This window comes from Colossoma macropomum, unplaced genomic scaffold (assembly GCF_904425465.1).
Source record: "Colossoma macropomum unplaced genomic scaffold, Colossoma_macropomum, whole genome shotgun sequence".
NCBI classification, from domain to species: domain Eukaryota; kingdom Metazoa; phylum Chordata; class Actinopteri; order Characiformes; family Serrasalmidae; genus Colossoma; species Colossoma macropomum.
The window spans coordinates 28,837,812-28,981,990 of NW_023494787.1; the positions used below are offsets into that span (position 1 = coordinate 28,837,812).

General features: G+C 38.5%; 4 protein-coding genes across 11 annotated transcripts; 1 reads left to right on the plus strand and 3 right to left on the minus strand.

The window, feature by feature from the left end:
* Positions 1–1,242: 1,242 nt before the first annotated feature.
* On the minus strand, positions 1,243–37,342 carry LOC118805753. Of its 3 annotated transcripts, none has more exons than XM_036566784.1 (10): positions 37,154–37,342; positions 36,873–36,965; positions 36,508–36,628; positions 36,262–36,410; positions 33,809–33,984; positions 33,548–33,710; positions 33,366–33,459; positions 33,099–33,162; positions 32,911–32,996; positions 1,243–2,282 (listed from the first exon to the last, which is right to left on the minus strand). In XM_036566784.1, exons 1-10 carry the CDS (start codon positions 37,155–37,157, stop codon positions 1,256–1,258), a joined length of 1,977 nt encoding a protein of 658 aa, XP_036422677.1. In that variant the 5' UTR covers positions 37,158–37,342; the 3' UTR covers positions 1,243–1,255. The 3 variants fall into 3 exon arrangements, with proteins under 3 accessions (XP_036422677.1, XP_036422678.1, XP_036422679.1); XM_036566785.1 differs by lacking the exons at positions 32,911–32,996; positions 33,099–33,162; positions 33,366–33,459; ... (4 more) ...; positions 36,873–36,965; positions 37,154–37,342 and adding exons at positions 2,623–2,708; positions 2,811–2,874; positions 3,077–3,170; ... (4 more) ...; positions 6,162–6,254; positions 6,433–6,583; XM_036566786.1 differs by lacking the exon at positions 1,243–2,282 and adding an exon at positions 31,566–32,821.
* A 5,048-nt stretch (positions 37,343–42,390) lies between these two features.
* On the minus strand, positions 42,391–50,249 carry LOC118805754. Of its 2 annotated transcripts, none has more exons than XM_036566787.1 (10): positions 50,039–50,249; positions 49,717–49,815; positions 48,398–48,521; positions 48,147–48,295; positions 47,017–47,174; positions 46,756–46,918; positions 46,571–46,664; positions 46,215–46,278; positions 45,442–45,527; positions 42,391–44,169 (listed from the first exon to the last, which is right to left on the minus strand). In XM_036566787.1, exons 1-10 carry the CDS (start codon positions 50,040–50,042, stop codon positions 43,323–43,325), a joined length of 1,788 nt encoding a protein of 595 aa, XP_036422680.1. In that variant the 5' UTR covers positions 50,043–50,249; the 3' UTR covers positions 42,391–43,322. The 2 variants fall into 2 exon arrangements, with proteins under 2 accessions (XP_036422680.1, XP_036422681.1); XM_036566788.1 differs by having other exon boundaries at positions 46,756–46,909; positions 50,039–50,154.
* A 26-nt stretch (positions 50,250–50,275) lies between these two features.
* On the plus strand, positions 50,276–59,740 carry nsmce1 (NSE1 homolog, SMC5-SMC6 complex component). 4 transcript variants are annotated; one of them, XM_036566794.1, is made up of 9 exons: positions 50,276–50,390; positions 50,530–50,637; positions 55,141–55,259; positions 55,725–55,846; positions 55,928–56,005; positions 56,178–56,324; positions 57,856–57,972; positions 58,657–58,783; positions 58,910–59,019. In XM_036566794.1, exons 3-9 carry the CDS (start codon positions 55,142–55,144, stop codon positions 59,017–59,019), a joined length of 819 nt encoding a protein of 272 aa, XP_036422687.1. In that variant the 5' UTR covers positions 50,276–50,390; positions 50,530–50,637; position 55,141. The 4 variants fall into 4 exon arrangements, with proteins under 4 accessions (XP_036422687.1, XP_036422684.1, XP_036422688.1 ...); XM_036566791.1 differs by lacking the exons at positions 50,276–50,390; positions 50,530–50,637 and adding an exon at positions 54,376–54,467 and having other exon boundaries at positions 58,910–59,740; XM_036566795.1 differs by lacking the exons at positions 50,276–50,390; positions 50,530–50,637 and adding an exon at positions 54,424–54,526.
* Positions 59,741–59,775: 35 nt separating this feature from the next.
* Positions 59,776–63,964, minus strand: kdm8 (lysine (K)-specific demethylase 8). 2 transcript variants are annotated; one of them, XM_036566790.1, is made up of 7 exons: positions 63,182–63,964; positions 61,774–61,946; positions 61,575–61,671; positions 61,392–61,439; positions 60,943–61,092; positions 60,735–60,827; positions 59,776–60,004 (listed from the first exon to the last, which is right to left on the minus strand). In XM_036566790.1, exons 1-7 carry the CDS (start codon positions 63,632–63,634, stop codon positions 59,840–59,842), a joined length of 1,179 nt encoding a protein of 392 aa, XP_036422683.1. In that variant the 5' UTR covers positions 63,635–63,964; the 3' UTR covers positions 59,776–59,839. The 2 variants fall into 2 exon arrangements, with proteins under 2 accessions (XP_036422683.1, XP_036422682.1); XM_036566789.1 differs by having other exon boundaries at positions 61,539–61,671.
* Between the last annotated feature and the right edge of the window lie 80,215 nt (positions 63,965–144,179).

Genomic DNA, 144,179 nt, shown 5'->3' on the forward strand with positions numbered 1-144,179 from the left:
AATGTCCGAAAGTGTAGTGACATTTTTTATGTTTGCTTTCCTCCCGTTTTTTTGTGTGTCTTTGCTACAGTCTCAATACCCATAACATCATACCAAGGAACCTTATCTTATCTAATGTAGATTATCGCTTAATTACCTTTTTTTTTTGTCTGTTTTTACATGGGGTGGGGTAAGTCTGCATAAAAATGGCTGAAAATAACTGCTAGTTATTTTTAAAATGTATATATATTTCGGAGTAGGTCATTTAATAAGTTCAGTATATCTAATCTGCAGGCCCTGGGCAGCTCTCTGACTGTAAAGACCGCCCCTGGCTAAGAGGTCCCAGATATTACCTAACATATAAGAAACTTGAAGCAATGCTGCTTACAATTTGTCACTTCAAGTTCCTGTTAAGCCTGTATCTGTCTTGTCAACTCTACAAAACAATTAATGTTATTTCCAAAAGTGAAATAGAAACTTATTGCAGTGGTGGAAAAATTGAACATAGAAAATTGAAAACTGGCAAGGACATGACCCCAGTGTGCCCAGCGTAAATGATGTTTGAGTTCTTCAGGCTTTTGTGTAGATTTTTCCTTTTTGTGTGGAAGGCAATGTGGGGTTGAAAAGCCACTACAAGGGGCAGAATAGTTTACATTAAGTAGTTTGATAATGAGAAAGAAATGACTTTGAGCAATGCCCTGCCAATGTTCACTCTTTCCTGTTAGATGTTGGAATTCAGAACTGATCAAAGCCCAATGGAGCCCAACATAAGGGAGATATTTAACGAATTTCACACAATTTTCCCCTTACCCTACATGCTGCACTTGAGCTATGAGGCTAATGTAAAAACAGGATTGGTTGACAGAATTCCATTAGTTTTTATCTACATTAGACTCTTTGTTCCAGTACAAAACTGAAGAAGCAGACTTCAGACACCAAACATATCTTGGTTGATCAGCTGTACTTGAGTTTTTTCATTTTCATGAACTGACATCAGAATTATTGGAATACATAATTTGTCTTCAAATGTTTTATTTCTTTTATGAAAAACATAAAACATCAGTTTAAAGCTAGACTGAATAAAAACAAAGATTATTATCATTATTGTTATTATTGCACACAAATGTAAAAGAACATTCTTTTTCATAATAATAGTTGAGGCATATAAAATGATGTCTTCCAGATTCATATCAGTTCCAAAAAACAAAATGTATGAACTGTAAAAACTATGATTTATGGCTAACTAACAAAAACACCTGCCTGTTGAGCTGTGACATCACACTTTTCGATAAGAACAGTCGATTTGAATGCCTGGAGAAATATTCAAAACAGGACCACAAAGACTTTTGAATGACGGTGCATGTTCCTGCTGACTGACACAGCTCATGTTGTGGTGGGCTGTCTGAGCTACAGCCTGAGGGATGTTCTGTTCTAGTTCAGTGCTCCGGTCAGAGCTCCATGTGTTTTGGTCCAAGCTTGGAAGAGACTGATATCCATCATCAGCTGGGATAATGATGCTTTCACAGGCAGGCACAGCAACATCCTGTGGTTTCTTGCAGCAAATAGGCTTTTCCATGATCAGATTAACGTCATTGTGAAAGCTGATAAATGCTTGGTTTACAGATGCATCTGCTTCTGGTTTGTTTCCATGGTCCAAGAGTTCATTCACACTCTGATATCCATGAACCACAACAATCTCGGTTCTGAAGGGTGTGGACTGAGTCGAGTTAGCATCTGCAGGCCCTGAACACGGACCATAGTCCAAGTCTGTCTGCATCACTGGATCCACGTTTTCAGACAAAGCCGGGAATAAATTGTCATTCTTAATAGACTGGTGCAGAAAGGAGGAACTGTCGGAGTGTGATTCCAAAAGGCACCTGTTGCTGAGGGATGAGTCAGAGTTATTCCCAGATTGCCTTTGGATTTCAGTGTTGGCTCCGTCTGATAGCACATTGTTATGAACTTTGTTGCACACTGAGATAGGAGCAAGGTTTGTTGAAGCAGGGAGCGAATTCTCTTTCTTACAAGAGTCAGAGGGCTGGGTCAACAAAGAGAAGGCTGCATCAAAATAGCACTTGTTGCTGAAGGACAACAATCCTGTGCTATTCTCTGAATCCTGTTCAGTTCCACAGGTGGAGTTGACTGTGACAGTGGCTCTTGATTGATTTTCAAGTGTGTTGTAGGACATTGATGTTTCCAGCTTACTTACTGCAGCATTTACAGTGACTTTGTCCTGACGCACACTCCTAATACTCTGGCGATTATGATGTTCTCTGTTGACATCTGCTTGAAACGAAGATGACCTTTTGGAGGAAGCACAAAGGAGTTGACATTACAAGCTATTACAAGTCAATCTGATCAACAGTAAAAGAAAGCAACTCCATTCAACTCCAAAAAGAACAGACCATACAACATACAGTCTACAGATGCAACTACATCTACCTGGGCAAACACTATTGAGAAATACGTCTTTCTGTAAGGTTACAGATGCAGGCAAATGAATAAAATGCAGATATTTTAGATCAGTTACCCAGCATTGCCTAAACATTCTGCTCTTCAGCAGTACTGTGCTATTACATATTGTTTGCATAAGCTAAGTCATTCTCTATTAATAGATTTCAAGTGTATGAAACAAAACATTACCAAGTTTTGTTCCCAGTCAATCCCAGTGAAGACTTTTCAACATGGATGGGAGAGAACTCATTTTCAAAGGGAAGCAAGATGTCAATCTGATAAACAGTAAATCAAAAGCAAGGCAGATTCAGATAATAAACTCCACTCCTTTTTTGAGGAACATTACCATGAGTTTTTTTAACATGAGTGTTTTTTACCTGACTTTTAAAACTCGAAGTGATTTTTGGAGTTGGATATGTATCCCACAACTCTCTCTTCATTCTGTAAAAAAAAGTGAAAACGGCTGTCATTTAACTATCATCTATAGGTCCAGTTGAATTTACCTGAATCAATCAAATTAGCTTGCATCAGGACGTATGAGCAAATAGGCATGAGTATCTCACCAAACAAAGCACTATATCATTACATGAATGTGAGGGTGGGTGGGCACACACAAGGATATTAGAAGTGAAAGTGGTCTTACTTGTTGTAATAGCAGAAAGTGGTGGACATAAAGATGATCAGAATGATGCATAAGATGGGAATTAATATCTTGAGAACAGTCTCTGTAGATATGGCTGGGGGCACAGAAACGTTACCCAGTTAAATACACAATGAAGTCCTTTTACAGTGCGTGGTTTAATGACATGTTTAATGCAACTTACGTGTTATGAACTCATATGGTTGACTATAGTCGCTTAATATTGAATTGTTGTTGAATTGTGTCCTCACTCTCACAACATATTTAGAGTTAGGCTGAAGGTTTCTGCTCACAATCTCATAGTGAGATCCTTGAAGCAAATGTTTAGACATCTGTATGGACAAAGGTAAAATGAATCATTTTCTGTGGCTATTTTTAAACACCATAGTAATATAGAGTTTGTGAAAGGATGTATGATTATTCATGCATAATCAGCTAACTTAGGGTGTGTCTAACACCTTTGACACTGAAGGTGAACACCGTACTCAGACTTTCAGAAATAATTTTTGAACAGGTGATGTATAGTTGGTGTTGCACATTATAATAGGTTTATATCACTTGTGCAAAATGGTAGGATAGATAGATAGATAGATAGATACATAGATAGATAGATAGATACATAGATAGATAGATACATAGATAGATAGATACATAGATAGATAGATAGATACTTTATTGATCCCGAACCAAATTCAGCAGTTGGTGTGTATCAAGTGATGTATGCTTATTCATGCGTAACCAGTTCACTTACATTCTTGCTTCCTTTAATGCCATAGGTGAGCTCTGTCATCAGACTATCAGAAAATGGTTTTTGAAGAGGTGATGTGTAGTTGGTGTCCCAGGTAATACGAAAGTTTCCATTTTCTGTCAGCTTGACTGATACGATGGTTGGTCGTTTGGGTTTGACTGCATTAAGAAATACATAGTCAGTTACGTACTTGCATTATTGCACCATTACCATTCTTGATTAAATACAAAAATCTCTGAAAAGCACAGAGGCTGGACACAATAGTGGAAATGGCACATGGATAAGAAGTGAACAGTGATATTGTACATTATGTCAGCTTCAGAAATGACATTCAAGACGTTGAAATACAAGTGTTTAAACATCTCAAAGGAGGAAAAGTCATTTTACATGCACCCTATAGTGGAACACTATAGCCTCATGATATCAACCTTCTGTTAATATGATATACGTAAGCAATAGAACACGAGAGGGAGTGTGTTATCGCAAAATAACAACCACATGACCTCGAGTGTTCTATTGCTTTTATACAACAGTTAAATAAATAAAGTAATAAATAAATTGGGCCGTGAATGTGGCATTTAATATGTCTTAATGTTAGCAATTCCTTCTGCCAAATTATAGTTCCTTAACAAGTAGCTTGTTGCTACGTCATAGTAACAAACTCCGCTCACTCGCTGCACAGACAGCAGTTTGTTCTCTGGCTCCTTACACTAAATTCCAAAACTGTCATTACGACTGAGCAAGCTTTTCAGTCGGCAGCTGTGACAGAAGAACACCGAAACAACCTGGAATTAGCCAGAAATGAACCGAATGCCATTCCAGGTTGTTTAGGTGTTCTTCTGTCACGGCTGCCAACTGAAAAGCTTGCTCAGTGGTGATGATTGCCTAAACATTCTGCTCTTCAGCAGTACAATAACTGTGTCATTACATATTGTTTGCATGCATACAAATATTATCAAATCCTTCACTTTCACTATTTGGACAAATGAACAAAAAATTTTCATGATATTCAAAAATATATATTCCATGATGTTCTATGATGAAATTATGTAACTTCAAAGCAAATGTGTAAAGTGACATTTCATTCAGCATGATTAGCCTGAAATAATAGGGACATGACCACTGAAAAGCCAAGAAGTCAGTGCATAATGCATTATAAGCAAGTAATGTGTGCAATAAAAGAGTGAGATGATTAACATCATCACAACAGCAACATGAAGCAACTAATTGAGGGTGCAATGATCACAAAAACAGGAAAGACAAAAAAACAGCAGTGTGGCTTTAGAAATAACCACAGAATTGAACCAGCACTCACTTTATCATTAGCTGAGCAACAAGCTATCTCCATACACACCACTAAACAAATTCAAGAGTGTTTTCATGAACACAAGGAAAAAGTCAAATGCCTTTCAGGCCCACCTGCCCTGAGTCACCCAATCTGAACATCATTTAAGCTTTTTAAGATGTTCTAGAGTACAAAATATAAAGTAGTCTTCCTACTAGTAACTAAATTCGTAACTAAATAGTAACTAAATATCAATGACTAAAATAATAACTGAGTAAAACCTAGATTCTTTTCCTCAAAAATACACTTGAGTTGAAGTAAGAGGAATAGCATTTTTGAACACTCACAAAACATCCATAGTGTAACTCAGTAAATGTAGTTCGTCACTACTGAGCATCACAATCACGCAATGTTTGTAAGAAAAGTGTTTCACCAGTACTGACTTACTGCTTTCATCAGTGTTGATGTTTTTCGTGAACACAAGATCCTCCCCTCTGTACAGAATAGCTGTGAAGTTCTCTGTAAGGACAAAGCCTGGCACTTGGAATTTGCATTCACAGGCTTTGGGTGGGAAACGTTCAAAACTGCATGAATATCTGGAAAGTAGGAAAAGACAATGTTACACACAGAACTAATACACTAAGAAAATGTTAACTTAGTTTGTCTAAATCATTACTGACATGAAGAACTCACGTTTGTTGTTTGTACGTATTGTGAGATACATTGAGTTTATATTCAGTACAGTGGAGTTTGTCTGAAATCATGTGACACTTCATCTCTGTATCATAATCGTTGAAGCATGTCAGATCACTCACTGTGGGCTCTGAAACAGTTAACATTGGTCATATAACAGCTTTTGTAATTATTCAGTTAATAGTAATATGTCATTTTACTGATCTGTATTGAGATAAGACTTGATTCTTGACAACAGATTACAAGAAGCTTCCTCACTGAAAGCTTAATTTCATCTGTGTTTCAATCTGTGACTTGGTCAGAGTGATATTATCCTTATTTATGCAAATAGGAATGACTGATAATGACAGCAGAGAACTCACCATAAGATTCTGGGAGGGCGAAAGGAATGAAGAGTAGTTGAAAAAGAAAAATTGTGGTATGCATTGTAGTCAAAAAGTCTATGCTTAATTTCCCTGTAAAGGAAAGTGAAAAAGTTATAGAAATATCTCAAATATTTATAGTTTAATTATAGCACATATAAAACCTTGTAAAAAGAGTCACTGGCTAAGAAAGTATTGTTTGTCCATTTCCTGTTAACAGAAGTTCTCCCTCTCTCTTAGGCCTGTAAAAGCATAAAAAAAAAAAACTTACCCATGTAGATGTTATAAAACTGAAGAAACTAAGCGAGTAGATTTCAGTGTTATACTGAGGACCAGTGTTTGTATAAGAGAAGGGAACAACAGAAATGAACATGTCTGATTGTACTTCTCTGTCTGAAGAGAAGAATTGTGTAATATGCGTGTTTCAGTGTAATATTCTTGCTGTGTAGTTCCCTGGAAGCTCATTGCTCAGCCGTCACCAGAAAACTCCGCCTCTTCCCAACCCAGCTCGCCTTTCCTGTAAACACTACAGGACTTACAGTGGCACACTGCTCAGATCTTTCACTGCTACAGGGTAAAAAAGAAGTTTGTTTGAGAAGGCTTTACTTAACTGCTGTCCATTATCTCACTTGGCTTTTGTTCGTACAACAACTTCTACAATTTTTACTCTCTTTATTCCTTCTGAATCCAGTAGATGGAACTCTTTAAAAATAAATGAAGGGGAGAAAGTAAACATGATAAAAACAAAAGAATGTTTCTTGTTTTTCTGTACTGTTTTTGTTAGGATGCAGAGGGATGTGATGTGTAAAGTATTCGGGCTGAATTTACAGAAGAACTAGAAAGGTTTATGTTGTACTGGCCAGATAAATGTCCCCCAGTCACATATAGATAATGGAGTATTGATTTCTCTATAAGCAGGACCTAAAAGGTTTGTTAGCATAATCTATACTGCATTTGGGTGTATTTAAACCATTTCAACTGAAACAGAAAAAAACAGCTCATGCAATTAAGACCATGATGCTGAATTTATGGTTTAAAATAATGGTTCCAGGAACAAACAGGTGTTTCAGGAGTACTCAACCATAACTGTGTGCCATATATGAGGCAGATCTGGCCCACACATTTTAAATATATTCAGTTTACAGTGAATGGGCCAGATCTAGACCACAGCTGTTAAACTTGCACACTTTACAGTATATGGGCCAGAGCTGGGCCACATCCATTAGTTGTACTCATTTTACAGTGTGTGGGCCTCATCTGGGCCACATCCACTAGTTCCTTTTGTTTTACAGTGTATGAGCCAGATCTGGGCCGTGGTCCCAGCCAGAACTGGGCCAGAACTAAACCAAAGACGTGGCCCACAAGTGGTTTAAGTTCAAACAGAAGGTGCTTTGTAAACCCGTCGTAAGAATAATGTTACTTGTAGTTTTGTAATGAGATTCAGATGTCCATGTTTTAGCTTGCTGTTGAATGCACCACTACTAGCTTGGTGCTAGGGGTGCTCATTGTACATGGGCCATTAGTATTAACATAAGCTACTTAAAAATGTAATTACGAGGCGTCTGTTTTAAACATCGCACTGAGGAGATCCAGTATAACAGGCTTTTAGACCTGCATTACGATTCAGTAGCAGACTTACTGTATCTAAAGATATAACATTAAAATTTCCTAGAGGGCAATCTATACAGACATGTATCTATAGGCCCATGTATTATGACAAGAAAACACATAATATGTTATTATCACAAAAGAATTTTATTTGGGCTATGCAGAACAACAGTTTAACATATACTATTTATAGTATATATTATTATTATTATAGAAATAAAATGGTAAATATCATTTATCCCTCAATTGTTACTGTTCACATTATATGAACTGTAACTATGATGCACTTTCACTTTTATAGTAAAAATAATCACAGTCTATCTAGCAGGGTTGGGGAGTAGTGAACTACATGTAATTACACTAGATGTTTAACTACATTTTGCAGTAGGTTGCTGGTAGTTTAACTACATTCATATTTGCATAGTGATTCCAGTAAAATTACTTTTTATTTCCATTTTTAGGTGTAGTTACCTCCTGAAACTACAAACAATTTTGGGCCATAAAAAGCTGACAATCCTTGCATTTTCCCATGAGTAGTGGGGTATTTTATTTTTTGATTTATAGCCCTTGGTTTCTCCCTAGGGTAACTTTTATGTGATTCAGCTTCTTCCAGTGTGAACTAATTGCTAGCTTGCAAAACTGTGCTTTCAAAGTAGCTTCACCAATATTGGTACCACATTGGGGTTAAAAGACATCGATATGATTATTATACATACCCTCAGGGCTGGAGTGGGTCTTGTTCTCAGACTGGGAGTTCCCAGTGGGCACAAGTCAGTTGAAAAGACGTTGCGTAGACGTCTTTTTCAGACGTCAGCCGACGGTCGAAATGTGGTTGAATTTGGAAGTTTTTTAGCCGTCTTTTTCTTAACATCCGTTCGACGCCCTCACAGTGGTTGTTCACCAAGGTTCTTTTAGGTTATTTTGACATCATATTTATGTAATTCTAGTACTGTGTTTTTACTTAAGAGGCACAATATAATGCTGGGAACACTAACGTTATATTATCAACTGCTTTTTATGATTACATGTTAGAGCAGGGAAAACACAAAACAGTTGGACTGGAGTTGGGAAACGCTGCCCCAATAATGCACTTTACCAGCCCTAGCAAAGAAATATCTTATCTTTTTGTGGTCCATTGTGCTCGCCGTGATAGACTGAATAGAAATATAATTTAGCTAGGTTAAATAGCTAACGCTAGCTAGCAAACATAAAAATAGTACTAATGTTTTCAGAAAATCAAAGGCGAAACTGGTAGTTAATTGCAGCCTTAGTTAGTTAGCTAACTTTAAAATAAGTTAATATTAACTTAGCTACCGCCTGCTAATTTTGGCCAGCTGACAGTATATACCTATGTAGCTATAACATATAGCTAGCTAGCTAGCTACATACGTTTTCAGTTGGTTAACATTAGCTTGGTAGTTTTCAGAAAATGAATGAAAACAAAATTGAAAACTGTTGTGGGTGCGCATGTTTTACAGATCATGACTGCCTTGGTTTCAAATGAGGGATTTGAGAATTTTTAAATGTAAATGGCAGAAAATACACAAAGTAGATAACAATGCTAGGATATAAAACTAAAGTTTATTTCTATGCTATACTAGGACAAGGTGCCTAGATAGTGATCAAACAAAAACTGACCTAGGTTTTATCTTAAAAGTGACACAATCATGACTACAAACGATGCCAACGTTAGTTAATTGGTTTAAATTAACATCCTGTCAACATTTCTCACTGCCTACCTGCTCAGAAATCTCCCCGTCCTCCTTAACTAGCATTTTCCTATCTTGGTTCTTTGCAGTTCTTGCTGCTACTGTCCACCTTTATATATGAAAACTGCGAAAACAATATCTAGCTAAGTGATTAAACTCAACGGGGCTTTGTCTGTCTGCTGTTACAGTCAGCAAACTGGGGCTGTACAACCTAAGGTGGGGCTGCTGGTTTAGCAGCTAAATGGTGAGGGAGAACAGCAGGGTTTCCTTCTCTCTCATATAAACTGCCCTGTCTTAAGGCCCTGGACTGTATTTGCACTGTATTGTTTTTCAAAAATACGGAAGAAACATGTCCCATATCAGTTCAATATGGAACACATCTTTTAGCTTCCAGTTAAGGGATGGTTGGCAACCCTTATTAGCTAGTTACCCATGTTTGCACATTGGATCATGCAGGTATGATAATGGTAATTAAAGCCACAGAAATACCTTAAAACTTTATCATCTTTAACCATGCTCTTGTGAAATTTGTTATATAGATTGTTGGTGGATGAAATTCATTACGAATACATGTATAATTGCCAATTTCATTCAGCCTTAGGCAGTCTGCTAGCTGGGTATATGTTTTGTGCTGCACTGCTTACAAAACAGTCAACTTCACAAGTTAGCTAGCTAGCTAGTTTGATTAAAATATGATGTGATTACTCAAACATTTCAGAATGCATTGGTGCTGTAAAATTTGCTAATTTAAAACAGCAAATAAAACTGAGCTCCTAAAGCGACGACATTGGCATAGTGGACAAATTTTGCTGTGTCTCTATTAGGAACCTTACTGCTCATTTAAAACGTGGGGCAGCCATATAATGTTTGTGTCAAGCAGTCATTCCTCACAAATAAAACAAAAGCAGGTCTTATCATTTAAATGTCCATGCTGTATGTTCAGTAATATTTTGACAGAAAATGAATACTTTGAGCACGTTGGTGGCCATTTAAAAGCAAGAAACTGTCATGTGTCTTTAAAACTTGTCATTTCAGACCAGACATTTATGGGACATTTGCATCTTATAGGAGCTGGAAACACAATCCTCACTCATTGGACGACTTCAAGGGTGAGTTTTTGCAGAAGAAAAGAGTGAATCCTGTAAATGTAGGCGATGATCTTGATGATGAGGAAGATGTTCAGAGCGCAGAGGTGGAGTGTGTTGAAGCTGAAAATCATCAAAATGAGAGAACTGCCAATTCAATTCAAAAGAATATAGACCACCTGCTGCTTAAGTTGGGAAATTAATTTAAGGTACCCAACCGGTATACTGATGAGGTGGAAGAACAAAATTTCATTTCTCGCTCAGCTTCAGGGCCTGTCAGAAGACAGATTTTACAGTCATGGTTAAATAAGCACAGTTGTCAGGTAGATGGACCAGTAGTCTCAGAGATTGAGACACAACTCTGTGAATCCAATCCTATTAGATTAGCACTGGGGAGTGATGGCCCTCTCTCCACTTCCTACAAGCAGAGGGAGTATTATAAAAAGCATTTTTCTGTGGTGGAGCCCATTGAATATGTGCTCAGTGGCAGTGAGTGAAGACGTTTCAGTTATGTACTTATTCTGAGGTCCTTACATGAGATTTTGATAAAGAAAGAGATCCAGAATGTTTTCATTAACAGTGGGCCGGAAGTACAAACCCACTCTGAAAAGTCATTTCATGATTGGATATTCTTTAAAGCCAATAAATTATCAGGACATGACAGTCATTGCTCTTATTTTGTATATAGATGAAGTTGACATCTGCAGCCCCACCTGGAACTCCAGAAAAAAACATAAAGTCAGTGCTGTGTATTTGGTTTTAGCTAATGTGCCCCATTAAGCGCTTTATTAATTTGCCTTAGATGGCTCAGACGTCCACTTCTGATTTGTCTGACTTATGCTGGTTATATAAGGAATATTCTTTTCAACCTGAATTACTTTACAGTCCTATGCAATAACACAGTTAGTGTAAGATACTAAAAGATGTAGTCAAATCTGTGGCAAATAGATTAAATTAATTAATTTAACTAAAAAGCTTTGTTTTGTACTGTCCACTGTGGTAGACTGACCTTAATAAATAATCTTTTTGTATTTGTTTGCACTGTTCTTGGAAATATCAAGCGTTTGTTTCCTGGTCAGGGGACAAGCCTAACTCTGGATTGAAGTTTCCTTTTAATGGAGATTTAGATTGAAGTGTAATTCAGTGCTGGGCATAATCCCTGTCTTAAGTTTTTGACACTAAGAGTCTACTGCAGTACTCTTGCAGTTGGCTCATGCAGTTGGCCACTACAAATCTCCCTGCTAGTAGAACTAGAAACAGACATTTAGGCCAGATCTCTGTGTTTTGTGGTGTAATGCTATCTAACTTTATAATATAAGTGAACCAACAGTAAAAATGAAACAACTTAAGAAATGAACTGACGTTAATGATGGTAAAGCATTGCAAGTGAATGACATATTTTGAGCACAGGTTTAACAACTTTTTCGTTTTTGTATCTTTTATTTACAGTATGTATACAGTACTGTGAAAGGCTTAGGTATTTAAGAAAATCCTTCGTAAAACCATTTATCAGGGCAGTAAATGTTTGATTAAAAACATGCTGCCATTAGTATAAATACAGATAAACAATACATAGTGACTTTGTGTATCAGTGTGTTAGCTTAGCCATTTCCAAAGCTGTCCTGGAGGAGGCCCAGTATTTACAGTTACCACCCAATACCTAGTTCATTTAATCAGTCCTTAATTAAATTAAATCAGGTGTACTGCTGATGGAATTGAACCCTTTTGTTGCCATGTGGAGGCTAAAGCATAGAGCTAATAGTAGGTTTTACAGTGATCTGGCTGTGTTTGTGCTGTATTTTTGTGTTGTGGGATGCTAGAGCTAGTTTCTCTCACTCTGGCTAGTGATGGCAGGTTCCTCTGAGTGTTCTGGTGTGTGAATCATGTTTAACCCTTTGTTTATAATATGAAGGCTTAAAACAGAGATGCAATATAACAGGAGTGGGTTTTGGGTTATTTTGGTTGGGTTTGGGCCAGCTGGATCGCTGGCTGATGGATGGTCACAGGTGGATGTAATCACTCTGTATTGTGAGGGCAGAGTCTGATGAGTGTTCTGATTGTGAATTATGTCGCTGTTTTAACCCTTTGCTGGAACGTGAAGGCCAAAAAACAGAGCAATAATATCAGGATTTTGGGTGATTTTCTGAGCCAAATTACTCACTGATGGTGATGTCACAGCTTGATGACGCCACACTAACTACTTAGAGCCGGGTCTGCTGAATCGCTTGGATGCCCTGAGATTGAAGTGAACTCTCTCAAAAAGAAGTGAGCACTTGAGAAGGCAGCTGTAAACAATGTAAAGAAGCCAAGAAAGGCAGAGGTAAACTACCTGCCACCTCACCCACAAGGCGGAACAGAAGACAGTTTGGAGCAGGTCAGACCGGAGCTCCTGCATGAAGTAAAGACGCGGAATAACGCTCATATCATCAATGAGAAAATGTACCTCCATTCGTAGGTAGGAAGTTGTCAACTTAGCCCCACCTGTTAGTGCTTTCAGATTATGCTGGCCTACATTGTATGATGCAATGCAGCTGAGTGTCAATGAAATTCCGCCCATTATCTCAAACCTGGTCCTAAAGTATCGCTTATCTTGCACATTGTAGTGTTTTCCTGGAGGGAAAACACAAAAAAAATGCAGGGCAGGGCAAACTCCAGGACCAAGGTTGAGCTCCACTGGAATAGCTGATATGTTTAGGGTTAAATGAAAACATAATTTTATTTTGTGTACTATAGATAAGTGAAGAATTAAGAGACTTACAACAATCCATTGCAGAGTTTATTTTGCTCTATGCAAATGCATTTATTTTTGTACAAACATTTGTTATACTCACAACTTCAAACTTACAATAAAAGGTGGAAAGTATGTCTTCATTGGCCCTCACTAAACTGACATGTAATTAATAAAAAGAAGAAAATAAGTTAACAATTTGACATTTGTGAGTGGAACAGTAATAAAATTTTAAGTTGGACCAAATTAATTTATTAAGCAGGTTCAAATGAAGTGAGTGTTCTAGTATTTAATAAAATCTAATTGCTGGAACTTAATTTAGTTGTGTTAGTGAAACAAAACAATGAAATTAATTTTAACCCTTGTGTGGTGTTCAGGTCTGTGGGACCCATTTTCAATATTTACCAATAGAAAAATGATGTGATTTATTATTGTTTCAACCTTACAGGGTGGAAGGTTTCTACCCACAATCTCATATTCAGTTCGTCCTTTTTCCAGAAGTGTCACCTGTGTAAACAAACATAAAATGAATCGTTTTCTGTGTTTATTGTACTTGTGTAAAATGGTGTGTGTGAAGTGATGTATGCTTATTCATGCTTAACCAGTTCACTTACATTGACTTTGCTCCCTTTAACGCTGTAGGTGAGCTCCATGATCAGACTGTCAGAAAATGTTTTTTGAAGAGGTGATGTATAGTTGGTGTCCCAGGTAATACGAAAGTTTCCATTTTCTGTCAACTTGACTGATACGATGGTTGGTTGTTTGGGTTTGACTGCATTAAGAAATACATAGTCAGCTACATATTTGCATTATGCACAGTTACCACTCTTGATTAAATATAAAAATCTCTAAAAAGCACAAACATAATAGTTGAAATGGCACATAATTAAGAATGGAACAGTGATATTATATACTCTGTCAACTATAGAAATCACAATCAACACTTTGGTATACAAGTTTTGAAAAATTTAAAAGGAGAAAAATCCATTTTACATGCACCCTGTGGTGGAACACTATAGCCTCATGATGTCAACCTCCTTTTAATATGATATACAGAGGTATACAGTTTGAAGATATTGGTTATAAATGTACAAGAGACTAAGAAAACATTGATTTACATTATTAAATATTAGGTAACCATAACAAAGCAGCGAAGAGAACAAACTATAGAACATACAGTCTAAAGATGCAGCTACGTCTACCTGAATGAAAACTACTAAGAAATACTAATTTCTGTAAGGTCACAAATGCAGTAAAATTAATAAAATGCACATATTTTAGCATTGCTTAAACATTCTGCTCTTCAGAAGTATAATAACTATGTCATTACATTTTGGTTTGTGATCTAAACATCTGACCAATGTCCATACTTTTTAAGCAGATATCTGTCCATACTGATATAATTTCAACATTATTGTGCATGCAAATATTATCAAATCCATGACTTTCATTATATAGAATAAATAAATAGCACAGACCAAACAAAAAAAAACCACAGAATTGAACCAACACTCAGTTTGACATTAGCTGAACAACAAGCTACCAGCTAGAGTATCAGCTGATGGCAATCAGACATTTGATTTTTTTCTTAAAAGACTACTAAGCTTTAACAGCTAGTTCAGTTAAGAGGGCTATATGGACAGAAGGAGTCTATTTTTTTGCTTAAAGACTAAAAGAATATGATGGCTCTTTACAGGGTCATATGTACCCTGTGGAGCAAACATTGTTCCTGCATGATGTGTCTATATTGCCTCCATACACACTGCTAAATAAATTCAAGAGTCCTTTCATGAACACAAGGAAAAAGTCAAATGCCTTTCAGGCCCACCAAATCCACACATCATTTACCCTTTTTAAGTCATTCTGGAGTACAAAATATGAAGTAGTTTTTCTACACTCTTTTGGAAGAATGAGCGCATTGAGAAAATCCCACTCCATAAAGTTCAGCACTTGTATGACATCATCCCAAGAAAGACTGAAACTGCTTTTAAGGCTAAAGATTGTCTTACTCCTTATTAGGTGTTCTTCAGAAATATATCATTGCATGCTTCTGTTATTATCTCCATTTCCACAAACACACAGAATTTAAAGATACTGATTACAGATTACAACAGGCTTTTACAAGCCCTATCGACTGCAAAATATAGATAAGATATTAGATAAACAGGACAGCAGATAATGCATCACTAGATCAGAGTAGAGTAGCCTAAAGCCTCACTCAGTCAAGGTGTTGTTACTTCTGTGAAATAATGAGTCAAGTAGAAGTAAAATTACCTTTCCAAAAACAACTGGATTACAAAATACATAAGTACCAGGCAGGGGCGATTCTAGGATCAGAGCTTTAGGCTGAGCACCCAATAAGACAGTGCACTGTGTGCACACGCGCATGTGGGTGAGCATTCGCACTCAGCACAGCTACTGCATGACTCTGGGGAGAGCGGGGTGGGGGAAGAGTAGGAGAGAGAAAGTGGATCATATCATTCACTTATCAGAAATAAACTTCCGGTTCTAAGAAAAACAACAAAAAAAGGCTTTTTACTCTTGTTTTTAGGAGTGCTAGGACTCAATTTAGGGGTGTATGAGCACCCCTAAAAAGAGCCTAGACACGCCTATGGTACCAGGCCAAAAACTTCTTCGTACATCCACCATCTATCAGCATAGGAACTGAAGTTTGTTAGGCTCTATTTTTCTCATTTCATCTTTTTGGTCTACAGTAAAATGATAAACCTCCAAAGCCAGTGGTGTGACCAATCACAAAGCATTACAAATTTCCAGCATAATTGATGAAGAAAATTAGTAACTAAATATTATTGACTAAAACATAACTCTCAAGAAACATCCATGGTGTAACTCAGTAAATGTAGTTAGTCACTACTGTGCATCACAATCATGCAATGTTTGTAGGAAAAGTGTTTCACCAGTACTGACTTACTGCTTTCACCAGTACTGATGTTTTTAGTGAACACAAAATTCTCCCCTCTATACAGAATAGCTATGTAAGTTCTCTGTCAGGACAAAGCCTGGCACCTGGAATTTGCATTCACAGGCATCGGGTGGGAAACGTTCAAAACTGAATGAATATCTGGAAAGTAAGAAAGGACAATGTTACAGAACTAATACACTGTAAAGAAATGTTGACTTAGTTTGTCTGCTGTGCTGGACTAAATCATTACTGATATTAAGAACACACGTTTGGTTTTGTATCTCGTGAAATACATTGAGTTTGTATTCAGTACAGAGGAGTTTGCCTGAAATCATGTGGCACTTCATCTCTGTATCATAATCGTTGAAGCATGTCAGATCACTCACTGTGGGCTCTGAAACAGTTAACATTGGTCATATAACAGCTTATGTAATTATACAGTTAATAGTAATATGTCATTTTACTGATCTGTATTGAGATAAGACTTGATCCTTGACTCAACAGATTTCAAGAAAGCTTCTTCACTGAAAGCTTAATTTCATCTGTATTTCAATCTGTGACTTGGTCAGAGTGATATTATCCTTATTTATGCAAATAGGAATGACCGATAATGACAGCAGAGAACACACCATAAGACTCTGGGAGGGCGAAAGAATGAAGAGTAGTTGCAAAAGAAGAATTGTGGTATGCATTGTAGTCAAAAAGTCTGTGCTTAATTTCACTGTAAATGACAGTGAAAAAAGTTATAGAAATATCTTTGATTCACAGTAAGCAAACTTAAATGTAGAATTTGTAGCACATATAAAACTTTGTAAAAAGAGTCACTGGCTAAGAAAGTATTTTTGTCCATTTCCTGTTAACAGTAGGTCTCCCTTTCTCTTAGGCCTGTAGAAGCATAAAAAAAAACATACCCATATAAATGTTCCCAGCCATCGCCAGAAAACTCCGCCTCTTCCCAACACAGCTTACATTTCCTGTAAACACTACAGGACTTACAGTGGCACACTGCTCTCAGATCTTTCACAGCTACACTGTAAAAAGACGGCTCTGTTTGAGAATGCTCTACTTAACTGCTGTCCATTATCTCTCTGTACTCTCTTTATTCATTTTGAATCCACTAGATGGAACTCTTAAGAACTAAAGGAGGGGGAGAAAGTAACCATGATAAGAACAAAAAAGTTCTTGTTTTTCTGGACTGTTTTTATTATGATGCAGAGGGATGTGATGTGTAAAGTATTTGGGATTTTACACAAGAACTAGAAAAGTTTATGTTGTACTGGCCAGATAAATGTTCCCCAGTCACATATAAATAATGGAGTATTGATTTCTCTATAAGCAGGACCTAAAAGGTATATTCATACTGCATTTGGGTGTAGTTAAACCATTTCAACTGAAACAGAAAAAAGCCCATGCAATTAAGACCATGATGCTGAATTTATGTTTTAAAATGATGGTTTCAGTAACAAACAGTGCTGTGAAACTTTACAGGTGTTTTAGCAGCTCTGTTGAAGGACTGGGACAAGTTCGCCCTGCCCATCAAGCAGTCCCGCCTTACATATGCATATCAGTAGTATAGTGTAGTACCTTATGTTTTTCCTAATGTTTTATTTTTTTCAATGTAAATTCTGACTTCATGTGTTTTATACAGATTCTGTTTACTCTGATTACTTAGTCTCTTATAAGGTGATATTCATGTTACAAGCCTCAATTCCTGTTTTTTGCTCAGATCCAGTATTTCTAATTTGATGGTTCACATTTGTGTAGGTAAGTGATTTGAATCTGTCATTAAAGTGAATGAGCCTGCATCCTGAAATGACCAGCATGCGCACCTCATAATAAGGTCACGTGACTGACTCACATGCATCATGCACAACAAACAAACTAAGCAGCTCTGAAAAAATGTGGTCTGTGTTCACATTACCAAGCTGAGATGGCACAGATCTGATATTTTGCCCTAATGTGAAACAGACCTGATGTTTTCAGAGTTGTATGGACGCACAGTCAGGTCTTATCAAATCAGTTCTGAGCCACTTCGGCCTTGTTCAGATTGCCAGCCCAAATCTAATTTTCGGCACATTCAAATTGTATCCAGATTGATTTTTGATAGTCTGGACAGCAAAAAAAAAAAATTAAATCAGATTTTTGCAAATCTGATCTAAACCACATTTGGAGGTGGTTTTGGATGCTCTGGCTGCTCAAATCAAATTTCAAAGTGTCTTTTGTGCCACTTGCAACATGCTGAAGAACAACAGTGTTAAATGGGATTCCAGCATTTGTGTCACTCTGGATTTGGCATCATCGTTGTTTGTGAAAGTAGCTGAAGTGGCTCAGATCTGATTTGCTTGTCCATATAGCTCTAAAAAATTTGAACTGTTTCATATTAAGCCAAGAAAATTGGTTTTGTGCCACTTCAGCCTGTTAATGTGAATATAGCCTAAGGCCATCAAAATATACTATCAGTAGCCTAATTGTTGATAGCATTTATGGATAAAGTGATTAGACACACATATCCTGGTTACATTTTCTGTGGGTAACATTTTCTGGTAAGGTCATTTAGGCTATTACAATATCTTAACAAAAGTTTTATGTAGTGAGCAAGCTATGAATATGAACTATGGATGGACATGTTAAGAAGGTAGGGCAATTTGTAGGTCCTAGCAGGGACCCTAAGCAAACCTTGACACTGGCTGAAACACAAATGGCTTTATTCCATATTTCCATAAGTTTTCCATATTTTGCATCATTTGGGTTCATTGTGTTATGGCCTATGTAATGCCATTCATAGCCATACATGATTCACCCAAAGACTGAAGTAAAAAAAGTTTTCCAACATTTTTGATCAGCAGACTTTTTGCTGTTTTTCAGCCCCCATGGATAAATGGCACATCTCAGCTATCCTGTTATGTCTCTCACTACTATGTCTGTATGGAAGGCAGAAATATAATGTATCATAATCGTTGAAGCATGTCAGATCACTCACTGTGGGCTCTGAAACAGTTAACATTGGTCATATAACAGCTTATGTAATTATTCAGTTAATAGTAATATGTCATTTTACTGATCTGTATTGAGATAAGACTTGATCCTTGACTCAACAGATTACAAGAAAGCTTCTTCACTGAAAGCTTAATTTCATCTGTATTTCAATCTGTGACTTGGTCAGAGTGATATTATCCTTATTTATGCAAATAGGAATGACCGATAATGACAGCAGAGAACACACCATAAGACTCTGGGAGGGCGAAAGAATGAAGAGTAGTTGCAAAAGAAGAATTGTGGTATGCATTGTAGTCAAAAAGTCTGTGCTTAATTTCACTGTAAATGACAGTGAAAAAAGTTATAGAAATATCTTTGATTCACAGTAAGCAAACTTAAATGTAGAATTTGTAGCATATATAAAACTTGGTAAAAAGAGTCACTGGCTAAGAAAGTATTTTTGTCCATTTCCTGTTAACAGTAGGTCTCCCTCTCTCTTAGGCCTGTAGAAGCATAAAAAAAATGTACCCATGTAAATGTTCTCAGCCATCGCCAGAAAACTCCACCTCTTCCCAACACAGCTTGCATTTCCTGTAAACACTACAGGACTTACAGTGGCACACTGCTCAGATCTTTCACTGCTACACTGTAAAAAGATGGCTCTGTTTGAGAAGGTTCTGTTTGGGTTCATTGTGTTATGGCCTGTGTAATGCCATTCATAGCCATACATGATTCACCCAAAGACTGAAGTAAAAAAAGTTTTCCAACATTTTTGATCAGCAGACTTTTTGCTGTTTTTCAGCCCCCATGGATAAATGGCACATCTCAGCTATCCTGTTATGTCTCTCACTACTATGTCTGTATGGAAGGCAGAAATATAATGTACCTCATTGCTGTTATACCTGCCCAGCCTCACTTTGACTGAACATTATAAATTACTGTTAGAGTATCCTGAAATATTTAATAGGCTTATCTAAAAAAAACTGTTAAAATGTGTTACATGTAACTATAAAATATAAGAACCGGCACTGCTTGAGGCTTTTCCTAATTAATGAGTATGTGAGTTCTTATTACTGATGGTTTACCTATACGATGGTTATGTCTGAGACTCTGACAGACAACTTTATTCATTTTTTGAGCAGAATCTCCTTATTGATGAATAAACATCCTCTTGTCCACAAACAGCATTACAACGATAACAATCACATCATAGCATGTTCCAGACACACTCATCCGTAGTGCTTAGGCGCATTACAAGAAGATAAATGCATTCACTGAGTCACTGCGGCCGAGGCAGCTGATACTCTGAATGCACACACACACGTCAGCCACTTAAGAAATGCTTTCAAGTAGTGCACCTATGATTTACCGTTAGAGACTATCATGGCTGTAACTAGCTATGAGCACACCGAGGTCTGGACCTCGGTAGTTTAGAAGGTTTTTTTTTCACTTTCCTTCAATCATGAGATTAAACATAGAAACAGTGCTATTATACAGTCTACTCAGTGGCACAGCCACAGTATCCAGGCCACCCAATCAAATAGGGACCGAACATTTATTATGCTGCATTTCTGAGATGATGAAATTTGATTCGTTTTCTGTGAGCGCTGTCAGTGTGTTATAGACAACCAAAATCTGCCGTTATTTTCTAAACCCTCCAATTACTGCTTAGCAACCGTTGCTATCCGCAACTGCTTAAGTAAGTTAGCTAGCGTTCGTTAGTAGCATTAGGACACTGAGGTCGTGGGACTTTTCTGAAGGGTTTAGGAGATTCAGTGTGGAAAAAGTGATGAAACTACAGAGTGAGCAGTGAGAGGTTCTCAGCTGACCTCAGAAAAGCTGTGGTTCGGCCCTAGAACTCCCTGCTCTGTTTATCTCTGTACGAGACGCTACACAGCCCTGAGTACCAGAGTAACTTTGACTTCTTGAGATGTTCAGGTATGCAGCACACAGGCTACAAGCTAACATATCACATCACTATGGTAAAAATGTAAGAGTTTATGAGCATCATCTACATATTAATGTATGCATAACAAACTACAACTGGCATAAGAACATTCACTGTTAACCAGCATATTGATGGTATAGTATACAACAGTTCCGGCCACGCAACCTGATTTGTTGAGAAGCGTTATGGTGAAATAACAGCAGGTTTTTTTTCACAAACACCGTATCACTCTGCTGAGATGCCGTTGCTAAGCAACGACTTTGACAACTGTAGGAGATACTTAAGCCATGTGAACGTTTTTTACTTCTTACTTTGCGCACAAACAGAAAATGGATACTTTTAAGATCACATTTGACCTACAGCTGATTTGGTCAGACTCTGAAGATGAGACTACACTAAATTCTGAAACTGTCATTTCCACTGAGCAAGCTTTCCAGTTGGCAGCCGTGACAGAAGAACACCTAAACAACCTGGAATTAGCCAGAAATGAACCGAATACCATTCGCCAAACAAAATGGGCTGTAAAGTGCTTTACAGACTGGCTGGAACAAAACACCATTAATACTGATCTAGCAAAAATTGACAAAACTGAGCTAAACTTGATATTGCGGCAGTTTTTGGCTCAGTCTGTACTTCAAAAGGCGAGGCTTACAGCATACTGTGCAGCGAGTGAGCGGAGTTCGTTACTCTGACGTAGCAACAAGCTGCTTGTTAAGGAATTTGGCGGAAGGAATTGCTAACATTAAAACATATTAAATGCCATGTTCATGACCCAGTTTATTTTTTTCTTACTTTATTTATTTACCTGTTGTATAAAAGCAATAGAACACTCGAGGTTCTGTGTTATCGCAAATAACATCACAGCTGTGATGATGCTATTTTGCAATAACACTCTCCCTCTCGTATTCTATTGCTTAAGTATCATGTAGCTAACTTCATTAAGAAATCAGCAAGTACATTAGACTGTATTTTGCCTTATTAACTGTTTGAGAAGATGCCTTTCCTGTTAGCTGGGGTTTGGTACAGACAGCCTTTTATAACATGTGAGGACAGAGATGCAAAAGAGAGAAGCAGAGAGAGAGAGGGGGATGGGGTGGGGTAAATTAAATAAAATCAAAAACTATCACTTGATTTAGTATAGGTTTCAATGTGTATTTTCAGTTGAAAACAAACATATAATAAGTAGTTAAATTATTCATTAAATACACTTAAACTGGGTAGGAGTGAAATCAGTTTATGGAACAGTAATAGCAGTTCAAGGAAGAATCAAGGGATGGGGAAGGAACAGATGAAAGGAAAAGGTGCACAACAGTTGGATAGGTAAAAATGGAACAATGATTTTGTTAAAAAAGAACTAAAGGAGAACCTTACAGTTGGCATAATTCTCATATTTGGCAGTTATTTTATTCACTCTGAGATTTAGGTCACATTTTTTGCAAAATGGACCTCACTAAAATTCTGATGCTAGTTACGGCCCTGGAGAGCCTGTAACGTGTTAGCTGGCAGCTAATGTTGGGCCACTGCTGTGCTTGACACACTCACACCAGTATCACTTTCACCCACAGAGACTAATCAGTGTTGAACTGTGTAAATGGCAACAGACAAATTGTGCATGTGGGCTGCAGACTGTGTAGCATAGTACAGTATGGAGTCTCGTTATTGCAAATTTGAAAATGCCAGCTGGCTTTTACATGATTTGAATGGACCAACAGAAATGGTCCAAACAAATTCATGATGAACAGACCGACAGAAATGCTAACTTTAAGTCCAAGCAATTTTGGAATTCAAGTTACCATTTTTGAGATACAAGGTTTTGTTCTGACAGCGACTATATATATAAAATACAAGCTCTCTTTTTCAAACTGCTCATCACTTGTATAAGGATGGTGAGGAATAAGACAGAACTTGTTTTACTCAGGTCGTATCAGGCAGTTTGACTACTAAACACACCACATTGTGCAATCCAAACCTGCAACTGGGGCTTCCATGGAAAACTTGTGCTTCCAAAACCCTGCTTTGTGATTATAGCACATGGTTATCAAGGTTAAAAGATCTAGTTGTTCTCAGTCAGCTCTGTAATGCTTTACCATATTTAGCCGTGTGGTTGTTCAGCCATGTACTCAGGCTTGGAGAGCGCTTGCTGCTTCTCTTTAACAAGAGTAATTTATAAGCAGTCTTGCACAAAGTCTCATGATGGCCCTGGTGTCGTGTCAGAGTTTCTGAATTTACACTGCTCTTTCACACTAAATATCACTACATATGATACGATACCACCTTTTTCTTTTCCAGTACTGATACTGAAACCTTGGTCATTACCAATACCAAGAACTACTAATTGATTTAATAAATGAAGTAGAAACATAAAAATTAGGCACATTTAGATAGATAGAAGTTTGGTCATCCCTGATTTAGTTGATCTTCTAAGTGGAAATAAGTACACATCCTCTACAGGGAACACACTTCAGCACATCTTAATGCACAATTTATCACTCATTATTTTCTGAATTTAACATATTGGTTTTATGGCATATTTCATATTTTATTATTTTGTTTTTTTCAATGTTAAACTCAGCAAATAAATAGAATATAATGACAGACAGACAGGCCGAATACCGAATGAATAAAGTAAATATATGTGTATACACATTTAAAAGGTAAATCTGTAATGGATATTTCATTGCAGTATGGCTGATCTACGTCAAGCCAGGTGTTATAGTAATGATCTGTTTGTCTCCATTTTACTAAATAATGAAGCTGATTTGCTAAATAATAAAACTGAAAATTTTGGTCCACCTAGTCCCCCCCTTTTTTTGTCTTTTTGTAAAGTTGTGTTTTTTTTTTGTAGGTTTCATGTTTCTCCAGTAACCTGTCTCAACTGTGGAACCATTTTTTAGTTGGTTCAGTTGGCAACATTGCAAATAGAAAATTGACTTTTGGTAAAACATTTTAATTATTGCAATGCGTTCTATAAGAGAAATTAGTAAGTTCATCCAGAGATTTAGATCGTCTTCTATTATTTTTAATAGCGGTGTAACATTAAGGTGGAAAAACTCTGAAAACTTGCTGGTAACTTTTATACCTAGATATGTAATACTTCCTGTGGTGATTTGTAAAGCGTAGTTTTGGAGTGCAGCATTCCAATTCCAGTCACCTATTGGTAACGCTGTTGATTTCCAATTAACAGAGTAATCTGGTATATGTGAAAAACTATTAATCAGTTTAGTGATTTCCTTTTTTGATATAATGGGATCTTGGAGAAATAGTAGCACATCATCTGCTTATCTTATGAACAATGTTGTGGGTTGAAATACCTATACCTACTGTTATTTTATCATTCTGATATATGGCTGCTGCTAGTGGTTCTGACAAGATTATAAATAACAGTGGCGAGAGTGGACATCCTTGTCTGGTACCACGAGAAAGCGTAAAGCTCGATGAGGTGAGGTCAAAAGCTTTTTACACATTCAAAAGTAGGATGATTGTTTTTCTATTACATTTCTTTGTAAAGTTAATAAGGTTGATGAGACAATGTGTGTTATGTGATGATCGTCTCCCTTTTATAAAACCTGTTTGATCCGGATGGATGAGATTGGAGATAACTTTTTCCAGTCTTGCTGAAAGTGCCTTACTCATCATTTTTAAGTCTGTGTTAATTAGTGATACTGGACGGTAACTTGAGCATAATGTTGGATCTTTTTTTGGTTTAAGTGTCACGCATTCGGTCAACTCTATGGAAGACACGGACTTCATCTCCCAGAATCCTCTGGGAGATCACATGACTGAACATCCGCACTCAGAATCCAGCTCCGGAGAGAACTCCGTTGCCCAGAATTCAATGGGGTCTCTTGTGACTTTGGACTTTCACCGCCGAACCTATCAGCGCTCTCAATCCCCTGAGTACTAACTATGTTCACCTGTGCATATGATCATATGACAGATAGTTAGCAGTATTTAAGCCCGGGCTTTAGTCTGAAATCTTTGCGAGGTATTGTTTCCTAGAAACCTACTGAGCGTTATTTACCTGTTTGATTATACTCCGTGTTTTGACCTTTGCTTCGTTTGTTCTGTTTTTGACTTTTTGCCTCTTCTCTTGGTACTTTCGCTGTTCTGGCGAATCTGTGTTTTGACTTTTGGACTGTGTTTTTGACTTTGATTTGAGTTGTGCCCTTTTGCTTCCGGTGGGTTTGTTGTTAATAAACCACCTTCATTTTTTCATCCGCAAGCGTCTGATTTTCTGTCACAGCATCACAGAATACCTCGCCTTCATGCAGACGGCGGATCAGGAAGCCTTTCAGAAGGCTCTCACTGAACAGGGACAACTTCTGGGAAGACATCAGCAAGTGCTATCCGGAATAACTCACTCCCTGGAATCTATGGCACATCAACAAGTAGAACAGCAGGCTCAGTTGGTGCAATTGGTTAGTAGTGTGAAAGGACTGACCGATCAGCTTCAGAGTATGAGCCTCACTGAACAGACCGCTCCCACGGCTTTCTCTACTCCAGCTGCAGAAGCCTCATCAGCCACTTTTTTGGTTAGTAAACCCGACAAATTTGCGGGAGACCCCGATAAATGTCGAGGTTTTTTACTTCAATGTGCGGTCTTTTTTGATACTTCGCCTACTAGTTCTGATCAGGCCAAAATTTCTTTTGTCATATCTCGATTAGCAGACAAAGCACTTGAGTGGGCCACAGCCAGTTGGGCTAATTTACATAGGATGTCGTATGCACAATTTGTAAAGGAATTCAAGCTAGTGTTCGACCACCCTTACGAGGGTAAGGTTAGTGGAGAACTGTTATCCCAGTTACATCAGAGAAATCGTTCGGTTGTGGATTACTCACTAGAATTTAGAACTCTCGCCGCTAGCAGTGGATGGAACGAGGCAGCTCTTCTTGTTATGTTTCGTCAGGGACTTAATGCAGACATTCTGAACAAACTGGCTAGCAAAGATGAGGACCTTACTTTGGAACAACTTATTACTCTGGCTATTAGGCTACATCATCTCCTACACTCTAGAAAGAGAAATAGGAATGAAAGAACTCAAAGAAGTACTCTGCATCAAGTCAAAGTCACCCGAGACACCGTTGACACCACTGAACCTATGCAGTGTGATTCATCCCGCTTGTCGCAAGAAGAAAGAAGGCGCCGAATCACCATTCACCTTTGTCTGTATTGTGGTCAAGCGGGACATCAAGTTCGGGACTGCAGCACAAGACTACAACAAAGAAAGGTGCCGACCCCTGGACAGCACATGGAGTTCACTCCACGTGCTAATGTGGTGAGAGTTCCCACAAAGGGGTTGGTTTCAAAATCGGTGATGTTGCCTGTTCTGATATACTCTCATCCCAACTCTCTTTTTGTTTCAGCGTTGATTGACTCTGGGGCTGAAGGGAACTTTATACATGCGAGGATAGTGGAAAAACTACAGATTCCAGTACAGACCCTCCAAACAGCCCTAAGAGTGACTGCGTTAGATGGAGAACCAGGGGGGTTGGGAACCATCTCCCAAGCAACTATACCATTGGAGATCCATATTAGTGCTCTGCATTCAGAGAACCTGTCCTTCCTAGTACTTGAACAGTCAGACTTTGAAATGATCCTAGGACTCCCATGGTTGGAAAAGCATAACCCTACAATTTCATGGTCTGAACATACTGTTACCCACTGGTCTGATTTTTGTCTACAGAACTGCATTAACACCCCTTCCATTTCCCTTGGTTCTACCACTATTGAGAGCCCCAACTCAGATTCCCCTTTTGAAATTCCTCCTGAATATACAGACTTGAAGGAGGTGTTTAACAAACAAAATACGACAAAATTGCCCCCTCATAGGCCTTATGACTGTGCCATCGAACTCATAAAGGACCCAGTGCTACCCAAAGCAAGGGTGTATCCCTTAACACAAGAAGAACAAAAAGCCCTTGATGTTTACATAGAAGAAGCTCTAGAACAAGGTTTTATCAGGCCCTCCACTTCTCCTATCGCCTCTAGTTTCTTCTTCATTAAGAAGAAAGATGGTGGACTACGCCCCTGTATAGACTATTGAGCCCTTAACCAAATATCCAAGGTTTACCCATTACCTCTAGTCCCTGTAGCATTAGAACAGCTTAAAGGGGCCCAGTTTTTCACCAAGTTAGACCTGCGTAGTGCTTACCATTTAATTAGAATTAAAGAGGGTGATGAATGGAAGACGGCACTATGAGTACCTTGTGATGCCATTTGGACTCTCTATCGCCCCCTCTGTCTTCCAGGCATTCATAAATGACATCCTTAGAGACATGCTAGGGCAATTTGTAGTCGCCTACCTGGATGACATCCTCGTCTACTCCCCTTCCTTTGACACACATGTGCAACATGTCTGGGCCGTGCTACAATGGCTCTTAGAGAATAATCTGTTCCTCAAGGGGGAAAAATGTGAGTTTCACCTACAATCAGTTTCCTTTTTGGGGTACATCATTAGCCAGCGAGGGATTGTCATGGACGACCACAAGGTGGAGGCAGTGGTCGCGTGGCCCCAGCCCACTACCGTAAAAGAGCTACAGGTTTTTAGGTTTTGCCAACTTTAACCGTAGGTTCATATGAAACTTCAGCACCATAGCAGCCCCGCTGACTTCTCTATTAAAGGGAAATCCCAAGAAGATCAACTGGAACAAACAGGCTGAGAAGGCCTTCAAGGCTCTCAAAGAGGCTTTCACTACTGCTCCCATTCTGGCACACCCAGACCCCACACAACCTTTCTTAGTTGAGGTAGACGCATCTGAAACAGGGGTAGGGGCAGTCTTATCTCAGAGGAGTGGATGTCTCCCGTTGATGTTTTCTAGACAAGGCGTTTCCTGAACGGATCCTCCTGCCAGAGGTGAATATTTCTTCTATCCGGTGGCAAATAGATGAGGAAATTGAAAGAGCATTGCCCCACATTCAAGTACCCGACCAATATCCCACAGGGAAACTTTATGTACCCGAGCCATTTAGAACCTCCTTGATCACTTGGGCTCATTCATCATTAACATCAGGCCATCCAGGAGAGACCCGCACCCACAAACTTTTAGCTAATAGGTACTGGTGGGAATCGATGAACCAAGACATTCATTCTTTCATATCTTCTTGCTCAACATGTGCCCAGTGTAAAACCCCCAAAATGCTACCGGCTGGTAAATTACTGCCTTTACCTATACCCAACTGACCATGGTCCCACATAGCGGTGGATTTTGTCACCGATTTCCCTGAATCGCAAGGGTTTACTACTATCATGACCATTATAGATCGATTCTCTAGAGGGGTACGTTTTATACCTTTTGCTAGACTTCCCAGTGCTTTTCAGGCCGCAGAAACCCTGTTCCAGTTTGTTTTCCAAATTTTCGGAATCCCAGAGGACATTGTGTCAGATAGGGGACCTCAGTTCATCTCACAGGTATGGGCGGCTTTTTTCGAACACCTGGGTGTATCACTAAGCTTATTGTCAGGGTATCATCCACAATCTAATGGACAATGCGAGAGGGCAAATCAGGAGCTAGGAAAATTTTTTGAGACTGTTCTGCTATGATAACCCTTCTGATTGGTCCAGATTTTTGACTTGTGCTGAAATAGCACAGATTTGCTGATTAGTTCTCCTACTGAGTTGACTCCTTTTCAGTGCATTTTAGGCTACCAACCCCCTCTTGCACCTTGGACTGGAGTTCGAACTGATGTTCCTGTGTGGGAGCAGATGCATCAACGTATTGTAACAGTGCTTCAACGTCAGAAGGAACAAGCATACAGACACCGGGGTCCTACCCCTGCCTTCAATCCTGGAGACCGAGTGTGGTTGGCCACAAAGGACTTTTGACTACCAGAGGGAAGTTGTCGTAAGCTCCTGCCTAAATATATTGGGCCTTTCAAAGTAACTAAACGTATAAATGATGTGACTTACCATCTAGATTTACCCCCTCAATTCAGAGTTTCTCGCTCATTTCATGTGTCTCTTCTTAAACCTGTGGTTACAGGGCCCTTGGATGAGGCAACACCAGACGCCACGCCCCCGCCACCGGAGGTGATAGAGGGGGCTCCGGTCTACGCTGTCCATAGACTGCTGGACTCCAGAAGACGTGGCGGGCTCCTCCAATACCTGGTGGACTGGGAGGGGTATGGCGCCGAGGAACAATGTTGGGTGCTGGCTAAGGACGTGCTGGACCCCGGTCTCATTCGAGACTTTCATTCTCGGCACCCAGAAAGGCCAGCTTCTCATCCCCGGGGGCGTCCGTGTAGGAAGCTCACCTGTTCTCTGCCTGCCCGTCTGAGGAACCCCAGAGAGGAGCGTTCAACAGTCCAGCGTCTCGGCAGCCCTGGTTCAGCCCCTGTTCATAGACCCGGTGATGGGAGGGGCGGTCGTCCTGGTGGTCCTCTTTCTGAGACCCACCCGGACTCTTTGGGGTGGGGTACTGTCACGCATTCGGTCAACTCTATGGAAGACACGGACTTCATCTCCCAAAATCCTCTGGGAGATCACATGACTGAACATCCGCACTCAGAATCCAGCTCCAGAGAGAACTCCATTGCCCAGAATTCAATGGGGTCTCATGTGATTTTGGACTTTCACCGCCGAACCTATCAGCGCTCTCAATCCCCTGAGTACTAACTATGTTCACCTGTGCATATGATCATATGACAGATAGTTAGCAGTATTTAAGCCCAGGCTTTAGTCTGAAATCTTTGCGAGGTATTGTTTCCTAGAAACCTACTGAGCATTATTTACCTGTTTGATTATACTCCGTGTTTTGACCTTTGCTTCGTTTGTTCTGTTTTTGACTTTTTGCCTCTTCTCTTGGTACTTTCGCTGTTCTGACGAATCTGTGTTTTGACTTTTGGACTGTGTTTTTGACTTTGATTTGAGTTGTGCCCTTTTGCTTCCGGTGGGTTTGTTGTTAATAAACCACCTTCATTTTTTCATCCGCAAGCGTCTGATTTTCTGTCACAATAAGTAATACTGAAATTTGTGCTGTATTCATTTGGGATGGAATAGAGGAAGTTCTTTTTATTTCACTGACCATCCTTACAAACAGGGGGAAATGGTTGGCCATTTATGTTTATAGAATTCAGCAGGGAAACCATCCATACATCCATACCATCCATGCATTCCTAAATTCTTCTTCAGTTAATGGTGCTTCTAAAGAGTGTCTTTGATCATTATTTAACATAAGAAGGGTGATATCATCAAGAAAAGCATCAATCTCAAATTGTTTTGTAGCTGTATTCTTGAATATAAGGTCTTACAGTCATTTTCAAAAGTTTCATTTATTACTTTTGGATTTTGGGTGTTGTTCCCTGATGAGTCTTGTACAGTGGTTATAGTGTGTTTTTCTTTCTCACCTGCATAAACTGCCCTTTCTGATGATACTGCTGCTGCTGCTGCATAGACTTAAACTATTTAATTATAACCATTGCTTCACCTGTTTTTCCCCGTTTCTGTATTTTAATAGTTTATACTTAGTTAGTGTCCTATCCGGTGTCGACCAGAGGAGGATGGGCTCCCCTTTTGAGTCTTTCAAGGTTTTTTCCTTTTGCTCTTAGGGAGTTTTTGCTTGCCACTGTCACCATTGGCTTGATCATGGGAACTTCTGCAAAGCTGCTTTGTGACAACACCTGTTGTAAAAACCACTATATAAATAACCTTTGACTTGACTTCTTTGTTTTGTGTTACTTGGTTTGCTAAAAAATTTCCTGATTTGTCATTATGCTCAAAATGATTGTGTAGTCGGAAAAAGTAAAAGTGTTTTTTGATAGATAAGAGTATCTAGCTGGGCTTTAGTCTCTTTACTGTTTTTATGAATTTTTTCAATGGGATTTTCTGCATATAAACACTGGAGTTGCTTTAAATGTTGTTCTAGGTAATTTTGCTGTTCTTAATCCTTCTTTTTCTCATGTACTGAATATGATATGATTTTTCCTCTCATCACTGCTTTTGATGTTTCCCATAATAATGCGGGAGACATTTCTTGTAAATCGTTGGTTTCCATAAAGGATGTCCACTAATTTTTAAAGTACATATTGAATTCTTTGTCTTTGATGATCAGTGTATTATATTGCCATCTTGGCCTTGTTGTGGTTTTTTGAATGTCACTAAAATTAAAAGTAATTGGGGCATGATCAGCGATTACTATTGGATGGATTGTTGATGTTGATATTTGTGATATGATGGAGTTACTTGTAAGAAATAAGTCAATGCGAGAGAATGAATGATAAACTCATACAGACTTTATGTAATTGTGCATGTCTATTTATCGAGGTGCATAGGCGTGTATTAGCAAGAATGCATATAAGAATCTCCACATAAGAAACCTTTCAGTATACAGTAGTATGCAAAAATTTGGGTTTTGAATATGTCTGAATGATGCACAATTACTGTTTTTTGCTGAATTTAGCATAATGGAAAACATAAACATTAAATGTGGTCTGTATAAATGTTATAGGACAGATATACATATATATATTCAATTTATACTCAATGTTTTATTTTTTCCTCCAATATGTCAAACTCAAGTAAACAGAAATTGTGCACTAAAATTGACAGAAAATGCCATATTGTTCCCTGTAGAAGATGTGTTGCCTGATTTTTGCTTAGAAAATCAACTTTTACATACAAATGTTAACAGCAGTGCTTAACAGAAAGTTTGTATTCTATTCACATTCTATATTACAGTGTATTGCACATACAACTAATATGTTTTATTTGAAGCTGTGACATCACACTTTTTGATAAGAACAGTCGATTTGAATGCCTGGAGAAATATTCAAAACAGGACCACAAAGACTTTTGAATGTTGGTGCATGTTCCTGCTGACTGACACAGCTCATGTTGTGGTGGGCTGTCTGAGCTACAGCCTGAGCGATGTTCTGTTCTAGTTCAGTGCTGCGGTCAGAGCTCCATGTGTTTTGGTCCAAGCTTGGAAGAGGTTGAAAGCTGATAAATGCTTGGTTTACAGATGCATCTGCTTCTGGTTTGTTTCCGTGGTCCAAAAGTTCATTCAAACTCTGAAATCCAGGAACCACAACAATCTCAGTTCTGAAGGGTGTGGACTGAGTCAATTAGCATCTGCAGGCCCTGAACACGGACCATAGTCCAAGTCCGTCTGCATCACTGGATCCAGGTTTTCAGACAAAGCCGGGAATGAATTGTCATTCTTAATAGACTGGTGCAGAAAGGAGGAACTGTCGGAGTGTGATTTCAAAAGGCACCTGTTGCTGAGGGATGAGTCAGAGTTATTCCCAGATTGCCTTTGGATTTCAGTGTTGGCTCCGTCTGATAGCACATTGTTATGAACTTTGTTGCACACTGAGATAGGAGCAAGGTTTGTTGAAGCAGGGAGCGAATTCTCTTTCTTACAAGAGTCAGAGGGCTGGGTCAACAAAGAGAAGGCTGCATCAAAATAGCACTTGTTGCTGAAGGACAACAATCCTGAGCTATCCTCCGAATCCTGTTCAGTTCCACAGGTGGAGTTGACTGTGACAGTGGCTCTTGATTGATTTTCAAGTGTGTTGTAGGACATTGATGTTTCCAGCTTATTTACTGCAGCATTTACAGTGACTTTGTCCTGACCCACACTGCCAGAGTGCACTTGAGCATGTCCCCCTGAAGCTGAATCAACACTGCTCCTAATACTCTGGCGATTATGTTGTTCTCTGCTGACATCTGCTTGAGATGAAGATGACCTTTTAGAGGAAGAACAAAGGAGTTTCAGAGTGGAGTTGACATTACAAGCTAAGCCATTTCATTTCAAGAGTATAAAACAAAACATTACCAAGTTTTGTTCCCAGTCAATCCCAGTGAAGACTTTTCAACATGGATGGGAGAGAACTCATTTTCAAAGGGAAGCAAGATGTCAATCTGATAAACAGTAAATCAAAAGCAAGGCAGATTCAGATAATAAACTCCACTCCTTTTTTGAGGAACATTACCATGAGTTTTCTTAACATGAGTGTTTTTTACCTGACTTTTAAAACTCGAAGTGATTTTTGGAGTTGGATATGTATCCCACAACTCTCTCTTCATTCTGTAAAAAAAAGTGAAAACGGCTGTCATTTAACTATCATCTACAGGTCCAGTTGAATTTACCTTAATCAATCAAATTAGCTTGGCCTCAGGACGTATGAGCAAATAGGCATGAGTATCTCACCAAACAAAGCACTATATCATTACATGAATGTGAGGGTGGGTGGGCACACACAAGGATATTAGAAGTGAAAGTGGTCTTACTTGTTGTAACAGCAGAAAGTGGTGGATATAAAGATGATCAGAATGATGCATAAGATGGGAATTAATATCTTGAGAACAGTCTTTCTGGATACAGCTGTGGGTGCACAAACATGTAACCCAGTTAGATACACAATCATTTTTCAGTACGTGGTTTAATGAGAGTCTTACTTATGAAAACTTACGTGTTTTAAACTCATATGGTTGACTATAGTCGCTGAACCTCGAATTCTGGTTGTAGTCTGTGCTCACTCTTACCATTACGACATAATCGGAGTTGGGCTGAAGGTTTCTACTCACAATCTCATATTCAGTTCGTCCTTTTTCCAAAGGTATCACCTGTGTGGACTAATGAAAAATGAATCATTTCCTGGGTTTATTGTACTTGTGTAAAATGGTGTGTGTGAAGGGATGTATGCTTATTCATGCTTAACCAGTTCACTTACATTGACTTCGCCTCCTTTAACACCGTAGGTGAGCTCCGTCCTCAGACTATCAGAAAATGGTTCTTTATCGTGATGTGATGTGATGTGATGTGATGTGTAGTTGGTGTCCCAGGTAATACGAAAGTTTCCATTTTCTGTCAGCTTGACTGATATGATGGTTGGTTGTTTGGGTTTGACTGCAAGAAATACATAGTCAGCTACATACTTGCATTATGCACAGTTACCACTCTTGATTAAATACAAAAATCTCTGAAAACCACAGAGGTTGGACACAATAGTGGAAATGGCACATGGATAAGAAGGGAACGGTGATATTGTACATCATGTCAACTATAGAAATGACAATCAACATTTTGATATACAAGTTTTTAAAAGATTCAAAACAGAAGAAAATCCATTTTACATGCACCCTATGGTGGAACACTACAGTCTCATGATGTTAACATGATATACAAAGGTATACAGTTTGAAGATACTGGTTATAAATGTACAAGAGCCTAAGAAAACACTGATTTATATTATTAAAAATTAGGTAACAATAACAAAGTAGTAACTCCATTCAACTCCAAAAAGAACAAACTATGCAACATACAGTCTACAGATTCAAGTACATCTACCTGGATGAGCATTTCTGAGAACTACTTCTTTCTGCAAGGTTACAGATGCAGTCAAATGAATAAAATGCAGATATTTTAGAGCAGTTACCCAGCATTGCCTCAACATTCTGCTCTTCAGCAGTACAATAACTATGTCATTACATATTGGTTTCAGATATAATTCAAATCTAAACATCAATGTCAAACTTTTTATTTTAAGCAAATATCTGCCAATACTGATATAATTTTGACATTATTGTGCATGAAAATATGATGAAATCCATGACTTTTTCTATCTGGATAAATGAACAAACAAACAAACAAAAATAAATTTCATAATACAAAAAAAAAAAAATCCACAATGTTTTAGAAGTTATAAAACTTGTGGCAAATGTGTAAAGTGACATTTCATTTAGTGCTGTTAGACTGAAATAATAGGGTCATGACCACTAAAAAGCCAAAGAGCCAATGGATAATGCATTAAAAGCAAGTAGTGTGTGCAACAAAAGAGTGAGATGATTGAGCAACATGAAGCAACTAATTGACGGTGCAGTGATCACAAAAACAGCTGTTTGGCCTCTGAAATAACCACAGCATTCAGCTTGTCATTAGCTGAACAACCAGCTAGAGATGACACATTACCACTTTTTCTTCCCAATACCAAAAATGAAAACTTGTGTATCATCAGACATTTGATTTTTTTCTTGAAAGTCTACTAAGCTTTAGCAGCTAGTTTTTACTGAAGTACTTTAGCTAAGATGGCTATGTGGACAAATCAAGTGTGATTTTTGTTTAAGGACTAAAAGAATATGATGGCTTTTTGTGCACCCTGTGGAGTATACACTGTTCCTGATGTTCCTGACTGTGCATCATGTGTCCATGTGTCTATATTGCCCCCATACACACTGCTAAACAAATTCAAGAGTGATTTTCATGAAAACAAGGAAAAAGTTAAATGCCTTTCAGGCCCACTGCCACCCAATCTAAACATCATTTCAGCTCTTTAGTACAAAATATAAAGTAATCTTCCTACGCTCTTCTGGAAGAATGTGCATATTGAAGAAATCCCACCCCACTTGTATGGCATCATTCCAAGAAGGAATGAAACTGAAACTGTTTTAAGGCTAAAGATTGCTCTACTTCTTATTAGGTGTCCTTCAGAAATATATCATTGGGTGTTTCTGTTATTATCTCCATTTCCACAAACACACAGAAGACACTGATAACAGATTACAACAGGCTTTTACAACAAGCTTTACAGATTCGACAGCAAAATATAGATTTAGATTAACAGGACAGCAGATAATGCATCACTAGAGGACAGCAGGGCAGCCTAAAGCCTCAATAAAGGTATTGTTACTTTTGTAAAAAAATAATGAGTCAAGTAAAAGTAAAATTACCTTTCCAAAAAACAACTGGGGTAAAAAACACAAAAGTAACAGGCCAAAAGCCCACCTAGGCACTCAGTAACACTTAGAACCGCAGAAAAACTTCTTAGCACATCCAGCATCTATCAGCATAGAAACTTAAGTTTGTTAAGCTCTATTTTTCTCATTTTGATCTACGATAAAATGATGAACTTTAAAAGCCAGTGGTGTAACCAATCACAAAGCATTACAAAATTTCAGCATGACATCATGAAGAAAATTAGTAACTAAATATTAATGACTAAAATAATAACTGAGTAAAACCTAGATTCTTTTCCTCAAAAATACACTTGAGTAGAAGTAAGAGGAATAGCATTTTTGAACACTCAAGCAACATCCATGGTGTAACTGAGTAAACATAGTTAGTCACTACTGAGCATCACAATCATACAATGTTTGTACTACAAGTGTTTCACCAGAACTGACTTACTGCTTTCATCAGTGTTAATGTTTTTAGTGAACAAAAGCTTCTCCTCTCTATACAGAATAGCTGTGAAGTTCTCTGTAAGGACAAAGCCTGGCACTTGGAATTTGCATTCACAGGCTTTGGGTGGGAAACGTTCAAAACTGCATGAATATCTGGAAAGTAGGAAAAGACAATGTTACGCACAGAACTAATACACTAAGAAAATGTTAACTTAGTTTGTCTAAATCATTACTGACATGAAGAACTCACGTTTGTTGTTTGTACGTATTGTGAGATACATTGAGTTTATATTCAGTACAGTGGAGTTTGCCTGAAATCATGTGGCACTTCATCTCTGTATCATAATCGTTGAAGCATGTCAGATCACTCACTGTGGGTTTTGAAACAGTTAACATTGGTCATATAACAGCTTTTGTAATTATTCAGTTAATAGTAATATGTCATTTTACTGATCTGTATTGAGATAAGACTTGATCCTTGACTCAACAGATTACAAGAAAGCTTCTTCACTGAAAGCTTAATTTCATCTGTATTTCAATCTGTGACTTGGTCAGAGTGATATTATCCTTATTTATGCAAATAGGTATGACCGATAATGACAGCAGAAAACTCACCATAAGATTCTGGGAGGGCGAAAGGAATGAAGAGTAGTTGCAAAAGAAGAATTGTGGTATGCATTGTAGTCAAAAAGTCTGTGCTTAATTTCACTGTAAATGACAAGTTATAGAAATATCTTTGATTCACAGTAAGCAAACTTAAATGTAGAATTTGTAGCACATAAAAAACTTTGTAAAAAGAGTCACTGGCTAAAAAAGTATTTTTGTCCATTTCCTGTTAACAGTAGGTCTCCCTCTCTCTTAGGACTGTAGAAGCATAAAAAAAAAAAAAAACTTACCCATGTAGATGTTCTCAAAACGGAGAAACTAAACGAGGAAAATTCACTGTTAAACTGAGGACCAGTGTTTTTATGAGAGAAGGGAACAACAGAAATGAACATGTCTGATTGTACTTCTCTGTCTAAAGAATTGTGAAATGTGTGTGTTTCACTGCAATATTCTTGCTGTGCAGTTCCCTGGAAGCTCAGTCACCACCCAGAAAACTCCGCCTCTTCCCGACTGTTCCCGACTCTTTCTGTTTCAGATCTTTCACTGCTACACTGTAAAAATACGGCTCTGTTTGAGAAGGCTATACTTAACTGCTGTCCATTTTCTCTCTGTACTCTCTTTATTCCTTTTGAATCCACTAGATGGAACTCTTAAAAACTAAAGGAGGGGGAGAAAGTAAACATGATAAGAACAAAAAAGTGTTCTTGTTTTTCTGTACTGTTTTTGTTAGGATGCAGAGGGATGTGATGTGTAAAGTATTCAGGCTGAATTTACAGAAGAACTAGAAAAGTTTATGATGTACTGGCCAGATAAATGTCCCCCAGTCACATATAGATAATGGAGTATTGATTTCTCTATAAGCAGGACCTAAAAGGTTTGTTTGCGTAATCTATACTGCATTTGGGTGTAGTTAAACCATTTCAACTGAAACAGAAAAAAAGCTCATGCAATTCAGACCATGATGCTGAATTTATGGTTTGCAATAATGGTTTCAGGAATAAACAGTGCTGTGAAACTTTACAGGTGTTTTAGGAGCTCTGTTGAAGGACTGGGGCCAGTTCGCCCTGCCCAAGCCGTCCTACCCTGCATGCGCACATCATTAGTATAGTTTAGTACCTACGTTTTTTCTAATGTTTTATTGTTTTTTTTTATTTTGATTCTGCCTTACTTCACGTTTTATACAGACTCAGTTTACTCTGATTACTCTTATTACGTTCATGTTACAAGTCTTATTGCTCAATTTAAATTTTTTCTCAGTTCTAATCTTTTTAATTTGATGGTTCACATTTGTGTAGGTAAGTAACTCAAACCTGTCATTAATGTGAATGAGTCTGCATTCTGAAACGATCAGCATACGCACATCCTAATAGGGTCACATAAATGAACCATGTGCGTCATGAACAACAGACTTAGCAGCTCTGAAAAAATCTGGTTTGCGTTCACATTACTAAGTCGAAGTGGCACAAATGTGATTTTTTGCCCTGATGTGACACAGACCTGATGTTTGTAGAGTTGTGTGGACACACAAATCAGATCTTTTCAAATCAGATCGGAGCCATTTTGGCTATGTTCAGATTTGTTGCTCAAATCAGATTGTTTGAGATGACTGTCCACATTGTTGTTGGCCAGTGATCAGATTGGATTTGTGCATCCAGCCATCACCAACCTATCTGTATGGGTTGCTGTGGTAAGGATGTAGGCGTCGGTACGCTGGTGATGCTGATTTCAAACATGGATGCAGGAGAGATAAACTTGCATCATCTTACCCTCTAAACTCTTCACAATTCTCTGGCATAAGCATGAATCTTTGGTGCTCTTCTTAAATCCCAGCACTTGCATCACACTGGATTTGACATTGTTGTTGTTTGTCGCGTTGCGAGTGAGGCAAAATACAGAAATACAAAATACAGTGTGTCCAGACTGTAAAGGTCTGTAAAGGTCTGATTGGAATTGCATTTCAAACCAGCTCCAAATGTGGTTTGGATCTGATTGGGTGGGAAACTGTGCCATGGTCCAGCACAGTTTGGTGATTTTCCTGTAGCACACCAACCAAACCTGGATAATTAACCTGGTAATTAACTGGTAATTAACTGAGTGGAATCAGGTATGTTTGAGCAGGAAGCCGGACAAACCGGACTGTGCAGGAATATGCCCTTTTAGGACTAGAGTTCCCCAGCCCTGGCCTAACTTGAAGTCAGTGCCAGTGAACGTTGGAAAATCATCTGACCCTTTTTCACCTTCATCTTGCTTGAGAGCTATTCAGAGATAATTATCTTCACAGGGAAGTCTTGTTGTGCTGTTAGGTTTGTTTGCTGTCCATGACACGTGAGATTCATTCATGTGACATTACTGTTTAGGATGTGTGCATGCGAGTGGTTTCAGGACGCATGTTTGTTCACATTAATGACCGATTTGAGCCAAGAACATGAACCTTCATGTTATAAAGAGCGGATTTGGATTTGAACAATAAGGCTTGTAATATGAATACAGCCAAAGTGGCCCAGATCTGTTATGAAAAGGTCTGATTTGCTTGTCCACACAGCTCTGAAAAAATCTGGTCTGTTTCACATTAATGCAAAAAAATTTGATTTGTGCCACTCCAGCCTGGTAATGTGAACATAGCCTAAGTTTATCAAAATATCCTACCAGTAGTCTTAATGCTGGTAGCATTTACTGATGAGGTGATTAGGCCATCACAATATCCTACCTATTGTTTTAATGTGGGTAACATTTTCTGGTAAGGTCATTTAGGCTATCACAATATCTTACCTAAAGTTTTATGTAGTGAGCAAGCTATAAATATGCACTATGGATGGACATGTTGACAAAGTAGGACTATTTGTCAGTCAAAACTTGACTTACATATGCTGGCTGAAACACAAATGGCTTCAATTTTTTTCATATTTTGCATCATTTGGGTTGTAGAGTTCATCATGTCACTGCCTATGTAATATGCTGCATAGCCATTTATGATTGACCTCAAGACTGAAAGTTAGCCAGCATAGTCCTAATGTGAACTCTAGCAGCAGTAAGCAAGTGAAAAAGTTTTCCAACATTTTTTAAAAACTTGCTCACACTTGCATAATGATGGCTTTTATGGGCAATGCAACATGTAGCTACATGCAGCTTGCTGTCTCGTCTCATTATCAGCAGCCTTGTTGCTGTTTTTCAGCCCACATGGAAAATGGCACATCCCAGCCATCCTGTTACTCCTCCCCCTTCTATGTCTATAATTGTTATACCTGCCCTGTCTCACTTTGACTGAACATTATACATTACTTTGGCCTAATAGAATATCCTGCAATATTATATAGGCTTATCTAACAAATAACTATAGAATATAAGAACCGGCACTGCTTGAGGCCTTTTTTTAATTAATGTTTTTGTGAGTTCTTATTACTGATGGTGTATGATGGTGATGTCTCTGACGGTGACAGACAACTTTAATGTAGTACTTTTTAAACAGAATGTCCTTACTGATGAATAAACATCCTCTTGTCCACAGCACAAACAGCATTAAAATGATAACAATCACATCATGGCTTGTTCCAAACACACTCACCCGTAGTGCTTAGGCGCATTACAAGAAGATAAACGCAGTCAGTGAGTCACTGCGGCCGAGACAGCTGATACTCTGAATGCACACACACACGCCAGCCACTTTAGAAATGCTTCCAAGTGGTGCTCCTATGATGATTTATCATTAGACACTATAGCCTGCAACATGTTCACTGGCTTTCAGCCCTTCATTAGTGGGCAGTGTCTGACCACAAATGTTGGGCCTCTGCTGTGCTTGATAAACTCACACTAGCATCACTCCCACCCATAAAAACTAATGTGTTGAACTGTATAAATGGCAACAGACAAATTGTGCATGACCATATGTGGGCTGCAGACTGTGTAGTATAGTACAGAGTCTCATTATTGCAAATTTTAAAATGCCAGCTGGCCTTTACATTGTTTGAATGGACCATGGTCCAAAATTACAAATTGTTTACTCTATGTTTATTCTATGTTACAAAGTCAGAGACCACACTTTCATTGATTTATTTCCAGACAAAATGGCATTAAGTCAAATTTCTTCATTTTTCAAGGAAAAAAAAACAACATTTTCTTGAACTTCAGTTTTGGAAACTCAGTTAATTTTTTCTTGACTTTCCCCTTGCATATTCAAGTGGATTATTTTGTGTCTAATCTGAAGTATATACGTTATATAGTTGCTGTCATGCAAAAACCTTGTTGAAAAACATCCAATTGTCCTTTTTGCATTTGCATTTGAATATTGCAGTTACACTTTTCATTGTGTTAAAAATTCATGATGAACAGACCGACAGAAATGCTAACCTTAAGTCCAAGCAATGTTGGAGTTCAAGTTACTGTTTTGGAGATACAAGGTTTTGTTCTGACCGCGACTATATATATAAAATACAAACTCTCTTTTTCAAACTGCTCATCACTTGTATGAGGACGGTGAGGAATAAGACAGAACTTGTTTTACTCAGGTCGTATCAGGTAGTTGGACTACTAAACACACCACATTGTGCAATCCAAACCTGCAACTGGGGCCTCCATGGAAAACTTGTGCTTCCAAAACCCTGCTTTGTGATTATAGCACATGGTTATCAAGGTTAAATGATCTAGTTGTTCTCAGTCAGCTCTGTAATGCTTTACCATATTTAGCCGTGTGGTTGTTCAGCCATGTACTCAGGCTTGGAGAGCGCTTGCTGCTTCTCTTTAACAAGAGTAATTTATAAGCAGTCTTGCACAAAGTCTCATGATGGCCCTGGTGTCGTGTCAGAGTTTCTGAATTTACACTGCTCTTTAACACTAAATATCACTACGAACGATACGACACCACTTTTTTCTTTTCCGGTTTTGATACTGAAACCTTGAGTATCAACCAGTTTTAAATTGAGCTGTTTTTAATTAAGGAACTTAAGAAGATCATCTAAAAGTGGGCTTTCTTTCTCAAACTACTAAGTACGTGACAATACAGCACATATTGTATTGATTTATATCACAGTGTATTATATTGTATCAAATTGTATATGAGTATATCCTCTTTTGTATAATAATGTATCTTTGTATCATGACTAGCATGTTAGCTTGTGGCAAATGTGTTAGCTTGTGGCTATAGCAATACATAAGGACATTGCTTTTGTTTCAAATATTGTATTTTTAATGCTGAATGATTTAATAAACAAAGTGGAAACATTAAAATAAGGCATATTTCACTCCTATCATCAAACTCAGTTCTGAATTTTGTGAATCCCCTACAATCTACTCATTTTACACTCTCCTTCCCCAACAGAAGAAATACACAGCTAACATGACAACAATGTGAGTGTGTGCTAGCTGGACCGGATTCATTCTTACTGGCCCTCTAATTTTTCTACTAATATCGGCCAAATATCCAAATTGACACCAACATGCCATCTCTACTACCAGCAGTTAAAAACATACGTAGTTAGACAGCCTGTTGATTTTACACTCAATACCACAAGAAACATGTGACATGACATCCTCATAAGCAATAAAAAGCTTTTTAATGCCTTTCCTTTATAAAGAGCTGTGAAGTGCATGATAACATATAAGGTACATGACAACCCACTTCGTATATAGTGTACATAGTCTCATACACGGCATCATTTCTTATTTAGTAGGATAACATTCACAGAAATGACTCTCCAGACTTGTGTAAACTAAACAGACTGTGACAACAGTTATAGTATAACGCAGTCACCAGCTCTGTCATATACAGTATCATTTCAGGCAAGTGTGTTGTTTACAGTGGTACTGCATGTAAACAGTACAGTGAAATGCCCTCTTATTGTTGCTATATTTTATTCTTATATTTTCATATAATAGTCATGTTTGGCAAAAGAGATATCTAATCTGTTCCCTTCAAGAATCATATATTTGATGAATTTACAGCTTTAACTCATAGACTTCACGTATTTGTGCATGTCTATTTATCGAGGTGCATAGGAATGTATTAGGAAGAATGTACATAAGAATCTCCACATAAGACACCTTTCAGTATATAGTAGTATGCAAAATGTTGGGCACCCCTGGTTGAATGACATGTTTGGCTGATCCACAATTACTGTTTATTCGCTGAATTTAGCATAATGGAAAACATAAAATGTGGCCTGTACAAATGTTATGAGATACAAACATATATACAGTTTATAATCTATGTTTTATTTTTTTCTATAATATGTCAAACTGTAAACAGAAGTAAACAGAAATTGTGCACTATAATTGACAGAAAAATGCCATATTGTTCCCTGTAGATGTATTAACTTATTTTCGTTTAGAAAATCAACCTTTGCATACGAATGTAAACAGCAGTGCTTAATAGAAAGTGCGTAAGTATTCTTTTTTGTATTATATTCATATTCTATATTACAGTGTATTGTACATACAATTTATTATGTTTTATTTTGAGCTGTGATGTCACACCCTTTGATAAGAACAGTCGATTTGAATGCCTGGAGAAATATTCAAAACAGGACCGCAAGGACCTTTCAATGACGGTGCAAGTACCTGCTGACTGACACAGCTCATGTTATGGCAGGCTGTCTGAGCTACAGCCTGGGCGATGTTCTGTTCCAGTTCAGTGCTCCATGTGTTTTGGTCCAAGCTTGGAAACGACTGATAACTATCATCAACTGGGATAATCATGTTGTCATCGGCAGGTGAAGGTACGCTTTGTGGATTCTTTGGAATAGTCTTTGCCATGATCAGATTAATATCATTGTGATAGCTGATAAATGCTTGGTCTTCTGGTTTGTTTCCGTGGTCCAGGAGCTCATTCACGCTCTGATATCCAGGAACCACAACAGTCTCCGTGCTGAGAGGCATGAACTGGGTCGAGTCCACTGACACTGAACAGCCGTTACACGGACCGTAGTCAAAGTCTGTCGGTATCACTGGATCCAGGTTTTTGGACAAAGCAGAGAATGAATTCTCACTCTCATTAGAGGGATAGGCTGTGTGTGTAATAGACTGGTTCAGAAAGGAGGACCCACTGGAGTCTGATCCCAAATAGCACTTGTTGCTGAAGGACGAGCCGGAGCTATTCCCAGATTCCCTTTGGATATCAATGTTGGCTCTGTTTGATTGCACTCGGTTTGCTGATTTATATTCCTCAAGCAGTTCGCACTGAGCTTCAATTCCATTGACGTTGTCTTCCGCATCCTCAGAGACTGTTTGGGCATAAATCACCTGAGAGGAATTGCCACTTTTTCCAAGACTCTGGAGACTGTCTTCACAACTGACACCTACTTGAGCAGTTGATATCCTGTTTACAGAAGAATAGAGTTTTAGAACACTGCCAAGCCCAATATATTTTGAAAGCTAAGTCAAAACATTTTTACTTTTAATGGCACCGATCCCATACCAGGTAAAAAAAAATGAGTCTCATCCAATCCTGTAGCATATATGTTAGTCTGAAATAGCTCACAGTCTTGTGATGTGTGAATTCAAGAGTGTTACAGTAGTTTGAGCATGGCAGTCTACTTTTACATCGTAAACTTCAATTAGTTGACTTAAAAAAATCATGCAAAACATACTGTCTCAAAGTTACTTAACAGATTCAAGTTTAAATTAATATTTGAGTTATAGATCCTTTCTACTTTTCAGTGATTCACACTTCTTCAACAAGTTAAGTCAAACAGCCCAATAATTTTAAATAGTGAAAACTGAGCTGGCAGTACTTGTTCGAGTCAGTACTTTGTCTTGATTTAGTCAGGTTAACCTCTCATTTAACTGTGATTTGCTGCAAATGTTCAACCATGTGCAATGCACTGGTTTCAACTGTGAAACAACTCCATTATTTAAAATGGATTGTTTCACACAGTAATGAGCTAATGGCTGCATACCCCATGGCTACATATTGTCTTATTCACTTCCTCTTACAGTAACAAAGAAATGAATAAAACAAGTCACCCATTTCTGAGAACTCAACTAGCTTCAAGAATCTTTGCCATTCTGTTCAAAAACTGCTTGTGGGCTAATATTCACTAAGTAAGCAGTAACCCTGGCCTAACCTAAATACAAAACACCATCATGGTGAAAATATAAAAAACATGTAAAATGCATCCAGACTTCAAATTTTAGCATGAGAATATGCTATGACACAAAAATAACATTATGTGAAAAGAACTAATGAAAAATTTTAAGTTAATTAAAAAAAAACAACAACAAAAACTATTCAGTTTTTTTCCAAATTAATTAATCTTAACTAGATTGACCTAAAAAACTAAGGCACTATATAAGAAACAACAACTGTAATAGATTAACATTAGTAAGATTAACAGATGAGTAAAGAAAACCAAAATAAGTTACGTTAGTGCGATTTTTATGTTTTACAGTGTAGATGCGCATCTTAGTGCTTTATTTAAAAACAGCTCATTTTAAAGTGCAGTAGTTTTTAAGGAAATGGTATTGGATCGGTATCCATTTCGGCCAATACTCAAGGCTTCAGCACTGGAAAAGAAAAAAGTGGTACTGTGCCATCTCTGACTTTTACATATGTTTTAATACATGTTGAGGGTGTAAAATAAAGTCTCACCACATCTTATCCTTAAAGGGGGCCAGTTTTGAAGTTTCAAGATAGACAGGGGAGAAGTCACTTCCAAATGATGACAAATGTGGAACCTGGTAAAGCAAAAAAAGGCAAGACAGATTTACATCAAATGACTCAGTTCTTTTGAAGGAAAACTGTGGCCATAATTCAGTGTTTCGCAATAGGTGACTATTGCTCAGTTTTGCACACTCATTTTAGACAGGAATTATGCACAACATGAAACATTAGATACTCTTCATTGGTACTGACTGTGAAGAAACTGCAGTGATGCATTCTTATTAACAACATTTTTTTGGCTAATGCTTTAACCCATTAACATTCCAGGTTTATGTCATACAAAGGCGGATTATTCAGCAACTACAGAACTACTAACTTCAATGCAGACTAATGGAGGTTTTCTTAAGTTATAGAAATGTGTAAAAAAACTTTGACTTGTTAAGGTGTTAATACCCCTGTTGTTGTCTGCTCAATGGTCATTACATTAAGGTGAATAAGTTAAGTAAATAAACAGCTAATGTAGCTAAACTTCTTGTGCAAGAATTTCTGTGAACATATAAATTTTGTTTAAGAAGAACTTATTGTTCCATTACATACTTTAAAAACAAGTACATCTTAAGCGCATTTAAATGTACATTTTTAACCACTAAGTTTATTTTTAACATGAAAAAGTTAGAGTTTGAACTGTCCATAGAAAGGTGCATAAATATCTAAGAATGTATCCATGACAGGGGAAATGGAAGAAACATTATGTTGTTTACCGGTTTTTCAAAAATCGGAGCTATTTTCGGAATAGGAATCTTGTCCCACCACTGTTTTATGATTCTGTAATGAAGAAGAGAAAAGAGCTTTAGTCTGATACAAGACACATTATTCTGACAGTTTTTGACTTCATGTTTACATTAGACTATTTAGGTTAATTATAATTTGAGTTAATAATGGACAGCAATGAAAAATAAAAAAGGCAGTCACTATTTCAGAGTTAAATTATATACTGTATCTATTTCAGAGAGGGTATGGGTTTAGTTCCCCTTTCACAGATTACTGGTCCACTGTGAAGAAGAGCTACTGAGAACTAATTAAAATGAATAACTAAAAAAAGTGAAAGTGGTCTTACTTGATGTAACAGTAGAAAAGAGTGGATATGAAGATGATCAGACTGACACACAAGATGGGAATTAGTATCTTGAGAATATCCCGTATAAATATGGCTGAAGACACAGAAACATGTAACCCAGTTAAATACACTGAAACCACTTTTTAATACATGATTTAATGAGAGTCTTACTTATGAAAACTTACGTGTTTCAAACTCATATGGTTGACTATAGTCGCTGAACCTCGAATTCTGGTTGTAGTCTGTGCTCACTCTTGCCATCACGACATAATCGGAGTTGGGCTGAAGGTTTCTACCCACAATCTCATATTCAGTTCGTCCTTTTTCCAAAGATATCACCTGTGTGGACTAATGAAAAATGAATCATTTCCTGCGTTTATTTCACTCATGCAAAATGGTGTGTGTGAAGGGATGTATGCTTATTCATGCTTAAACAGTTCACTTACATTGACTTCGCCTCCTTTAACACCGTAGGTGAGCTCCGTACTCAGACTATCAGAAAATGGTTTTTGAAGAGGTGATGTGTAGTTGGTGTCCCAGGTAATACGAAAGTTTCCATTTTCTGTCAGCATGACTGATACGATGGTTGGCCGTTTGGGTTTGACTGCATTAAGAAATACATAGTCAGTTATGTACATGCATTATGCACCATTACCACTGTTGGTTAAATACAGAAATCTCTGAAAAGCACAGAGGCTGGACACAATAGTGGAAATGGCACATGAATAAGAACTGAACAGTGATATTGCACATCATGTCAACTATAGAAATCACAATCAACACTTTGATATACAAGTTTTTAAACATTTCAAAGGAGGAAAAACTATTTTACATGTGCCCTATGGTGGAACACAATAGCCTTATGATGTTAACCTCCTGTTAACATGATATACAAAGGAATATAGTTTGAAGATACTGGTTATAAATGTACAAGAGGTTAAGAAAACATTGATTTATGTTATTAAAAAATTAGGTTAACAATAACAAAGCACCACCATTCAACTCCAAAAAAAAAAATATAGACCATACGGTCTAGCACTACTGAGAAATACCTCTTTCTGGAAGGTTACAAATCACAAATCACAGAAGCAGTCAAATGAATAAAATGCAGATATTTTAGAGCAGCTACCCAGCATTGCCTAAACATTCTGCTCTTCAGAAGTACAATAACTATGTCATTACATATTCGTTTGAGATATCAGTCAAATCTAAACATCTGTGCAATGTTATTATTTTTATTTCAAGCTATTATCTGCCAATACTAATATAATTTTGACATTATTGTGCACGAAAATATGATTAAATCCATAACTTTCAATATCTGGAATAAATAAATAGCACAAATGAACAGACACAAAAAAATTTCATAATGTTCAAAAAAATCCACAGTGTTCTATAAATTACATAACCTGTGGCAAATGTGTAAAGTTAGACTTTATTCAGAGCTTGTAGCCTGATCTAATAGGGACATATTCACTGAAAAGCCAAGAAGCCAATGTACAATGCATTACAAGCAAGTAACGTGTGCAACAAAAGAATGAGATGATTAAAATGAAACCAATCACAAGCCACTTACTGCTTTTTCCAATATCGATCTCCTTAAACAGCAACGTCTTTTCTCCTCTCCACAGGTTAGCCTCAAAACTCTCAAGAACAAAGCCTTGTATTTGGAATTTGCATTCACAGAAATTGGGAATGACATGAACAAAGCTGCATGTAAACACTCTGGAAAATAAGAAAGGTTTAACGTTATAATAGAGCTTAAGATTTTTAAGAAAAAAAATTTCATACTGTTTGCCTACTAACTGAATCATTACTAATACTCACTCATCAATTGTCATTAGGGATATATTGAGCTTGTATTCGGGGCAGTTGTTGAGTTTTTCTGAACTCAAACGGCAAACCATCTCTGTGTCATAGTCATTCAGGCATTCCAGATCCAGTGAAGGTTCTGAAATTTGGAAAGAATGTTTAAAGATTAGCAAGACAGCGCTTTATGTGGAAGTCTTTGATACTTTGGTAAGTGCCACAGGGTTGAGCGGAATAAGTACTCAAGCTTAAAATGTATTTTCTGGAAAACTGCCCACTAATAGATTAACCCCTGAAATTTCAAAGGTCGGTATTCACTTCCTCACTTGCATAACTACTTACATATTACATTTAAAGTAGCTGCCTGGAGGAAACATATGTACATATGCTCAGAATGAAAATACATGTGCAGTATGCATCTGTATGTGAAGGGTAAACACCCTCCATCAAAAGACATATACTGTTAAAATAAGGTGACATTTGTAATGCGTCATGAGTCATGGTGAGTTGCGCCATTTGGCTCAGCTCACAAAGAAGGCTCTTCATTCTGTAGCAGGTTTTCCCCTCAAAATTAAGCAAGTTAGCAATATTATATGTCATTTAGTTGTTAATAAATCCTTAATCTACCTTTTAATTGAGTAATCAAACAAGAAATGAATATGTTTGTTATCTAAAAAATCACCTATATCGAAAAGTAGTTGTATTGTATTACATACAATGTAAAGGACAACAGGCATTTGGCATTTTCAAATTATATATATACAAAAATGAGATACAACGTTTTGTTGTGACAGCAGTAATATGTAATAGTGAACTTTGTATCTATCCATCTATCTATCTATCTATTTATATATGTGTGTATACATGTATATATATATATATATATATATATATAATATATATATATATATATATATATATATATATATATACACGTATGTCGGAAGAAAACCTTGTATCTCCAAAATGACAACTTTATAGGAGAAGGAAAAAACCTACTTACATTTAATATAAGTCAATAGAACCAGACTTTTTTCCAAATCATTTTGGGCCATTTCTATTTCTCTACTGAAAAACGACAAAAATGGAGATACAAGGTTTTTATGTATTTATATAACTATTAATAGTTATATATATACATAAAAAGTAGTATTTTTTAACATAGGATAGTAGTTACTAAAACATAAACCTAACTATTAATAAGTAACTCCAGGATTTAAGAAGTTAAACTGGGTGCAGTTGTGTTATCCTAGCTTTGACAAATATAAATAATATAAATAAACAGTAGTACACTGTATGTGAATATAAATGACATAAATAAACAGCAGAAGACTCACCATTAGATTCATTAGCTGCTGTGAATCCAGTGCTGATGAGAAACAGGCTCAGCTGTAAGATCAGACTCATGGTGAACAGTGGCTCCAAAGAAGCCAGTGCTGGAGACGCCATGAGCGAAAGCAGAAGAAGAACGTGGAAAAGAGAAACACAGGAAAGTGAAGTGAACTTTTTTGTCTGACGTGGTTTGTCAAAGATAAATGACGTTATATGTGAACGAGGTTCTGTAAAGGTACTGAAAAGTCACCAGGACATGACAGAAACTTTTTTCCCTTCTTTCCTTAACAGTGAACCTAGGTGTTCTCAGGCGCGCTTTAAACTTACCCATACAAGTTGGAATGATGTCGAGCCAAGTGAAGTCAAGTTTATCCTAGTATGAAGCCCTAAACTGTAGGTGTCTGAAATCGCATATTAGTACATTTAAACACAGACTATCGATTATGTTTAAAGAGCATGTAAAATTAAGAAATACATCGCCTTGTCCTACTTCCCTCTTCGAAGTTATGGATTTGTTGGTGTGGGCGGGGTTTCTGGTTTTACTGGAATGGTTACGCTCTTCCGAGGAAATTCACGCCCGCGTCTCTGTATTGTTTCTCCCTCCGCACTGAGAAAACACATAGTCCTCTGGTCTGTATCTACGCCAGTGTCTCTCTGGGCTGGAAGACTTTATCTCTAGGTGTGTTTTGGGGCTACCTATTTGGAGCTGTTTTGTTTCTGTGGTGATGAGTGATAAATGAGTGCTGTTCTCTTTTTCTGTCTGTCTGTGTTCCCGTTCTTTAAGTCTTTCCAACTCTACTGTTCTATCTGATGCACAGTGGGAATCCAGAGCGCTGGCTGCTCTCACTGCTGACATCTGGTGGGTAAAACTGAAGAACTACACAGAGTGACTTAACCATCCATGCATGGTTTCCACACACGGAAAGGTAATTTGAGGCCACTTTCTTGTTGATTTAGCCGTTAGCATCGTCCAGTCATGAGACCTGAATCATGAGACCCATTTACCTACATATGTAACTAGCCCAAGATGGCTGACAATAACAGGAATGAGTAAGTTGTCTCTGGTATGTTGGCCTAAACTGTACACTGAAAGGGCTCATCAGAAGTACATACATACATCATCTAAACCGCTTATCCTTCTGGGTCGCGGTGGGGTGCTTGAGCCTATCCCAGCTGTCATTGGGCGGAAGGCAGGATACACCCTGGACAGGTCGCCAATCCATCACAGGGCAGACAGACATACACATTCACACACACACTCACACCTAGGGGCAATTTTAGCATGTCCAATCAGCCTGACCACATGTCTTTGGACTGTGGGAGGAAACCGGAGTACCCGGAGGAAACCCACACAGACACGGGGAGAACATGCAAACTCCACCCAGAAATGACCCCGGTCGCCCAGCCGGGAATCGAACCCAGGCCATTCTCACTGTGAGGCAACAGCGCTACCCACTGCGCCACCGTGCTGCCCTCATCAGAAGTATCTATCTATCTATCTATCTATCTATCTATCTATCTATCTATCTATCTATCTATATATATATATATATACATTTATTTGGGAAATGCATAAAATACTATCATAAACACAGACAAATATATGTGCTGTATTTCTTAATGTCATACATGGAGAAAAAGATTTACTTAAGTGTATATGGGTATTGGGACAGGAGGTGAGACAAGATGCTACAGGAGGTAGGATAATCTAATTGTGAGCTTATCAATTCACCCTGTTTTCATTTCTTTAATGCATGGTGCCCATGCAGTGGTCCCAAAAAGTATTTGGATATTTGTGCCATACTTAAAAATGTATTAAGTTTGTTGTATTAGGAAACAAAATGTCAAACCGAGTGGTGTTTACATTAAACAGACCATTCCTAGACTGCATCTTTTTTTTTTTTTTGACAACGTATTCTTTTAAAAGGTAGCTGGCGTGTTTCAGGTTTTTATAATTTCAGCAGTTTGTCTACAACAATCCTAAGCCTACAAAAAGGCTACAACAATCTCAAAATGAGAAATATTGGAAATATCAACTACATTTAAGATTATTTTATTTGACAACATACCATTTATTGAAGTGTACATGATCTCATATGTGAACATAAGCTCACCAACACCATTGAAAGACAAACAGACGCAGACCTTGATATGTTTTACAGACTTTGACATGTGCTTTACAGTACTCTTAGTGCAGCCTGGTTGGAATTCTTCTCCAGGATTTCTCCATACAAAAAGTCTACTAATGTTCTCTAATATTGTACTAAAAGTGTTTTTCTCTATAACAAATACCAATTTGTTAAACATTTTATGAACTGACCTAAAGAACTTCGGTAGACATAATAGACATTAAACTACAGTGATGAACATTTGGTCCATTTATAACACTGTTATTAAGCATTATTACCAAGTAATAGAATGTACAGGAAAGATGCCAAGTTTAGGGCATCACATGTCCTCTGTTGTTCTACTTAAGTTAAAATACAAAACTTGTATGTCTATAAAGTGTCATGTACTTAATCTTATGACATCTTGCGATTACTGGCATAAGCTGTTCATAAATAACCATGAAAATGCTTTATAAATATGTTCAATGCTTATGCATTTTTTCTGATGTCCCTATGTAGGTAGCCTCCAAGTAATGTATTACCAGGACTTCATTAAAGTTTACCATTGGCTAAAGTGTTCAAGTACTTTTTGGGTCCACTGTATATGTCTAGTATAAAATAAATAAAAATTCTTATGTTTCTTAATAATAAACTTAATAATAAACTCATTCAAACTCTCAGCTAATAACAAGAGAAACACTGCTGTATAGAGCAGAGCTCCATAATCAGAACTGAAATACTCGTTAAACAGCAAAGCCAGAAGTTAAACTTTCCTATTTAAAATCCTTGAACTTAAAATCTTTGTTTAAGTGTATTATTTGTGTTTTCCACAAATGATATCAAGTACAGCACAAAGTGAAACCAGAATTTGTTGTATCACTCAATGCGAAACCAAAACCTAGAGAGCTGTGAAATTGTTGTACAATATGCGTTTATCAAACTATTATTGTTTTACACTGGAAATCATATAGTCATATGGGTCGTGGCAAGTAACACATGCCAGTAAACATGAGGACATTAGATGATAAAGTGCACACTGATAAACTCAGAATAACACAAAGACCACAATCAGACAAACACAGGCTTAAAACCACACCTAAAACAGACACAAACTGCTACAAGGACTGCTGGAAAACAACAGTGCATTTTTTTCCAGTTAAAAAACCCTTGCAGTAGAAAATCTCCCTTATGAATCTTAGTGAATTGTTCTGTTAGTTTCCTGCCAAGAATTTCTCATTCTGATGGGGACTCTCCACGCAGCTGTGTGGCTTCACTTAAAATCAGCCTGAATCAAAATGTTGGCTACCTTGTTAGTTCATGTCCCTGTTTATATTAACCATGATCCATCATATCATATCATATCATATCATATCATATCATGTCATATCATATCATGTCATAAGACAAAAAATCTTGTTTTCCAGTGGTCTTTGACTAAAGTGTAGTGACTTATGTCCGCCTGTAACACATCTTCTGAGTTTTGGTTAAGGCATCATGCACCAGCAGGCAGGGAAAAATAATATTAACCTCCACGTCCCACCACCCCTACCCATCATCGAACGAAAATGCCCAACCAGCTCAGAGACCACTCAGAAAGACGTTTTGCTATGGAAGAAAAGTGTGGTATGATTTCTGAATCATGTGGACTTTAAGGGGCTCCGTCATAGAGGGAAAATTAGGTTTTTATTCTGTCTTATGAAAAGAATAACAGAGAAATTCACCCCGTGTTCCAAAATTTGAAGTTCCCGGAATAACTGTGGGTAGTTTTCCTCGGGAGAACATTTGGTTACTGCCACGCAAGTATTCATAACAAATAAGATAAGGAAAGTCTCTTTCGAACTTTTGCATAAATTTTGTGCAACCTATGCAAAATATTTTCTGGGTGCATATGAAGATGTTATCAATGTAAATTGTGCTTTTTGCACGACACAGACAGAAACTGTGCCCCATCTTTTCCGCCGCTGACCTTATATCAAAAATTATGGCAAGAAGTCTCAAACCTTATTATTTTGTTTAGTGTGTTAACATCTCTGGTTTTGGTTACTTTAATTACGTCAGAAACATGAAAAAAGATATATATTAGAATGTACTCATTATTCTTATTCTTATTATAGCTTTCATGTAAAGTTTAAGGTTTTCTGATGGACATACAGTCGTTTCTTTCGCCCCAATATGTTACATTCAGCAAAGAAACAGTAATTGTACATTAAATGGTGCAGAAGTGTGCTTTCTGTAGAGAATGTGTACTTATTTTCCCTTAGTCTTGAGAGAGTGAGAAAGCCGAAATGGATGTATAAAATGTATGATTTCGGTTATATATATACTGTGATTTATGATCTCCCCGGTAGATTTCGTATGGAACAAAGGGACTTTTATTTTTAAACAATTAAAAACGTTTTTTTTTTATTTCTGGCTTATCACATTTTTTAACGTCCTTCTTTAAATACTAATATCAGCTCAGTATAAAATAATCAGTCTGCTCGGTTATGATGAGATTTTAAGCTCTGTCCATGAGAAAAAGTGCACCGGTCAAATTCTGTCCCCCCAGTGTTGACGGTTCACCACAGCGGAAGTGTTTCAGAACCCTCTGGTGGTGCGCGGTAGATTGAAACTAGTTCCAGATAAGTTCTTGAAAAAAGTCGTGTGAAGTGAGTTGCTGTGCTCGTAAAGACCGCTTCTTCTAGTTACATATGGAGGATAAATAAAAGTAGAGTATTCTAGACAGTTTAGCCCATGAAGCTAATTTTGTTGAGAGGTTTTATGCCTGTAGCAAGCTACTGCTGATGTGGTAAATATAGCGGATGTTTTCTTTATAAGGTTCAGTAACGTTAGCCTTATTTACTGAAAACATTGCTAATATCATAGCTTGGCAGTCGACTGTCTCTACTGTAACTATAATATCACTGCCACGATACTTGCCTTGTCATTGAACGTTAACGTTAGCTCTGTTGTAGCTGTGGGCCGTAGCGTTAGCAGCGTTAGGCAGGGAACAGACTTTAGAGTAACGTTAATTTATTTTATGGGCTCGAAACGGTTCTCGGTTTTAAGACATGCCTGATGCACATAATAACAACAGAGTTGTGGTTTAGTATTACTTTGTGTCATTGCTACGTTTACTGCTGATTTGTGACAGAAAAAACACGTTCTGTTGCGCGTTAGCTAGCTGGCTAATCCTTTATAACGTTAACCTACCTTACGTACTTCGATGTAAACATAGTAACAGTTCCTAACATTGCACCTCTTGTATGTAGCGTTATGTACTGTATGTATGAACCTATTTATATACGTAATTACAATCCTAATGTCCTGTTCATCCTCCAGAATGTCTCGACCAATGGGAGACAGTCATAAACGGTTCTTACAAACATTGATGAGTAATGGGATCATCAGCCGCCTCCAGGCAAAGGCGCTTCATCGACATTGCTGTGAAACCCATGGAGGTGTGTAACCAACTGCTAACTCACTGCCCGGTTTATTAGCTATACCTACCTTGCTTGTATCTACACTCACTGTCCATTTTATTAGGAACGCTAACCATATAGGCAGTTTTAGTTCTAGGTATAAATAGTTGTGTTATGTAATGCACTCACCCACTAACGCACAAACAGCACGAACACCCACTAACATCCCACTACCATGTAAGCGTCACTGCAGGGTTGAAAATGACCCACTTCCCAAATACTGCATGCTCAGTGGTGGGCCTGACCATTGGTAAATGGGGTGGAGTAGGGTTAACGAATTATAGAGAAACAAGACTACAATCTTTTAATTGTGGAGTTCGAGAATACACATATTTCGTAAGTGGACCTGATAAAATGGACAGTGATCACAGCTACAAGGTACCTAATAAAGTGGTCAAAGTATATACTATTGGTAAGAAAAAGGTGCTTTTTTGTGTTGTTCAGCACATTACTCACCAGATAGATTGGATGAATTCATCGACGTCATCAATGCTCAACTTCAGCCCATGTTCATGCACATCAGAAAGGGCATGTCAGAGGAGGATGGACTACAGTATTATGCATTGGTTGGTAATAATATGTATGCATAATTTGTGATATCAGCATGAACATATACGTGATACTCTGGGTCCTTGTTTTTCATTCAGGTGAACATGGCTGAAACAGACATAACAAGAATGTCCTCTGATTATGCTGATAACGAATTGGAACTGTTCAGGAAAACGGTAAATCATTTGCTGTACTGGATTTGCTCATGGAAATTTGATATGCTGCTAGAACAACAAATATGTGCATGCATGTCCAAAGCCATTTAGGTTACTTTGAATTAGGTCTCTTTGAAGTCACACAAGCTGAATATTTCTGAATAAATTATTGTCATTTAATTTTTCTCCACAGATGGATCTGATTGTAGATTCAGAGAATGGTACTGCCTCCTCCACCGATATCCTGAATTGTGCTGACAGTCTCCAGTCAAAAAAACTGAAGAAGAAGGAGACAGAAAATGTGCTGAATAAATTTGTTCAGGACAAATGGTTAAATGAGGTATATGTTTTAGAGTATTATTTAATATTGATGCAGCTCACTTGATTTTTTTTTTTTTTATTCTTGTAGGTGTTGAATACCTACCTAAGACTTATGCAGGATTGTTGCCTTAGACGTCTTGCACACATATGCATATTTAGCCCTTTTAAACCAACAGCATGTTTGAAAATTTGTCTGTTGAGAACTCAAAAATTATTTGAAAAAGCTCACATGAGCTTGAAAGCGTCATCTAGATAATATGTTTTGCCTGTCCACACATTCATCTGTTCACTCCCTTTAAATAAATCACCACCCTGGACAATAGTAGGGATGCACGATGATATCAGTGGATAATTGCTTTAAAAAATGATCACCATCAGAACATCAGAACAAAGTTTAGACTTGACTCATATTTCAAATTTATATTTGATGACATATTTATTGTACTACAAAAGAGCAAACATTCAATTGACGCTGTATAACTTTGCTAAAATGTCTGCATTTTATTAATTTCAGTGCATTAGTAACCCTGAAGAAATGATTCTTACATAATGTTGTAATGTTAATCCAGTTACTTTTAGTTACATTTTATAAATATGTATATATTGACATCAGCTTCAGCATTAACAGATGTGTACACGGAAAATACTGAATATCAGCACTGGCCCACAGTTCCCATACTGGTGCAAAAGCTTTGCAAATGTGGTTTGCAAAAGCTCTGTTTTTATTGATGAAAATTTTTCTTGCTTGTTGCATGGTCGAATCAGGTGCTTTGGGTTCCTTTCTAAGCATGTTACTTAGTTTGGTGATGCTGGTTAATATGTTGCAGTGACATGCTTCATATGCATCAAAATTAAGGCATCTGTGCAGGCTTGCCCACTCCAGACTGTTGATGACAGAACCTTATTTGTAATAGGCTGTGTTTAAGACAGGAGAAAAGAATGTGAAGTTTAACTACATTTTGGGGGCAAAAAAAAGATCAAAATCATTTAAAAATGTGCCCTGTAGCTTGAGAAGAATCTGAGGAGAGCCTAGAATAATTATATGTCTACTTCTACATTAACATAGACACATAATAAGACATTATTGTTTTTTCCCCCCACAAGCACTGAAACTAAGGTCTTATGTAGCTGATGGCTGAGTTTTTTGTGAGGCCTTCACCCACACTGAGAATTAATGGAGATATTTAAAAGAATTAGAAAATTAGAAATTAAATTAGGATAGTTAAATAATCAAATTAAAATACAAACTGAAAGTGGCTGAAACTAGAAGTGAGATGCTGGAAGTGGGTGTATTTACTGACCACAGTGATTTGCTGACTTATCAAGAAATGCTGAGGTCTCCACCTCAGACAGCCAGCGTAAGCCAGTCTAAACTTTGAAACAATCATGCTTATCAGCTCAGTAAGACTGAAATTTGTTATTGAATGACAGTGTAGATTGTACCAGAAAAACAAACTGTGTTACGATATCTATCCCTACAGATGAGTGCTACTCTATTTTCCTTTGTTCTATCTGTTCTATTATATTTAAATCAAACTCTCTTCCCTTAGAAACAAGGTGAATACACTCTAAGCACTCGCTGCATTATTGAGATGGAGCAGTACATGCGCATGATTTACCAAGACCTCATCAAAATGTGTTATGTGTGCCACAACGTTGCCTTCCAGGTGAGAATTATAAACATACTCGGATAACAGATTTTTTCTTTGGTATCTAAAGAAGCACACACGAAGTTTACAGTAATCTTAATCTTCATATTTACGTGCTGTAACTCGTTACTGTTCACTTCATTGCTGTACAATGTGGTTGGAAAATGTGATGTTTGATAAAGCTGTCAGATATAACGATGATATGAGAAGTGATAAGTTATCATTAAAGTATTGTGTCTATTGCTGTATGTAACGCAGTTAGACTTTATGTATAAACAGACTTCTCCTTTAAGCAAATAGCATTGTACAAAATTACAAAAGTACCGTTCACTGTTCTGAAAAATACAAAGAAATACTAACGACTTCTTACATCAGAACTGTAAGCACATTTTTTGTGCACTGAAAGGCTGAGAAACAGTCAGCATTACTTCAGTTGCTTTTGGTTTAAAGGCTACAAAACATTTTTTTTTCTTTTTTATACAGGCTCACAAGAAAGAATACATATTTTTGTTTGTTTATTTATTTATTTTTGCTTCGTTATTAAATATGATTGTTGTGACAGTAGCCAGTTGCCTTACAGTTAAACACAGTACTGGTTTTGAGAACAGTTCTAATGTTTGATGTGTTTTTACAGGTTTGTAGTTCAGTGGATGGAGTGTTTTTTTAATGTCTAAATAATAACTTCATTCCTCATGTTTTCAGAGCCAAATCTGTGAAAATCCAACCTGTGGCATTAAGATGCACCTGCCTTGTGTTGCCAGATATTTTAAAGGCCGTAGTGACCCTCACTGCCCTTCATGCAATGACTTCTGGACTCATGAGATTCCAGGTAAGGAAAATTTATTTGTGTTTGCACCAGCCTAGTGATATTTGTGTGTGCACCATTGAGAGCACAGACATGTAAAAACATACAGAAATGTTGTCTAATTGCAGTCCTAATGCTTTGATTTCTCAGAAATCCAACAGTCCCAGTCACAGGGCTCACAAAGCCAGCATTCATCTGCAGTGCCTGCGCCCAATCCCACACCCTCCACTTCCTCTGCACGCCGCTCCAGAAGGTCCTAATGTCAAGTTAGTTTGCCATACCTCGCAGTCAGGGTGAGGTTGTGATGAAAAGCACATAAGGATATTTTTTAGAATGCGCAAAAGGCAGCAATCTCATGCAGATATGGTAGAGTGACATTCAGATGTTATAAACTGAAAAGAGCCTTCCAACTTCTGACTCTTCATTTGACTCTGCAGTGTGGAACCTTTAAATGAAAGGTAATGCATATACAGTTGAAATGTCATGTGGAAAGTGAACACTTTGAAAGGAACTCTCAATCCTGCTTGTGATTGATCAGTAATATTTGGGCATGCTGATGTTCAGGATAAGCCAGAAGCACATTCATTTACTTTTTCATAACGTTTGTATTGTAATATATTTGTGTTGAATTCAGATATATTTGTATAATTTTGAAGTAAAAGCAACATTTTCAAAAAGTGGTATTTGATTTGTTACATTGTTGGATAAGGGAACTTGTAGCTAAGCTGCAGCAATAAATGTTTGAAATATTGTGCTTACTTGGGGAATATTTAAGTTTCTAGTAGACTTTTGAATTCTATCATCCAGTTATCTTCATTTATTTTGTATTTAAGTTGGATGGGAGCTTTACACTAAGAAAAGCCCTGTTCCTATTTTTATACTTAAAAAAAAAAGTTTGCCCTTCAATTGCTTTTATCTTACTGCAAATCACATTAATCAGAAATTTGACTGCTATTCTGTCACCTCCTGATTACTGGTTTGGGGAAAAAAATAAGTAATAACAGTACAACAATAAATTCAGCACTCATAGTATTTATTCATCCCGAGTACAAAGTTGGAACATTTAATAGGAACATATTATCAAGACCACCAAAAACTAACAGAAAAGCTGAGCTCTAAGGAGCGCACATAATGCCAGTGCTGTTTGGGAATGAACAGGACTTCCCCAGGTTGAAGCACACACTCCTGATAAGACGCTTTCATGAAGTTTGGAAACTGCACCACATCTGGATTCTCGACGTCCACCTGAGCAGGGAAGACATGTTATCGCCCTCAGTACAAACGGCTGCATTTGCAGAGTCAACAGTAGGGAGAATGGTTAGGGGTGGATGATATATCACAATAAATTACAACATAACTTTTTTTCTGGATATGGATATAGTCAGTACATTAAGAAAGCTGATCAGCTACACGTTGCAATAAAAAGATTTGTACAGCGCTCTTAAGTGGTGCAGCTGTCCAAAGTTTTGTCCTATTGCTGGTAAATGGCAAGTTCATTATTTTTGTCTTCCCACTGGTGCATGGTGACATAATTAAAAATCAGAATCAGCCAAAAGTCATTGAATTTTGGTAGGAGATTACTGTAAAACAAGAAATTTGTCTTTTAAATGATGTGAAGAATTGAGCTTAATATGACCAGGAACATTAACCTAAAAGTCAACCTCGGTTTTTTTGTTCATTCACTTTGTCCAACTTATCAAACCACAAAAAAAATGCAATATCATAATATTGTCACTGTCACTGTCACTGTCATGTCTGGACCATGTCTATTAGTCCAGTCATCATGAAATTTTGATACTGTGTAAATAAAAAAATGTCAAAAATGGAGAAAATGTGTTTTGTCCTGACAGCACAAATAAAAATGTCTCCCAGCATCATATTTGTGCCATATTCCACACCACTGCTTTCTAAAATGAGTCTTACAGTCTAGCACACTAGAAAGACAGACCACTGACATGTCGGTGACGTATGGTACCTGGCTGGTATTGTGCAGGAGCTGAGACTGATACGGATACAGATTTTCCGTTTGCTCGAGACTGTAGAGACGGATGTATTTCTTCCCAACCACCTGTTTTTCAGTTAGGAAAGAGATCAGGAGATACCTCTGGATTATGTAAGAGACAACATAAAAACAAAACATGTCAGAACGTTCTTGAAGTTTGCTTTTTGTCACTAGGGCTTACCTGAGCCAGAAAGTTTTGCTGTGGATCTTGATGCAGAGGAGAGACAGTCCCGCCTGGTCCAAACCAAGCATTAATCGTGATGTCATCTTCATCTCCTTCTCCAAGACAACAGTAGTCAGGGATACGGATGTCTTCTTTCAGCTCTGGCACCTAGAAGAAGAATATCATCATGTTGCTTTTTATAACTCAAGTAAGGGCTTTATGTCAGAACACAGACTGTTATGACAGACTGTTCCACAATGCTTTTTGTTCCCCATTCTGTGCCAAAGACAGTTTCATCAAAAGTGTCAGCGCTGTAGCTGTATGTGCTTCTGAAATAATGCAACAAACAACGACTGTAAATCAACTGTTTGTTGAGCTCTATGTATTCACTTTTGGAAATCAGACTACCCGTGAGGGTAGTTTATATTAAGTACATGACCAAGAGATCACTAGGACTGAAACGTTACCTGATCAAATAACTGGTGCTGAGCCAAGTATCCCAGATCAGCAGCTCCCTACAAGGAAATAAATATAAATATACAGTTTATAATCAGCCTTGTTAATAAGTCAATAACGTATGACCACTATTATAGTACATATGAACTTAGTCTTACTTTATCCACAATATAACGGTCTATGAATTCGTTTACTGTAAGGAGCTTCTGTGACCACTCTTCATCAGTGTATCTAGATCCCAGCTCGACAGGAACAGTCCGGCAGCCTGCCACTCCTCGCAGGTAGTCTATGCTTGCAGAGGGTGCAGATGTAGGGAAAGATGGAAAATTTCAGAAGATAATTCTCCAAGCTGTGAAATACAGCAGACTGATCTAAATCTATGCAGTATAGTACCTCCACATGTGCTCTCTGAAGGCAGGCCAGTGGTCAATTACTCCTTCTAGTATGACTGGCTTTTGGGGCACCAGGAAATCTGATCGGAAGCTTTCCAGAGCCGGACACTTAACTCTTGGAACTGACACTGCAGCATCAATTTGGGGCTCTGGTGTGCCGTTCCTCTTGAGTTTCTGTTGACACAGGAGACAGGTGTACTTGCAGCTCTTGAAAGCTGGATTTCTGGCAAAGCTGACAGTAACAGAACATTAACAGCATGATGCTGATGCACAATTGCATAAAAAAAGGTAGCCAAAGCTCCTTGTCCCGTTTAAAATGAATGGTTCACGGATTGTAAATCACTGATCTCACGACAATGTGATTAAATTACGATTCTTTTCTGTGCATCATGAAATCTGAAATGAAAATTCTTGCACAATTCAGGACACACTTGGTTGAAAACTGAGAAAAAGACAATCTACGTACTAAAATGATTATAGTATGTTGGCTACAGGCAGTTATGTGCCATTAAATCCAACATCTTCGACACTAGAGAACGATTGGTCATCCAAGACAACGAATTCTACTATTTTTGGTTATGCTTTGCACTTTCGCACTGTCATTTGTGTTTTTTTTTTTTTGTGATTTCAAAAACTGTAGCTACACATGGTGGTGGTGTGCTACCAGGGGCATTCTGCTTCTTTTTTTAACTGTATTCTGCATATCAAGCAGGATGATGTGTTTTCAAATGGCCTTTCAAACCTGGACTGGAGAAGCTTTTCGGTCTTAAGTCTCCTCTTGATGTTTAGAATGAATACAGGAAAAGCAAAGGGAACAAATGGTGTTTTTAATTACTCATTTTCATTAAAATTATTTGTTTTAGATTTTGACACTCTGTTGTAGGCCTATTTATCTGTTCTTTGTCAAAATTTTCAAAAACCACAAATGCCCTTTTTGATCACTTTTGACTGAAATTTTGTGCATCCCTGTTTGATTTGATTAGTTTGGTGTCACTCCGATTGATTTATTTTTTTAAAATTAGACTGGATACACAAAAGTGACTATTACATTTCTACATTTAGCAGATGCTCTTATGCAGAGTGACTTACAATTTAATCATGTAACAGAGATAGGCAAATACAGTGTTAGGAGTCTTGTCCAAGGACCGGAGCTGAACGCCATTCTGCAGTGTGGTGGCCAGCAGTATTACCCAGTACTTTACTATTCACACAGTAGTGGAATATAGCTAAAAACAATATGCTATTATTTTTATATTTAGGCCTGTAATAGACCAAAAATTCATTTTGGGCAAAAATAGGACATTTAATATTGTTATAATTTGATTCCAAAATTGACAGTGTTGAATCACCCCTTCAGATCAATGCCTCAGATCAATCACGACTGCTTTTTTACACCCCTAATAATTCACCTTTGGGCAGGGTTGGTCTTCCGCTTTGCTGGGAAGCTGCATCTTCACTTTATTTTTCAGAACAGCCACGAGTCTCTGGAGAATACTGTCCATAATGGAGGCGCCCATCAGCAAACCCATATCACATGTTCTTATGGCTTCTTGGATCTTGACCTGAGATGCATCTCCATGACACATCCCAACAACTTTAAAGAGGCAGCCATAGGAGTAAACACGCCTCCACTCTTTATCCACATCTCGCCAAGTGCCTGTATTGAGTTTCTCCCAGGCGTAGTCGATAATGATCTGGGCTTTCTCGGCACAGTCAGAGGAATCAGATGCTCGGTACAGCTGCTCTCTGGTCAGTTCTAGGAGATCCAGCACACTTGGTTCAACTATTTCACTGAAGACAAGAGGAAACTCTGGCTGAGTGGCGGGCAGCAGTGCCTGCACGTCCCTCCAAACTTCAGCCATGACTTAGCAGCGTTTTAAAGTTAATCGAAAATCCAAGACGTGATGTTTATTTTGTATCTGACATTTTAAAGACGAACGACTGACAGTCTGACTGCATTTACTGTGAACTTATTTAATGTTATTCCAGAACGAGCAAAAATACACAGCAGGGAGACGCGCACATTTACTCACTGGTAGTCAGACACTGTATTTGAAACCATCCTTACGCAGCGACGTAATGTGAGTTATTTCGTCCTTTAAATCGTTTGCATCATTTCAAAAACAGCGTCAAACAACATGACAACACGTTCGCTAAATCGACCTGAATACATCAACTCCTCCGCATCAAAAAGCGTCCGTATAGAAACTCTGCCTGTACAGACAGCGTTCCGCATCGCTGTGTTTCCCATTTTACGTGAACATTAAGTTGTCAGTTAACTGACAGACAACTAACCAGAGCAAAACCGTGCACAGCTGGAACCAGAAGCAGAAACATATTTTTTTTCCCTTTCGAATATATACCGTAGTTTCCAGAGAGAGTCATGGCAGTTTTGATTTCTCAGATGAAGAGAAATTCTCTAAAAACAATTGAGGAAAATTGAGAGAAAAATTCTATATTTTATATGTGTATCTGACTGAATACAAATTAATGCATATTGCCATAGCAAAATTTATCTCTGCAAGCTCGTACTGGCAATTTTGACAATGTCCTGACACTGTAAAAGAACACCATTCAAGTAGTAATACTCGGTCAGCATTGGTGGTCCACCAAACTATAAGCCAAAGTCTCAACAAGTGTACAGTGTTTTAAAGTCCCTGATACATTCATACCAGCACAAGACACTTGCCATGACCATGTGTGGCGTCACTGCTGCCCTGGGAATGGTCTAAATAATACACCTATATAATAGGTTCTATGGTGGTCCCTTTCCACTGAAGGACAGGGTGGTATCAAGAGTGTTATACAGTGATATCTATATATTCATATCAATGGTATTAAAAGTATTCGTGAGCCAAATCGGGCTAATAATATTGAATAAATATATGTGTGGTAGTACCCTGAGGATGCTGCTGTATTATTAATGAAGCAGGCTCTTGCTGTTGTACGGTGAATGCTAGGCACATGGACTGCTTTGTTTTTTGGTACCATCATTTGTGGCTATTTCTACAAAAGCCATTGTGGGGTTGTATAACCTTAGTCCTTCTCTGGGTACATACAGTACAAATGTCAGAAACCACTTTTCATTTACTCAATTTCCCAATCAAAACAGCACTGGTGGTCCACCGAACTATAAGCCACAGTCTCAAGAAGTGTACAGTGTTTTAAAGTCTCAGCAACACCACCGTCCCTGATGCATTCATACCAGCACAAGACACTTGCCATGACCATGTGTGGCATCACTGCTGTACTGGGAATGGTCTACCACCTAAAAAATATCTGGTCAGTGGTGGTTCTATGGTGGTAAGTAGCTACAGTCTGTGTTAAAGGGATGGTGTTATTCTTTTGTTAGTTTATGTGGTTGGCATTATCCTCTGTTAGCTTGCTACTCCAGTAAATTAACCCAGATGAGGGCTAAATTGAGTTTATGAATGAACTGAGCCAGATCTATTGAATTGAACAAATGAATAAAATACAACAGTTACTTTCTTAATTAAGGATTTTTTGAAATAACAACAAGCTTAGCTATTGAACAATGCAAAAAACAAAACCTCCATGACTCTATGATTAATGAAACATGTGGCCCGGTCTAGTTTCTGGTGACCCATGAACAAGATCACTTTCTGTTAAAATGACAGTTATGTAGATAATTCATTCATAAGACTTGAACTTGGTGCCTCAAGTCATTGACATGATGTTATCTCTTTAGCTATGTGGTGTGCTTTTGTTCATTTTTAAGAATAACAGTATGTCATACAATATCAAAAACTCACAGTGTCCAGTTGCCCAGTTAACACAACTGGTTAAACTGTGCAGTAACAGACGGCCTACAGGTCAGTAATAGTAAACCTACAACGTATAAACCTATGTATATGGCTGGTCAGTGGTGAACCATGACTTCTAGAGTTAGGGCTTCAGTTTGGCCAATAAATGTCAAAGCTTGGTCAAAAAATGAGGAAAAATAACACCTTTATAATAATGTTAATTTCTGATAGCACTCCTATGGGATTCCAGTAGCATGTTAGAGCTAAGCTAATGGTGATTTACATAAATATTTTTGGTCATTCTGTGTTTTATTTGAAGCTCGTAACAGACATTTTAACATAACAACCGTGTAGCAGTGACTCCTTCAGTAAAGAGCCCTGGCTCAGAGCAGCCGCTGTTTTCCATTTCTAACATGTGACCGATTGATCACGTGATCAATTGTATTCACAGTTAGTAACGTATCTAGGGTTTCCTGAAGGCCTCACAAAATTGGTCCAATTAGAAATCGAAATGTAATTGGTTGATTCCACTGTCATTTCCTAATTAGGTTAATGGTTGATTTGACTTGTTAGGACTTCGGACTAACCAATGGGAGAGGTAACCTAACTGTATCTATCTAGATACTGTTGAGAAAAATTCTGATTGGATGATGTTCCATTGGGTGTTTAACCCTGCTGTTTCCAACCAAAACACAACAATGAAATAAGAGTATTACTGCAATACTAGCAGAGTGTAAATAAAACAAGCATGATGATTCTATTAATAAAATAGAAAAACCATGTATTTTTTATTTCACATACATTCTCTGAAGGCCTAGAAGGTCCTGAAGGGTTTCCTGTTGGGGTAGGTATGAATGTAAAAATGAGTGTATATATATGTATAATGTAGATATACCTACTAAACTGGTCCAATATATAAAGTAATATTAGTCTATGATTTGATCTGGAGCAATGAACTAGTGTATGAGGTGCAAGTAGAACTACAAAGGTCACCCTTGGTTGCTTTGTTTGGTCTTTCATTTACACTTAATTAGGAAAACTGCACCATGGAGGTAAGCCAACTGTTAAAGGATGAGATGTTAGATCAGTGAGATGATCTGTGAAGGGATATGTTTGAGGGCAACAGGACTGGCTTTAATATGAGCCTTAAATAAAGCTGGAGGTTTTGAACCATGGTTGCTTTGCACACAGGCTTTGACAATTATTCTCAAAGCTGACAGATCTTGGTATCAACTGTCGACAGGCCTTATGCTCAGATTTTGCACATTAGAAATGGAAGGCAGCAACCATCAACAACGCTAATGTCACAGCAAATGACATTGTGTTAGCACGTTAGCGACTGTGTCACCTGGTGCGGCAATTCTGGCAAGATATTAAGATCCTCACACTCCGGCGCACAAGAGAGACAATTCCATTCTCCGCAACACGTGTGTCTGTTTCTGACAAATGAAGCACTTCAAATGCGTGAAGCAAACGTAGGGGAGCTGTAAGTTCTGACTCGAAAGCACTTCCCTGCTCCCATTGACTTTGCCTGTGTGTGAGACAGAAAGCCTTCGCTCCAGGGCGAGTGTTGCACAGCATGACTTCTCTTCCAGCGTTTTCACGTTTGACATAACGGATGAAAGCTTCACTCATGGGACACGATGGTGGAGGCGCCGCGTGAAATGCTACCGTTTTTTTTCATACTCTCTCTCTCTCTCTCTCTCTCTCTCTCTGTTATTCTTTTTATTGCGGTTATTTGACATAGTTCTAGGAAAAATAGAACAATGCTTATTCTGAGCTTTTCAAAGCATGTTTTTCTTCTCACTAAATGTTTTGTTTGTATGTGGGTAGATCCTGTGTCTTTGCTCATAAATAATGCAGTATGCCCCATGGGATGGGTTTCTTGGGCTTTTTTCAATTTTTTTATGCTTGATATCAGAAACAACACAGCAACCGATAGCACATTATCAAAAACAATAGTTCTGTCCTTTTTATTCAGACGATAAGTGGTATACTGCATCCCTCACTCAATCAGAATTGTAATACTTATGCAGAGCTATATTTTTGCCAAATCGGGCTAATAATACTGAATAAATATATGTGTGTTAGTACCCCGAGGATACTGCTGTATTATTAATGAAGGAAGCTCTCACTGTTGTACAGTGAATTTTGTACACATCATTTGTGGCTGTTTCTGCAAAAGCCATTGTGGGGTTGTATAAACTTAGTTCCTTCTCTGGGTACATACAGTACAAAAGTCAGAAACCACCTTTCATTTACTCAATTTCCCCATGAAAACATCCTTTAAGTATAAGTTATTCATGTTTCAGCATCAGAAAAAAAAAACAGAAAACTGATATTTAACTGAAAATAATATAGACGCCTAAACAATACAACCCCAATTCCAAAAAAGTTGTGGCGCTGTGTAAAATGAAAATAAATGTGAATAAAAACAATGCAATGATTTGCAAATCTCAAATCATTTTATACACAATAGAACATAGAACACATATCAGATGTTAGAAGTGAGACATTTTACTATTTCATGAAAAACATTAACTCATTTAGAACCTGATGGCAGCAACGCATCTCAAAAAGGTTGGGACAGGGGCAACAAAAGGCTGGAAAAGTAAGTGGTACTAATAAAAACAGCTGCAAGAGCAATTTGCAACTAACTCACATGACTGGGTATAAAAAGAACATTTTAGAGAGGCAGAGTCTCACAGAAGCAAAGATGGGCAGAGGTTCACCAATCTGTGAAAAATGTGTGTCTTAAAATTTTGCAACAATTTCAGAAAAGTGTTCCTCAACGTAAAATGGCAATCTATCTACAGTACATAATATCATCAAAAGATTCAGAGAATCTGGAGAAATCCCTGTATGCAAGGGACAAGTCCGACGGTCAATATTGGATGCTCGTGATCTTCGGGCCTCAGATGGCACTGCATTAAAAATAAGCATGATTCTGTACTGGAAATCACTACATGGGCTCAGGAACACTTCCAGAAATCACTGTTTGTGAACACAGTTCGCTGTGCAATACACAAATGCATGTTAAAGCTGTATAATGCAAAGAAGAAGCCATATGTCAACACGGTCCAGAAACGCTGCCATCTTCTTTGGGCCAAAGGACTGAGGCAAAATGGAAAACTGTTCTGTGGTCAGATGAATCAAAATTTAAATTTGAAGCACACAATTCAAAAGCCTACATCTCTAATGGTATGGGGTTGCATTAGTGCACATCTGGAAAGGCACTATCGATGCTAAACAGTATATAGAGGTTTGAAAACAACATATGCTCCCATCCAGACAATGTCTTTTTCAGGGAAGGCCTTGCTTATTTCAACAAGACAATCCTAAACCACATACTATATCCATCACAACAGCATGGCTTTGCAGAAGAAGAGACCAGGTGCTGAATTGGCCTGCCTGCAGTCCAGACCTTTCACCAATAGAAAACATTTGGCGCATCATGAAATGAAAAATCCAGCAAAGAAGACTCAGGACTGTTGAGCAGCTAGAATCCTACATCAGAAAGGAATGGGACAACATTCCTCTCCCAAAACTCCAATTGGTCTCCTCACTTCCCAGACGTTTACAGACTGTTGTTAAAAGAAGAGGAGATGCTACACAATGGTAGACATGGCCCTGTCCCAACGTTTTTAAAATGCATTGCTGCCATCAAGTTCAAAATGAGTTAATATTTTTCATAAAATGGTAAATTGTCTCACTTTCAACATCTGATATGTGTTCTATGTTCTATTGTGAATAAAATGTGGGCCTATGAGATTTGCAGTGATGACTGGGCTCTGGGGTGGTCAGTCTACTGTTCTGAGAATGCCAGCAGCTTCTTTGTTTGATTTGCAAATTTTATTCTTTTTTGTTTATTTTCTTGCTTCTTGCTTCTTGACAGCTACACACCTTTTCAGACTCATAGTGTTAAGTCGACTTCTCACAGTTGAAGGATGGACAGAAACACCTGTAGATTTTTTCAGATCTAAAGCAGGAGTGGAGCTTGATTATTTCCACTCTCTCAAAAATAAAAGCTGTAAGTATTGTTTATCTGATGGTTTTGGTGGTTGACAGTTTTTGTAGTCTACCAGGCCTTGCACAGTTGGTAGGAGCACAGTGTTTTGTAAACTCCAGTTTTTGAAAGTTCTATTTTTTTTGTTCACTTTTTTCCTTTCACTTTACCCTTCTTTATACAAGTGGATCATTTCATATATGTCAGAAATATCTTCGAAAAATGAATAACTTGTACTTAACAGTCGTTTTGACTGGTAATTGAATACATGAAGGGTGATCTTGGACTTGAGTGAACTAAGTGTTGGCATTCCACTGCTGACACAAGAAGAGATGCCTAAAAATGCATTTTTTGCTTCCGGGCCTACTCAGAATATTTGAATTTCATGGACTGTTGTATATTCATACAGAGTTTACACTTTGAACACTGTTGGTGATGTTCTGCATGTTTTTTTTTCCTCCACAATAGCCGTGTGATTACCAGAAGCAACAGCAAGGAATAACATAATATCAAAACAGCTCCATCTTTTTATTCACTTCTGAAGAGGGACCAGTACCTCTCTAACAGATTGATTCATGATTGCAATGCCAACAACCAAATATGCTTGAACTTCACAGTGAGAGACAGTTATTGAGAATTTCGTTGGCTAGATCACACAAATGCTTCACAACATAATGGAGTGTTGAAACAGGAAGGCGCTTGACCAATGTGCATGATGCAGCAGTGTGGTGTGTCATTGTGGTCAGACATTCTGTGAGAACGCAGTGGCAAGGTTTGCCATAAGAGCGCGCATTCTCAGCTGTATCTCCAAGTGAAACGCACTCTGTATTGCGAAGTTGTCAACGTGCTTGTTTAGCTTTGGTATGGTGGAAGGTGGACCCTCGTTGTAGGAGAGGTGAATTAATGTTCTATGCAAATGCAGCACACGCTGTGGGGAGCTGTGAGGAGGAGGAGATGGAGGAGGAGGAGGGCGGGCATTGAAGGTCAGAGGCCCTGCAATTGCTGCCCTTCCCTGGGCTGTCAATGCTGACATCACCTGCTGGCTGACTGCCCGAATGTACCTCAGCGTGAGTGGCTGACCTTTTCCAGGTTCGTCATGCGAGGTCTGGTTCCTGGTAGTCCAGGGGACCCATTAGCATGTGTCACTCATGTTCCATACACCTCCTGAAAAAATTAACTGCAAATAAAATAAAAATTAATGAATAAAAATAGTTATATGCAAAAGTTTGAACATACCTGACCAGATGACTTGTTTTGTTTTGTGGATTTTCAAAGAGCAAAGTACACACCTTCTACAGGCAGTAAACTTTGTCTAGTAATTCTGCCATTTTTTGCAACTTTTAGTGCAGAATTTTTAGCTATCTAGTTTGAAAAAAAAACCCTAAAATATTAAATGTGCCATAACTTTTGCACAGGCCACATTTGATGTTTTTTTCTTAATGGTGTTAATTCAGAAAAGATTCATGAAGCAAGAGCCACCATGTCAAAGTATTTCCGGGAACACGGCCATGTGGTTTTAGTGTAGGGGTTGGAGGGACTCATTTCCCCTTTATACAGACAACAGAGACTCGAGCCCCATTCACAACAGCGGGAAATTCTGCCTCTTTCATTGAATCTTAGCGATTATTTTCCCTCATCAGTATTACAACAAACTTGTGGCCAGTTTTGTGATTTCAAGGTTCTTGTGATTGGTTAAAGCCTAAACACTTTTTTGATGAGCAGATTTTAAGAAAACACAGTTTTCTTTCGTGTTTGTTCAGCAAGCTACCAGGACGTTACACAAGCTGCTGCTGTTGTCTTGGGAGATGGGTGTGGGGTGAACTGGTTGACGCTAGACTTATGCAGACAGGAACTGTACCCTGTTTGCCCCATTGACTTAAATAGGCATGTAACATTATGGTTTACTTTATTGATTATCTTTGGTTAAATTTAGGAAGTAAACAGCAATTGTACATTAAAATGTATGTGGACTTATTTTCACTTAGAATATCTTACTTCTAAAATGTAAAATGTAATTTGACCAGGCGCTCATAAATTTTTGCATATGACTTCCAAAATAAAATTATTGTCTAATGCAAATGCTTTGCCTAAAATTAGCAGCATCAGTAACAATAACTATGTTTACAAGCGCACAGCAGCCTGACTAGAATCTTAGAAACTGGAGTGAAACAAAACGGTCAAGTTGTATAAAAGACTAGTCCTTTTGTAGTCCTGTTTACGTGCCCACCAGCATAATCTTTACTGACGTTACAAGACTTTACAATGAAAAAGGGCCCCTCCATGATACAAGTGAGTTTCCTCCCATTTGCAAACATCAGTGTTCCTTTTTTTCTGTCCATCTAAACATCTTCATGATGTCTGTCTTTAATGTGACGGACGTCTCCTCCTCGCCCCAAAACTTCGCCCTTCACTTCTGCACTCATATTTTGGTGTCAGCATAGTCAGTGACTGATATGAGCATTTAGATGTCCAAATTAGGTCAACTAAGACCCAATGAAACCCCGCTGTTGTAAGGTTGCCACCTCCTGGACACTCAATAAGTGATTTGATTTTTTTTGTTACTAAATTCAGTGGATGGGCAGCTATGTTCATGATACAACTTTTCATGAGAACCATTTGCATGCATAAATATGCTTTTTCCACGCAGCAGTGAGTATGTATTATCATAGTCCTTATAGACACTTTTTATAGGGGACTATACAGAGCAGTAGAAGTTGTGTTCCTCCCACTGCAGTCTGCTGTAGAATATTCTGCATGATTAGGTTGTTTGAAAACAAGAATGTACAGCTGTCATTTCCCTTGGTTATTGGATCTGAAGCAAATTAAGTGAAATGCAACATTCATTAGCTCATCCAACTATGAGCAAACCAAAAACCAAAGAAAATGTATGTAATTTTAGCAAGCCAGTGTAGCCTAGATTTGCTTTGACCACTGAAAGTTAGCCGTGAATTGTAGAGAAGCCATTCAGCACTCATCCTTTTTACTAAAGTCTCAAGAATGTAATGCATTTTACTAAATCTCCAAAATCTACTTCATTTAAATAAAACTTGCAAAGATGGAATGCCATCATTCCAGAGGGGCTCAAAAACTGTCTTTACATGGTAAAACTTTCATGCAACTAGGTGCATGTTGTGAGTTGCATGCAACATCATTTCTGTGCAACTTCACAGGGACACGAAGGAATTCAAAAACACATGCAGTTACTCCACTAGTTAGCCAAACTAGCAGCATTCTTGCTACATAAAGTAATCTGCAAAGTGCTATTATATCGTTCATTTTTCAAGCTGTCACTGCCGTTCTTTTCTGTATCAATACATCTGTCTTCTATCTGTCTAGGGATATTAGTTGGATATTCAAGTATTTAATCTGCTCTGTGCATGTTAAGCCTTTGAAAATGAATGTTAAAGTAGTATTATGGTTGCACTTAAAGACTTACTTATCCTGTCCTAGAAGCACAACAGTTCCTCAAGGAGAACATCTCTCGTCTCCCCTTCTGTAATAATTTTCTGAATCTGAGCTCTGTGTAAAATTAGGGGGCGTCAAGACACATAGCTAATGTGTTAGCATTAGTTACAGAAAGGTTAGCTTCGAAAAACACGTTTGTTTGTTTTCATGGCTCAGGAAACCAGCCTTACACAAAGTTAATCAAGAGGATCTCATTTTCAACCATCTACTAAACCGTATTCTCTTTTAGTTTCCTGTCCACTGACCTGATGAAATCAATGTCGTTGTTTGACATCACATGATGTGTCATCTGTGTTTTGTATGGCTGTTTCCCGAAGTTGAAATGCTTGCAACTGTTGTGGCTGAGTTGCAAATGAGTTGCAGCACTTTACATTATTAGAGTTTCATGTTGGTTTTAAGCAACTTAAGTTGCATGTAAGTTTTATAGTAAAGCCAACCAAAGGGTTAAAAATGATTCCAATGGCATAGCATCAAAAAGGGTTCTGCTATTGTTACAAGTCAAAGAACCTTTTTTTGGCACTATAGAACCCTGTTTGCAAATGATGTATACTGTTTACCTGGTGATATATTAGTTAGACTAACAGTTTTAGTTAAATCATGCATGTGCATGTAAACGTCATAGATGAGTGCGCTGCTGATGATGGATGCTGTAAAGAATTAAATTTACAGCTAACATGTGGTCAGGGCAAGCAGTTAATATAGCTTTAATCGCTGACAGCTTGGATGACAGAATCAATGAATGTTTCACCATTGCACTTTTTGGGCCTGAAAGCCAGCTTTCCATGATAAATCCAGTAAATTGCTGTAATTTTTAAATCTCTGGACCTTTAGCTGTGGAAAGCTCTGTAGATGTTTTTGTTGAAATTGCATCTTTCCTATTTTCTAGGATTTTTGCGCTGAGAGACTCTACAAGCTTAGTTTTCGTAATACACCCAGTGTGAGTTTTGTAACACGGCTTTTGGCAAAGCTTAAGACCTTAAAGCGACTCACTGTCTCCCTTCCATTTCCCCAGATTGTAATGACTAGGGCCTCTTAAAGAGGCCTGCATCAGTAAATCTCTCACTGCTGCTTACTCTCGCTGGTGAAAATCCCGAGGTTTCACTCGCAGGCTGTGAAATGAACTGTATCCTGAGCTTGTTGTCGCTGCAGGAGATGATCTTTGTGGCAGAAATCATTTAAGGTTAATCCTGGCCGAAACACCAGGGCTGGCTCGCGCAGTGCAGAGGCAGCGGCATTAGAGACATTAACACAAACTGCCAGGCCCGGTGCCAGGGCATCAGGGCACTGCCGGAGCATGACCGTAAACAGCACCCTCCCGGGGGGTCCGGGGCGCTGAACCACCAGTGGGGTGGGGGAAACTGATCGCTTCCATTATGCTCTAGGTGCTCTGAAAAAAAAGATGGGAGAAAAAAAAGAAAAAGCAGTAAACAACCTTGCAGTTGTGTTGCCGCAGATCAGAATCCAATTAAACACTGTTTAGTTCTACACAAGCTGCCAGTCATAGCCTGTTGACTCATGAAATTAATGCATTGTAGTGGCACAAAGGAAACCAGTGCGCTAGAATGCACAGCACTTCCTCGGGCGGCATTCCAGATAAATTGACATAGCTTACATACCTGGCAGATGTTAACGTCAGGAGTTTGCACAGTCAGTGAGAAAACACAAGGCCGGCGCATCGGTAATCCGCTGCTCGTGTGCCAGAATTGACAACCCCCACTTTTTTCACACCATCCTCCAGTCTCCTTCAAAACAGGGTCAATGTACAGTACTTATAGACTCAGCTGATAGTCTTTTAATAGAGCCTAATGGAGCAGGCACCGAAGTAGGCTATCCAATGGAACCCAGCCCACTGCGTTGGGCTTCATCCCTGTGGTCCTGCTTTCCTCCCCAGCTGCAGCCTGTCAGGGTAAATAATGACCACTGCAATGTCCCTGCGCATCCACAAGGCAATTTATGCATGCATAAAAAACTATTAAAGGTTAAGGGTTGCTAAGTTCTATGGCTGTCCTTAATGGACACGAGCCAAAGCTCTGAGGATGTAACAAATGAGAATCTTAAAATTCAACATGGTGTAAAGTCAAGAAAGGGTGGGAAGGAGGTTAAGGCCAGCAAACAGCAAACAGCACACCCATAAATAAAAACAGTTTTCTTTCTGTGAGCAGCTGTTCCAAGCCACCTACACTATATATCTAAAAGTATCCAGACACCTTCTAATTAGAGAATTCAGTTACTTTAAGGTGCACCCATTACAGGTGTTCAATTGAGCATGCAGCTTGTATAATCTCCATAGAAAAGCATTGCCAAAAGAATGGGATGCTGTGAAACAGCCGCACATGAGCCTAAGGTCAGCATGCCTAATGCCAAGCATCAGCTATAGGGTTATAAAGCCCACCAGCATTGGGCTGTGGAGCAGTGGAACTGCATTCTCTGGAGTGATGGAGTTGCATTCAATACCTTTGGGATGAGATGGAGTGGCATTTGTGATCCAGAACATCAGTACCTGACTTCACTAATGTAATTAAATCCTCACAGAAATGTTCCAACATCGAGTGTAAAGACTTCCTAGAAGAGTAGAAGCTGTTACTTCAATAAAGGGGGCGCAAACTCAATGTTATTACCTTTGATGTGCTTTTTTTCTTACCTTCATACCTGGCAGTGTTGACTTGAAGCAGATGAAGTTTTATTTATGTTCCCTGACTTTGTAGTTGGCTGTTGACTTACTACACACATTATTACTCTGCCATCACTTCCACTTCTTGTTAACTTCTCTTTGTAGAGTGTTTGGTTGTTTTTTCCTCTGTTTCCATGTTGTCTTCAGGTTTTGAGTAAATTAAACAGAAATGGCCTAACGGCTAAAAGCCTAAGCAAAGTGTATCACACTGTCTATGAGTCACAGGCTGCATGACAAATATGGTCGTATGCAAGTTTGAGCGCCAAATGGTCAGATAGCATGTTGCTGCTTTTCTAAGTGAAAACAAGTTAACACATCCTTTATAGAGGACACGCACACTTTGATACACAATTACTGTTTATTTGCTGAATTTAACACACACATTTTCCAAACTGCTTATTCTTCTGGGTCACTGGATCCTATACCAGCAGTCATCGGGCGGAAGGCAGGAAACACCCTGGACAGGTCGCCAGTCCATCGCAGGGTGAACACACACACATATACAATCACACACACATTCATACCCAGGGGCAATTTAGCGTGTCCAATTGGTCTCATAACATGTTTTTGGACTGTGGGAGAAAACCGGACCCTGGTCGCCTGGCCGGGGAACCTCAACCCAGGAACTTCTTGCTGTGAGGTGACAGCGCTACCCACTGTGCCACCACAAAATAAAACAGAAAATGTGGCATATTTATGGCATTTTAATAGATAATTCAAATAGAACTTGTGCACTAAAATGTGCAGAAAAAACACCATATTTAACTTTACTTTCACACAGAAAATGAACAAAACATGTTATATGACTGAAAGTGTTCAAACATTTGCACCTTTGACTGTAACCTAATACCCTATTTAAAGAAATAATGAAGTCTTTCTTAAGAGAATATTTTAAAGCTATTTGGAGAATTGCATTTAAGAAGATTCTTATAAACCTATCAGTGTTTATAAGACCCCTTAAACTCTACACAGTAAGAAAAATCCATATCAACAAAAGTTTAATGACTATTTTTACCAAGTTCATTAAACAAAAAGGCTTAAACTTCATTTCATGTCTCTTGAACCAATATAAACATTTCTTTCTTTAAAAGAAGATGATAAGTTTGATGAACAATCGCTAATGAGTTCATTCAAAGTTCCTCTGCCAACTTGTCATTCTGAGTTGAGTCAACTGAATGAATTTCTAGTGACGATGTTATATTATTGTATTATATTATATTAGATAAATTAAATATATCTTTTTGAACACCAACAGGAAATTTCTAGCAAAGGCAGAATTGGACATATCCTGCTAGGCATAACACACATTAAACTCTGTCTTTTTGTAAAAATAGGAAGGCAAATTTTCCATCATGCAAGGTTTAAAACTCACATGTCTTAAATTAATTGACCCAATGCTGTATTTTTGGGCTCATTATGCAGGGGTTAGAGAACACCAGGGGTCACCAATCATATCCACAAGGGCCAGTGTGGCTGCAGGTTTTCATTTCAGATGCACAGCTGATTCCAGCTGTTCGGTCAGTTGGGCTTTGTCTTCAAACAATTAATTACTAATTAGAGGTGTGGAATGAAACCCTGCAGCCATTTGAAGATGCCATTTGCTCTTTGCACAGTGCCATAGAAAAAATAATTTGGGTTCCCTAAAAAACATTTTGAAGAATGATTCTTTGAAGAGCCATTTTTGTAAATAAAATGTTCTATGATGAGCCCTTAACTTGGTGTAAAACCTTTACCTTTAAAAGTTTTTCATACCCACAAATCATAGCTGTCATAGTAATCATAGTTGGGAATCAAAAGTGATTCTTCTATGGCATCACTCACAGAATCCTTTATTATACCATTTAAACACGCAGCAGACTGGAATTTGTTTCTTCTCCAAGAACAGACCAGACAAGAACACAATGCTCCACCAGTATGGCATCCTTAAAAGTGTAAATCACTTTGGATACAAACAGCTGCCAAATGCCAGAAATGGAAAGTAAGTGTGAAAGAAGATGGATGGTACAGCTCAAAGAGTTTTGACTAGTGGTACTTCTTAGTACGACAAACATACTTGTGTTCACTCAAATACTTCTTTTAAAGTTGACAACAGAATGTCAGTTAGTATAACAAAGTTGAGTTAACTCCTTAAATGGCCAGGGCCCACTGACAGGCCCAAAGTTTATTACACACTTCTATAGCCTAAGAATAACTCAGTCAGTTTGCATTAAAGTCCCTGAAGTTACTGAATAATAAGCCTTAGTATGCTTGGGATTTTAAGGGGTTAACAAGAAAAAGTTAGTGGAAATTTTTCAAGTTTTTATTTTGCAAACTCAAATTGTTTTACAGCGTAAGGGTCCATATTTCGGCCCAACTTCTAATTACTTCTCTTGTCACTACACAACTTACTTAATAGTTCAATATGAGTTACCAAATAATTCATAGTATTTACTGAATAATATCGGGGTTGAAAGGAATAAGATCCTTCATAAGTGTTTTCTTTGGGAAGCTTTCTTTTGGAAAGCCCCTGCTTTGTGTTTATCCCTAATGTCACAGTGCCTTCTTTGTCAGAGCGGTCTATGACAAGTCCCCTGGGGTCATAGTGAACGTCGGTCCCTGCCACCATGAAATGCCGCGCGAAGCAGCTTCACCCCTCTGCCCAAGCAGGTGTCTGCTTCTGCTGGCCTGTAGCAAGTGGATCATCTGTGTGCCACGCCAGAGCGCAGACAGCACTGTCTCAACCACTTTGGATCAAATTAATTCAACCAGGTGTGCCCCCACGCTGCTGGGGCTCAGGTGACACCTGCTACAGTCCTTTAATTAGAGGCAAAACAGCTGTTTCTGGGTAGACCTACGGGACAAACCCTCTTCTGCCTGCGTTCCCGCTGGATCCCGCACTTTGAATCATGACGCATCAGATAGCATCGAAGACGATCTGCTCTCGCCTCCATCATTAGAGCTACAAAAGCCACTGGCAGAGCCTAGCAGGCCCAGCAGGTAGAGAGACGAAGAGATGAGAGCTTGAGAAGTTCTGCCTCTTTCATGAGAATTTAGCGGAGTTTTCTTTCAGATAACTTTTGAATAAATTAGAGTGCGGTGGCAAAGTTCTGCAGATGAAAATGATATTATGATTATGCACACAGGTCCTCACAGCTACCAAGAGCTGGGGAGAAGCCTACAGAGGAAAACTGGGCATAGATAAGCAGACGACTGAGACTGACTAGACAAGCAGGGCTATTAGATTAAGACAAGAGGGATCCACTGTTACTTTGCAGAACAGCAGGAGATGTCCCCTGGGACAGAAAGGGGAAGGGGCAGTTTAAGCTAGCTTTGATGTTACTGGTGAGTGGCAGAGGGCTTCCTGTCTGTTGTTGAAGGTTACTGGCAGTTCAGCACACATTTAAAAAGCACCTAGCTGTGTGATTGAGGTCAGATCCCAAGACTTTACGTTTGGTTACACTCTATTTTAAGCTGTCTTGATCATGCCACACCATCAGTTCTCACTTTATCTGGGAAATATGTTATAGCAGCCTGTGAATTACCTTGGTGATGATGGATGTTGTTGCTTTTGTCAGCTGTTTGTTAACTGCTCTGGCACTTGCAACTTGCCTCAGGTTGCACCACCAGCTTCCAGGTCGGAATATTATGAAGCACATCGGTTCAAAGTATATGTTCGGCTTTTGAAACAGTCTATGTAAATCTGTAATAACGTATTGTGTACTGTATGACGTTCTTTCTGCAGTCGAGCACAGGACAGTATAAGGAGATATTTCTCAAGACTGTTTTTGAAGACTGAAGACTGTTTTTGTGCAAGTCACAGAATTCACCTATAATATATTCTCCTATATTATTAGATTTTTTTTTTTAGTGGTTGTAATTTTAAAGCATATAACCAACTCACAGCAAAAGCTAGCCAGGCTAAAGTATAGCCTCCACACGATGGGGTTAGCCTTAACACAGTGTTACAAGTAAGCCTCCCAAACTAAACAAAGTCCATAAAAATTCAGTTTCCTATGCACATTTTCATTAAATCCGTTCTATAGATGTAAAGCTGTGTTAAAAACAATGCAATTTGGGTCACATTCATAACACAGCGCTGGGTTACTATATAACAGAACACCTACTGGGTTAATCTGAACTAGCATTGTTGGGTTATTTGAACAGGCTGGGTCATTAGAGTTAATAAAGTACCAAAGTAATGTGCCATACAATGAGAGAATAGTGGTGATATAAAGTGTTCTTAAACCAAGTTTGTCAGGTTAGGTAGGTTAGTTATGTTAGCTAGGTTATCTATGTTAGCTATGTAACTTAGTTGGTAGGCTAACAGTAGCCACATAAAGTAAAATTACAGAGATAATGGTAATGTTTACTTAAAAATTACCTAATATTCAGCCATGAATGTCAACAAAAAGGGCTATAGCTACTGGAGACCCTCCAGTACGACCCTGCTGAAAAAACCTATAGAACCACAAAGTGCTTCTATTGTTTTTAAAGGTTTTGTAAAATGTTTTGGCCTTTTCAATGGGTTGATATCACAATGGAAATGATCCTAATGGTTTAACAGGTGACCAAAGGCTGATTCTAAATGTATTTAATTATGTAATAATTGTGTTTTGTGTCAGTTTACCAGACTTTGTAGCGACTGCCACAACTAGCCCCTTCATCTATTACAATGAACCTCACCTATGGGCTTAGAAATGTTTGCACTCCTGCCACTTTTGACATTTTAGTGTTTTCTTTTCTCTCAACACACCTGATCCAGCTTCTCAGCTCATTAACAAGCCCTTACCAAGTGGAAGTGGGTGTGATAATGCAAGAAAACACTAAAATGTGTGAAGCAAAGGTACTCCAGAAACAGGGTTGGGAACCAGTGAATTCAGTGTTTAATTTTACCATTAGCTGGAGTGAACATGGTCCTTCAGTGTCCAGCAGAGGGCAGTGGTGTGGCAGCATCATAAACCTTCAGTCCGGGGACCAGCACATGTACGGCAGACTGGAACAGAATCCTGCTCACACCTCTCAGAGTGCCAAATGACTTCCGGCCACGTTCAAATGTAAGTTGACATTCCATTCTCCACAATTTTGACTGTATCTGCTGTGAGAGTGAAAACCAAGGGCAGTCCATGTTGCCTGGTTACGCCCAAGATTTTTTTGCTAAGCGAGCCTTTATGAAGGGAGCAGAATGTGAGGGAATGCATACAAAAGACAGGCTTTGTTACAGATAGCTCATGTACTCTGCCAAAGGTGTCACTATTTCTCTGTAAGACACACTTCCTGATACAACATCTAGTAAAATTGCAGAGCCAAATAAGACAAGCAAAACAAGATGGATTTCAATCAATTAAGTGTTTTTTTGTTTGTTTTTTTTTCACATTAGTAGCCTTGACAGACTTAGACTGTCCATTGCACAAGAGTAAATCAGAATCTTGAATATTGACTGGACATAGAGCATCCAGCCAGGGTCACTGTCTTGAGACACATATCATAAGGGGGTCTGTGTATTGCATAATTAGTTGGTTATTTGCACCTCCCATTTCTCATCCTTCTGCTTCCCTTCAGCATCAGTGACGTTTCCAAATCATTTTCGTATTGCAGGCACGTTCCAAAAGGAGTTTATTATATAAGCTGAACAGAGGCAGCAGTTGCCTCCGCTCCCACACTCCTTTTCTAGTCCGCACCTGGCGCACGGGCTGCGAAAAGATGGCTTGTGGCAGTTTGCGAACAAACAAAACCTTTTGGGTGTGTGGGCGTGTGACCTTGGGACACGTGCCCGCTTTCCAACTGGGTCAGCAGTCACCTCGACTCGCGGAGAGAGAGCGCCCGGTTCTCCACTCCAGCGAAAAAAAAGGAAAACTAATGCCCAAGGTGCATGCGGCCTCAGTCTTCAGGCTGTACGTGGGTGGGCAGGGGGAAGGTTTGTTTGTGGCGGGCCGAGTGAGAGATTGATAATTCCTCTGGCACCTGTGACCTGCCTTGAGTTGTGCCACTACCAGCTGCCAGGTCACATCAGGGACAGGTGAGGAGGATGCTCTGTGGCAGAGCAGTCAAGTTTTTACGGTGCACATCATTGCAGGGCATTTACTTTTCTTAGGTCTCCTCAAAATCTCCTCAACACCGCTGCTTCCAAACTCCCTCTGGCGATGTATACGCCTGTGATGTGAGATGTTTTGTGAACATTGAAAAAACAGGCTTTTGATGTGTGTCTTCTTAAATCTTTCAGAAGAAAATGCAGACCAGAGAAACGGCCGACGGACAAAATGAATTTGGGCGAAAGCGTTTCCGTATGCCCGAAGGTCAATTACAATGTCAAGACTGTAATGTGAGAAATATGGATTCTGGCTAGCGTTGAAAGATCTTTCCCCTGTGGCGTCTGGAGTGACAGAACTGGGGACATGGTAACCTGAGTACTGAATACTTCCAAAACATTCCTCATATCATTAAAGCTTTTCATTTCAGTGTTGTTTGGGGTATTCATTTCTAAGACAAAGACCACTGAAGGGCCATTAGGGGCATTTTTGTGAAACCCAATCATGTATCATCACTGTCATTTCAAAATCTCATAATACCGTTTGCAAACCTCCTTTACATTGAGTGACTATTTTATGATGAACGGACCAACAGAAATGGTCCAAAAGTACTTGGACTAAGTATTCTTGTAACATTGACTTAAAGGGCCCATAATATGAAAAACAAATTGTCCTTCCTTTTTTTAAATAAAGAGTTTGAGGCAGTATATAAAGCTTTAAAATGTTCCATTTACTGCTCAGTCCGTACAGCCCTGCCCAGTCACACTGACGTTTTAAAGAGTGTTTCAGCAGGGGCTCCTTCTGGATGAAGCGCAATATAGGGCAGCCAATCAAGACAGAGGTCATTTACATATCACTCTTAAAGGCACAGTAACAAAAACAGCCTCTAACAGAAGATAAAAAAGGTTGGAAAATGGTCATGCTCACATTTTTTGTAAAAGTCACTTAAGCATAATATGACATTATTTGATGTCCTACATGTAAAACATGGTTCTAAAACATAAACAAAGCATAGTTTGGCTTTTTAATGGAAAAGGTTAATATTGAGGGGCTCAATTATCATTTAAAGTTACCATTTCAGAGAAACTATGTTTTGCTATGACAGCAGTGATATGCAAATACCATAACTTGATCTGGATGACTTAGAGGTAACAAATATAGATGTCTTTATCACAGATGTTCCAGATGTTGTGATGACAAAGATGGTGCCCCACAGAAGTTGTCCAACAGCTCTCTCCTCCTGTGGACCCACCTGGACATCGTGCATCCACTGCAGGCAGTTAAACATCTCCCTCTTTGCAGGCTCGCTGAACAAAAGGAGGGCATTTCTCCATGGAGGCTTATGGGCTCCATTGTGTTAAGAGACTTATGCTCATGCTCAATGGGGAATGAGCGAAAGTCCTAAATGAAGGTGAAGGAACATAATTGAACTGGCTGAAGGACTGCAGTGCCCTATAAGCTTCTTATACTTCCTCTAAACTCTAAGCTTCAGCATTTAATTATTTTCTACTTTCTACTGTAGTGGAAAGTTGCTTTGAGCGCAGTGTTGGGCTGTCAGTCTGTGGGATTGTTTAGGCGATTGATTCGTTGACATTAGTGGAGCAACCGGTTTATTTAGAGAAATAGAGAGAGCAAGAGAGTGAGAGAGAAAGAAGCTCTGCTTCATACTGATAGTTCTGAGCTGTGTGGCTATCATTATAACAAACATTGTTCATTTCGCTGCTACTGAATGGAGCTGAGATCACGCAGATATAGTTAGTAAACCTAGCAGAAGGCTTTTCGTTCATCTCTGTACAGGCCTATTTGTTGTCTTTGTAAAAATGTTGAAGAATTTCTTGAAATCTTAACTGTCTACTGTGGAGAAGGTCTGTTATTTACCTTGTAGAAAACTTTACCTATTTGAGCCATCTGTTTGCTTGCACGTCTAATCCGCAGAGCTGAGGAATTTAAAATGCGCATGTGGAAAAAACAGAACCTCTTGCCTCCTACCTGAGTGAAGAAATACAATTAATTAGCTCAGGTGGGGTAAGAGGTCTTCGCTTGGGTAACTGAAAATGTTTATAATGCTCACAGGGCTAAATCTGGTTATATGCATGCAGATATATTTCCATACATTATTCAATAGTCAAACTGTACATGACTTAGACATACACTCAACATGCACCATTCAAATGTTCAGAATAATTGTTTTATTTTGTGTTTCAGCTTCACAGGTTTCAAATGATTAGGAAGTTACAGTTAGAAGGGGTCTTCTCACAGTGGAATGATGGACAGAAAAATCTGTGGATTTTTTCAGATCTGAAGCAAGAGTTTGATTTTCTCCTCTCTCTCAAAGATGAAAGCTTTAAGTTCTGTTTATTTGATGCTGTCAGTTTTGGAATCCAATTTTCTCTATATAATTTTTTGAACTCACAGTTTTGGAGTTTTTTTCTTATTTGTCTCTTTTAGACTTTCCCCTTCCTTATGCAAGTGAATTATCTCATATGTACAGTGCTGTGAAAACGTATTTGCCATTTTGCCAATTTCTGCTGTTTTGAATGTTTCAGATCATCAAACTACTTTTAATATTATACAATGATAACCCAAGTAACATAAAATGTTGTTTTTAAATGATAAATTTATTTACTGAAGGAAAAATGCTATTCAGCCCTACCTGGCCCTATGTGAAAAAGTAATTGTCCTCTTGGCTACAAAATCAACCAGTTAACCAAATGCAATTGACTCTTGGGTTCAATTTCATTAGCCACACCCAGACATGGTTACTGCCAGACCTGCTGAATCTAAACATCACTTAAATAGAACCTGTCTGGCAATGTGACGCAGGATAGAAGGTCTCAAAAAAACAGCACATGATGCCACATTCTAAAGACATTTAAATACAGAAAGAAAGTCATTGAAATCTACCAGTCTGGAAAGGGTTACAAAGCCATTGCTAAGGCTCTGGGACTACAGTGAGAGGCCTTATCCACAAATGGAAAAACTTGGAACAGTGGTGAACCTTCCTAGGAGTGGCCAGCCTACCAAAATTTCACCATGAGCACACTCATCCAGGAGGTCACAAAAGAACCCAGATGAACATTTAAAGAACTGCAGGCCTCACTTGCCTCAGTTAACGTCAATGTACACGATTCCACAATAAGACAGACACTGGGCAAAAAATGGCATCAGTGGGAGAGTTGCAAGGTGCAAACCACTGCTGGATAAAAAATAACACAAAGGCTCGTCTTGCATTTGCCAAAAAACATCTAGATGACCCCCAAAACTTTTGATATGATATTCTGTTGACTGATAAGTCAAAGGTAGAACTTTTTGCAAGACATGGGTCTCATTACATCTGGCGTAAAGCTAACACTGCATTCCACCATAAGAACATCATACCAGCAGTCAAACATGGAGGTGGTAGTGTGGTGGTCTGGGTCTGCTTTGCTTCTGCAGGACCTGGACGACTTGTCATAATTGATGGAACCATGAATTCTGCTGTCTATCAGAATATCCTGAAGGAAACTGTCCACCTGTCAGTTCATGACGTAAAACTCAAGCGCAGCTGGGTTATGCAGCAGGACAGTGTTCCAAAGCACACAAGCAAGTCCACAATGGTTGAAAAAAAACAAAACTAAGGTTTTGGAGTGGTGAATCAAAGTGCTGAGTGGAATCCCACTGAGATGCTGTGGCAAGACCTTAAACAGGCAGTTCACACTCGGAAACCCTCAAATTTAGCCGCATTAAAACAATTCTGCAAAGAAGAGTGGGCCAGAATGCCCCCACAGTGATGTAAAAGACCCATTGCAAGTTATTGCAAATGTTTGATTGCAATTGTAACTGCCAAGGGTGGCACAACAAGTTATTAGGTTTAATAAGGGAAACTACTTTTTCACATGAGTGATATAGGTTTTAAATAAATCTTTATCTTCAAAAAATAGAATGATCATTTAAAAGCTGCATTTTTTGTTTACTTATGCTGTCTTTATCTTTTATTAAAATTAGTTGGATGATCTGGAACATTTTAATGTGACAAAAAAATAGAAGAAATCAGATGGGGGCAAATACTTCTTCACAGCACTGTAATGTCCTCAGAAATAGCACCTGAAAAATGAGAAACTTGTGTTTAATGGCCATTTTACCTGGAAATTGAATAAATAATGGGTGGCCCCTGACCTTTACACGGTACTGTTGATTATAAATAAAAAGTTATTTATTATTCAATAAATTCTTCAAAAAGTTTCCAACTTCAAATATCAATTAAAGCATTGTTGTTATTGTTTTAATTGTTGTTTATAAAATTACATTATTAATATTACAAAATGATTCCAAACTTTTAAATTATAATGTATATTCTGTGATTATTCAGTGTACTGTTTTGAGGACACTATATTGCGAATATTGAAAATAGGTTTTTACCCCAGTGGAGCTTTGAACTAGTGACTCACCATCTACAATTTCTTAGAGATAATGAAACAACTCTACCATTATTTTTTGTGCAGTGAATAGGAGAAGGAGCCTTGAAACAAGTTAAAACTTGAAGCTAATCATAATCAAATCCCTCATGATATTTGAAATGCAGACTGTGTCTTTTGCTTTGGATGGATCACAACACCAAGGTGATTTACAGTGGCTGGCTTGGATAGATCTCAATGTCTTGAATCTACAGTGCCCATGTTGGTATGCGCCACAGACCGGCATCTTTAAAGCTCTGGTGACAGCACATCTCAACAAGAAACATGACTCCATTCTGTCTCTGCAGACATGTCAAATAATCTTATCAAAGGAGTACTCACTCACCCACTCTGCAAGGCAAGGAAAATTAGGAGACAGTCATCTTGAGAATTCCAGCATCGGCATACGAAACAACCGCACTGTCTCACGAAGAAGGAAAAATGAAACAATAACATCCCTCGTGACTGCCAGTGTATTCATTTAACTACTGTGGTACTGAAACAGCATCATTGCTATGGGCAGTGGTAGTAGTGAAGCAGGAATATTAACCATTCATGCTCATGCTGAGGTGAATTCAGCTTGAGAACTGTTGTGTAAAGGAAGAAATGGAATCTCACAGCAAACCTCATGTGTCTGTTTCACACCCAGTATTACAGTGCTAATGGTTGCATAGCATCACTGTCACCTCGTACGTCCATTATTTTCATTTTTACACCATTTGACAGTGCCAGCTGTCCTTGACATTGTGTGAACATTTTGTGATGCAGCCTTTGAAAGAAAGGTTCCAAGATCACTTGGGGTAAAATCTCAGTCCATTGGCTATAAAATATGTCTGTCAAACCTTGTATCTCTATTAAAAACATTGTCACATAAAATAGATGTTTTTTCACGTTTGGAAAGAAATTGCAATCACAATTCAAAATTTTTGAATCACTATTTTCTATAAAATTAAAAAATATCCTGCAGGTACATATATAAAATGATTGTATTAGGAGGCTACTGCTCTACAGATTTCACCTCATTAGTAGGAAAAATGAAGGCATTTTTAATGTGTCTAGAAAGATGAACAGAGTAGCTAAAGCAATAATCTGTGAGAGGCTTCACATTGTGTCTAATAACGCCCTAACCCATGATAAAATCACCCACACTCTCAAAGGCTTATTGCTTATATATATATATATATATATATATATATATATATATATATATATATAATTTTTCAATAAATAATTTATTATCAATAATAATCAAGATAAATAATTATTCTGCCTGGAAATGTAATTCCTTCATATCATTGTTGCCAAGAAACCCTAGGCTGCAGATGGAGGACAAGAAGTCACTCATCACTGTATATTACAGTCATTTAATGAACGTTTTAACTTTTTGCTGTATAATAATGAACATATGATAGTATAACAGTGTTTAATGCAGAAGCCTTTACTTTATAATAAGTTTTTGCTCACAAAATTACCACCTTGTTGACAGTGCTAATTTATATTAGCGCCTCTGTGCAATTTTCCGTCTTATTCAGCACCAAGCTAACAGTGTCGCACGTCCCCTTTCTCATGCTGGGATCTCAAATGGCTCTCTGCTCCATATGTAATGCACTACAGAGGGATTCAAATATTGGCTCCTGCAACTAAACAGTGCATAATATAGCGAACAAATAGTCATTTGGGATTCAGCCACATCTGCACAATTCCATACGGGACATATAGTACATTATTTGGGTGTAGAGGCAAGAATTTCATAACTTGCATGCCTGTGTAGAAAGGAGGGAGCTGTTTGAGATTCAGCCTGGGTTTAATGCTACTTAAAACAGATCTGACTAAAACATGAATATTTGAAGTGTGTAAGACATACAAGTGACATTCTTTGCTCTTTTATATTGCAGTTTTACAGTGAATCATGTAGCAAGTACTTTAATTCAAAGCCTGTGATATTAATGGAGGAGTTATGTAGCCTATTTGATATTAGATAGTCTGTTATCTAGCTGATCAGCCTAGTTAAGAAAATAGTTTAAACAAAACTGCTTTACTTCTTCTGAAGAATGTGCACATATGAACGTGAAGCAATTATGTATATACAATGTATATACAGTCATATGCAATGTTTGGTCAAATTCTGTGTTCTATGTAAGTGAAAATGATTGAATTTCTGCACATTTAAATGCACAATGGCTGTTTATTAGCTAAATTTAACATACTAGAGCAAAAGCAATGGCACATTTTATATTATATTTCTCTCCCAATAATTATCAGATTGATAGACAATGTGAACTAAAACTGCCTGAAAAATGACATAATTAAGTTTGTTGAAGTGTGTAGAGGATATGTTAACTTGTTTTCGCTCAGAAAATCTACAAACCATGTAATTTGACCATGGGTGTTCAAACTTTTGTATAGCACTGTATGTAGATTATAGATATAATTACAATATATTATTATCATTTAATAACTTTTTGAAATACTGCATAAAATGTCTACTTTCAGGTGTCTAGTCAGGTGTCTATACTATCACAGTCCAAGTCAGGCATGTCAAACTGGGGAACTTCGGGGCTAAAGTGCTGCAGAGACTAGCGTTTACCCTCATCTAACACCCTAAATTCAGTTCATGAACCCTTTGCTAATAAGCTGATGAGCCGAATCAGGTGTGTTTAATGAGGCAGTGTGCTGATGTTTGCAGTGTTTTGGCCTGCGAGGACTGGAGCCTGACACATGTGATCTAAGTTAATGAATAAAATAAGAACAATTACTAATATGACCAGTAATTCTAAACCTTTAGACTGTGACAACTCAAAGAACCATTTAATTGCTTAAATGGTTCTTTGCAGTTCAGAAAATGGTTCTTTTTATGTCTGTCATTTTAATCATGCTACTGCAAAGTTTTGTGTTCAGTTATTTTATTCTTTATAAAGTTTTTCTTCCTATTTTTATTGTTAGGCCTATTGTTATTATTATTATTGTCATGTATAATCTCAGTGATAGTGAACCTGTATTATATAGTGCTTGAAAGAAACTTTTAAAAATGGTTGTATATGGTGTCGAAAGGGGTTCTGCTGTTTTTTTTTTTTGCTACTATAAAAATCAATTTTGAAGGATGATAATAGAATATTTATTCCTTCTATAAAGACTTTTATATATATAAAAAACTTTTTTGGGGATTCGAGCTTCTTATGATGGGCATTTCTTGACTTTCCTGCACCGGACAGCCACGTTGCAGTCTCTTCTCAGCCCTGGGGCCATCGTTCTGTTCATTTAGCCATTCATCTACCCCACCTGCTCATCAGAGACATTTCCTCAGAGGCTGAGGTTCTCCCTCTGCCTTCATTAAAGTGCAGCTATACATCTTGCATGGGCGTCTCTCCACCTGCGTCCAGAGGATCTCTCCGACGTAGACACTGCATCATTCGTGGCAACCTATCAACACTGGACCCCCCTTCTTAATGCTGATTTAGAGTGAGAATCGAGGACCTGGGACGGGGCACTGATGATCCGATTCCCCTCACGCCAAGCCTGCTGCTCAGGAAGAGCCTGCTGAGCCACATGAATCATCAGCGACAAGCCTCCTCCCTCCCAGCATCGCCACAGTGAGTTATCTACCCCTGTAAGAGCTGTGATCAATTAGTCGATCACTCGACTGCGGCCCGCAATTAACACTGCGACTCCTAGAGCCGGCGCCTTCTAACACGTTCTGTGTTCGTTGATGCCGCCAATTAAAAGGCATAGACAGAAGCTCCTCTTGGAAGCAATATGCTTGGGAATACCCAGGGATCAGGAAGAAACTGTGCAGCCCCCACAAAGCCGCAAATGAGAGGGGAAACGCATCGCTAGCAGATCGACATGCAAGCAGATTGATGCGCTCTGCCTCTGAATTGATTTTGTCATAAATTTAGGGAGCATGCCAATCAACCGAATTGGCATCTATGGATGGGCTCTGGGATCTGATTGGAATTTGAAAGCAGCACTGGGTGGTTGGGAAGGTAGGGTCTCCAGGGCTCCAACAGAATACAGATTGGTGTGGGAACAAGGTCGGCCCTTGGTGCTCTGGAGCTCAGCCGCCACTTCCCGAATCCCTTTCCAGCTCGCGGATGCTTGGGGTGTCTGGGGAGACTCTGGAGCGTGAGGCTCGCCGTAATTGAAGCAATCTGTTCCCTCAGTCTGGGACTGCTGGGCTTTGCTGGGCTGTTTGTGTGTTTGGAGTCGTAACCCTGCCAGGATGTCCTCCGTCTCCTGGAGCCCCATTAGTGGACAGCAGACCAAGGAGCTGCACATCGGCCCGAGTCCCCAGCCGACCATCCTAGACGAGCACGTCTTTAGCCATGAGTGGGTCCTTTGGACGTTTTATTGCTGATATGAGAAAAGCTGTTTTAAAACTGACTGCACTTCTTCACCCCACATTTCTGGATGCACATTTCTTCAAAGTCAGATGACTAAGGCAACTGAGTGCTCCCCCCATTTCTTTCCCCGTTTTCTTAGAATAATTTCTCTGATGAAACATAAATAGAATGAGTCCCCATTTAACTGATAAGAGCACTCTTGGAAGAAGGGCCATGTGATGCAGGAAAGTTTTCTCTGAGCAGATGGTTTTGTTACTCAACAAACTGAAGTTTTACACAAATACTAAAACCAGTTAACTGGGCAGTCTTAAGTCGACCACCTCATCTGCAGGCTTATTTTTCATTTATCTTAAGACTTATAAAGTAAATACTACAAATCATACAGTCACTACTATATGTAGGTTATGTAAGGAACTGAATGGTGGGCCTACATATGAACACTTCATAGAAGGAACAGTTAAACACTTAACAATTGAAGCACAAGCATTCACACTGGCCACTTTATTAGAAACACTTGCCTTGTAGGGCCATCTTACCTGTGTACAGAAACTGCCATACACAAATTGTGCCACTCTGTAGTCCTTCATCAGTGGTCGGTTTCTGACCAGGGGAGTGCGCTTGACTGAATATTTTAGGCGGACGATCACTCTCACCCTAGCAGTGACACTGACATGTTTAAAAATTCCAGCAACACTGCTGTGCCTGATATCACTCACATCAGCGTGACACCCATTACTATACCCCTGCCATATCAGCGTCACTGCTGTTTAGAAAATGGTCCACTGCCCAAACAATATCTGGTCAGCAGCGGCCCTGTGGTCAGGAACTGACCAACAATGAATGGGGTAGAGAGTGGCTGATAAATTGTGCATGACAACAGATGGACTACAGTTAGTAATTGTATGTCCATATACTAGGCCTATAAGCCTCTTTATAAGGTAGGTGGGCCTATCTATGGCCATTGGTCACTGAAAAGGTATAGGACATTGAACATAGTTAACCATACATTATATTTTTCTTGAAAAGACAAAATCTTGTTCAAGATATATTATGGAAAAATCACCCTGGCTCATTTAGAAAAAATCAATCGATGAGATGTAAATAAAGTCATTCAAGGTGATGGTTCATTGTAGAGAAACTTTCCAGCTCAGATTTCCTAGCAAAGGTAGTGACAGAAACTACATATGTATATGAAACATTGCCCTGTACCCCTGTACCTCTCTGCCCTGAGTAGGTTTTGAAAAATATATTTTAAGTGAAGTCTCAGACATCAGGCAGCAAATTCATAACAACTTGATGGAAGACCATTCTGTGATTTAGCTTTTAGAGGCATTAAACGCTTTGGACATATGGTTCCTATCACCACCACTGTGAATAATTCTGACTCAAGAAGTTTCTCTAGAATGCTGCATTTCACATCAAACCACTCTGAATTACTTTGTTTACATCTTAAAAATTAAATTATGCACACACTTTGACAAATCAGTGGAATTACCCTTTAATGTACGGTAATCTGTATATTTTGCAGTTTCCTGAACAGTTTTTCTTAGTAATGGCTAACTGTGACTGTTATAGGAAGGTCTTCAGTTCAGGCAGTTCAGTTAAATGTGAATATTCAGTCAAAAAATGAGGAGAAAAAAAAAACATCTTCATGATAATGCTAAGTTCTGCTAGCACCCCTATGGAATTCTAGTAGCATGTTAGCACTAAGCTAACAGCAATTTACATGATATTTAAAGCTTGTAAAAAGTCATTCTATGCTTTAGTTAAAGCTTATAACAGACATATTAACATACATTTGTAGCAGTTTTATTGTGGTTTCCATTTCTAACATCTGAGTTAGATGAATTGGTCAAGCTAACACTTGTACTCACAATCAGTCACATAGCTAGAACTTCAAACAGGCCTATTAATTATGTTAGTGGTCAGTCTAACACGTTCAGTTCAGCTCCTGAAGTCCTAACCAATGGGAAAGCTTGGTTAGTTGTTTTTGCCTAGATACTATTGAAAAAAAAAATCCTAAACTGAATAATTTTCTGCTGGGTGTTTAACCCTCCTAGGTCTAAGGGCATTTTCTTGATTTTGCATATATTCCTAAATTTGCACATAAATGCACTTGCATACGACTTGATACTCAAAATGTTCAGAGCAATCTGAGCTTTTTATAACAACCTCCCATTTGACCTAGAGCACTGTGTCAAGAGAAAATTTGACCCAGAAGCGGTTTTAGAAATTGTTAACATATGCTTACTAACTCTGAAATGGGTTAATGAAAGTCTTAGGTTCACAAAAGTAGTGCAATGTATGAATAACATAATAAATTTATGTTACCTTCATTGCTACTTTCCCAACCTGCTGCAGCAACTTCAGCAGCTGTAAACTTTTTACTCAGCATGTCACGTCACGAGGAAACTGAATGAAAAATGAAAGATTTCTGAAGTGAGGGCAAGTCCTTAGTGAATTCCTGAGTCTCCATTGGTCAGTTTTACACAAAATAGAGATGGACTCACAAATCCACCAGTTACACACAATGAGTGTGTTTACATGCACTCAATAATCCGATCATAATCGGATTTCTGCAGTTGTCTGATTATTCAAATGGTCATGTAAACAGCATACTCCAATTTCTTATATCGGAGTAAGGTCTAGAAATCTGATTAAGAAATCAGATAGAGAGAGCTGGATTTTAGCTCAGTAATCAGATTTCTCAGGGCATGTAAACTCTTACTCAGATTTCTTTCAGATTTCTCAGTCTGCGCATGTGCGAAAACAGACCGCGGTACCGGAAATAATCAAGCAGCGTTGCTGTAAGATGGCAGCAAAACACTTTTGAAGTGACGCAGAAACCAACTACATTCTCGACGAAATTAAGGATTTAAATATTCTTCATCTTCTAAATGATGCATGTTCATATTTTCAGGTAAAGTGGCTCGATGTTTTAAAAAAAAAAGCTGTGGCATGAAGTTCGAGTTTTACATCACGTCTTCTTCTGTGATTTCATTGGCTGGTATCAAAGCAGAAATCCAATTTCTGCCTGAATAATGTAGACCTGGAGTTTCCCCAATATCTGATTACTTAAGTGCATGTAAATGCGTTGATCGGATTACTGACAAAATCTGTTTTTCTGCAGTTATTGGATTATAAAGTGCATGTAAATGCACTCAGTGAGAGGCAGATGGCATGTATCACAACTTCTTTTCAGTGGCTCATAACTCCGGATGTCACATGCGATCTTGTGATAAGGTAGAATCGAAGTGCAGAGTTGGAAATTGTTTAAGCCATATTTCTGCACTGTATCATCACAACGATATTAATAGAAACACTGAGAAACATCTAATTTGACCTGCTGTCATGTTCGTCGACCCCATAAGATTAACTCTTTTGTTTGAAACCAAAATTTAATAAAGAGTAATCCTACAATACTTGGAGAGTTTAAATAAAATGAGCACAATAACTCAAATATACTTTACTTACAGCTGTATAGAAGTGCTTTTTTTTCTAATATGGAACAAAACCCACACTTTTCTGCAACGCTACTCAATCCAAGGTAACTAATATAACATAGCTAGCCAATGCACTTCATGTAAAATCAGCTAGATTTGAACTATTTAACTGTTAATTTTCATTGCACCCGTCAAGACACGTTGTATTTACACTAACAACTACTTATTTCTGAGCAGATCACTCAGTGCAGCATTGGAATCAGTATTGGCAAGTACTAAAAATATGTACTTGTACTTGGTCTAAAAATGGTATGGATGCATCCCTAATTATATATTCATCAAAAATGGCAGATGTTTATTTTTTCTCATTTCACAGATATCCTTATGCTTTCTCAGGAGGCCTAGAAGGCCCTGATGGTTGCCAACTGCTACTTTCAAACTCTATGCAGTGCCGTAGTATTGGAGTCAGGCCTATCTGTAGTGCGCTGACCGTAAAATGATGCATAACCTACTACTGTCAGCCCGATTCAAAACAAATAATATGAGCTTCAAACTTCAGGAGAAGTCAGCTACTCAGTGTACTCTAAAGCAGAACTGTAAGAGTGAGGGAGACAGAAAGAGAGAATATGTGTATGTGTCAGGTGAAGGCATCAAACAGGTCTCAGGTGAGTCTCTGCAGGCGTGTTAACCCACGTAATAGGACAGAGCCATGACTGCTCAGCTGTAACGCTGCATACATAAATGACCACATAAATCCCCACATTAATATCAAAGCCAATGGACTTCTGTCAGAGAGGCCGGGGCAGATGCATTACATTTTCTGCCTCATTTAAACCTTTTGCTCTCTTCTTCTTTTTCGAATTAGCTATGCTTTGTTGCCGGAGCCATGTCCACCGAGGACGGCGCAGTGCAATAGGGTCCGATTTTGGAGTGGGCTGCTTGGAATAGGTGAGAGCGTGATGTGAAACAGTCCATCTGTCTCCCTCCATCCTCGCTGATTGTTTATAGAAGAGGCTGAGGAGCATAGGAGTTTCACTGTGTTTTTTTTTCCCTGAGGTATCTTTCCCTGCATGAGTCTTACACAGACAAATAACAAAAATACAGAATCTAGACCTGTCATCTCCCAGAATTCAGCCTGAGATGCTGTTAAGAAAAAATAAGGGTGTCAGAAAGGGTTCTGTGATGTGATGCTGTTGAAGAACCACTTTTGTTTTCTTAAAGAACCTTGCAGTGGAAGGTTCTTAAAAGAACTGTTTTTGTTCTGTAAATGAGATGTGCCCTGTAAATCTACCAATTTCCACTGCCTTTTAACCTCTTGTTTACTCAATATCAACATGTAAATAACTTTATACATATTACATCTACATATTACATCTACATCTAATACATCTAATACATATTAGATGAGCTAACATACTGTACAACTGTTTGTTGTCTGAAGAAGTACACTTACTCAAAACTTATAAAGTTGTACTGACTTTTTTCTTTTATATTTTCAGCATTTTCTAGAGTGACTTACAATTTTAATCATGTTACTGAGGTAAGTGAGTGTAGCATTAGGAGTCTTACACAAGGACACTTTTTGATATAATAATGTTCCTGCCAAGGTGAGTATCAAACCCTAGCTAGATCAAAACTAAGCTAAAGTTGGCAAGTAAGAAAAGAGAATTCAGAGCTGCAAAGATAAAATTCCGCTCAGAGATTGGAATGTACAAAGTTTAAATCATGGCAAGCTGGAAGTAGTGAAAATGGAATCAGATCAGCTACACATCAACATCATAGTGATTAGCAAACTAAAATGGACTGGATTTTGACACTTTTTAATCAGGGGAACACACCATCTACTGCTTCGGTCACAAACAACAAAGACGGAATGGTGTGGCTTTCATTGTCAACATGAATGTCAACAAGACTGCTATTGGATACATTACAGTCATCCAGGTTTATGTCCCAAAAATGGAAGCAAACAATGAAGAAATTGAAAGGTTTTATGATTACACTCTGTAAATTGAAAAGACCTGCAAACAAGATGTACTACTAGTGATGGAATACCAAAGTCGGAAATGAGAGGGAGGGCAACATGGCCTTGGAAACAGGAATGAAGCAGGGATTGGCTAATCAGCTTCGGTGAGTACAACAACTTTCTCATTACTAATATGTTTTTCAGGCACCCAAAACAAGGTCTGCACATTTGGACATCACCAGATGGGAATTCACAGAAACCCAATAGACTACATTCTTTGCACCAAGAGATGGAAGAGCTCCATTTTAATGGTAAAGACATGGCCTGGAGCTGACTGTGGACCGGATCACAAACTTTTAATGTGCAAGCTCCAGGTGAAGTTGAGAAAAAAAACAATCAAACGATCAAAACTTCTAAAAAATGATCCGGAGAACATACCAACTGTCTTCAAAGAAAACATCAGAAACTGATTTCAAATGCTGGACATATTTGACAGAGAACAAGAGGAGCTGTGGATGGAACTCAAAGAGGTCGTCAAAGAAGAATCAGAGAAAAACTTGAAGAATGAAAAGGAGTAAGAAATCAAAGTGGATGACTGATGTTGCAGTGGAGATTAAGGATAAAGATCCTTTAAGAGAACTAAACCATGAATTCCACAGAGCTGCCAGGAATGACAAAGATCAGTATTGCAACACCATCTGTAAAGATATTGATCTGTAAAGATAAAGATATAGAAATCATAACAAATGTAACATTTTATTCGGTACACCTACCTTGTTGTACACTCATTGTCCATTTTATCAGCTCCACTTACTATGTAGGTGCACTTTGTAGTTCTACAATTACAGACTATAGTCCATCTGTTTCTTTGCATAGTTTATCTTACCTTTACCCCATCATCAATGGTCAGGATCCCCAAAAGACCACCACAGAGCAGGTATTATTTAGGTGATGGGTCATTCTCAGCACTGCAATGACACTGATGTGGTGGTGGTGTGTTACTGTGTGTTGCACTGGTACGAGTGGATCAGACACAGCAGTGTCACTACTGGAGCAGACATCTCAGTGTCACTACTGGACTGTGATTAGTCCACCAACCAAAAATATCCAGCCAACAGCGTCATGTGGGCAGCATCTTGTGACCACTGATGAAGAACTGCAGGATGACCAACACAAACTGTGCAGCAGCAGATGAGCTACTGTCTCTGACTTTACATCTTCAAGATGGACTAACAAGGTAGGAGTGTCTAATAGAGTGGACAGTGAGTGGACACAGTTTAAAAACTCCAGCAGCACTGTAGTGTCTGATCCACTCATACCAGCGCAACATAAACTAACACGCCACCACCACGTCAATGTGAAAGTGCTGAGAACGATCCACCACCCAAATAACACCTGCTCTGTGGTGGTCCTGAAGGGATCCTGGTCATTGCAGAACAGAGTAAAAGAGGGCTAACAAAGTATACAGAGAAACAGAACTTGTAGAACTACAAGATGCACCTTTATAGTAAGTGAAGCTGACAAAATGGACAATGTGTATAGACAAAAGGTAAGTGTACCTAATAAAGTGCTCAGTGAGTGTATATCCCTATTACAAAGAAAGGAAGCAAGACAGTGCATGCAAACTATTGCCGAATTTCTCTAATATCACACGCCAGTTATTTTTTCAAGATCATTTAACACAGACTAGAGCCTTACATCAAAAGAAAACTGCGAGATGTGTGAGCAGGATTCAGGAAGGCAGAGGAACAATAGAGATCATTGCTGATTTACACTGGATTATTAAAAAAGCCAAGGAGGTCAATATGTGTTAAACTGACTAGAGCAAAGCTTACAACCGGTAACTTTACCACTGATGGAGAAAAAGTGGAAATGGTGGACAGCTTTTGCCTACTCAGATCAATTATTAACAACAAAGGATCCAGCACTCAAGAAATATGACACAGGTTGGCACTTGGCAGAGCCTGGATGAAAGAGCCTGAAAAGATCCTCAAATTAAATAATTTGTTTCCATGAACAAAGATCAGAACTGTCCAGCTTGATAGTCTTTTTGTGGTACTTTATGGATGGGAAAGCTGGACAATGAATAAAGCAAGACAGGAAAAATATTGATGCCTTTGAACTTTGCTGTAAGCAAAAACTCTTAAGAGTACCTTGAATGGCAAAGAAAATAAAAAAAAATGGATCCATAAGGAAAACCTCACTTTTCACTGATAGCCCACAAAACCAAACTAAAGCCCTCTTATTTTGGACATATTCTGAGAAGAACCAATTCATTGGAAAAGACTATTATGCTTGGAAGAGGTGAAAGTAAAAGAGGACAACCTGCCACAAGATGGATGGAAACAATCAGAGGAATCATAAATAAGCCATTCAGATGCCTAAACACTACCAATATGGCCACCAGGAGTCAGAATTGACATTATGGCACTTTGTCTCTGTGTGTTTAAGCACTGTCCCCCCAAAACATATTAGTTCATATTAAGTGGAAGAAATGATTCCTGATTCCTATAGCAATGCGAGTGTGGGAGAATACACCTTCTTAGGGGGCTGGAAGGATCCACAGTCGTCCTATGAGTATAAAGGACCAAAACTACAGATGAGAGAAAGCCTCCAAGAAAGTTTCCAGTGACACAGCAAATGGGACGAGATATGCCAGTAGCTGAGGAAGGAGCAAGTTCTCAATTATCGATTTCATTGAGCGGAGTGATAGAGAAGAGGGCTGTAAGTGTTGATCACCTGTGTAAAATGTTCCAGTTCATCCAAGCTCAAAACAGAAGAGAGAAGTGGTTCCATAAGGAAGCAGCAAAGCAAGAGCAAAGATGGCGGACTCTACAACACCAATTAGGACTATTACAAGACGAGGTACAGAGAGGGCAGAGGGAGCTGTGGCAATAGAACAGAGAAGGCAATGAACTCACAGCAGCCGACACAGATTCTGAAACAAACGGCAAGATCAGACCTGGGAGCTGGAGCTGTCATCAGGCAGGAATATGCGATGCTGGTCCAACATGCTCCAATATGGTCATGGACATGGTTAGCTCCAAGGATGCCCCCACCGAAAGAGCAAGATGACATTGAACACTATTTACCAACATTTGAGCAGATTGCACAAGCTGCAAAGTGACCAAAAGAAGATTGGGCATTACACCTAGTACCACAGCTTGGGGGAAAGGCTAAAGTGGCATGTGTAGCCATGGACTTCAATGACGCATATGAGTATAAAGTCAAAGATGCTGTTTTGAAAAAGTATGAGATAAACAAGAACTCTTACAGACTACGCTTCAGAGAGAACACTGTGCTCGGGGGGGAAATGCCTAGAGAACTGTACACTAAACTGAAAAGCTTGTATGAAAAGTGGATGACGCCAAGCGAAAAGACCAAGGAAGAGATTGGAGATAAAATAATTCTCAAGCAATACCTCAAAATGGTCAATCTGGACCTGAGTAGCTGGATCATTGAATGCATCCCGACGTCACCAGGTGGTGGAAATGGCTGAGGTGTTCATGGCAGCGAGCCAAGCTGCAGGAAGAGGATTCCAGCTTGGCAACAACAGATCCAGCTCCAGCGACAGTCCCAGTAAGTTTGAGAGGTCAGGTGGCATTGGTCCTAATCAGCAGGGTAGCTTCCAGTCCATCAAGGGCGGTGGGCAAAAGAGAATTTTAAAAACAAAAATTCACCTAGTAGGTTTTAGCAGCAAAAATTAAATACTTTAACTGTAACACAAAAAGAGCCTAACTACTAGTGAGAACTGTTTGTGCTATGCCTCCAGAGCAGAGAAGAATTTGGTAGGAAACAACATAATCTAGTGACAGTAACCTCTGTAAAGATTGTTGACAAACTTTTAAAGCTCTGATAGATACAGGAGCCTGTCAAACCTTCGTCTTAGTGCAATGCTTACCAGAAGCTCAAATCAGCCATGCAACATGCATGCAAGCTCAATGCATTCACACTGAAGAGCGAACATATTCGACAGCAGAAGTATGTAAGGAGATTAATGTGCAAGTTTACCTATTGAACATAGGGGCAGTAAAGAAAGCACCATACACAGTCATTCTCAGCAGAGATATCCACATTTTAGTTGACCTTTTAAACTCTGAATCAAATGTAGCTGAGGCTATGGTCGTTACTAGGCAGCAAACCAGGCAGAGAGAGTCAGCGGAGCGGTTAAACGCACTAAATGACTTACCGTTTGCAGGGAAGCCTAGGAAGAAGAGAAAAAGGAAAGAAAAAGTGAAAGATACTAAAAACACCAGAGAGCAATGACATGTTTGTATTACCCAGTAATATTTCTGAGCTGCAGAGGATGAAATTCTCAGGTTGTACCAAATTAAGGAGCAATGTACACAACTAGTGGTACTGAAATGCCTCAGAAATGATGTGATGAAGTTGGCTCACTCAGACCTTTGGGCAGGTCCTCTAGGCCTGAAAAAAATGCAAAGTAAAATGGCAAGCAGGTTTTACTGGTCAGGTCAGTATTCGGATGTAGCAGATTTTTGTCATTTGTGTCCATAATTTCAGTTAACAACACCTGACAGAGGTCCCTTAGTAAGTATGCCAATCATAGAGATGCTATTTACAAGGATTGCTATGGATGTAGTAGGGCCATTGCCAAGAAGCCATACTGGGAACTGCTACTTTTTAGTCATTTGTGATTATGCCACTTGCTATTCAGAAGCATTTCCTTTAAAGAAAGTAAAGACACGCCAGACTGTAAATGCACTGATACTAATTTCTAGAGTAGACATACCAAAGGAGGTACTCACTGACCAAGGCACCAACTTTACATCATGACAGATCAAGAATGTTTTTAGTGTGTTGGGTATTAGAGGAATAAAGACTACGCCATACCACCCCTAAACTGATGGGATGGTTGAGAGGTTCGATCATTCTCTCAAGAAAATGCTCCGCTGGTATGTGACTGAGACAGGAGTGGACTGGGATACATGGCTCCCATAAGTTCTCTGTGCATACAGGGAAATTCCCCAATCATTAACAGGATTTTCACTGAGTTGCTCTATAGAAGACAGGTGTGCGGGCCACTCAGTGTGCTGAAAGATGGGAAGGAGATAACACAAGATAAAAGCCGAATGTCCTTACCTGTGTCTTAGAAATGACGGATAAAATGGAACAGTTAATAAGTATTGTGCATGACATGCACAATATGATGCACAGGAGAGACAGAAAAGGTGGTATGACAGAGCAATTAGGTGTAGGGAACTAATGCCTGGACAGAAAGTACTCATACTGCTGCCCCAGATCAGAAACAAATCTGCTCGGAAAATGGCAAGGACCATTTGAGGTGAGTCAGTAACTAGTAACCCACCACATATGAACTGTTTACACCTGACAAGAAAAAGAAAGTACAAACCCTCCATATCAACATGCTGAGGCCCTGGAAAGAAAGAGCAGAAAGTGTTACAAAGCAGCTCTGAGTGAGTGTAGTTGAGGAAGAGGAAAATCCAAAAGAATAATACTCTCCAGTCACTAAAGGCAGTACACCACCACCAGACCTGTCCACATCAGCCCACACCAGCAAGAGGAGTTACACCAGGTAATTCCTCAACACCTGTTCAGGGAAGAGCCAGAAACAATGGCAGTTACAGAGCATAACATCTGTCTGATGAAAACAGAGCCCATCCGTCTGATGAACTGCAGACTTCCAGCATGGCTAATCCTCGATCTAAGAGGGAGGTTAAGGCAATGCTTCAGCTGGGTGTTACCGAACCATTCAAGAGTGAATGGTGCAGTCCAGTAGTTCTAGTCCCTAAAAGAACTGCTTTCAGAACTACCAGTGGACTATACAATTATACTGTGATGCCGTTCTGGCTGCACAGAGCCACGGCAACATTTCAAAGACTGATGGATAGTGTACTGAGATGAACAGAGTTTCGCAGCAGCCTATATAGATGACATAGTCATCTACAGCAAGACTTGGGAAGAGCACCTAGAACATTTAACAACAGTCTTCCAAAGGATTGTGGAGGCCAAGCTAACAGTTAATCTAGCAAAGTCTCTTACCTAGGCTATGTCTTAGGGAGTAGGATGATATTATCCCAAGTCGACATGGTGGAAGCCATAAAAAGCTATCCAGCACCAACTACCAAGAGATGAGTGAGATTTTTCCTGGGATTAGTTGGATGGTACAGAAGATTCATACCTAATTTCTCCAGCCGAGCAGCAATACTGACAGACCTGACCAAAAAAGACAAACCACAAAAGGTTAGATGGACAGAGGATTGTGAAAGAGCTTTTCAAAGACCAAAAAGACTGTTTATGCTCAGAACCAGTGCTAAAGAGCCTGGATTTTGAGCAGCCGTTCATTCTGCAGACGGAAAGATCCGAGAGTGGACTGTGATCAGTCCTGTTACAGGCGAGGATGACTTCTTAAAAACTGTACAATACATCAGTAAAAAACTGTTTCTAAGGGAGACAAGGTATTCAATGGTTGAGAAAGAGGCTTTAGCAATCAAATGGGCCTTAGACATGCTGAAATACTATCTCACTGGAACTGACTCTGTTTTTTAAGAGACTGATCACAGAGCCCTGCAATTGATGGAGAAAATGAGGGACACTAATGCGAAAATAACTCGCTAGTACTTATCATTGCAGCCATTTAGGTTTCAGGTTAATTATATGAAAGGTAAACAGAATGTAGCGGCAGACTTTCTGTCTTGTCACTCCGAGGAGTAGCAAGCTTACTTGTTGGGTGCATGATAAAGTCTGGAACCTGCCTCATCACCAACACTGTTTTACACACTGTACCCCAAAAGACATTGTATTAGTCAATATTAATTGAAAGAAATGCCCTTACCTGATTCCCATAGCAATGCGAATGTGGGAGAATACAGCTTCTTAGGGGGATGGAAAGATCCACTGTCGTTCTGGGAGGGGGTAGTTCAAAACCTGCAAAGAAAGGAAAACAGTGTTAAGACAAATTCTATCTAAATATACTTACATGTACACAGTGACTATAGTACTGTTAAAACAAATGTCTGAATTATTTGAAGATATTATTGTGCACATTTTGGTTAATTACTTTACATTAGTTTGTCCCTGAGCTAGAGAGAAGGAGGGGCTTGAAGAGGAAATGATTGCTGGATACTGCTGGATAGAGGTGCGGGAAAAAATCGATTCTTAGATGCATCGCAATGCGGACGCGAACGATTCTGAATCGATTCACAAATGTCAAAAATTGATTTTCTAAATATTTAATTTATAACGCAATGTTGACGGAACGCAAAAGGCGGAACTTGGAAGTGGGAAAGTGCAGCGCCCGGACAGTCTGTGGCGGTAAATAACAAAAACACAACTGGATGAGCGAGAAATCCGACCGGCTCCCTCTGCATTAAAAGCCAGGTTAGATTAGGAGTCACAACACAAATGATAAGAAGAGCCATTTTGTCCTTAAATCTGTGCCTTTTCGTTCGCTACTAGCCAGACGAGACTTCGTTGCTAAGTGACCTGCAGTCTGCAGGCCAGTTCTCAGCCGTTGAGAACCAGGGCTTTCGCGCTATGTTGCACACATCCCGTCTTGAAGATATTTTACTGACACAGAGATCCCACCACTCTCTACAACGAGCACAAAACCGAAGTTATAAAATCATTAAAGAAAACGAGTAGAATAGCTGTAATGTGCTGCATGGACATCTATTACCACTGGATCTAATGTCACCCTAACAGTGCATTTTATCGCAGATGAGTGGCAGCAGCATCTCATGTGCTCCAAACAGCAGTGAATGAGAGCCTTCTAGTTCACTTGCCACATCACTTCCATTTGATTTATTAATAAAAGATATTGGAAGTAAATTCATTATGGATCATTACAAATACTTTGTTTTAAAACTACCAAGTCCTCAGACAGTAGGAAAATAGAAATCCTGTATAGCAAAAAAAGATGCATCAAGATGCATCGATAATCATTTTATAATCGCATCGCAGCCCTCTGAATCGTAATCGAATCGAATCGTGAGGTGCCTAGAGATTCCCACCCCTACTGCTGGATATAGCCCACGAGTGATGGAATCACTAAGTCCTTTTATTGTTTTTCTTTTGCTATGATGTTTGTTTGCTTGTGTATTCAATAAAAGAAGTGCACTGAGGAATTACCTTGTGAGCACAGTGTCCTCTTTGTAGCGGACCCACCCTTCGGAAACTTTCATAGCCATTTCTCCAAAATAGTGTGCGCGACACTACAGGCTCTAAAGAACCATCCATCGAAATGCTTTTTGGGAACCAAGTAATGGAAGTAATTCTTCTATGGCATTGTCCAGAAACTGGGCCATAAACAGAAATCCCAGCTATTATCTTCCACTCAATGACAGCTGAAGGAGGCTCCCTCATCAAAGCTCATTTTAAAATATTTTTTTTTAAATGGATCAAATTATAGCCGGTAAGAAGCTGAACCCATATAGACTCTATGAAGCTGAACTTTCATAGCACTTTGTAATAAGCCCTGTGCAGCTCCTCAACAGCGAAGCCAAAAGCGATTCATATTAGCGTTCGAAAAGCCACACGTGTGTAGCATGTGATTAGAATGATTTAACTGCTGTCTACATGGATAATGATGAGGGTCCATCGCTTATTACAGCAGCATCGGCTTGCTAATTTGAAGTGAACGCACGCCTGCATTCTGCCTCAGAGTGAGGGCTGCACGTATTGTATGTAGTGTAATTCCGAGAGTTAAAAAGGAAGCCACTGTCTGAATGAGGCCACCTCTTCCACCCCCTCCTGTGTATGTGTGCTCAACAGTGGGGACAGAGGCAGGGGTGAAGGAGATGCTCCAAACAGCAGGCTCCTATGGTCATCACTCACACTTACCCAAGTGACAGTATGCTCTGGCAGGACTACTTATCTCCTCCACACCACAGAGAGAGAGAGAGAGAGAGGGAGAGAAAGAGCACCTCTCCTAATGTCCTGGGCAATTATCAAGTGTAAAGGAATTAAGTAGGATGCACAGTGGCTTTGCTGTCGCCGGAGGACAGTTCACTTATTTTGGCCTGTTGAGCTGCCTTCGGAAGTACAGTACTGTGCAACAGTCAGAAACCACCCACCATTTGTTTTATGTCCCATCTAAATGGCCATTAAGCACTAGTTATTCATTTTGTGGGAGACATATCAGAGAATATTAGATATTTGATAATTAACTTGCGTAAAGATGAAGAGAGAAAAAAAAACTGGAGTTCAAAAGTGTATTAAAAGATAAAGAGAAAACAGGATTTTTAACAACCATTTAAATAACTCATGAAATACTATTTATTTATAATCAGCAGTACTGTGCAAAAACTGCCCAAGACCACCCATTATTTATTTAATTTCTATTAAGTACAAGTTATTAATTTTTCAAGTGATATTTCTGAGGACATTAGGCTACATGTAAGATAATTCACTTGCATTAGAAAGGGCAAAATGAGCAAAAAAAAAATGGAATTTCCAAAACTGGAGGTCAAAAATTAATTAAAGGATATAGAAAAAAATGGGATTCCTAACAACCACACAAGACCTGGTAGACCACCAGAACTGTTTAATCTTTGAGAGATAGGAGAAAATCAGACTCCACTCTTGCTTCAGATCTGAAAAAAACAAACAGCTGTTGGTGTTCTCAAAACAATAAACTAACCATCCCAGAGCCCAGTCCTCAAGCCTATTGAATGTGTTTATGAGTATTTGGTTCATGAGAAGAAGAAAATACAACTAACTCCTAAGTTCTAGGGCATGATTCCTTTGAAAAATGGACAGTAAGCCTCCTGAAAAGAATGGAAGCTTTTTTCATGATGCTAAAAATGAATAACTTGAACTTAAAGGGCATTTTGACTGGGAATTGAATAAATAAAGGGTGGTCTCTTTTGCACGGTACTGTATGTACACAGAGGACAAATTAGGGTTATACAAGCTGTTGAACAAGCTGTCTTTGGAAGTATGATTTTAACTGGTCAAATTAGGGAGACTGCTCTTTTTGTATGACAAAATAAACAGTATGTAAAGCATAGAAAATGCAAATACAGTGGCCTTGGAAAAAACAGCTGGAACACTCCATTGAAAGTAGCAAGTGAGTGACCCAAGGCCTATTCTTGCTCACCCTCTGTCTTCCTCTCTCTCTCAAAAGTTCTGAGAATCATAATCAGAAACACTTTTTTGGCCAAGTACATTTGCATGAACTTGGAATTTGTCTTGGTGGAACAGGTGTATACATACACTACCAGTCTTCAAGACATTTTAATCTAAAGTCTTATGAAAAAAGTCAAAAAAAAGTCTAAAATAGAAGATAGTTTGTTCTGTTTTATACTTTTTGGCCTCTGCATAATGCCATGTGAGTTACTTTATAGTTTTGATGTCTTCACTTTTATTCTAAAATGTGGAAAATAGAAAAATAAGGAAAACCTTCTGTGAGTAGATGTGTCCAAACGTTTGGCTGGTACAGTATTTTTGGTGAATGCCAGAATATCACAATCTACCATATGCACAAAATGTAAACCGAAAGTAGAGTGTATATACATTCTAAGGAAAAAAACTGTATCTTTCAGGATACAAATGCCTTTTACGATGGTGGTTCCCTTAGAGGTACACACTTAACAAAGTTGGTTCTTCAAGGGTTCTTTAGTAAAAGTAAAGACAGTTAATATATTTCTATATAGAACCGTTTCATGCTTAAATGTTTTTCAGATTGATGGAGAATGTGTTGTATATGGTTCTACATAGAAATGGTTCTGTACAGCACCAGCATTCTTCTGTTGTTATGATGTCAATTGTTTTTTTTTTGTTTTTTTATTTTTTTTTATTTTTTAGGTTACAGTGTATACAAGATGTATGCAGTCAATGCAAATACAATCAAGGTACACATTTGGGTCTTACAGGGAATTTTGTACTGTTTTTGTACAGTACCCTTTTTACTGACAGTATACAACAATATGCAGGGGCATAAATGTAAACAAGCAAGGGTTTTGCCAAGTATACACATTTGCAGTTAATGAAATATATAGTACTGTGAAAAAGTCAGTTTCCTCTATTTTAATCTCCAATCAAAATGACTATAAATTGCAGTTCATTCATTTTTCAGTGTCAGTAAAAAAAAGCAGAAAACATATATTTAACAAAGAAATACACAGGAGACTCAACAACTAAATGTAATATGTTTATACTTCTATATGAGATTTAAGATTGAAAGGATGGTGGTTGGAACAAAACCATTCACTTTCTCATGCCTTTCTGTAGCTCAAAATCTAGCACATGCATGGCTTTGAAAGATTTATTTGCAATATATCAACAATGATAATAATTGGAAAAACATAGCAAATAGAAAAAACAAAGAGAGAACAAAACGTCTCAGTCCAAACTGTTATAGCCAGTGTGGTGAGCTGAGGCTCCAGTGTGTTGGAGCTGTCCAAAGACAATAGCGGAGAGGGTTGAGTTGGGAGATTGGCTCCATTGTGATATTAATGAAAACTCTCTCGGCCATAGACACCGAGCTGTCATCAATTATTAATCTTGCGGCCGGTGCTGTTCCGAGGTTTAAGAGCCGGAGAGAGGAGAAAAGAAAAGGAAACACACTTTATCATTCCTTCCTTAGCCCATTACCTAGCATGAGTACATTGCCTGAAGTTATTAGCATGCTGACGCTGAGATATGCCCTGTTTATGGAAGACGAGTCACCGCATTTCATTTTCTTAACGTCCATTCTGCCCATCATGCAACAAATCTGTACATTTGAAAATGTTCATTTAATATGTAGGGTCAATCAAGTTATAGTGGGGGCGAAAAAAGCCAATTACATTTCCAGCTTTTCATGTGTTGTAAAAATGTAATTTTTAAATTGATCAAATGGTTAATCTAGAGTATGTTCATACCATTTTACAGCTTGTATAGGCAACATGACTTGAATTGATTTTTTTAATTGAAGAGATTTTTTCCTCAAAGACACTGTCCTCCTCTTTCAACACAGTGCCGGTTTCTGTTTCTGAATACACCGTTTGACTTCCAGAGCAATTTCACTGGGGATATTTACTTTTTGTGAAAGAAACTGGCTGAGTGAAATTGGATATTTAACCTATCCCCCTTGTAACTGCTCAGAAAAAAGGGGAACTATTTCCCATGGCCTCGCTCCCAATCATTCGATAATGGATGGTTTAACACCAGGTTTGGAATTCTGAGGCTATAGCACGCTTACAGTACTGGCTTAGCGAGGTGGAGGTGTGCGGCAAATGTGACCTTTAATATGAACTTCTCATTAGCGCAAACAAAATGCCATAGTGGTCAAGAGTAAGCAGAGATTACGTGCTTGGCCCTGTCTGTCGCCTTCACTTGTGCACACAGGCTTTCAGGGGTGGCTCCAATGAGCAGTAGATTTCCCTCCGTCAGATCCCGTCAGTGGAAGTACAATTTATTCCGTGGCAGCTGACTTTGCCGGAGTTTCAGTGTTTTTCACCACAAGCCATTATTTCTTTCGAGGAGCCAAAAGGAAAAAGACCTGCATGACAACTGGCACTGCACCATAGATGATGCCATTCAACCACAAAACGGACACCATGGATTCCTAGTGGTCTCCTGGGGGGGACACTGGAGATGGTGCTTATCAGTAAGGCATTCGACCCATTGGTGTCACGTAGTTTAGCTCTTTCCATTGGCCATTGAGTCAAAGGACCTGCTGTTGTTCTAAGACCTTGTTGGTTGTTTCATGCCTGTCGAGTATTGGGACTATATCTGGCTTCATGTGAGTCAGAGTCGAGTCTTGAATCAAATCTTGAGTTTCTGGGATGCGAGCCTGAGCCAAGTCTTGAACTTTTAGTAGAGAATTTGAATAGTCTCCTTTTAGCTTCAGGCATTGCATTGTACAAAAGGAACCCCCTACTAAAAGCATTAGGTTTGACACTGCTTTAAATAACAAGCCTTTTCATTATAGAAACACCTTCAGTCTGATAGACAGAACTGAAGCACTACATGCAGTAAATGTGGTGTTTAAAGGAAAGAGGCAAACAAAGTGAAATGATTAGTTAGTCTATAGTTTGTATAGCAAGTATGCTAGCTTGTGTATAGCAAGTATGCTAGTTCTGTCCTTCAGACTGAAGGCTTTTCTAAGGCTCATTATTTAAAGCCATAGTGAAATGTGACACAGCTAAATTACCCATATAAAAATGCTTGTGTAAACGTACCCAAGATGCTCAAACCACTTCAGAGGGTTGTCTCAGATGTATTTTAGCCAGATGTCACGCAAATGTAAACATATTTGTCTTCTCAAGCTACATTTGACAATCAAAATCCCTCCCAATACATGATAATCCTTTTTTATGGTCTGATCCACTAGGGGGCCCTTGTGAGCAACCATGAGGAAATCTGAACAGCTGTTTTGACTCGTGGTGCAAGTAGCGGTGGGAACTTTCCTGACAGCACAGTGGAAAAAATTAACTATTTAGTCATTGTGTTACAGTCATTCACAATCCTGACATTCTCCATGTCTTTTCACAACATCTGCTTCATTTTCTCCTCCAATCACTGCTTACCAACCGTTACACTGTCTACCATTATCTCAGTCAAGCTATCAGGTTTTTTAGCATTGAGTTAGCGTTTCTATGAATTTACTTTGAATTAGAAGGGATGTGTCTGAGGGATCTGTAAAGTAGTATGTTCACTTCCAAAGCCAAAAATAAAATGTCAACCAGAGTTAAAGAAAAAAGTTGCAATGCCATTGTTGGCAGTGATCTGTGAACTGTCATCAGAGGTAAGATATAATTGAAAAAAAAAATCTATGCCTGCTGTGACAGTATGCTTTAGCTAGGATGCTTGGATTTTTAAGTTTGCTGCTGTTTTCCATCTTCATGTACATTTGATCTGTTTGATTTGTTGTCTTCATTTGGGCAAACATTCCCCATGTTGTGCTGTATAGGTTTTGTCTAACCTGCTGTGATATCATCTGATCACCCACAAAAACTTCCCAGAAAAGGTAGCCAGATTTGTGCCCTGGGGCCAATAACTTGATGATCCAGACCGAGAACACTCACAAGGTTCCTGACTGTGATAACTATAACTTATAGACAGCTGTTAAGTTAAAGAAAATTAAAAAGGGCCTGGAAAATTGCAATATTGTGAACAAATTTTGCATATATCAGAAAAAAAAACGGAACCATCATGTTGTGAGTGTATTTGCATATTATCCAGAACTGAATTTGACTACCACATATAAATGCATGTGATTGCACTTATTGCTGCAATACAGTTATACAGAAACAAGATACATATACAGATACAAGTATGAAATGACAAGGGGGAAATGAGCAGGCCTGATTCTACAAGAGGGCAAAATCTTGCATTTAGCCAGACTTCTACCAGATGTCTACCTAAGGCCAGTGCCATAATGTTCAGATAACCTTTTAGGTATGTAGAAATGCTCTGGTTTTGTAATATGATTAATTAATATACATTGCATTTATATAGCTGATAAATCCTGAAACATTTATGTGATCACTGCAAATAATGTACTTTGCTGCAGTAACAATCTTCTGTCATAAGAATACTGAATGTTTGCTAATGTTGGGGAAATGTACCTATCAAAAAGGCTTACTATCATGGACATGCACTGTTTTTCCTCTTTTTTTTTTAAACAAATAGTATTTGAATATCCCCCAAATGAGCAATTAAAACACTGGATTTTCAGCAAGTTCATGGACTTTTCCATCATATGATCATGAACAAACGCCAACCATGCATTTGATTCTTTTTTTGAACAACCACAAGCTTTCCTTTTGTGTACCCCCATTTATTTCTGATGCACCCTTAGCGATTTTGTTGGGCTTAGGAGAAAAACCCAAAGATCATCAGAGCAACTCCTCTAATAACTGCAGTACAAAGAAACAACAGTAACCACTATGACATGTGCTGTAAAATGCACCCCTTCAGACTTTCATTTGAGCTGCCCACAGTCTGCTTGTGTAAAATGTTAAATTCAGAATAAAAAAATGATGTGGGTACATAAATAAATTCAAAGGTTTTCCTTTGCTGAACAAACCCAAAGCAGTGCAAATACAGATATCCAGAGGTCCTGCATCCTTGTTGTCATGGTCTTATTATGAGAGAGGCAGGCAAATTAAAATGAACTCTTTAGGGGATGGGGGCTCTGTGTACTGAGACTCTGAGGCTGCTTTGAAGTTTCAAAAGCAATGCTTGCATGTTTATTATTGACATTCACCGCGAACGGCGTCTGAGCAGTAGCTACAGGTCATGGAGCAGCCAGAACAACAAGCATGAATAATAATATGGGGCACCATCTGGATGACTTCAAAGCATCCTGTTTGTAAGACATTAACACTGGAGGTGTTTGGGGGTCAGCAGGCGAAGTTTTGATTTAGGGAATTAGTAACGCTGTGAATGCATTTTCAGTTATGAGAGGCTATGGCTGTCCACGTTGTCTGTATGTGTGATCCAGACAGCCAGTTGTCAGCAACAAGAATGAGAATGTGGTGACATACAGTTTGTAAACCCTTTAAAACCCAATGCATTGCCACTGAATTGTCTTTAAACTTGAATAACTTTACATCCCAAATTAAACCAGAGAGGCTGAGCTTTCTGAGGATATGTGTTGTATCTCACATACTGCTGTGTGAGGTTCTAGGCCCAACAGTACTGCAGAATCATCTGTATTGACTACCCACTAGATCACTGTGGAATATGCTGTTTGAAAACCCCAGAAAAAAAGCACTCATACCAGCACAACACACCCTACCATGTTATCATGTTGTAGCCAGGTTTCCATCCAGCTACTGAATTAAATTCAAGCAAATAGCTGAAATGTCTCAAAAAATTATGCAAATTAGGATGAACTACCTACAGCTCTGTACAGCAGAATAAACATGTCACATTTGTAAAACACTTCTGAGAAATATAGAGTGAGTGTACAGAGAAATCTTTAATGTTGAGCAGCATCTCATTACTGTTTTGTTTAATTTTATGGCTGTATTTTACAAGAGCGCAATGACAGACCACAATAGCAAACATAATGGCTCAGAAAACATTAGTAGCAAGCACCTCATGTTTTTTTGTAGTCTAATATTACTGATGTGCTTTTTTACATGTATATTTTTTTTATTTCTTTGCAATCTACTAGTTATGGCAGGGAAATAATGTAATGACCTGATTACTCATGTGACCCTTTTTTAGATTTACAGAATTTTTTGGGCAAATTAGTTTGCATCATATTTTTTATCACATCTTTTTTACTAGTAAAACATGTATCTACCTCAAATAAACTCCTATGAGAACTTTGGCATATGTATTCAATATTTGCCATTTAAAGGGTAACATTTCAAAATGCATTAGGCTTTTTTCAAGAATTTTCTTTTTTATAATGTACATTGTCAGGACTAAGCTTTATACATACAAGAAATATACATGATATAATATGATTAAAAACACCTATATTAGAGTAATAAACATGTTTTTCCTTGTTTTCCATTATACATCAGCCATTATTGTTTTCAAAAAACATGTTGCATCCAAAAATGGATGTACAGCATTTTGGAATGTAACTCTTAATTCTTAAGTCTTTTTATTGGACATACCAAAATATGCATAAAAATATGTGGCTGGAAACCTAGCTATTGCTGTTCTGGGAACAGCCCTCCACCCAAGTAATATCTGGTCAACAATTGTCCTGCAGTGGTCTCTTTCCATAAAGGGAAGGGCTAGAGGGGTCTGATAATTTTGCAGTAACAGATGGGCTAAGGTTAGCGATTGTAAATTTATAAAGTGCACCGTCATGGTGAGTGTACCTGTTAAACCGGCTATTTTTTTTAGCCGATCAGAAGATTAACCCTTTAAATTCCATATGTATTATTCAGTTATTAACCCCTTAAAATCCCAGGCTTATCACATACTTAGGCTTATTATTCAGTAACTACTATGAATTATTACTATAAATGTAGTTATGAGAGTGAGGTTTGAAGTATGGTTGCACATTCAAGGCAATAAGAGTTTAAGCAGATCCAACCAAACCACTGGGAGATCATTTTTTACAATGAATATTTGTGCTTAATAATTGAACAAGCATCAAAAATATAAAGATATGCAGCCAGTGTTTCAGCTCATGTCTTAAAGCGTTCATGTGTAGAGTTCTCCTGCATAGGTCAGGCATTTCTTGCTTTCAGAGAGAGCGAGAGAGAGAAAGAGTGACAGAATGTGTGTGTGTGGCTTGCATTAGTATGATCTGGGCACTGACGCACTCTGTTCTCTGCTGCACAGCTCTACCTGGGGGCTGTCACTCGGCTGGTGGAGAGCCAGCGATTGGTAAGCTCTCCAGTCGAGTCGTCTGTGCCTTCACATTGTAAGAGCACAAAGTACTCTCATAACACCCGCTCGTACACAGCTGCTTCAGGGAAAGGCAAACCTTGGAGGTGCCGCATGTAATGAAGCCCGGAGACAAGTATTGCTCCTCAGAAACCGTGTAGTGTCCTTGAGAGGAGGATTTGTTCTCCTGCCTTTAATGGCCCATGAGAGGCTGTGCATGGCAAAACTGGCAACTACTCTCGATAAAATCGTTATGCGGCATGCTGTAAAGGTATGCCACAAAATGGTTCCTGAATATGATATTATAATCCTTTTCCAGCACGGTGTTCATAATATTATGGCTGTGCTTTGTAATGCATGGAAGCAGAGACAGCTGATGACACATGCCGGTGCCATTTGCACCCACAACAGGAAGCGAAAGGAGCACACTTCTCTGCATCGTCTCCATTAAAAACGGTAGAAGTGTTTAGGCGACACCTCCGTCAAGTTGGTCTGATAGGAATGTTCTACGTTGCAGGCCAGGGCTTCGCTTGACCTTCTCCATCAGCTTGGTTCTTGCGCCCGCCTTCTCTCATTGCTGATTAATCGTGGATTTATTCCAAGTGCCCCTTGTTCGAAGAATGGAGCGGTCAGCTGAAAATGTTTCCTGCATGTTGCTAAGTGCCAGAACTTAGCAGGGAGGGGGGATACTTGGTGTGCAGCTGCAGAGGACAGACCTCAGCAGAAACCTCGCTTGAGAGAATAATGCAAACTTAATTACCACTAGTTAATAACTCCGGGCAATCAAACCCCCAGCTCGGCTCGAAGACTCCTCGTAATTGTCATGACAACTAAAACCTTTTGTCTTCCATTTAGCATGTGGCTAAGCAGGACCCATAGATTTAACTGGTGTGACTCAGATGATAAGAGTGGCTCCGATGACTGGGGCTCGCTGCCTTTATTCGGCCGCCTGTCTGTTCGGAATGACTAATTGTGCTGGAATGTGAGCACACTGGAGATGAAATGTGCATGGCTAATCCAATCATTTCCAGCAAAGCAGCAGAAAAATGAGGACTGAAGACACACTCGGAGATGGAGAAAGGAGGCGGCATGTGCCTCGGATCATCTCGTATAGGGAAGCCCATTTTTTATCATTAGACTTACTACCTACTCATTTGCAAAAGCATTAGCCTATTCTTTTGAATGCTCAGCTGGGCAGACTTGCAAATTTGCAGCTATTCTGTGATTCCTCAGTTGAACCGGAGCTTTTATATAGCTTGTCATTTCAGTTACCTTAGGTTACAGTGTTAAATCACCTCTGGTAACAATTTATTCATTCACCACAGTTAAATCAACATTTTGCCTCCTATCATCATCTTAACATTTTATGATTTTACATTGTATATCCAGCTTTAACAGTTTAACAGTTAACAGTCCATAATATTCTGGGGATAAAGTATCTAATGAGGCATACTTGATTATTTACGTTGGCTGGCAAATGTTAAATGTCAATGATCCTAAAAATCTGAGTTGATGACCATTAACCAAAGATTTGGACAGACCATATGGTGATTGACAGTAGTGTAGCAATGACAATGTAAAGAGTCTTAACTTCTGGCAGAAGTTGTACTGAAAAATTACAGAGATAAAATTGTGTTCAACAGAGATGCAAATAGGAAATTAGCCAATCATTCAAACATTGTTAGCATTTGCAAAATTGATTGGCATTAGCAGAACTGATCTTGTGTGAAGTAGCCACTGCAGACATTTTTTTTATTTAAAACTTGCAAGGGGTGTTTTTAAAATGCTGGCTAGCTTGTTCAATGGTAGTTCATCAGGCAAAAGACTTTTGTGTGGGGTGAGGCTGTGGAAAGGAGCTGCTGATTAAAACATTGCTCAAATTTTGATAGATTTGAGGCATCACTTAACATCAGTGTCTTCCACTATAGTCCTGCCCAGTTTCAATTCAATCCAGGAAACCCAGAAGACCAAAAGTCACTTACTTGAAAGGGCCAAAATTGTTCTTTATTTGGCAGTTAAAAGTCTTGCTGGACCCTATAGCTTAAAGTATAAACAGATTAACATAAGCTGAAAGCGCATTTAACTCCTTTTTTAGCATTCCACTGAAAAAAGGCTCAGTCCTCCCTCAGAAACACTGCAGAATTCCTGTTCAAGCTACATAACTCAACTCGATCAATAAAAGAAAACTGTGGCCTACCTGGATCCGTCTTTTGCTTTGAGTGGCATGTATGGAAGGTGTGGAAATTCTATGTGGACATTTTGTTTTGCCGCTGTGGTCATGTCTGCCTCACCTAGAAAAGACTTCAAAGTGTTTGGCAGTTTTTGAAAGCTGAGACACGAGGCTCCGAGACAAAGGGGGATCAGAAAGCACTTAAAAAAAAGATGTCAGGGAAAAAAAAATCAATGCTGCTGTGAACACAGGCCCATCCTCCTTTGTACAGCCCACTATAAAATGCTGTCATAGAGTGAAACAAATCTAATATGTACAATGAACCTCAACTCCCCTTTATATACAGCACAAACCAGTGACCCATTATCATAATAATTAGGAAACACATGTTTTGAAGGGCATTCTTGTTTGGAACATTAGGGGTACAAATTGCTATTGCATTTATGAAATTAAGCGAAGATTTAATTCACCCTGAAATATTTGTATGAGCTAGTCCATGATCATTTTACATTCTAATTTACGTTAATCACACCAGATTAGATGTGGTACAGTTACAAATTAGATTTGGACTCATCAGCATGCATATCCATTGTAACACAATTATTGAAACGGGATATTAATGTGAATTTGCATTAATGAAGACATCCAAACATCACAAAGTAGCCTCCTACTTCTCTCAGTGCATTTTCAAACTTAGAATTAGGGTTTGTAGCACTAAACACTACACTCCTAAAAATAAAGGGACCAAAAGTGAGTTCTCTAGAGTGATGCCATACAAGAACCACATTTATTTCCTAAAGAAATTTCAGTGGATCATTCTTTAAAGGCCCAGCACAGTATTTTCTCTTCTTACTCAAAATCTTAACCTAGTAGCAAGATTATCTGCAAATAAAATTTTAAAACCTTAAAATATTTTTGTACTGCCTCTTATTGGACTTATTTGATGTTATCATCAAACATAAAATGCTATTTAACTGCTGCGAATTGCAGTCTACTTTTTATTGCATATTCATGAGCTGTGAAATCAACTCACCCTCCCAATTTCTTCTACTTCACAGAGTATGTTAGAGTTTAAAAATACTCAGTTTTGGAGTGCAAAAGCAAGCACTCTATATGGTCAAAAGTATGTGGAGTTCAGGTGTTTCAACCACACCCATTGCTACCAGATGTGTAAAATCAAGCACATAGCCATGCATTTTCCACATACAAACAATAGAACGTGTTGTACTGAAGAGCTCAGTGGCTTGGCACTGTCATAGGATGCCAACTTTGCCACAAGTCAGATTGTGAAATTTCTGTCCTGCTAGATCTGTCCCGGTCAACTGTAAGTGCTATTATTGTGAAATGGAAGCATCTACAAGCAGCAGCTCAGTCACAAAGTGGTTAACTGCATAAATTCACAGTGTGGGGCCTTTGAGTGCTGAAGCGCATAGAATGTAAAAAAAAATGCCAATCCTCTGCTGCATCAGTCACTACTGAGTTCCAAACTGCCTCTGGAAGCAACATCAGTGCAGGACTTATGTGCTTGGAGATTCATGAAATGGGTTTCCGTGGCCGAGCAGCTTCACACAAGCCTAAGATCACTAGGTGCAATGCGAAGTGTTAGCTGGAGTGGGATAAAGCATGCTGCCACTGGACTTTAAAGCAGTGGAAACGTTCTCTGAAGTGATGAATCATGCTCTGGAAGTCAGATGGACAAATAGGGGTTTTCTGGGTTAGCGCCAACAGTAAAGTTTGGTGGAGGAGGGATAATGGTCTGGGGCTGTTTTTCATGTTTTGGCGAGGTAAGGCAAGACAGTTTCATTTATATAGCACTTTTCATACACTGCTGTCATTCAAAGTGCTTTACAGAAGAAAAAACACAAAGTCATTTAAAAAGTAATGTAAAGGGGAATAGAAATTAAAAAACATGATTAAAAATTATTACAACAATAGATTTTAAAAGAGAAGTATCATTAAATCAAATTCCAATTAAAAATTAATTAGGATAATTAAAAATCTAATTAAAAATGTAATTAGGATAACAAAGTGCCGTTGCAGGAGTGAAGTGCAGTAGATCTAAACTGTTGTAAACTGAGCTCAAAAAGGAGCATTTTCAGCCTGGATTTAAAAATGTCCAGTGTCAGGGCTCTTCTAATGTTCTCTGTCAACTGGTTCCATTTAAGACCAGCATAGTAGCTAAATGCTGCTCTTCCATGTTTAGTCTTTATCTTAGGTAGGACTAACTGGCTAGTTCTTAATAATCTGAGAGTTCTGCTGGGCTCATATCACTGCAGCATAACAGATGAATATGCTGGTCTTACACCATTGAGCGGTCAATAAACCAGCAAGAGTACCTTAAACTCTATTCTGTAACTGACTGGGAGCTAGTGTAAAGATTTACGAATGAGTGTGATAGGTTCTCGAGGCATTTACAAAATGAGTCAAGGGGACCATAGTTATTTTGGGAGAGGGCCAAGTAGATCTGAGTATCATCTGCATAGCTGTAGTAAGATATTCTTGTAGTATATGGCCAAGAGGAAGCAGGTACAAATTAAATACGAGCTAGGTCTAGGCCTCTTAGTTCCAGTGAAGGGTAATGTTAGTGCTACAGCCTACAAAGACATTTTAGACAATTAGGCAATGTTGCTGGATCCTATCCTAGCGACCCTGACCTCAAACCTTTTAAACACCTTTGGGATGAATAGGAATGTCTATCGCAAGCCAGACCTTTCTATCCGACGTCCAGTGTCCGACCTCACAAATGCTCTGTTGACTGAATGGGCACAAATTCCCATAATCACACTCCAAAATCTTCTGGAAAGTCTTCCTAGAAGAGGGAGCACAAGGGGGGCCAACCCCCTAGTAATGCTCATGGTTTAGGAGCGGGATGTCCAATGAGCTCACATTGGTGTGAGGACCACATGTTTAAGTTCAGTTTCAAAAAATGTGACTGAACTAAAATGGTTCAAATTTCTTTGTGGGTCTTTTTTTTTCTTCTGTACTTCTGGCCTTCTAAATGGCTTCCCTGCTGTAAAAAAATGATTATTACATGTTGTGAAATGCTCCCTAGGTTCATTATCTATTTGGGCTATCCCTTTAAAGCCCATGACACTAGCTCGGCAGCCTGCTGTCAGTACTAGTTGGGGCAGGTAGGTCCGGTTCTAAAATCGGACACTGTGAGTATGAACTTTTCAATTTTGTTTATACTGAAACATCAACATTTAAACATTTAAGTGTAATCAATAGCAAGCCAGACAGCTCATTTCATCATTTCACTGCTAAAAACCTGAAAGTTTGACCGAGGTATTGGTCGATGGGTGAACAGTTACTAAGCAGTGATTTGGGGGGAAAATAAAGCAGACATTTAAGAAACACATGAAGAGCATCAGGATTTTGTTGTGACATAACGACAAAGTAGTTCATTTTTTTCACTGTGCCACTAGGGGTGCTCTATCCTCCTCATGGGCCCTGGGCCCTATGGGTATAGCTACACACAGCGTCCAAAAACTCAAAACCTTTGTTTTTAATGAAAGTGCACATACTGACTTCCAGCACTGCCATCCTTCATTTTTTCATTACTGCACAAACTTAAACAAAGCTGACCACTTATGCTTATCTGTGCTTATCCACCACATTCTTGTATGAATATTTTATTTCACCTTAAATGGTGCCACAGTTGTATTCTGACACCTATGACTGCTGCACCAATTCTGGTGGAATGGAAAATTCGAATAAGAAACTGGAAACAGAAAGCCAGTTTTCCTCACCAAACGTAAAGCCAGATGCAAACCACTAAAAGCTATAGATGGTTAAGGTTTGAAATTTGTGCTGAACTTGAGATGAACTTCAGCTTGAGCTCATATGTGCTGACTGTGCTCTATTTAATCTGTTGTGAGGAGCTACTCCAGTGGTGTGTGGTACGTTTACTCTGTGAAACCATCAATATCATCCAAGCAACCGAGGTCCACAAGAAGTTGTAGTCTATCGTCTGATTCAGTGGCATAGGCAGAAGTAAACTTCTCGATAGACCTGTAAAAAGTAGGTAGACAAAACTTCCAAACACGCAGACCCAAAGAAGAAGGCATGAGATAAAAGACGAAGAAAAACAACACAGCAAACTTAAAAACCTAAACATAATCATCATAATCATTGTTAATAAAGCATACTGCTCTGACGGGCATGAAAAATGTTAATGGTACATTCTTGTACTACCTTAGATGCATTGAAGTAATGTTATTTTCACAAAGTCTATTTCAGCCATTGTACTAAAAAAGCATCGTAAACACCAATTGCACAGTAAACCGACGACGTCAGTGAAAAACATCCATAAATCCCATTGGATTATCCGGGCTTGCCCCCAACAGAAATGTAAAAAAACATTTCTGGGAATATTTGTCAAAGGTGATTGAAATATATGACGTTTTCTGGAAAGGTTTTTTATTGAAAGATATTAAAAATGCAAACACGCATAACGTAAAGGTTCTGTTTCAGTGAGGGGTTTCTCCTAGAAGTGTACATTCAAATTGTGAGCCATTTAGTAACCTTTATTTTCATGAGTGTCGATTTGCTACTGCATGTCAACATGATCAGTTGCTTTTCCATCTTGCAGTGAGCCTCATTTAGTGATAAGAAACCACACAGCTACAAAAAGGTCCCTTCAAATTTATTCCTTTATCAGAGTTTTGATCTGAGCTCCATTTTTGGGTGGGTGATGAGGGACACGGTGGACGCCATGATGGCAGCTTGCTTCTCTCTCTACAGCCTAACTGTAGACCACTCGGGGGACTTTACACAGTGCGGGGAAAAAAATATATAGCTGAGCCATTAATTTGCCATCTCTAGAAAAGGGCATCAGTGAGCTGTGAAATCACTTTGTCCGTTTGAGACGGTTGCACATTCTGTCCATTCATGTCGCATAATGACTTAGATTATGTGCCTCCCTCTCCGCCTGCCTGCTTTTGGCATTCGCAGTAAGTCAGACAGGAGCATCCCTACACACTCCTCTCCACATTTAATTCAGTTCCTGCCAAAAGCAAGAAAAAAAAAAAACAACTCACACCCTCTGTCCCATACTAATCAAAAGAGTGAATTAAAGATGGAAGCATGGAAGCCGACTCCTTCTTTTAGTCCAGAAAGCCACTATTTGCTTGCCACGATCCACAAAACTGATTTTTGGTCATGAAGAAGAAGTGCTACACCCTCGTTGTCTCTAAGCATCATGGCTAGGCTCAGCTTATGTACTTTAAAAGCACTGTGGGATGTCCCTGGCACTGCCACATACTCCTCGATCTTGGCATCTCTGTCTGTCAAGGGATTCCTTGGGCTTGAGTAATTATTGGTCTGTTGATCACTAAAATAACAGCTCATAATAACTGTGCCATGTTACAGACCTGCATGATAACAAGTTACATGTTACATGGAGCCAAAGTCAGCCTCCTCCAACAACTGAGGTGAAAAGAATATGTCTGCACACTGGCTCTATTTCATCTATTTCATATGTAATAGCGTCTCTTGTCATTTTTTTCATAAAGAACATGCAGGATGCTGACACTATCTGTGGTATTAGCTTTTTGAACAAGTACCAACCTTTATTATCTGCAGATCCACGATAAAAATGTGTCTGCCTATATCAACGACATTTTGTTGCTGTCCGAAGAAAAACAAGTGTCTCCAAACTGACAACTTTACAGGAGAAAGACAAAAACATTCTTTAATTTTAATGTAAGTTCGTGTAAAAAGATTTTATTTCAAGCAGATTTGGAGCTTTTATGTTGGTCCATTCATCATGAAATTTCCATACTATGTAAAGTGCTGAGCTCAAATGACATCAAAAACTGAAAATTGAAAAAAAAAATGGAGATGCATGTTTTTGGAGGATTTTTTTCAGACAGTATGCTCTTTTGGAATATGCTGGGGGAGATGTGATGTTATCAATGTAATGTTCTTCATCAGATTAAAAACATCACAGCTATTTAAATGTCTAAGAAATGACAGGGATCTTCTAGATGGTGTATTCAGTTCTTTCTGTCACAATTAGAATAACCCCAAAAGTCTGTTTTAATTGGCTGTCACTTGTCTGCTACGTATAAAATCCTGCTGTTCTAAATCGGTAGCTGAATGAGGTCTGAAATATGAATGAAGTGTCAGTCTGCTGTCGTTCACCTTCCTTTGGCTTCCACACTCCAGTGTGATACTATATATAATGTGGGACATCATGACAAGAAGACAAATAGAGTTAGTACATCCACAGGTAACTGAGTTTTAAGCACATGTGGTTTCGGATGTTGATGTAGATCTGGCTTATATCAGACATATGTGTGTGCATTCATTTTGTATACACTGGCAGTCGAAAGGAGTTGCTCGCATTCATCAATGTCATACACTGATGTTTCGCAAATGTTTTTGATGTGTTCATCATGTCTGTTCACTAAAAGGAAGAAAACAACAATAAATGACGGATATTCCAACAAGGCGAGTGAAAATCAGGCATGATTTAACACTAGAAAGGCCAAGTCGGTCATTTGGACCATTTTAATTCTTTAAGATGTGATCATTTTGACAAAATAGCCCACTAGGTCTACTGTTTCCTGATTCTAACTAAATTAATCTGACATTGTTATGATATAAATATTACAAAGCATTAAAAAACCTCTGTGCATTTCTACCTCGTAAGGCCCTTGGTAGTAATGTTAACTCTATATATTAGACATAATTCATCTCTGTAAGCCATCTCTTCTTTTCCCACAGTATGAGGTGGTCTTTAAGACTAGAAGAGCTACAAAACATGAACACAATAATTGTTTTCTTTTTTACCTCCTTTTTTGGTGTGTCAGTGAACATTACAAACAACAACCTCTAATTCTTGTTGACAGGGTAGTGTATATATACAGTTGTATGCAAAAGTGTGGGCACATTTTGTTGATTTTCTAGATGAAGAGATCTTAACACAATATCTGCATTGAACCTTAATATTAATAATAGCTTATTTGATTCATTTAGGCCTTAATCCAAGTCAGTTGTAGATAATTCTGGACTGTGATCTGTTATGTCACCTTCAAACCTCTCAGGATGTTATGCTTACACACAGGCTCATCTGAGTGGCTGACTGAGAATCTGAAACTAAAGATAGTAATTGACTTTTTCAAAGCAAGAGTAGACTATAAAAGATATCTAAACACTTTCTGCTTATAATTTTCACTTCCTGAAATGTCATTAAGAAATAATTTATTAAAGAGAACTGTTGAAGTCAAGACAAGATCTGGAATACCAAGAAAAATCTCTGAAAACAAAAAAATGCTCTTAAACTGGTCAGGTATGCAAAGCAAAACCCCCACATTACTGTGAAGGACCTAAAGGAAGATTTGGCTGGCATGGGACTAGTGATGCTCTGGCCTACTGTGCATTGTTGGATAAACATGATCTACATGGAAGGGTCATCAGATGGTAAACTATGATCTCATCACAAAATTGAATGTCTGACGTGTGCAAAACAACATCTAAATAAGCAAGATGCATTTTGTGATCAAACTATGTTGTCTAGTGAAGTACAAATGTAATTCTCTGGCCTTTCTCTGGTTAACAAAGGTATGTTTGGATAAAATAATAAGAAAAAAAGAAGAGCCCCTTGCCAACTGTTAAGTATACTGTGGGGTTGTGTGGTAGCCAGTAGCACAGGAAATATTGTGGGAGCAGAGGGAAGAAATTATCCTACTAAATTTTTACCAAATTGTGGGAGCTAATGTCTGATTTAATTTAACCCCTCAAAATCCCAGGCTTATTACATACTAAGGCTTATTACTTAGTAATTACTGGGACAATGCAAACTGGCTGAGCTATTCCTAGATTATTGAAGTGTGTAATAAAACTTGCCTGCCGGTGGGCATTAAATGAAGAATTAGCCAAACTAGGTATTAGATAGTAACTGTAAATACTAGGCTTCCTCAAGTAGAGGTCTGGAAACAGTTAAACTAACACACTGACAAATGACAATATATTTGTTTCTATTTTTCAACAAATAAATACTTACTATCCAGATACATACCTTTACATTTTATTTTCACTGATGCCTAAGACTCATGCCCAGCACTGTAAATATAGAAACACACACACTGCAATATGTGCATGTGTAGACAATTTATTAATGGTTTAGGTACAGTGCCCTCCAGAATTATTGGCACCCATGCAACCTACCTCCACAGCACTGAGAAGACAACATATGGATGATATAATGTACAACTTTTTGTCCATGATTCCTCCATAGTTCAGAATCCCTGATAATTGCTGTCTTCTTCAGCTCAACTTCTTTTTCAAAGAGTTTAGGTCAAGGGACTGGGATGGTCACTACAAATCTTATTTCTATAGTTTCATCTTTTAGTGAACCATTTTTTGGGGTATGCTTCGGATCATTGTCATGCTAGGAGATCCACACTTGACCCAGTCCCAGCCACCTAGGAGATGCAGTCAGATTTTGATCTAAAATCTCCTGGTATCTGATGGTATCCAAACAAGATCAGGGGATTTTGGATGGAAAACATCCTCACAACATCATAGATCTACCATCATACTTCACAGCAGGGATTAGGCTATTTTCTCCATGACCTTGACTATTTTTACACCAGGTGTTTGTTGCCAGAAAGCTTTACTTTTGTCTCTTCTGACCATAGAGTCTAGTTACAATCAAAATTCCAATGTTTTTGAAAGAACTAAAGGTGCTTATATTTATGCTTTCACAACAGAGGAGGACTGACATGGAGGTGGTGTCTAATTGTAGTCTGACTGTAGGTGGTGTCTATTTATTATGTATTTATTTGTTTGTTTGTTTATTTCTCTGCCGAGCTAAACAACTGCCCATCCTGTCCATTTTGATGCTGTTGTAGGATTTACCTTTATCGAATGCTCTTGCATGCCTGACCTCTGGACCATTTTAACCAAAATAGAGTGTCCTGTATGTCCATTCTCTTTCCTCCTGTGCAGAAAGCCTCACCTAGGTGCCCCACTCGTCCTCTTGATGATACTGGGGTCTGCACTTGAACTAGAACTATTTATACGTAGACATTGTTTACATGCCTCACACGATACTGAGTTCTTTGTATATTCATACCAACTTGTTGTCATGATAGGCAGTGACTGGCTTTCATAGAGCTATTTCTCATTTGTTTCTCTGATAGACCTCAAACAGTTGTCATTGGTTATTATTGGTTTGCCTAAACACTTCTGTCCAATGACAGATACTCACAGTTGTGTATTCTTTGTCAGTTCTTTATTCTTTATTCATTTTGCTCTTGTGGCATGTTTTGCTATCCATAGTCAACTAGAGTTTTCTCAAAGGTTTCTTTCTCTTGCTCTTAAGGAGTTTTACCCTGCCACTGTTGCCCTTGGCTTGCTCATTTGAGATCTGAACCCAAATGTTCTGTAAAGCTGGCTTATCACAATCCCTGTGGTAAAAGAATTCTATTGAAATGAATCCTAAATTGAATTGAGTTGAATATTTGGTGACCTGAGGATACAGTCACCTGAAATTCTGTGTGTTATCCCTGGAGAATATTTTGCCTCTTGAGCTATCCTGCCACAGTGCTTGAAGACAAAATGCACTCACATTGTAACCCAGGCAGGTTAATCAAAGCCCTGGTTGAAATCTTTTAAGTATTTGCTATGTTTGCATTACATATGCCATGAATTGACATAATATTGGATCCCAAAAAAGGTAGATATTGACTCTAAATGGATCGTATCACTTAGTATGATTGAATTTACCCTGTAAAGTGTTTCATATGCTTGGTCTCTGCAAATGCTGAAGTATACCACCAAAGTTGAGGTCACTTTTTGAATCTTGGAATAACTGAGAAATGACTTTGAGCAATGACTCCGTTCCAAACATCAAGTCCCAGAGGATCTGGGCATGGCTAAGGCCCATGCTTCTGTGTACACACCAAGAAATAATGAAGTCCAAAGTGGTTGAGCAGGGCCTTCGACAACACAGCCTTACTCGCCCAGCATATCTGACACCCCTCTGAACCTATGTGCGATATTAAAGCCTGTGTCTTGAACTGACAAATACGCATTTGAATTCCACACTTGGATAACGATATCTGCTCACAATAAGAGGATTCTTCCTTTGCTCGTTCTCTCTCTCTGGCAAAGGCTGAGAGGAACCCAATTAACCCGAGTTAGAAACAGTGCAACACTTCTCTCAATGCCCTTCTCCAACACTCAGGAGATCAGTCTTTACTATTAGAGTGAATACACTAGGATGCTTCACTCTTTTCTAATTGAAACCTTTGGGACTGGTTTTTTAAGCTTTGAGGGGGAAAAAACATGTATAACTTCGAGGATTGAGCTTCTAAAATCAAGACGCTTTCGTTCTGCGTGAGGGACCAGTGCAGAAGGGGCCATTTCCTTTCTCCTTAAGGAGGGTGAACTGCAAGAAGAGCTGAGGATACTTGTTTAACATGTCTTCATTAAAGGAGAGGCTTTGTGGTTTTGAACCAAATCGCTATGCATTGTGTCAGTGGCAAACTATCGCTCACCCTAGACCCTCATTTTGATAATTGGGTGCATATTGAGAAATTAACTACAATGCTCTCCCTGCAAGGCTGCAGTGGGATTTGTCCAAGCAACCTTATAGATCAGAGAACAAAAGTCCCTACAATATCTATTACAAAATACATATTTTAAGATGAACCACAAATGAAACAGTAACTTAGCAGGGGAGTAACACAACACCACTATCTCTATCTGTCTCTTTTTAGTGTTCAATATATCTGTGTTTACATATTTGAACAGGAAATGGTTTAAACTAGAAGGTGTGGTCCATGCAATAAATGTAGTAACATTTTATTTAAAAGGTCTTCATAACACATGCATACACATTAAATTAAAGCAAAATATATTTATAAAGTAATATTTACATGTTTATTCAGATGGACTGGCGACCTGTTCAAGGTGTTCCCTGCCTTCCGCCCAATGACTGCTGGGATGGGCTCCAGCTCCCCCGCGACCCAGAAGAATAAACGGCTTAGATAATGTGGGTGTCTGTGTGTACTTGCATGTTTATAAAGTAAATGGCACTATATTGACATAAGGAGCCTTAATCTAAAGTTATAGACATTTGTTCCATTTATAACGTTATGAATAATAATTTGCAATAATTGATCTTATAAGCCAGGGGCCTAGTTAAGTTATTTATTCTGTATACAGTACTGTGCAAAATTCTATAAACAATGATATTTAAAACCTATTTAATTGGGCAGTTACCATGTATTTGTTAATACAAAAAACACAAAAAAAAATATAAATAAATTAATACAGTAAGTAGTGATTTTCCTCCTCCTTCCTTGTCCTCTTCTTGTGGTAGCCCAGTACTACTTGTAGTTATCATCTAATACCTAGTTTGGCTTATCATTACTTTAGTACATTAAATCTAGTGAGATAAAATTTAATAAATGCATGCATTGACTGGGGGCATCAAAAAGTCCATAAGCAAAAAAATATTTTTTTACATGTATTCTAATGTTATATGATGTTTTACAAGCACAAACATTTATTTATATAAATAAAAAGGTATTAAACAAACTGCTTAGGTGCCTAAGAGGTTTGCACAGTACTATATTTCTACTGACATTAAAGTACAAAACAAAGGCTATGTTAAGGAGGGCTGTATGGAATATATGCAAACTACACAGGCCTCCTTAATAGAAACTGATCATTAAAATAATACAATATAATAATAAATAACAATTTACTTTTGATACTTAAGTACATTTAAAAGCATTTGTGCTTAAATAATAATGTTGATAGAAAGCTTTACTCAAATTGCCAAGGGTATTTCTACTTTTACTTAAGTACTTAAGTACTTAATGTAGTTCATCTCCACTGTCCAAAAAAAAATCATTTTATATCATTTGAACATGGCTGCTGTTTTTTACATTGTGTGAAAATTTCATAAGACCTCTTATGTCAATACAATTTCAGTTCCCTTATAAAACATTTCATGGCACCTTGTGATTGCTGGCATAAGCTATTTATAAATATTCAAGTATTGCTTTATAAATACATTATTCAGTGCTTATGCAGGTATTAAGAAGTCCCTGTGTATGTGTTGTTCAGATAGTGTTACCAGTTACCAATGCATTTTAGTACCTTTATAAACATTATACCATTGTCTGTGGAATAAAATTTAATTTTATATTTATTCATTTTATAATTAATAACATTACTTGTTATTATTTTAGCAGGTCTATCCACAACATGATATTTTCAACCATACAATAGTAGCCTGCACTAAAATTTCATACAAATTCAGACAATATGTACATTTGTATTACATTAACATTTAATTACATATAACAACTGCCAACATTCTTAATTTGTTAAAGCATTTGGAACAATCATTGAATGGATGTCTGGAACAGATGCTCATACCAAAGACATAATGAAAATACTTTCAAAAAATACTGAACTTAACCTACTTTAAATTTCAGTTCTGTTCTTTAATATATCACCTTTGATGTAATTGAAAGGAGCTGTATATGAAGTGAAGAGAATGCTGCAAAAATGAGCCACTAGTGCATGTGTTATATAAGTTATACAAGTTACATAAAACATGTAGGTCAGAAGGAAAAAGTTTCAGCTGAACATCACATGGTCTTGCTAACTATAAACCCCCTCTAACTGTGTGGAGAATATTCAAATCACTGATTAAACGTCCAGTCCAGTGAATGGATGCCTTCGTTCCTATTACCATGAAGACTTTCAGGGCCAAAAAGTGGAATATCCTCAACTGACCACATCAGTCACCTGAACTGAACCCCTGTGAGCATTTATTTCACATAGTGAAGACTAAAGAAGTGAAAGTAGAATCCCCTGAAACTTTCAGGAAATGAAAATAGCTGCATTTCAGAGCTGAGAGAGCATCAGCAGTGAAGATGCTCTCTCAGAATATGGTGATGATTGTGGCTTGCAAGCCTCAGGCATTCATGGATTGCAAAGGACTTGCAACCAAGTACCGAACATGAGTATTTAATTTAAGATTTTCATTTGGTTCATTTAAGTATGGTCCTCAAAAAAGGGCTGTTATTGTTATATGGCTCACCCAGTATAAGTTTACCAATCTCTGCACCTTCATCTGTTATTGTTTTATTTCAAACCCAGTGTTCTGGAGTTCAGAGCCAAAGCAACAAAACACAGATCCAATTACTTACAGAAATATTGTACTGTATATTTACTCTCCAGTGCAATGTCCACTGCATAGTTACAGCAAATAAGGGATTTTGTTTACATGAAAAAAGAGACTTGGATAATGCACCACAGTCAATACTAAAGCGCTTGCAAATTTTTGGAAGTTTTTATGGACTGATGGCACGACTCATTAAGAACACAGCACACTTTAAAGAACGACCCCCACAAATCCTATAAGACACTAGGGGATTAAGAGAAAGAACATTTGTCAAATTAAGTGAAACCTGTGGTATTGATTCCTCCTAACCAAGGTAAATGAAAGAGAATTAATTAAAGTGGATTAATGGATAAACGAGGGCATGGCATAGGCATTTCCTGGGGAGCTTTTAATGACCCACAGGGTGGATGAAAGGCCCCCTTTTTTTCGCTACACTTTATTTGTTCCTCACGGATAACACTCCACAACGAGATTCCTCATTTTCCCTGGGTGCAATGAGCTTCGTGGGAGGGCACATGAAAAGCATGCAGAGTGTTCGCCTAACGACTTGCTGCTTTAAATTCAGGTCAAGCGTTGTGGGTGAAGGGAGTGTCATTTGGTAAAGCTTTAATTGCACCTCACTGCTGATGGGGGTCATTTGTCCGGTGGCAGTGGATTACTAGTCCTACTGTTTGTGATTAAGCATACAAAAAGGAACGAGATTCCGCTCGGCGCGCACCGACTTGCTCCCAGCGCAGGCCTCCTGAGAGGAAACAGCTGTTCTGTCCTTCTGTCTTCAGGAGGAAGAGGCAGCTCCTCGTCCCTTAGTACGTTTCCGTCTGTCACCTGAGCTTGCGCAAATGATTTTTTAAAAGCTGCCATTCCGGGCCCAAAGTCAAGCCATTGTTGACTTTTCATGACAAAAGTAGCATATGTAAAGGTAACGGGTGAGCACAGATGTGGGTTTAATAATGAATCGTGTGGTTTGCCATGAACAGTTGGGAGCCAGCAGTGACAGCGCAAACTGGGAAGCCAGACAGTGTTTTATTGAAGGTGTACCCCCAGGCAGGACATGTAGCATAAACGAGTGCAGGAGATTTTAGCGTAAAACACCACTATTACCCAATAAACCTGTCAAAAGCGGAAGCAATGGGACGAACCCTTGAAAAAAACAATATGTGCCCCAGTTTTAAAAGGGATAGGAGTTCCCACAAATCATTTCCCAATGTGCAGAAGGGAAGTAGAAAAAAAAAAAAATCAATGACGAGTTCTGCAAATTGAGTTTGCTGCCCACTTGACAAACTTCAAGCTCCGGTTCTGCTGGACCAACAAATCTAAATCAACTTGTCAACTGGTTCTTTATCATGGCAGAATGCTGACCTTGAAGTGTTTGGGAAATTCGGTCTAATCACCACAAACATAGACTCGGCTGTGGAAACCGTGCAGATAGACTTTTGCCACAAAGTCATCAATAACTTTAGTACTCAATCCTGCCAAGAGTAAAACTACATCCCTGCTGAGAAAGTGAAAATTCTACCTTTTATGAATGTGCATTTTTATTATTAGTCAGTGACCAAGAATGACCACCCTGCTGAGGAATAACATGGACCACCATATTGGTTCTTATCTAAGGCAAAAATAATATGAGAGGTTGCAGAGGGAGGAAAATCACTCACGTTTCTTAGGGAATTAAGCAGCTGAAGGCTCTGGAGATTAACTTTCATCTTTGGCAATGAGATACATGGTTCTCAGGCATCCCTTTACTTTTTTCACCCATCCATCTCCAGAATTGCAGGGTGTTCCCCCACAGCTTGTTGCATTTCCATAAATTCGCTGTTCATTTGCACTTGCTGATTCTGACGGAGACCCGTGGACAGCTCTGCTTAAACTGCTCATTATTTATTCGATCTCGTTGGTGTGATTTAAGGCCTGCGCTGGCCAGTAATTAAGCTGTTGTCGGCGAGGCGCTGCATAGCCGGTACTGGCCCTTATTGATTTACAGTAGATTACCATCTTGAAGGGAGGGGCAGGAGACAGCAGGCCGGTGATTTACACTAAAGTCTCTTTTACATTTCCACTGCACATAGTGTCAGCCGGCAGCGGCCAAGCCTCCAGAAAGTGACCTCCCGCTTGCGTGACAGTCAGCCTTTATTGCTACACACCGAGGACTCGCTCATGATGCTGTTCACATATCAATGTGTTGCAGCCTTCCATTTGCATAACTCATTTCCAGGAATGTGGTGGACTGTGGCATGTGTTTGACAGAATGGCAAAGAAAGAGCGAGGCAGCCTCTACCTGACAAAATAATATTACGGCAGACGAGGCAACTACACAGTGGCAAAGTCAAGTGTCATTTAACTATGAACAATAACAAATTCTCTCTCAGTCCCAGCCTTTAAGTGAATACATTTAGGATTGAATATTTTCCAGAGCATGAGGTTGGGTAAGGGTTGGAGGGGGCTGGTGAAGCTTACTGATGCTTTATTAGAAATTACACAGCAGTGTGCTTTATGAGCTATTAGCTACTTCTTGTTGCAGCTTTGCAATTTTACCTTATTTCACTACATAATTATCATGCCCTTGTTTCTCCCAAAAGCATTTTCAAATGTGGGGAAGCCATTTTGTGCTCTGTGCATGAGTGCCTTTGTGTACGTGTCTATCCTCGCTCATTCCCAGGCCTGCCAATTGCAGTGCTCTGTGTACCATGCAAGCCCTTAATGGGCTGGGGCTCTGGAAGCCACTATATGAAGATGTCAATACATTGATACGACCGAGCTCTGCCTAAAAAGTTGGTTGTGAGGCTTGGGTAGCTGGCATTTTGCAAAGTCTGTCCTGCCTTTTTTGTTCCCGATTCTTCCTCCTCTAAGGTATTTTGCATTGAGTCCAGGCCCTGGTCCCTGAGCTCAGTCGCCTGCCAAAAACACTGTTTGCACCAAGTTTCATGCACATGGTCGGCTGCACCCTGCCTAGCACAGCTTGCTCTAGGGTAGCTCACCGCTTTTTTATGTGCCCAGTATCTATCCCCTCCATCCCTGTTAATGTGGTCTCGGTCCAAGACATTTTTATTTGCTCAGACGGAGTCTTGGAGGCGTTGAGCCTAGCATGGCGGAATCCGAGGGGAGGGGCAGCCCGATGCCTCGTTTCTCCTGAGGCTTTCCGGGCCGTTGCTGTTTGTGTCTTCCTGTTGGCTGCTTTTGCCTGATTCTTTTCAAGCTGATCTTAGGCATTAAGACTTTAAAACCGAATTCCTACGACAAGTTTCCTGAGACAAATAGGCATATTTTCCGGAGAGTTGGCAAAGCACTTTGACACAAATCCCCCAAAATGTTACAAATGGTTGCCACTGGATTTATTATGCTTCTTGAAAATGTTTTTGCCCATTTTCTCAAAGTGACATAGACATGGATGGGTTACAGTGTATTAGGCATTTCTTCTATCATACTTTATTCAGTACAACCTGGACAGACAATAGCTGCTTGCATTTGCTCTGACACACACAGAGGCTAAAACTGCATCTTTTTTACCACAAAAGTCACACTGCATTATCAAGCATGCCACCTTAGAGAACCTGAAGAGCTCAATTCTGCTGAACAACAGTGCATATGGTCAGTTGGCTGACTAAAATTCCAGTAACATTTCTGAAGACTTCCCTGCCATGGGTGGCTCATATCACAGTTAAGATTTTTACCTTGATCTCCCTCTTGGTAATTGCAAATATAATTGTTTATATTGATAAGCTTAGTAATTACTAGAGGCGCTAAGAAAATATTATAAAATCTTTTTGGTTACACTGGTTTTGCATCATGTAGCTGCAGAACGCTTACATACTGCTGAAGATTCATTCAATGATATTCAATTAATAACAAGAAAAGGGCACAAAGTACTTTTTAACCCTCCTAAAGAACTCACTCTTCTTGCTATGCTACTCATATTTAATTACATATTACCATATGTATTAAAACAAATTCACATTAGGTTTACATTTTGCAGCTTTGAGTCTGCACTTGTGACTTTTTTGCCCTGTAAGAGTCACTGTCTCTTACTGAGTCCCTGACTGAGTGACTGACTGATACCAATTGTTGAAATGCATGTGTGCACGCAGGGCCATGAAATAAACGGGTGGCACTATGCATCTAATTAAAAGAAGTAACACTGTTACCTGCATAGTAATACCCTAAATGTAAAGCATTCATTTTAAACAAATGAAATGAATGAAAAAAGCAGAAAACATGCTCATTAAAAGACATCATGGGTCATGACAAAAGCTCTTCATTAATAATGGGTGCAGTAACAGTTGTTATGACCCCTGGTCGTAATATACCTTTCGTGTGCCTTGTGCTGGCATTTTGTGTTTTCCCTGTTGTGTGTCCCCTTATGTGCAGGTACATGTTTGGCCAGACGGGAGCGCACAGAGGTATAGGAGAGACCAGCCTGGCACTCTTCACTTCTGTCTGCTTTGCTTTGCTTTGCTTTGCGACTGTTTGATTATGCTTTGAGAGCTTGGGGAAAGTAGGGGACAGGTGCCATGTTGTTTTGGTTACCTTTTCTCCTGTTTAAGGTAGGGAGTTAGGGTAGCCTATATGTCTTTTGTTTCTTTTGTTTTTAGTTTAGTTAAGTTGGAAATCATTAGTAGTTTTGTTTGTTATTTTGGCTAGTGCTTGTCCCTGAAGCCATCAACCCAGCTTGTTTGAGCTTTTGAAGAAATTAAACCTGTCATTTTCTGGCTTAAATGGTGTTCAGTGTCTGGCTGCAGGTCTGGGGAAAGAGTCCATTCTCATTCTCTGTTACGGCCTGACCCTAGACCGGGTCGTAACACAGTATTGAGTACTGAGTGTTTATTTGAGCTCAGGCAAGTAATATTTAAATATTTAACAAATAATTCCAGGTGAGGATAAAGTCATGAAGTACTAGTACATGTGTGTGTGAGTAGAAATTGGCTTAGAGTCTGTTATTATGATGAGAACAGTTCTAGAGCTTGCTAATTTAGGCCTAGCTATAGAACAAGTAGCCTTCATGGATTTACTCATGACATAGAAATAAATACAGCATTGTAAGACCATCAAATTCAAACCACAATCCTTTTCTATGTACTATGAGAAAACAAACGTGGCAGCCGATAAAAGTTTACACATCATAAAAAACATGTCTACACATCATACAAAACATATCTCAGTGAGCTGAGAAAGAACTGATATTGAATTACAAAATGCTTTTGTTATTACAGATGATGACTGTGACCTCTAAGGGTTAATAGCTGCTGTGAACAAGGACCATAGCAATCTGTTGTGGAGGCAATCTCTCAGGGCGCACTTTCTCCATTACCACACAAGTGTTTCCCCGAGAAGGAATTCTGCCTACTATACTTTAATAGCTTTCAGACAGACATTTTGAGTAGGCCTGGCTGAATGTGTGCTGCTTCTATGACTGGACAGCGCTTAGCTTTATCCATGCTAGCAGACAAGTGTAGAGGACGGTGTGATTGCTGGCAGGTTGTCTATGAGGCTTGAGTGGATATGCATCTCATTCCTCCATATGGCTTTTCAGACCCTTTCCTTTTGCTACCCTGCAAATCCATCACAGAGCACAATCCAGTAAATACTGTTCTCACTCTGCCAGCCACACTCTTTCAGCAGGTCACCCTTGGGGAATTGTCTTCAGATTTGTGTCAATCATTCGCTCTGCCTAAGATCACCGTTTAATCCTAACTCTTCATGACAGCAAAATCCATTCTTCGGAGTCTCTCCATGAGTCCCCCATTACTGCTGGACTTGCTCCCCTTTCTATAGTAGATGGTCTGAAACATTGGACTCACTGTGATTTGGAGAAAAAAACTCACCATTTTTTTGCTGCCAGGATATGATGTCTCGCTTGGACCGACAAATGTGCGCCAAGTATGTACGAAAGCAATTATAACAAACTTGGCGGATAATCAATTAATTATGCCCAGTATATTGTATACTTTTATGACTGCTGTTTGGTTCCTGCTCAGAGACCTTTCTTCATCTGTCAATTAAGTTTAAGATATTTTAAGGCAATTACTGGAGACTACAAAGGCACAATTCTTATTTCATGCAGTCCAATTAAGTTTTTTAGTCATATCTGCCAACAGTTAGTATTTTAATATATATATTTTTTTTTCCATAAACTGTGAACAAGGTTCCATCTACCTCATCTTTTCCCAGAAACTTTGGGCTCCTTACAATAGTTTCAGTAAATGTTATTAATAGTGCCATTGTGCTCATTTAAAGGGTGTTACCCAAACACATTGTAATTAAATTAGTAATTTTTTAATGTCTTCCTATCATCCCATAGGCATTTCTTATTATTTAGGCGGTCCATTGAAAGGCAAGTGTAATAAATGTTTAGTCTGTGAATAGCTAATAGAAACTTTATCCAGTTAGTACAGACAAAGGTGATTTCGAATTATGTGTTAGTCATGATGCATTTTTATAGAGCGGATATTTGTGAAGCATTTCATGATCATCTTTTTCCAGCTTTAGATGCTCATTAGATGTGAGACTGTGTCAGGCTGTGATTAATTATGCCACAACATGCGACTTCTGTTAGTGTCAAGTTGATGTATACTCTGTTTTTCTTCCCTAATGAACAAAGGAAGAGACAACTTTGCTCTCATTCACACATGAAATATGCCTTATCGACAGAAATCATACCTTTTTCTCATAAACCGCCCACAGACAACTGTCTACGAATAGACATTGGAGAAGAAGTGTTGATTATGAGTTGTGTGCCATAAGACAATAATCCTTATCAACAGTGTCATCAACTGCACAGCTGCTTGCATGAATATTTATTTTAGACATGTTTTGAGTTGGGCAGCGCAGTGGGTAGCACTGTCGCCTCACAGCAAGAAGGGCCTGGGTTTGATTCCCGGCCGGGTGACCAGGGTCGTTTCTGTGTGGAGTTTGCCTGTTCTCCCCGTTTCTGCGTGGGTTTCCTCCGGGTACTCCGGTTTCCTCCCACAGTCCAAAAACATGCAGTCAGGCTGATTGGACGTGCTAAATTGCCCCAGGTGTGAGTGTGTGTGAATGCGTATGTCTGTCTGTCTGCCCTGCGATGGACTGGCGACCTGTCCAGGGTGTATCCTGCCTTCCGCCCAACGACAGCTGGGATAGGCTCCAGCACCCCACCATGACCCAGAAGGATAAACGGTTTAGATGATGGATGTTTTTGAGTTTTTTTCTTTATGATCTGTTTTGCGTAATGTTTTTATTAGGGCTGCAACAATTACTCAATTAAAAAATAATTTAGATTCTCAGTGAATCGGCTTTGGTACTACTTTGCAATTTGAATGAAAAACAGGGCATCCGGAGATCATTATAGGGCCCGATCTTTGAGCTCCCAAATCACTTTTATATGTTTTTTTAAATTTAATGATGTTTCTCTTTCAAATCTATTGTCTTAATCATGGTTTTAATTTCTGTTCTCTTTTACTTACTTTTTTAAATTGACTCTGTATTTTCTCATTTGTAAAACACTTTGAATGACATCAGTGTATGAAAGGTGCTATATAAATAAACGTGCCTTGCCTTGCTTTGCATCATTGAAATAGAGGAAACCTAGGAACAGCAGGATCTCATGAATGCATGTATGTTTGTATACATTTTATGTATATAAAGTGAAATTAAATGTTTGCATGTATATGATGGTTCTATTAATTGTCAAATTAATAGATAAATTAGTCTATTGCTAATATAATCCATAGTGACAGCCTTAATTTATGTATTACATGAAGTTGAGTCATGAGTTGATCATAGAGAAAAATTCCTTGTAGGTTATTCATTGTAGGCTATGAAAAACTTTGGCTGTATCAGCCTTGCAAAAGTACCAAGCCTCGAAAAGTAAGAAGACAGAGAGAAAGAGAGAGAGAGAGAGAGAGAGAGAGAGAGAAACAATTTCATGCTGTTTCCATCAGCTGACTTGTCCTGTCTCAGCGCTCATTTGTCTGATACACAGTCTGTCCACCTTTACTTCTGCCAACGTGGAGTAAATAAAGCGATGGTTTTAAAAATTGGTGCCTTGACCCCTGAAAAATGAAAGTGGTGCTCTGTGAGCTACACGTAGCACTTCCATTTTTCAATAGCCAGTCATTGGCCTGTCAGCACAGGAACTCCCCCAACATTACCAGCTATCACTCACTTGGCAATGAACTCGGTGTATACTACCATTTTTGGTCATATACTCACATTTACTGTGGATGCAGAATCATGCTTGTACCCTTCTGCACTCTTAAAAGGTGCAAAAGAGGTTCTTTAGATGCCACTGGACAACCACATACTATTGTTAAGGTTTCAGAATGTACCATTCACTTCCCAGGCCGCACTGTCCTTACATGGAAACTAAGCTAAGCCATGAAATTAATTGTTTTAGTAATGTCACGAAAACCACATATCTGTCCAATCAGCCTATAGCAGTTTAGCCCCACCCTTACACAGTGAAGTTACAGGGAGTGTTTCAGCCTGAACTGCTTTTGGAATCCACAGTACATAATACAGGACAGTACAAGCACAACAGCCTGCTAAATAATGAGACAAAGAAAGGGTAGAGAATGGTCAGGTGATGATGAATTATGACTATTTTTTGCACATTAAACCACACAAACATCATAAGGGGACCCTTGGGAAAATATAGTACAAGAAAAAATGTAGGACATGGGCACTTTAAGGGTATAAGGCACAAGAATTTATCCTCACTGACCACTTTATTAGTAACACCTACATTTCTGCTCATACGTTTTCATACTTCTAGTTAAATTTACAATTAAAAATTATATATATGTTTTAGTGATCATGCAAAATACATTTTCAAAATACATCATCACAGAACTTTTCATGCATTATATTAACCATAATAATAACTGAAATTATAGTCAGCACAATATGGCTTCTGGGCTGATGCATGCAAATTTCCCTCCAAGATTTTCTGATAATCTGCTACATTCATCTTGCCATCAAGTTTGACCAAATTTCCTGAGCTGCTGTAGCTCACAGGTCCCAACAACAGCAGAGATCCACCTCTGTGTTCCTTAATAAGGATGATGTGTTTCTCTTTTTGGACCTTGTTGACTCCTCTCCAAAAATAATGTTTATGGTTGTGGCCATAAAGCTCAGGTTTTGTCTCATCACTCCAAATGACTTTACTCTCGAAGTCTTGAGGTTTCTCTAGACAATGTTTGGTGCATTGCAAGTGGGCTGTTTTGTGGTGTGGGCGCAGCAATAGCTGTTTTTTCTGGCAACTGTACTATGCAGCCCAAGTATCTTATTTTACATTCACACCACTTTGTTTCAGAGATGCCTGAATTTGAGTAGGAATTGTTTGTGGGTTTTTATTTGCATCTCACAAAAGACAACTTTTCCAGACAGTCACAGATAGCTTTTTTGGCCTGCCTGGAAAGCTTGGCCTGGTATCCACAGAACCACTGTTTTTTCAGCTTGCATTTATCAGACTTTGAATAGTGCTGATTGGCCTTTTTACATCTTTTTATAACCTTTTCATAATTAATAGTGTTGAATGATTTTTTTCCTTGCAGATAATTTTACTTGGACAAATTTGAGTATCCTGCAAATTCAGGCATTTACCAAATACACAAGGTTTCCCAAAGAACTAAGAAACACGCTGACTATGTATACACATACGCTGATTACAATCAAGCAAGGCACAGATGCAGATTCTTAACCTTCACAGTGATCTTGATGTACATGACTGTGTATTAACAGGCCCAACACACAAAGGTATGTAAAGTTTTATCTGTGTAATTTCAGTTATTATCGTCATCTGTGATGATAAACAGCTTTGTCCGAGCACTATTAATCTGTTTCAAATGATGAAAGAATTGAAAAAAAAAAATCAATCTAACACCTCCTTGTAGGTGAGGAGTTCCAAACATTCCAAAATGTTATTTATAAAACGGATAGTTACGGTCCTAAAGTCTGATTGGCTAAGTAGCATCAAACCCAGGCTGAATCCCAAATGACTTTGAACTCCCTAAATAGTGTGCTAGCTATGAACGTTTAGAAATTCTAGCCTCTACAGCCAAATAGTGCATCATTTATCGAGTGTGGATGTGGCTGAATCCCAAATGAATATTTCATAGGTATATTTTGTACCACTGGGGTGCAGGGCCCAGTATTTAAATTCCTATGTAGTGCACAATGTAGAAAGCAGGGAAACATTTGACATTCAGCCCCAGCACTAGAAGAAGGGCGCCGCTGGATTGGTGCTATATAAGACTCGCTGTGGTAATTTGGTGACCAAAAAGTACTTATAAAGCAAAAGTCTTTACATTAAACAGTGCTTTGTTATCATATGTGACAAAAAGTCGAAAAAATCATGAAATGACTGCAATATAAAGCGATGGATGACTGAATATTCTCCTCATTCAGCAGTCCATGGTTGCTTGACGATGATACCATACTCTACAGGAACTACATTTCTTGGTGGAATGATTAGTATTTAGTATATCGTTTTTTTCTGAAAAATTGTGTATTTTATCATATTTTATGTTGGCCGCCATTTTATAAAAGCAATAAGCCACTTGAGGGCATGCATTTCTGCAATTATATCACAGGGAAGGGAGTTTTAGGCACTCCGCTTTGAGTAAGAACACCCTTCCCGTGATAAAATCGCAGTAATGCACGGCCTCTTGTGGCTTATTGTTTTAATATCCATTTGTAGCAATATAAAAATATAAACTTTGAAAAGAATAACAGCTGAAGTATAATGGAAAACATATTTTTATTCTCTAATCAAGGTGTTATTAATCGTAATATAGTATTGGCAAGTCTTATATGTGTAAATCCCACACCCAACCATGTGTAATATGGAAAATTAAAATGATCTATGATGCAGTTTGGAACAAAACCTTTTAAGTGTAGTTAAAAGGAATTGTTTGTGTATGTGTAGGCCCCAGCACTGCTAGTAGCCAGCTTCATGGAGTGGATCAATTACAGTCAAGGGGAGGTGTCAAAACAAACAACATAGTGATTAGGACTAATCACAGTCAGGAGGAGGTTTCAGAAAAAATTATGTGGTGATTAAGAGTTTTGTTCAGAAAACTGTGCACCACACCATATAAACTCAAACAACTGCACTTTTTGCCTAAAAAGATATCATTTTAGTTCAAAGCATTGCTTTTGTCTTAAAGCTGCATTATTTAAGTTTTGGGGATTTGGAGACCTCTCTGGTGGAAATGTGTAATTGCATGCAACATACAGAACAATGTAATGCTGGTTGTGCTTCGGGCCCCTTCCCCGAGCAGATGACTCTGATGATTGCAAGCATGTTGAAAAAGTATTCGAAGAGAACTCAAAGTCAAAACTAAGATGTATCTAGAATTATCCACTATTGTCATCATACATTCATCACTATGATGTTGATTTTGCATTTGAGACTTAACATTGAGCCAGACTTTTTGAGTCTGTGTATGTGACATTAACCCTCTGGGGTCCATGAACTTGCCCGTGCTTTAAATTCAGTGTTTTATATGTTTCCCTATCTTGTTTTTATATTTCTCTATCTTTGTGATAATACAGTGCATAAATATGATTCAAACATTTGCTGAATCTGTGGAGTCTGACCTTTTGATATCTCTTATGATGAGATTGTACATGACTCACATCTGGAGTTATGAGGCCATGGGTTGAGAAACATTTCATCTGCCACTCATGTAATTGGTGGATTCCTAGGTTCGTCTACATTTTGTGTGAAACTGACCAATGAACACTTAAGAAATCACTAAGGACCAAGCCCTTCATGTCGGAAACCCTTCATTCTTCATTCAGTTGACATTGGAGATGCATGTTAAATGGAGTGCAAAATGTGGTTTTGGAATTGAGCAACAAAGATAATGGAGCATTTTGGTACAAAACATATGGGATTCATCTTATATGCAAGGGGCTTGAAAGGTGAATTTAAGAAGATATGCAAAAATCAGGAAAAATCCCTTAGACCCCAGAGGGTTAATACATAAATCCCTATGATCAGAAAAACTATTTCAGGCTTACAGGGTGACTCACGGACACTCTATTTTAGCATTATTTTCTCCTGACCCAGTACTTCTTTTAATTTTAATAATAATAATAATAATAATAATAATAATAATAATAATGATAATAATAATAATAAACTCTTACATAGTTTAACTTTAAGTATACTGCAGGCTTTACTAAACAAAAAAGTGCTTCACTCAAGTATCTTACAAATTCAGCCAGGGCTATGTTAACATATGGGTAGACTATTGACTATTTATGTTAGTCATCCTCTAGCCCTTCTTTAGTGGTCAGTTTCTGATCACAGAAACTCACTGCACACTCTCAACTTAGCACTGACGCTAAGATGTTTGTAATTTAAAAATGTGAAACTTTTTTTATATTTAAAAAAACCTTACGCCTAATACAAATTAAAGGTTAAAGGAGTTTGTGTTGAACGATTTCCACTTTTTCACCAAAGGTAAAGACCACTGTGTAGTTGTATTCACCACCCACCTGCTAAAAGTGTCTAGCATAGAGACTGCAGAGTTTGACCAAGCCAATGGGCCTATAATGATGTCTGATGGGACAGTTAAAGGGTCAGTGTACTCATAGGCAGGCATGCTCAATAGGTAAGTGCTTTTATCAGCCTCATTACCTTCAATCAGAGCTGGCCAAAGGGGCCTTTTCTGATTGCCGGCATAGCATTTACACAGCACTGCAGGTATTTCACGAGAAAACATATCTGTTATGTGTGTGTGTAGGCATATGTGTGTGTGAAACGTGCACATTACTGTATGTGTGCTGATAATGATTGCTGATTATTGCTTGAAAATGCTTTTTGTTTCTGATCTCAGTGATTAGACCTGTACGTCTCCCGAAAGTTACCTCTGTTCAACCAGGGGCAAATCACAGTTCATGCTAATCACTCTTGATTGACTTGAAAAACCCACTGTTCCGTAAATACACCCCGACCCTGCCCCCTTTATTTTGGACAGCATAGCATAATTGCAAAGAAGAAAAAATTGCTCATGGCATTTATTATGTCTTGGTGCTCGATTTGGGCCTTTGGCACATTTCTCTTCATGTGTATGGCTGAAGCGCACAGGAGGCATAATTCATCTTTAAAACCTCTTTCGTTTTGAGTGCAGGGAATTACAGCATTGTGAGTGAAACTAAGCTGAACAAACACGCTGTGTTTTACTGATAAAATAAGCACGGAAAGTAGCAACTAATAGTAATGAGAGCAGACTGGGCGATTTGTCCTACCGTGCTTGTTGACACTAGCCTAATATTTACAAAGGAACTCTGCAGAGAAAAAAAGAGTAGCATATTGTTTTTGTATTTGTCCTTAACTTAGGAAGGCTGCGCTTGCATTAAGTAGTTGACTACTGCTTCGGAGTGCTTCGGGCAAATACTAGCAGGAAAAAATGGCTCTTCTACAGTATATTGTGCAATTTTAAGAATGTAGGATACTGAGTTGTACACTCACTGGCTACTTTATTAGGAACAAGCACATTGGAGGTCAGCCTTGCTGGTGTAGAATTAGTGCCTGTAGTCCTTCTGCTCTGTTAGCCATCTTCTAGCCCTTCATCTGCAGCCAGTTTTTGACCACAGAGCCACTCTTGGCTGGATATTTTTGGGTGTTGGACCACTCTGACCCTAGCAGTGATACTGACATGCGTAAAAACTCCAGCAACACTGCTGTGCTGATAGATCCATACCGGCACTACATACACTAACATGCCATGTTACTGCTGTGCTGAGAATAATCCATCACCCAAATAACATCTGGTCAACAGTGGTCCAGTGATGAATGAGACAGAGGCTGACAAACTGTGCATGACAACACACTGACAGGCCACATTCTGTAATCACACACTTATACAGTGGACCTGGAAGGTAGACCTCATCAAGTGTCATGGACACTAAATGTATTCTAAAAAAACAACAGGAAATTGTAATGTCAGGATTGTGCATCTGCATCAAGAAAAGTAGATTAATAAGCAAAAGTATTATTTATTGTTACTGTATTCTTGCTGAATGGTTTTCTTTGAAATTGTTCAAAGTCAGAGTTCAAAACATATTTTAGAATCACCCTAAACCTTTATTATGTTTACTTTATTAAAATGAATGATTGAATATTCCATTTGATTAAAAACCAAACAATCACTACACTACCAAACCCTACCAAATGTTTCAATAGTAATTGTTTTGGTCATGACAGCGGTCATGACGCTGGTCAGTACATGACTAGCAAATACAGCTTTGAACAGTTGTACACACATACACATATAAGTTTAATTACAACACAAAAAGTGAATATATAAATGAACAAACAAACAAATAGATGAATAAACAGATAAATCATAACACAATCCTTATATATCTAAGGTCTGAATTTTTTTTTTTATAGTTTTTTATAGATACTGTAGTTTGAACTTATTGAGTAGAATGGTCCATTTATATTATAGTGATAAGCCTTGGGCCCCTGAATGGATTGTTTAAAACCATTTTATTCGGAGTGTGTTTTTACTTGTAGAAACAGCATATGGCATTACAATAAATACAAATAAACATAAATACAGTGAAATTTTAGAAAGTAGGTGATGTATTATGTTAGAAGAACAAAGTTGGGTTCCTAATTTCTCTTGGATGCCACCAGCCTTTACATACATTTATTAAATGATTTATTATTATTTATTTTTAAATGAAATATTTTTTTATTGTTGTAAGGTAACTACAAATAATAGCAGGCTATAAGTATTATTAGCGTATGTATATATGTATATATATATATATATATATATATATATATATATATATATATATATATATATATATATATATATATGGCAAGCCAGGACATATTTGATATATATGGAATGAACTTTGAAATATATACAATGAACATTGATATATATTGAATGAAAGTCACTGTTGAAGGGTTGAGGATGGCCAACAAAAACTGTGCATCAATAAATGGGCATTAACAAACTCCAGGTGGAGCTTAAAGGGAGGGGTTTCTGATAAAGTGACCAGTATGTATACACAGTGATCCCTTGGATAGAGTGACCTGAGAGTGGCTGATATATGATGTGAAGCTACAGATGGGTGGATCCTCAATATGTACATAATTTGACATGGTGCAGAAGAAGAGTCAGATGAGGCCATAATTTCTGTTTGAAAAATGCTCTTTCATTGAGAGCAAGGGAAAACAATGCCACTTGAAAAGCAACTGAAAATTGAGGTAGGTCACTCCTAGCCCTACTCTTTTCTTTCCCCAAACACAAACACACTCTCACTAACTCTGAGCTGGACACAAAATAACACAGTAAACACACACACACTGTAACTGAAGAACAACAACATAACAACATTAAATAACAATGTAACAGTCTGTTTAGCAGGTGGGGGAGGGCCAAGGCTACAACACACACAACCCCAAAAGTCCCTCTCTGTCTAAACAAAACATTTAATGAATTATATTATTCATTTTTTATCTCAATGTTCGATCCATGTATACCAAGGTTCATTTAATAGATATCAATGTTCATTCAATATATATCAATGTTCATTCCATATATATCAATGTTAATTCAGTACAAATCAATGTTCATTCAATATATATTAATCTGTGTTCCACTGAGATATATTGAATGAACATTGATATACATTGAATGAACTTTGATATGTATCAAATGAACATTGATATATACAATGAACATTAATATATATTGAATGAATGAACAATGAATA

Bases quoted from the DNA above. Each gene is read 5' to 3' on its own strand.
- LOC118805753 (XM_036566784.1), bottom strand. The intron at 33,163-33,365 runs GTAAGACCACTT...TTTTTTTTACAG, and splicing joins ACTTTCTGCTGTTACAACAA to AATGAAGAGAGAGTTGTGGG. The intron at 32,997-33,098 runs GTAAAAAACACT...ACTGTTTATCAG, and splicing joins CTTCGAGTTTTAAAAGTCAG to ATTGACATCTTGCTTCCCTT.
- LOC118805754 (XM_036566787.1), bottom strand. The intron at 48,296-48,397 runs GTGAGTATTAGT...CTTATTTTCCAG, and splicing joins TCCCTAATGACAATTGATGA to AGTGTTTACATGCAGCTTTG. The intron at 44,170-45,441 runs GTGAGACTTTAT...TTCTGTAAACAG, and splicing joins CCCTTTAAGGATAAGATGTG to GATATCAACTGCTCAAGTAG.
- nsmce1 (XM_036566794.1), top strand. From the start codon at position 55,142: ATGTCTCGACCAATGGGAGACAGTCATAAACGGTTCTTACAAACATTG. The intron at 55,260-55,724 runs GTGTGTAACCAA...TGTGTTGTTCAG, and splicing joins TTGCTGTGAAACCCATGGAG to CACATTACTCACCAGATAGA. The intron at 56,006-56,177 runs GTAAATCATTTG...TTTTCTCCACAG, and splicing joins TGGAACTGTTCAGGAAAACG to ATGGATCTGATTGTAGATTC.
- kdm8 (XM_036566789.1), bottom strand. From the start codon at position 63,634: ATGGCTGAAGTTTGGAGGGACGTGCAGGCACTGCTGCCCGCCACTCAG. The intron at 61,947-63,181 runs GTGAATTATTAG...CTGTGTCAACAG, and splicing joins AAGACCAACCCTGCCCAAAG to AAACTCAAGAGGAACGGCAC. The intron at 61,672-61,773 runs GTACTATACTGC...ACCCTCTGCAAG, and splicing joins TTCAGAGAGCACATGTGGAG to CATAGACTACCTGCGAGGAG.